General features: G+C 50.8%; 4 protein-coding genes and 2 long non-coding RNA genes across 10 annotated transcripts in view; 2 read left to right on the top strand and 4 right to left on the bottom strand.

The window, feature by feature from the left end:
• Positions 1 to 11,990: 11,990 nt before the first annotated feature.
• Positions 11,991 to 21,770, bottom strand: FOXR1 (forkhead box R1). The gene is made up of 6 exons (XM_019974732.2): positions 21,604 to 21,770; positions 14,522 to 14,596; positions 14,183 to 14,427; positions 13,718 to 13,944; positions 12,484 to 12,722; positions 11,991 to 12,019 (listed from the first exon to the last, which is right to left on the bottom strand). Exons 1-6 carry the CDS (start codon positions 21,662 to 21,664, stop codon positions 11,991 to 11,993), a joined length of 876 nt encoding a protein of 291 aa, XP_019830291.2. The 5' UTR covers positions 21,665 to 21,770.
• A 9,751-nt stretch (positions 21,771 to 31,521) lies between these two features.
• On the bottom strand, positions 31,522 to 34,017 carry UPK2 (uroplakin 2). Its single transcript, XM_019974652.2, has 5 exons — positions 33,625 to 34,017; positions 33,016 to 33,150; positions 32,691 to 32,829; positions 32,379 to 32,449; positions 31,522 to 32,020 (listed from the first exon to the last, which is right to left on the bottom strand). Exons 1-5 carry the CDS (start codon positions 33,698 to 33,700, stop codon positions 31,884 to 31,886), a joined length of 558 nt encoding a protein of 185 aa, XP_019830211.2. The 5' UTR covers positions 33,701 to 34,017; the 3' UTR covers positions 31,522 to 31,883.
• Positions 34,018 to 47,715: 13,698 nt separating this feature from the next.
• Positions 47,716 to 54,036, bottom strand: LOC139187292 (uncharacterized). Its single transcript, XR_011570837.1, has 2 exons — positions 49,671 to 54,036; positions 47,716 to 49,168 (listed from the first exon to the last, which is right to left on the bottom strand). It is a non-coding gene; the product is annotated as an uncharacterized lncRNA (long non-coding RNA).
• Positions 54,037 to 58,128: 4,092 nt separating this feature from the next.
• Positions 58,129 to 86,498, top strand: BCL9L (BCL9 like). Of its 5 annotated transcripts, none has more exons than XM_019975087.2 (10): positions 58,129 to 58,838; positions 65,016 to 65,071; positions 73,601 to 73,702; positions 74,942 to 75,327; positions 76,028 to 76,147; positions 79,135 to 79,345; positions 79,501 to 79,585; positions 79,686 to 81,969; positions 82,406 to 82,687; positions 83,122 to 86,498. In XM_019975087.2, exons 3-10 carry the CDS (start codon positions 73,677 to 73,679, stop codon positions 84,213 to 84,215), a joined length of 4,488 nt encoding a protein of 1,495 aa, XP_019830646.2. In that variant the 5' UTR covers positions 58,129 to 58,838; positions 65,016 to 65,071; positions 73,601 to 73,676; the 3' UTR covers positions 84,216 to 86,498. The 5 variants fall into 5 exon arrangements, with proteins under 5 accessions (XP_019830646.2, XP_019830647.2, XP_019830648.2 ...); XM_019975088.2 differs by having other exon boundaries at positions 65,016 to 65,078; XM_019975089.2 differs by lacking the exon at positions 65,016 to 65,071.
• CXCR5 (C-X-C motif chemokine receptor 5) lies at positions 86,373 to 99,559 on the bottom strand. The gene is made up of 2 exons (XM_019975092.2): positions 98,851 to 99,559; positions 86,373 to 89,063 (listed from the first exon to the last, which is right to left on the bottom strand). Exons 1-2 carry the CDS (start codon positions 98,905 to 98,907, stop codon positions 87,996 to 87,998), a joined length of 1,125 nt encoding a protein of 374 aa, XP_019830651.1. The 5' UTR covers positions 98,908 to 99,559; the 3' UTR covers positions 86,373 to 87,995.
• Positions 99,560 to 110,530: 10,971 nt separating this feature from the next.
• The window catches only part of LOC139187131 (uncharacterized), a 23,252-nt gene continuing 8,224 nt past the window's right edge, over positions 110,531 to 125,558 (top strand). The window contains exons 1-2 of the long non-coding RNA XR_011570770.1: positions 110,531 to 110,688; positions 111,223 to 111,299. This is a non-coding gene — a long non-coding RNA (uncharacterized lncRNA). The remainder of the gene's footprint in view (positions 110,689 to 111,222; positions 111,300 to 125,558) is intronic.

The following is a 125,558-nucleotide window of genomic DNA, read 5'->3' as shown; positions in this document are numbered from 1 at the left end:
ATTTTGGTGACCCTTGCTGTTCTTAATTCCTTGACTTCTCATCACTCCCCTGGCAGGGGTGATCCCGGACTTTTTTCACCAAAAACTGCACCTTCTCTGACTTCAAACTCTGAAGTTCTTCTCTGACCACCATCTTCCATCCTCCCTTGTGGCGCTACCTTCCAGCTAGTCTTTAACTGCAGGAATGAATATAAGCACTCTTATCCATTCACTGAGAAAATTATTCAGCATTTGCTAGCTGCTAAATACTTTGCTTGTTTAAAGATTTTAAAATCTTTAAAGTGTGGCCTCCAGGTCAGCAGCATCAGCATCTGGGAACTTGTTAGAAATGCAAAGGCTTGGGCCCCACCCAAGACCTACTTAATTGGAAACTCTGGAGTAGGGCCCAGCAATCTGTGGTTTAATGAGCCCTTCAGGTGATTCTAATGCCCAGTCAAGAATTGCTGGTCTAGGACTTCCTTGATGATACAGTGGATAGGAATCTGCCTGCCATTGCAGGGGACATGGGTTTGATCCCTGGTCTGGAAGATTCCATATGCCTTGGAGCAACTAAGCCGGTGTGTCACAAGTACTGAGCCCACGTGCCAAGAGCCGGTGCTCCACAGCAAAAGCAGTCACTGCAGTGAGAAGCCCATGTACCACAACTGCGGAGTAGCCCCGCTCACTGCAGCTAGAGGTCTGCATGCAGCAAGAAAGATCCAGCACAACCAAAAATAAATAATAATAAACAATAAAAACCTATCTCTGTTAAAAAAACAACAACAAAAGAATCACTGGTCTAGGTCTTAGGTCCTCTTGGCTTTGCTTTACCCACTGGAACCCAGAAATATTTTCACCACACTCTCATGGCAACCTATCACTTCTCTTGACTTACCAATACCTCTCATTCTGTCACACCCCAACCATCAAACCAGCTATCTCATCTGTCTCCATCATTTGTTCCAAAACTGCATTAGGTAGTCTACACCGTCTGCTTCAAATTCTAACTTCTCAGCCCTCTGCAGTTTGGCTTTTGAAACTGTTTCCCTAAAGTCCTCCACCACTATTTATTGGGCTGCCATTTGAACTAGATTGTGTGAAATGGAACTCACTGTCTTCCTCCTCAGATCATTCCCTGTTTTCATCCTCCCAGGAAATAATACCACCAAGTTAAAGCCTGGAGTTCTGGAGTGAGTTATCTTTGACACTCCTTTAGTCCCCACATCCACCCTGCACAAGTTGTCTTATTGGATTTCTGAGATGTTTAAAATCTGTTCTCCACCTTTTACACTCACAGAGCACACTTTATTTCAATTCCCTTCCTTTCTTGTTTTGATTCATGTAAAATCTTTCTGTCTGGTTCCCAAGTGTCTGGTGTACTTCACCTCCATTTATCCTCCAGACTCTGGTCTGAAGGTAGTCTCTAAAATTACTTTCCTGATTAATTTTATGTCTAAATTGCCTTCAGGAAGTATCTAAGTTTTGCAGCAAAAATTTTACACTAAGTTTCCTAACCTCCTTCTCAGTCTTATACCCCACACTCCTCTCCCCTTCTCCAGGCAATATTCCTCCAGTTCCACAGCTTCTCTGCACTTTAGCATCTCCAGCCCTTGGTTCCCCAGCCTAGAATTTACTTCTTTCCAGCTCTGCCTGACAAATTCTATTACATATAATAGAACTATGAAACTGCTGTGAAATATGAACTAGAATGGAATTTCCGTAAGGCTGGTGATTTTGTCCGGAACACAGTAATATCTCAGTCTATTCATAAACTCTTGGATCAATTCATGATTGAATGAATGAAATGTCACCCCTTCTGTGAAGCCTACCAGAGTGGATCCTGCAGGATTAATTTTTCAATTCCAAGATCCTTTGCTCATCTTGTTGTCATTTTGTTCAACAGTCAGTTGAAAATCTAACAGTTGAAAGATCAAGTGTAGGGACTGTGTCTTGGTTGTGCCTGACTTGGTAGAACTAGCAGAAAGGGTCTTCAGTGCATGTTTGTCAAATTAAGTTAAAATCATCAAAACTCCAGGAACACTTGTGTTGACATGCCCATGGGGTGGTAATCTGTGCTGGGAAGAGCCTCAGAAACATGCAGCTAACAGCCTCCTAATTATGTTGCAGAAAGAGGGACCTATTCCAGGGCCTGAGAGTGGCCTCTTTACTCACATTCAGAAATGAACTGTCCAAGGAAATACACGTGCTGACAAAGCAAGAGACCTTATTGGGAAGGGACAGCTGGGCAGAGAGCAGGAGGGAAGGGAATCCAGAACTACTCTGCCGCCTGGCTCACAGTCCAGGGTTTTATGGTGCTAGTGCTAAGTTGCTTCATTCCTGTACAACTCTTCGCTACTCTGTAGCAATGGACTGTAGCCTGCCAGGTTCCTCTGTCCGTGGGATTCTCCAGGCAAAAATACTGGAGTGGGTTGCTATGCCCTCCTCCAGAGGATCTTCCTGACCCAGGGATTGAATCCACATCTCTTAAGTCTCCCGCATTGGCAGGTGGGTTTTTTTTTTTTTTTTACCACTAGCACTTATGGTCATAGAATTAATTTCCAGGTTGTCTCTGGCCAGTCATCTTGCTTGGCCCGTATTTGATCTCAGGGTCCTTTCTAGTGGCCCATGCATCTCTCAGCCAACATGGATTCCAGTGTGAAGGATTATGGGAGGTTGGTAGGATAATATTATGGCATCTCCTCTCTCCTTTTGGCCCCTCCCAAACTCTCCCAGTTTTTGGTGGCAGCACCATGTTCCTTACTGGGACCTCCTGTTGTGAGATAACTTAAGCAAGTGGTCATCATTGTGCCTGGCCAAGGTGGGCAGTTTCAGTCAATACTTCCCTAACAATTAATAGTATCAAACTACAAAGCAGCCTAGTGGATACGTTTATTTTAAAATTCTAAAAATTAAAAAAAAAAAAAAAAAACTGTACCAAGGTTGTAAATAAAAAAGATTGGCCTCCATCTCTTTGTTACAGTCCCCAAAGATGACTATTACTGTTCAATATCTATTTTCTTCAAGGCACTTTCTGCTTCAACAACATATGTGTATCTATATAAACATAGTTTCTGTCACATTTGGAATCATATCGAACATACTCTTCTGCTGTTTGTTTTTTTCACCCTAAAAATGCATTGTGGATATCTTTCTACATCAGTACATTGAGTGTGATTTAAATACTGTCTATATATCCTTCAGTCAAATGTGTTTACATCTTCAGCTTAGGCTTATCTTCTGAACTCCAGACTTACAACAATCATCTTGACATAACCACAGTGATGTCTCAGATTCTGAACACAAAACTGCTCACACCTGTTACTCATTCACCCAATCACTCAAACAAAAAACCTCAGAGTCACTATTTTCTTCTTCTGCATCTAATCAATCCTGTTAACTTGTTGATTCTGTCTCCACCCTACAGCATCAAACTGGGCTGCTTCTCCCCTTTCTGTTGCCATCTGGATTCTGCAGTCATCTCCCTACAGGCTTCCTGCTTCCACTTTTGCCCCTACAAGCCACCTTCAGTGAATAACTAAGCATCATTTAAAAAATTAAAGGAAAAAAAAAAAGAAAAAAAAATTAAAGGGAGTTATGTCAGTTACTTCAATTACTTTCCACTATACTTGGGAAAAAACAAAACCTCTCAATTTCATATCATAGCTTAGAAGGGTCTGGTCTCTGCCTCCCTTCCCAACATCACCTTGATTACCGTATTCTGTAGCCCATCCCCATTCTCTCAATAGGCCAAAGTGAGGAGGTTCCTACCTCCTGAGCTTTGTCTATTCTGTTCCCTCTGCTAGAACACTTTTCCTTACCATGCTTCAGCCTGGCTACTCATTAAACAGGTCTCAGTTAAAATACCTTTCTTAGAAAGGCCTTCTCTGACCTCCTCTTCAGTTAGGGTTGAGTATCCATATTGTCTCTCTCACAATAACCTAAGTCTACCTTATTAAGATTTATCATCATTGTACATTACTAGGGTGTCTGTTTAATATCCTTTGAGACTGTGAGGGAGGTTGCTATCTGTGAGGGAGGAGTCATTTTGGGTATCACTCTATCCCTAGCAGCTGGCACAGGGCCTGGCATAATGAAAGCTCAAAATGAATAGTTGTTGAATGAACAAAAAAGAGGAGGTAGGTGTAGGAGTACAATAGTCTACTAGAGAACAAATGAGCAAAGGCAGATTTTTCTCTGAGTTCCTTTTCCCACAAAGGCTATATTGTATGTTCTTTCCTTCTGATCTGTTGCCTTTTGGGATCCACTTGGGGCTTAAACCAAACATCAATAAGAATGTGGACAGGGATAAAGATGTGTACATAGCACAGGTGAGGCAGGCTAAGGCCAGATCAGCTGAAACCAGAGCTTAGGACTCAGGACCCTCTTCTTCCTGGGACCTGTATAGATAAGGGCGGTCGGTAAGGGGACTCTGGCTGCAGCGTGTTGGGTGGGCCCAGAGCCGATGACACTAATGACCTGGCCCTCCACCCCTCCTCTGGTGGATGCCACATTAAAAAAAAAACAAAACAAAACAACAGCATCCAGACAGTCCAGAGAAAATCACTCTAGGTGGGCCAGGGAAAGGCAGTTCTCTTTTTTTCAAAGAATAGACTTGGTGGCTTCCCTGGTAGCTCAGTAAAGAACCTACCTGCCAATACAGGAGACACAGGTTCGATCCCTGGTCTGGGAAGATGCCACATGCTGTGGAGCAACTAAACCCGTGTGCCACAACGATTAAACCTGTGCTCTAGAGCCAGGGAGAGGCAACTACTGAGCCCAGGCACTGTAACTACTGAGGCCGGAGCCGTAGAGCCCATGCTCTGCAACAAGAAAAGCCAGCACAATGAGAAGCCCCTGCTCTCTGTATCCAGAGAAAAGCCCCCACACTAATGAAGGCCCAGCACAGCCAAAAACATTTTTTAAAAAGGTGGGGTATACTTGTTTTGTTTTTCCCCAGTGGCTGGAGACTTTATTTTGGCCGTGCATGCAGGATCTTAATCCCTCAGCCAAGGATTGAACCTGTGCCCCCTGCATTGAGCAGAGTCTTAACCACTGGTCCACCAGGGAAGTCTCAGAAAGGCAGTTCTTGACTTGCTCCAGCCGGGAATCTGCATGAGTCTGTCATCTCTTGGCACCAGTCACTTTCTCTTCCCTGATCGACCCCACCTCCCCAGCCTCCTCTACTGCTTGCCCAAAGCCCTGACCCAGCAGGGCAGGGCTGCCTTTGAGCACGTCTGGAGAAGAACTAGCTGTTGTTTTCCAGACCTGAAAAAAAACCCTGCGCTCGTGTCTTCTGTGAGAAGTCTTCCCCAGTTCCTCTCAAGCTAATTGCTCTTTTCTCTGTGCTTCCAGAGAACACGGACTCTGTTAAGAGAAGTTACTAGTGACAAGTAATAGCAAACAGCATTCTTACTACCTAATGGGCCCCATGCTAGGCTCTGGAGTTTGGACATGAAAGGGACTTATTCCATTGTATTTTCCTCAGTGGTTGCCAAGGTCACCGAGGGTGAGTGCCTCTGGGACAGGGGACTAGATCTTATACAGTCCTTGGTTTGCTGGTTTTCTATTTCATTAGCCTTAACACCCTCAGTTCAGTTCAGTTGCTCAGTCATGTCCGACTCTTTGCGACCCCATGAATCACAGCATGCCAGGCCTCCCTGTCCATCACCAACTCCCGGAGTTCACCCAGACTCACGTCCATCGAGTCGGTGATGCCATCCAGCAATCTCATCCTCTGTCGTCCCCTTCTCCTCCTGCCCCCAATCCCTCCCAGCATCAAAGTCTTTTCCAATGAGTCAACTCTTCACATGAGGTGGCCAGAGTACTGGAGTTTCAGCTTCAGCATCATTCCTTCCAAAGAAATCCCAGGGCTGATCTTCAGAATGCACTGGTTGGAGCTCCTTGCAGTCCAAGGGACTCTCAAGAGTCTTCTCCAACACCACAGTTCAAAAGCATCAATTCTTTGGCGCTCAGCCTTCTTCACAGTCCAGCTCTCACATCCATACATGACCACTGGAAAAACCATAGCCTTGACTAGACGAACCTTTGTAGGCAAAGTAATGTCTCTGCTTTTGAATATGCTATCTAGGTTGGTCATAACTTTCCTTCCAAGGAGTAAGCGTCTTTTAATTTCATGGCTGCAGTCACCATCTGCAGTGATTTTGGAGACCAAAAAAATAAAGTCTGACACTGTTTCCACTGTTTCCCCATCTATTTCCCATGAAGTGATGGGACCAGATGCCATGATCTTCATTTTCTAAATGTTGAGCTTTAAGCCAACTTTTTCACTCTCCTCTTTCACTTTCATCAAGAGGCTTTGTAGTTCCTCTTCACTTTCTACCATAAGGGTGGTGTCATCTGCATATCTGAGGTTATTGATATTTCTCCCAGCAATCTTGATTCCAGCTTGTGTTTCTTCCAGTCCAGCGTATCTCATGATGTACTCTGCATATAAGTTAAATAAGCAGGGTGACAACATACAGCCTTGACGTACTCCTTTTCCTATTTGGAACCAGTCTGTTGTTCCATGTCCAGTTCTCACTGTTGCTTCCTGATCTGCATACAAATTTCTCAAGAGGCAGATCAGGTGGTCTGGTATTCCCATCTCTTTCAGAATTTTCCACAGTTTATTGTGATCCACACAGTCAAAGGCTTTGGCATAGTCAATAAAGCAGAAATAGATGTTTTTCTGCAACTCTCTTGCTTTTTCCATAATCCAGCAGATGTTGGCAATTTGATCCCTGGTTCCTCTGCCTTTTCTAAAACCAGCTTGAACATCTGGAAGTTCACGGTTCACATATTGCTGAAGCCTGGCTTGAAGAATCTTGAGCATTATTTTACTAGCGTGTGAGATGAGTGCAATTGTGCGGTAGTTTGAGCATTCTTTGGCATTGCCTTTCTTTGGGATTGGAATGAAAACTGAGCTTTTCCAGTCCTGTGTGGTCCACTGGAGAAGGGAATGGCAAGCCACTTCAGTATTCTTGCCTTGAGAACCCCATGAACAGTATGAAAAGGCACAATGATAGGATACTGAAAAAGGAACTCCCCAGGTCAGTAGGTACCCAATATGCTACTGGAGATCAGTGGAGAAATAACTCCAGAAAGAATGTAGGGATGGAGCCAAAGCAAAAAGAATACCCAGCTGTGGATGTGACTGGTGATAGAAGCAAGGTCTGATGCTGTAAAGAGCAATATTGCATAGGAACCTGGAACATCAGGTCCATGAATCAAGGTAAATTGGAAGTGGTCAAACAAGAGATGGCAAGAGTGAATGTGGACATTCTAGGAATCAGTGAACTCAAAAGGACTGGAATGGGTGAATTTAACTCAGATGACCATTATATCTACTACTGCAGGCAGGAATCCCTCAGAAGAAATGGAGTAGCCATCATGGTCAACAGGAGAGTCTGAAATGCAGTACTTGGATGCAATCTCAAAAATGACAGAATGATCTCTGTTCGTTTCCAAGGCAAACCATTCAATATCACAGTAATCCAAGTCTATGCCCCAACCAGTAACGCTGAAGAAGCTGAAGTTGAACGGTTCTATGAAGACCTACAAGACCTTTTAGAACTAACACCCAAAAAAGATGTCCTTTTCATTATAAGGGACTGGAATGCAAAAGTAGGAAGTCAAGAAACACCTAGAGTAACAGGCAAATTTGGCCTTGGAATACGGAATGAAGCAGGGCAAAGACTAATAGAGTTTTGCCAAGAAAATGCACTGGTCATAACAAACACCCTCTTCCAACACCACAAGAGAAGACTCTACACATGGACATCACCACATGGTCAACACCAAAATCAGATTGATTATATTCTTTGCAGCCAAAGATGGAGAAGCTCTATACAGTCAGCAAAAACAAGACCAGGAGCTGACTGTGGCTCAGATCATGAACTCCTTATTTCCAAATTCAGACTTAAATTGAAGAAAGTAGGGAAAACCACTAGACCATTCAGGTATGACCTAAATCAAATCCCTTAACACCCTGCTACTGCTGCTGCTGCTAAGTCACTTCAGTCATGTCCGACTCTGTGCAACCCCATAGATGGAAGCCCACCAGGCTCCCCTGTCCCTGGGATTCTCCAGGCAAGAACACTGGAGTGGGTTGCCATTTCCTTCTCCAATGCATGAAAGTGAAAAGTGAAAGGGAAGTTGCTCAGTCGTGTCCGATTCTTAGCGACCCCAGGACCACAGGGAAGTCCTGTACAACCATCTCTACCACCCTGAAGTGAACCTTGCTGACAAAATAACCTACCTATTCATATCATTAAAAAACAAACAAACTGGAGGACTTCCCTGGTGGTCCAAAGGTTAAGAATATGCCTGCCAAGCAGGGGACTTGGGTTCGATCCCTGGTCCTGGAAGATCCCACATGACAAAGAACTACTAAGCCCATGCATCTTAACTATTGAGCTCTGGAGTCTGGGAGCCACAACTACTGCAACTTGTATGCCCTAGAGCCCAAGCTCTGCAACAAGAGAAGCCACCACAATGAGAAGCCCACACACCCCAATCAAGAGTAGCCCCCACTTGCCGCAACTAGAGAAAGCCCGTGCACAGCAACGAAGACCCAGTACAGCCAAAAATAAATAATAAAAAAAAAATAAATGTAATGCTCTGTAATATAACAAAAAAATAAAAGGAGAGAAATTTATAATTAGAGTATATTGGATGAGAGTATAATGGATAAACTATATTTGAAAACATGAAACAGTTAAACATTTGCACATTCTTACAGTAAATAGCTGAAATTTAAGAGATGTCATTCAGATGATTATTGAAAATCCTTTTCCTTTATACTGGCTACCTTGACACCACCACATATTTGTTTATACATGTAGAATCCTTGTGGTCACAACAGATACAAACACAGGCCAATAAAGGGATGTGGTACTGGTGACTTAAATACCAGAGCAGCTTTGCTGTCAGTGATTTTCCAAAATGGAAACAACACTTGGTAAACTTCCAAATGAAAAAAGGGACAGTCTTCCTTCATTTTACATAAAAGTTGCATTCCTGGAAAAGTCAGTGTATAATAAAACAATACAACAAATAGTTTCTGCTTAGATGTAAAACTGGGTTAGGTTCTTGCAGCTCATTCATTATCAATGGCCTTAGGTATAAGGGTCAGCTCTTCAAGGTGAGACACTATCTCCCACACTGCCATTGGACACTCCTGGGCCTGCCAATCCCCCAAATCACTGCACAACCACAGTGCTCCCCAGGCTCAGTGAGAGCCCCTGGCCTAGCACTACTCTTGGTGCATGTTCCAGAATGAAGGCAAAGCTGCAACGGGTCGAGAAGAGATGGCTCTGGTGATAGACTGGTGACCAGGGCGAGACTTCATTTCTGTTACCAAAAATGTGCAAACCACACATGAACTGGGGCCTTTCTTTCAAGGTAGAGATTTTGGTCAGGTGGGATACTGCTTGTACTTTTCAAGAATAGCACTTTTCAGAGATCAGGGAGGAAGCAGTCTGATTTTATAGTGATACAGACTACAAGGGATTAAGAGCTGAATAAATGGACAGAAAATGAAGGCGACTCCTTAAATATAATGACCATCACACTCAATGACCTGAGGAGAATAACAGTGCATGTGTGCTCAGTCACTTCAGTCGTGTCAGACTCTCTGCGATCCCACGGACTGTACAGCCCTCCAGGCTCCTCTGTCCATGGGATTCTCCAGGCAAGAATACTGAAGTGGGTTGCCATGCCCTCCTCCAGGGGATTTTCCCAACCCAGAGATCAAATCTGCGTCTCTTACATCTCCTGCATTGGAAAGCCAGTTCTTTACCACTAGCGCCACCTGGGAGATTAACAGTACCTACTCTTTAAAGCTTTTAATCCAGGTTTAATTGTATGGATTAACCCTGCAAACGCATGTAAAATGATGTCTGGTCCAACTGTAAGCACTCAGTGTTAATGTTAATAAGCCAGACATGGGAGTATACACTTTCCATTGTCCTATTTAGTTCCTGAATCAAAATCTGTGTGTACTTCCATTATCCCTGATTTGCATGCAAAAGAAATGGAAGTTTAGAAGTGTTAAGAAAACTTGTGCTAAAAAAGATACAGTGAGAGAGGACAGGTGGTCTGCGGAGAGGAAGCTGAGCTGGGAATCAGAGATGGAGAACAAGACTGTTGCCAGCAACAGCAAGGTCCCAGTTCCCACTGACAGTTGCCAAGTGCTGAAAGTAGACATAGGCTATTACTAGCCCACCAGCCTCCTGGAGCAGAGAGGGTGTCCTAACTAGACACCACAATAAACAATAAAATAACTACCCTTTATTTAGAACTGAGTTCCAGTTTCGGCAGGAAGCACTCTACTCCATCCCTGTCGATCTCCACCCTGGTATAGTGCTAAGAAAGCCATCATTAACTCATTTTCCTCATCAAGACACTGAGAAAGTGGCTGCCTGAGGCACATTCTTCTACAGTGAGGATGCAGGAGAACCAAGTGGCTACATCAGAGCTGAGAAACAGGAAGGTGAGCAGGAAGAAAAGGAGAGGTGAGACTATCTCAACCCTGACCAACCACAGAGACCAGGGAGCTGCCCGGACAAGGGGTGCCCTTCCTGAGACTCAAGCACCACCCACTGCCACCTCTGGGGAGGAGTGATACCCAGTCCCCTGGGACCGTGTCTGAGGCTGGAGCCATACTTCTGTGCAGGCCAGCTTCGGGGTAAGGGGGAACAGCAGAAGGACAGGTATTTCAGCCCCGTGGGAAACCCAGAATGATCTTTGAGCACTGTGGGGAACATCTGTGGCATCCTGACACAGCTCTGAATCTTGTTCCCTTCTTATCCGTCCCGCTGGCTTCTCTCCCTATTGCTCAGGTCTGAGGGTGGCAGCTGGCTTTGCCCTGGACAGTTTCCTGCGGTCCAGAAAGCCACCTCAGCCCAGCTGAGATCTATGGCCTCTGGGGACCCTGAATTCCCATGTGCTCTGGCTTCTACTGAACCCTGAGGTATGAAAGGGCCATCCCCCTCACCTCCCCACTAATGCTTAAGTGGGAGAAATGAGGCTTGAGCCCAGCTACTCCTTTTCTCAATAAATTATTTTCCTTTAGGACTTCCCTGGTGGTCAAGAATCCATCTACCAATGCACGGGACACAGATTCAATCCCTGGTCTCGGAAGGTCCCACAGGCCACAGGACAACTAAGCCCATGTACCATAAAGACTGAGGCTGTACTCTAGAGCCGGGGAGCCACAACTACTGCAGCCCGCCCACCATAGAGCCGGTGCTCTGCAACAAGAGAGGCCACCACCATGAGAAGCCCAACCACTGCAAACAAAGCGTGATAGTGCAAGTTGCTCAGTCCTGTCCGACTCTGTGAGAGTCCTCTGTCCATAGAATTCTCCAGGCCAGAATACTGGAGTGGGTAGCTGTTCCCTTCTCCAGGGGATCTTCCTGACCCAGGAATCAAACTGGGGTCTCCTGCATTGCAGGCAGATTCTTTTCCAGCCTAGCTACCAGCCCTTCCTTACTTGCCGCAACTAGAGAAAGCCCAAGCACAGCAATGAAGACACAGAGCAGCCAAATATAGTTTTCAAAAATAAATTCTTCCCTCTCACCTTTCTCATTGCTACCTCGTGGCCTCCCAGAAGGTATTCCCTTCAACTATTCCATAAACGATACATTTCCCTAGGCCTCTCCTCACTGTCCCCAGCTGATTTACATCCACTCCTGTGGGTGGGTGGTGATTTGGGAGGCCCTTTGCAGGGCTGGCTGCTTTATGCTAGCCATCTTCCAAGAAAAAAAGATATCTCGAACAAGGTTAAGTATTTTCTTCCTTTGAGGAAAGAAGAGTATGGGCTCCCTTTGCTGCACACCAGGCAACCGGCCCATTGCCTCTGGAGCATCCAACAGCTCTGAGGGCAACCCATGTCCAACCTCAGAGCTGACCTGCGCCTCCCGTGCTACCTCATCCTCAGACCACACACACACACACCAGGCTGCTGCAGATTCTTTAATAAGGCATGGGCTGATGGCTGGTTCTTGGAACTAAAGGTCAAAGAGTGAGGACATCACATCTGAAAGGAAAGAAGAAAGTCAAAGGGATCTGTCTGCCCCCTGCAGCTGCTCTTCCCTAAGCCTGGACCTATCTCTCACGGCAGATGACGTACGTACTTCTCTCTCAAGCTCAAATGCCACCTGGTCTCCAAGAGAGGAAAAAGCCCCCTTTTGCAGAAAATCTCCCATACCATGTTTCTCACATCGTGTGGTCACCACTTCCCCAGGCTGCGGGGCTGTGAGCAGCGCCAGCTGTTTCTGCCTCAGCTCCTGATACCTCACGTTCCATGTTTGTGTAGGTGAGGACCCCTCAGGCAGGCACCACCCCAGCATCTCAGAACACCTCTGGCTTCTCCCCTTCCTCCAGAAGCTGCCCCCCAACCTCCACCTTGGTGTGACCCTGGCTCCTTCCATGCACACCCAGCCTCAGGTCAGGATCTTCAGGTCCCCTCCCCTGGGCCTCGAGTGTGACAAGGCCTCACACCTGGCTGGCTCATGCACTGCTGGATCCTTTCCAGCCGGGTGGAGGCCAAGGCACGGGCCTCTTCTGCAAAGCGGCGGTGTCCCTCGTCAGTCAACTTCCAGAGGCAGGATCGGGGCCGTGAGCTGACCCCACCCTGCATGCTGACCGGCACCTTCTCGAAGCTGTCTCGGAAACAGAGATTGTGACGCACGGTATTCTTCCAGCCTTCCGGAGCCGTCCGGAAAAAGGGGAAATGTTGTCTGCGGACACGGAGGAATGGTAAGGAGAGGAGTGGTCTTTCTGGGAGATGCCTCTCCTGGAGAACATTCTCACCCAGGGGCCAGAAGCCCTCAGCCCTCCTCTCAAGGTGGTGAAGCAGAAGCTGGCCCACGAAGCACTGTGCTGACCAGGCCTGTGGCTGCGCAGCTGGTAAAAGCCTCACCCTCTGAACTCAGTGCACTGCCCCTACACTCCCGGGCTCGCTTTCCTTCCTCCCTCCCTCCAAGGGCTCAGGACTGACAACTGGAACAGAGCTGAAATCAGGCCAACAGCTCCTGTCAGAGGAATCCTGGTCAAGGAGGACACCTCTTAAGGATTAATATTCTGTGACTCTGACTCTAACAAAGGGAAAAGGTCTGAAAAACTCATACTCATGGGTACCTGACTGTCAGAAAGCAACGTAAATCCTTTCTCAGCTCGGCTTCCCCGGGTCCCTGGGGGACAGGCCGTGCCAGATTAGTTTAGTCCAAAGGGAAAAACGTGAGAAACTGCTGGGGGATCTTGAGAGGGAAGATGAGAGAATTTATGAAGCAGGTGAAAATATGTTTTGAAGAACTAAGATAGGGACTTCCCTGGTGCTCCAGTGGTTAAAGATTTTGCCTTTCAATGCAAGTAGAACAGGTTTGATCCCTGATCAGGGAGCTAAGAGCCCACATTCCTCATGGTCAAAAAACCAAAACATAAAACAGAAAAAAATATTGTAACAAAAACTTAAAAAAAAAAAAAAAAAAGAACTAAGCTATAAAAAGGTTGGGGTCTCTTAGATGTGAGGGGTGGCGGTGGCTATCCTGTCTATGTGAGGTGAGGACACATATTCGGGGACAACCTGGAACCAGAGCCTGGGGACAGAGAGGGATCCTCTGGGATACATATGGGGGAGCTGAGGCAGCAGCCCAGGGCCCCCGCCAACTGGAAGGTATCAGAGCAGGGCCCTGCCCCCTCCCTTCGCCCTCCTCACAGGGCCCCCTGCACATACCGAGTGAAACTGTAGATCTGTTGCACGTTGAGGCCACAGGGGGCACTGTTTCTTAATGCCAGTGCAATTAGGTGGAAGTAATTGAGAGGGGGCCTGGACCAGAGCCTCCCCTCCTGGCTGTTGGCTTGCCGAAGCCTCCGACTCTGGAGGGGGGCCGGTTTGTGAGAGGACGGGAGAGCCACAGAGGAGCGGTCATCCTGGTCCTCAGCCTCCTTCTCTTCTGTGAGCTGGAGGAGCACAGAGTAGGAACTGGTCCTGACTCCATGGTCTCAACTCCAGGGGTGCGGTGGCAGGAAGGGGTGGTGGGCCAGGGCCACCATCTGGGCTTCTCCCCAACCCAGAAGACGGGGGGCACAGCTAATTTCTGAACCCATTAACCCTTTGTCAGTCCTAAGAAAACAGAGCCCTCTGCTGCGTCATCCCTGGGCCCACCCACTGCCTAGAGCCCACCCCAGAAATCCCTACCTCCCAGTTGCTGAGGGAAGTGGCAAACCGCTTCCAAGGGGAACACTGGTCTCCAGGGGGTGACAGCAACTCCACCTCTGTGGCCTCCGGACATTTGGCAAAGTCTTCTTTTGGGACTGGCTGAGGGGAGGGAGCTGTGGTTGTCAGATTCTTCCCCTTACTGGGTTCTGGGACCTCCAGCTTTCCAGGGGGGAACATGATGTTGGGGTCTACCCACATCCACAGGTTGGGCTCAAAATCTGGACCTGCAGTAGAGAAAAAAGGAGACTGTGGCCCATAGCTCAAGGACTTTGGGTGTCCCACCCAGGCCACAGGGCCATGTCACTTCCCTTCACTCACCATCTTTATCAGGGTTGGGTTTTTTTTCCAGAGGTAACATTGGTGGCTCAACTATTCGGAGTTTATATCTGGCAACTGGCAAAAAGAAAGAGAGTCAAAACATCCTAGAATTTCCATTGTGGCCCCAGAGTCCTGGGCCTTGAAGCCTCCCTGGGAGGTGGCTGTGGGCCCTGCCTGGGAAGCGATGTCTTATTCTATGGGTTTCCCCTTACTTCTCTGACCTTCTCATTATCCTCTGCATTCTTCTCACCCTACATTATGTCCTTGAACCATTTCATTAATGCCTGTTACTTCAGTCAGTCACCATCTATAAACTCAAAGCTTCCATATCTTTATTTCTAGCCTAGACTTCTCTGTTAGCCCTTAAGTATAACTGTCTATACAGTCAACAAGGTCAAAAAAGTCAGATACAACTTAGTGACTAAACAACACCACACATATATATGTATTCTTTTTCAGATTCTTTTCCATTATAGGTTATTACAAGATACTGAATATAGTTCCCTGTGCTGTACAGGAGGTCCTTGTTGGTTATCTATTTTATATATAGTAATATGTATCTGTTAATCCCAAACTCCTAATTTATCCCTCCCCTCACTTCCCTTTTGGTAACCATAAGCTTGTTTTCTGTGTCTGTGGGTGGAAATCATTCTTGTCTCCTCTTTCCTCTAGAGCCACACCCAATCAATCACCAAGTTCTACCATCCCAGTCCAAGCCTGTAACCTAAAAGTTCTGTTTACCTTTTCTTTAACTTATCATATTGCAGTTTTGAGCCAACTCATTGGAAAAGACCCTGATGCTGGGAAAGATCGAGGGCATAAGGAGAAGGGGGCGACAGAAGATGAGATGGGTGGATGGCATCATCCACTCAATGGACAGGAGTTTGAGCAAACTCCAGGAGAGAGAGAAAGACAAGGAAGCCTGGCATGCTGCAGTCCAGAGGTGCTAAAGAGTTGGACACAACTGAGCAACTGAACAATTGCAGTTTTGAGTGATCTCCTAAAATGTTAATCCAATTTTCCACCCTTCACTGTAAACCTTTGGATGGCTTTCCATTGCCATTGGGCCAAATCTAAATTCCTTAAGATAGCCTATAAGACCCTGGCTCCAGGCTCTCAGGCTCACTCAGTTGTGTCAGACTCTTTGCAACCCCGTAGACTGTAGCCTACCAGGTTCCTCTGTCCGTGGGATTTTCCAGGCAATAGTACTGGAGTAGGTTGCCATTTCCTTCTCCAGGGAATCTTCCCAACCCAGGGCTCAAACCCGGGTCTCCCGCATTGTAGACAGATGCTTTACAGTCTGAGCCACCAGGGAAGTCTAAGATAGTCCATAACGCCCTGGCTCCAGGCTCTCCACCCATCTCCAACAGACCTTATCGAGGAAGATCCTAGGTCTTCCCATAAGCTGTTCCCTTTTTCCTGGAAGCCCTCTTCCTGCTTGCCTCATTAATTGCTACTCACCCATCAAGTCTGTTTAAACATCTTTCTAAAGCAGCCTTCTCTGACTATCTGTCCAAACACTCACATAGCACACATTTTATTCTAACTGCTTGCTTAGAGTCTGTCTCCAGGTCTGTTTCCCTCACTGCCTGGGACATAGGAGGAGCTCAATTTAAATTAATGAATGGATACATGGTAGGCTCATCAGAGTAAATCAGGTATATATTAGAGCTAGCTGTGTGGTATGAATCTGGCTTCTGGTCCAGTTAGGGGGAACTGCTTTTGTCTCCCTCATTGTCCCCATGAGTGTCATATTACAGAAGAATCTAGGTCTGTGTCTGGGAAATGATGATATACTTATTGGAAAGCTCAGTCTCTAGAAAGGAAAAAGTAGTAAGAGATGTAATAAAGAAAAAGGAAAACTATAATCATTTACAGGGAAAATAGATTAGCATAGAAAACTATATAAAATTGATATAGTAATAAAAATTATTAGAACTAATAAGAGTCCAGCAGGTTTGATAGATATAAGAGCAACATACTAATCACCACTGTTCCTCTATACCAGCATTAAGAAACTGGAAAATAAAATTTTTTCCAAAAAGATGCTGTTTACAATAGCAATCAAAGTTATAATGTGGACCTTTATGTGAAAAAAATGTAATTACTATTTGAAGACCTAAAAGACTTCAATAAAGTAAGACATATAATACATATTATAAAGATGCCAACTGGCTTCCCAGGTGGCACAGTGCTAAGAAACTATCTGCCAATGCAGGAGATGAGGGTTCAATCCCTGGGTTGGTAAGATAACCCATTCCAGTATTCTTGCCTGAGAAGTCTCATGGACAGAGAAGTCAGAGCAGGCTATAGTCCATGGGGTCGCAAAAGAGTCAGACACTACTTAGCAACTAAAAAACAATAATAAAGCTGCCAATTATTCTCAAATTAACCTATACATTTAATGCAGATATTATAACACATAAATTAGCAGGGTCTGCACAGTAAAACTCACAAGGGAAAAAAAATCAATAGATAAGAAACCAGAAAAAAAATAATCTCCCGAACTCTCAATTCTCTGACAGACAACTCCTACAAATCAAAAAATAAAAAGCTAAGACAAACCTGTTTGTGGGTAAAAGATACGAATCAGTATTCAGAAGGAGGGGATACCTGAAGACGCTCAACCTCACTCGTCAGAGGAACACAATGAAAGAATGAGATAATACTTTACATGGAACTGACAAGAATTATAAAGACAGGCAAAAAAAAAGCATTGGCAAAGATGCAGTAAAACCAGATCCTTTATTACACTGCAGATCTGAATAGCAACTGGTACAGGTGAAGAATAATCAAGCAGCACTATAGATTACTGTCTGCCACTGGGTGTGTCTATTCTAGTTAACAGAGGAATTTATACACTAATCTTCACTGTTGCCATCATCTACCAAACTCTGGTCCACTCATTTAGAGAAATTTAGCTCCTGGCTCACAGTCACTAAAGCTACTCCTGCCTTAAATCTTGGCTATTTCAACTGATACATAGATGATTCTCCAAAGACCCTGGCCTCGAAGTTTTTTGAATTCGTCTGCTCCCCAAATTTTGCCTTCCATCCCAAGATAAACAGTCCTTCTCATTGTAATAACCTGAACCAGTAACTGCAACCTCTCCATAACCTCATTGCTGCACCCTGTAAAAGGGTTGCATCACCTCCCCTTTCCAGCCATCTTCTTCTCAACCCCAACCATCTTTTGATACCAGTGATAACACCAATCCACTGATCTACGGCTTTGGAGCACTGGTTTGGAAGAGCTGGATTTAATCAGGGTTGTGGTTTGACGTAGCAAGTGTTCCAGAGCCAAAGGAATTGACGGTGTACGCAAGAGAGTGATTGTGTTTGACTGCGGGATTCCAGGTTAAAGAGAGGACTTCCTAACTCCACTCTTTGAGAGCAAGAAAAATGGTGACAGGATCAACAGACTGGTAATCTCAGCGGATCAAAGGATAAGGTCTCTGTCTCTTCTGTCCTTGCTCTAACACAGGTGGCTCTGTGCCTCCTCAAGCATACACAATGTACCTATTTTTTTTTTTTTTTTTGTCAGCGGGGAGTTCTTAGAGGTTTGTGGGATCTCAGTTTCCTGACCAGTGGGCAAATCCAGCCCTGGCAGTGAAAGTGCTGAGTCCAAAAAACTGGACTGCCAGGGAATTCCTGTCTCCTCTCTTTCCTGATACTGGGAAAGATTGAAGGCAAGAGGAGAAGAGGGAGACAGAGGATGACATGGTTGGATGGCATCACCAACTCAATGGACATGAGTTTGAGCAAACTCTGGGAGATAGTGAAGGACAGAGGAGTCTCACGTGCTGCAGTCCATGGGATCGCAAAGAGCTGGACATGATTTAGCAACTGAACAGCAAGAGCAACAACTCTTTTCTGTTATTAATTTCTGTCTCTGGACCATATCAGCATTCAAATATGCTGTTAATTCTCTGATCTTATTAAAAAGAAGAACTTGTTGGGACTTCCCTGGTGGTCCAGTGTTTAAGACTTCACGCTCCCAATGCAAGCGGCTGGGTTTGATCCCTGGTCAGGTAACCAGATCCCAAATGCTGCAACTACAGATCCTGCATGTGTCAACAAAGGCCAAAGATCTCGCAAACTGCAACTAAGACCCAGTGAAGTCAAATAAATAAATACGAATATTAACAAACAAGAATTCTTGTTCCCACTTTCTGTGCCAGGCCAGTACTCCATTTTTGCTTGCTTTTGAGGCAGAACTCCTTGAAAAAATTGTCTGTATTTTCCGTCTTTACTTCCCCTCCCTTCCACTCTTATATCCTTGCCAATCAGATTCCTCCACCACTCCCCCGAAACCACAATGCTTAAGGTTGCACTCCACCAAAACCATATTATCAAGACTCTGCTTTGATAACTCCAAGTCAGCCCATCCCTGATCTGATCTCTCCTGTAACCACTCCTTCTTTGAAACACTTTCTTCATTTGGTTTCCAGGAAAAGACAATCTCAGTTTTGATTCTCAATGGTCATTTCCTCATTTCCTCAGTTTTTGTTGGTTATCTCTCTTCTCTCCAATCTCTTTAGAATGGAATGCCCCCTAGGGCTCACTCTATTTTCTCCCCTTAAATGCCACATGTGTATCAAGGACTTTCAAAATTCCTCTCTCTCTCCACAATTAAAACATATCTACCAGCTTACTCAATATTTCTACTTGGATATCTAAGAAATATCTCAACCTTGGCATAGTAAAGAACAGAATTCCTGGTTTTCCTCCCCAGATCTTCCACATCTCCGTACAAGACAACTCAATCCTTGAGCCTGGTCAGCCAAAAGCTCTGGAAGAGTCATCCTCTAATCTTTTTTTTTTTTTTTACATAATACATCCAACCCATCAAGAGAATCCAGCTGGTTCCTTCTCACCACATCCTCCACCACCACCCTGGTGGTCCAGTCCACCATCAGCTCTTGTCTGGATTACTACTATAGCCTCCTAAATAGTTGCTTGGTTCCCAGTCTCTCTACACTTCAACCCAGCAGCCACAATGATCTTTTCAGACTATAGATCATTCAGGATAAGCTGTGTAATCTGCAAGTGCAAAGTGAAAGTGAAGTCGCTCAGTCATGTCTGACTATTTGTGACCCCATGGACGGTAGCCTGCCAGGCTCCTCCATCCGTGGGATTTTCCAGCCAAGAATACTGGAGTGGGTTACCATTTCCTTCTCCAGGAGATCTTCACGACCCAGTGTTTGAACCCGGGTTTCCTGCATTGTAGGTAGACCCTTTACCCTCTGAGCCACCAGGGGAGTCAAATGTAGGGTTCCTTGTTCAAAAATTATTAAAAATCTTGACAGTGATGGCAGGACATTAAACTCAGTATAAACACCCTATGTAATGGCACAGGTCACTCACTATATTGGCAATCAGGTCACTCCACTGTTCTAAACTTTGTCAACCGTACTAATCTTACTGAGTCAACGCTAATGTCCTGAGAGGGGAAGAGGGCTCTTCCTGACCTCTGCTCCACGCTCCACACCCTCTGAACTCTTCTCTTTATTTACCTTGATCCAGCCTCACTAGCCTCTTTACGAGTTCCTCAAACACTCCAGGCATATTTCTTTCTGAGGGCTTTTTACATGAGCTATTTCTCCTGCTTGAGAAACTTTTCCTCTTAAGTATGGTCTAGCTCACCATCTCACCTCCTTCAGCTGTGCTCAAATATGTTCCTGGGACTACCCTGGTGGTCCAGTGGTGATCCATTGGCTAACACTTGGTGCTCCCCATGCAAGGGACCCCAGTTCAATCCCTGGTCAGGGAACTATATCCCACATGCCGCGACTAATATATATAATATATATATATATACCCATACACACACACACACACACACCATGTGTGTGTGTATATACATATTAATATAAACTGTCTGTGTGGTCTCAGTAGAATATCAGCTCCATGAAGAGTTGTCTCTTTTGCTCATGGTGTATCAAGAGTGTCCAGAATAGTGCCTGGGAAAATTGGAGGTGCTCAATTAATATTTCTCTTTTTTTTGGCCATGCCTGTGGCATGCAGGATCTTAGTAACCAGGGATTGAACCTGGGCCCCCTGAATTGTGGAATCTTAACCACTAGACCACCAGAGAAGTCACCTGATAAGTAAATATTTCTTGAATCAAGACACAGGAATGTTCAGCATTACTCATGGTGACAAGGAGTTCCAATGGAGTTTGTGTCTCCGTCAGTAAGGAAAATTAAAATACAAAAAGATAATATATGCAGATGATAGAATATCACACAGCTATCAGAAATGATGAATCAGATCTTCATTTAGCAACCCCAAATTACTCTCAAAAACAATGTGAATGGGGGGACGCAAAGAGTATTATGTATAGTAAGGTTACCTATAAAAGCAAAATAATGCTAAACAGTTTTCAAAGATACGTTTGTCTATAAAGACATTAAATGGATTGGGAGTGTGGGAAGTGAGGAAAGAGGGTGGGGACTGAAGGAAGAAAATGAGTTAATCCAACTACTCTGCCCAAATAGATGGCAGTCATATATCAAGAATGTAGTAAGCAATTACCTCAACTCTCAATACCTGAGAAACACCCGAGAACCCCCAAACTAAAAAAAAAAAAAAAATTTAAAGACAACGGTCAACTATCCATTCAGCAAATACTGAGCGACTCTAGGTGTCAGACAATGTATTAAGAGGGCGATACGGCCACAGACAAAATTGATTTTAAAAATCTTTTTAAAGAGAAAGATGATCGAAATCAGTAGTGGGCCCAAACGGCCTGGGCGCCACGGAGAAAAGGCTGAAAAGAGACCTAAAAGTTTTGCGACGGCGCCCGTGAACGAGGGTGGAAAAGCAGTGTTCGGGCAGGCCCCTGCCTTCCGTGGGCTTCCAGTCGAGGATGGGGCCCCCTCGCCTCTTGGGAAAAGTAGGGGCGGGGCAGGGGCGCAGCAAAGGGGCAAGGAGTCCAGAATCGCAACATCGTAACGGGGCCCGTGAGGGCGGGCGGGGAGGAGGTCCAAGCGCCGGAGCCTCGGGCCTGGCGCGCCCATGAGCGCCCCCCTCAGCCGTCGCGGCGCGCCCATCCCCCACGACCCCGTCCAGGACACTCACGGTTCTGTTCGGCTAAGGGCAGGTGCGACGTGGCGAAGGCCAGAAAGGACTCGTTCCCCATGTCCCAGTCCAGCAGCCCCGGGACCTGGCCATGGAGGCTGGCCCAGAAGTCGACGTGCTGCAGTTTCAGGTCCACGGTTAGGAGAGGAGGGCCAGCCAGCACAGGGTGAGAGAGTCGGGAGAGACTGAGGCTGAGGCCTGGGAGGCACGTTCTTAAATCCCCTGGTGCTGATTGACTTGAGTGGAGCCCGCTCAGGTGTGCCTCATTTGACACCCTCGACCTCTCGGGCCTATACTGAGCGCCCCCCCCACCCCGCCTTTTCCACAACCCCTCACGCTTTCACTTTGGGGTTTGGGGACCTTGGGGATTCAGAAGGGAGGGATCCCAGGCGCTGTTTCCCCTCTACATTTACCCCAAGCTCTTTTTTTATTTGGTAAATCAGTCTACCAATCAAGAATGATCCTGTGATGGTATTAGTAGCTACTTTCTAGAAGTTTGGAGGATTTCATGGTTTATCCAAGATCGCATCTGTAAGTGTAAAGTGGAGATGGAATTAAATGGTGGTTTTTATTATTTAATGTCATTTTTTTGGAATGGTGATTCTTAAATTTTGTTTTTCATACTTTCAAATTTACAGAAAAGTCCCAAGACAGCGATAAAAAAATTCCAGTATACCTAATTGGTTAAGTCCTCTAACCAATTATACCAATTATTAACTTTTTATCACATTTTTGTTTTTCTCTCTGTGTAAGACATACATTATCTTTTTCTGAACTACTCAAGAGTGATTTGCTGACATCCTGCCCCTTTACCCATAAATACTTAAGTGTGTATTTCCTGAAAACCAAGATATTGGTTTATATAACCAGAAAATCAGAAATGAGAAAATTAAAAAACTTAACAAGGATTCAATGAAAGTGAAAGTGACTCAATCGTGTCCAAATCTCTTTTTGTTTGTTTTGTTTTGATAGGTAAGGAGTAGATTTATTCAGATTCAGAGAGAAGCACACTCCAAAGACAGAGTGTGGGCCATCGCAGAGAGGAGTGCAGCTGTGTCTGACTCTGTGACCCAGGCCAGAATACTGGAGTGGATAGCATTCCCTTCTCCAGGGGATCTTCCCAACCCAGGGATCGAACCCAGGTCTCCCGCATTGCAGGCAGATTCTTTACCAGCTGAGCTACCAAGGAAGCCCTTATGGATTCAATACTGTATTTAAAATACAGATCCTATTCAAATTTCACCAATTGCTCCAATAATGTGCTTTATATGACTTTGCTTTATTATCTAGAATCCATTTCAGGATCATGCAAGGCATTTAATTTTTATGTCTCTTTAGCCTCTAATCTGGAGTAATTTCTCAGACTTAAATCTTTCATAACATTGGCATTTTGAAGAGTACAGGCCATTTATTCTGTAGAATGTCTTTTAGTTTAGGTTCCTGTTTCCTCATAACTAGATTATGTAATTTTGGCCAGAATGTCAGAGAAGAGATGTTTCCTTATTAGTACATCACATTAAGAGACCCGTGATGTTGGTTTGTCTCATTATTAGTGGTATCCATTATGTTTTTCAACTGTGAAGGTACCTTTTTTTTTTCTCTCTTTTGTAATTAGTAAGCAATTTGTGGGGACATATATTAAAGTGATCTAAAACCTTGTTTCTCATCAAATTTGTACCCACTAATTCTAGTGTCCATTTATGATTCTTGCCTAAATCAATCATTACTATGATGCGTGTGAAATGATTTTATTTTATATATATATTTTTGACTGCACCTCCAATCTTGTGGGACCTTAGTTCCCTGACCATGACAGTGAAAGCACTGCGTCCTAACTGCTGGACTGCCAGGGAGTTCCCTGATTTTTCTAAATCTATCGTTCTATCTCCATTTATTTTAGTTGGCATTCTTTTGTAAGAGCTTCCCTGGTGTCGAAGTGATAAAGAATCCACCTACCAATGCAGGAGGTGCAGGTTCAATCCTTGGATCAGGAAGATCCCCTAGAGAAGGAAATGGCAACCCACTCCAGTATTCTTGCCTAGAAAATCTCATGGACAGAGAGGAACCAGAGCGGGCTACAGTTCATGGGGTTACAGAAGAGTCAGACGTGACTAAGCACAGCACAGCACATTCTTTGGTAAAGAAGAACTTTTCTTTATCACGTATTTGTTTGTTATCAGTATGGACTCAAAGGATTGATTCTTATGTTACAGAAAGTGAAAAGTGAAAGTGAAGTGCTCAGTGTGTCGACTCTTTGCAGCCCTGTGGACTGTAGCCTACCAGGCTCCTCCATCCATGGGATTTTCCAGGCAAGAATACTGGAGTGGATTGTCATTTCCTTCTCCAGGGGATCTTCCCAACCCAGGGATCAAACTCGGGTCTCCCACATTGTAGGCAGACGCTTTACCGTCTGAGCCACCAAGGAAATCGTATGTTACAGAGTGGATTATAATTCAGTACTGTATTTGTTTTATCCTTAAATTATTCATATTTGGCCAGAGGGTGAGGCAGCCCCCTCTTTGTGCATTCTGGGTTTTCCCATCAGAGCCCATCTACCCTGTACTGTGTTGCCAGTTGCTTGCTTACTAGACTGGAAACTTTGAGAGTAGTACCTGGCATGTAGGAGACCCTCAATAAATGTTGTTTTAACTATGGTGAAAACAACAACTTTTAAAAAATTTACTGGCACCCTACCTTTAATATCAATAATAACAGTAATTTTATGATAATTTCCCTAGTTATAAAAATAATACATGCCTGATACAGAAAACTTGGAAATATAGAAAGCACAAAGAAAAGCACAAGAAAACAAAAATCATTCTTGTTATCCACAAGAGATAATAATTAATTACATTCTGATGTATAGTATTCCAATCTTTTTCCTGTGTTTCATTTTGTTTTATATAAAAAGTTATTGTAATGCATCTACCGTTTTATAGCCCCTTTTAAATTAATGTATCATTTGAAAATGTTAATATCATGTAAATCATATCTCTGATGAGGTTAACACCCAGAATGTATAAAGAAATCCCACAAATCATCAAAAAATCCAAACAACCCAGTTTAAAAATGGGCAAAGGACTTGAATAGACATTTCTCCAGAGAAGAAATACAGATGTCCAATAAGCACATGAAAAGATGTGCTTTTATATCATTAACAGTAGAGAAATGCAAATAAAAACCACAATGAAATACTACTTCGTATCCATTGGGATGGCTATTATAAAACTAAACAAAGAAAATACAGGAAATAACAAGTGTTGACTAGGATGTGGAGAAATTGGAATCCTTGTGAATTACTGGTGGGAATGTAAAATGGTGCAGGCTCTCAAAAAAAAAAAAGAAAAAAATAAAAGAATTATTCTATGATCTAGCTGTCTCATTTCTTGGTTAATACCCTGAAGAACTGGAATCAGAGGTTTGGATAGATATCTTTATACCCATGTTCAAGACTGCCTATTCACAGTATTTAAAATGTGGAAACAGGGACTTTCATGGTAAGAATCTGCCTTGTAATGTAGGGGACTTGAGTTGCATCCCTGGTTGGGAACCTAAGATTCCACATCCCTGGGGCAACTAGAGAGAAACCCACATGCCTCAGTGAAGAGCTCACAAAAGATCCCCTGGGCTGCAACTAAGACCCGAGGCACCCAACAGATGTATTTTAAAGATGGTTAAAGTCGTAAATTTTAAGTTTGTATTGTGTGCTTTGTCACTCAGTGGTGTCCGATTCTTTGCCACCCCATGACTGACTGTAGTGCAACAGGCTCCTTCGTCCATGGGGATTCTCCAGGCAAGAATGCTGGAGTAGGTTGCCACTTCCTTCTCCAGGGGATCTTCCTGACCCTGGGATTAAACCTGCATCTCCTGCATTGGCAGGCAGATTATTTACCACCAAGTCACCAGGGAAGCAAAGAATGAATGTGCTGTGCTGTGCTTAGTCGTTCAGTCATGTCCGACTCCCTGCAACCCCATGCACTAGAGCCTGCCAGGCTCCTCTGTCCATGGGGATTCTGCAGGCAAGAATACTGGACTGGGTTGCCTTGCCCCTCCAGGGCATCTTCCCTACCCAAGGATCAAACCCAGGTCTCTTGCACTGCAGGCAAATTCTTTACTATCTGAACCACCAGGGAAGCCCTTTATGTTTGTATTATCATGATTTTCAGTTCAGTTCAGTTGCTCAGTTACGTCCAACTCTTTGTGACTCCATGAATCCCAGCACGCCAGGCCTCCCTGTCCATCACCATCTCCCAGAGTTCACCAAAACCCATGTGCATCAACTCTGTGATGCCATCTAGCCATCTCATCTCTGTTGTCCCCTTTTCCTGCCCCCAATCCCTCCCAGCATCAGGGTCTTTTCCAATGAGTCAACTCTTCGCATGAGGTGGCCAAAGTATTGGAGTTTCAGCTTTAGCATCAGTCCTGCCAGTGAACACCCAGGACTAGTCTCCTTTAGGATGGACGGGTTGGATCTCCTTGCAGTCCAAGGGACTCTCAAGAGTCTTCTCCAACACCACAGTTCAAAAGCATCAATTCTTTGCTGCTCAGCCTTCTTCACAGTCCAACTCTCACATCCATACACGACCACTGGAAAAACCATAGCCTTGACTAGACAGACCTTTGTTGGCAAAGTAATGTCTCTGCTTTTGAATATGCTATCTAGGTTGGTCATAACTTTCCTTCCAAGGAGTAAGCGTCTTTTAATTTCATGGCTGCAGTCACCATCTGCAGTGATTTTGGAGCCCCAAAAAATAAAGTCTGACACTGTTTCCAGTGTTTCCCTATCTATTTCCTATGAAGTGATGGTACCAGATGCCATGATATTTTTCTGAATGTTGAGCTTTAAGCCAACTTTTTCACTCTCCACTTTCACTTTCATCAAGAGGCTTTTTAGTTCCTCCTCACTTTCTGCCATAAGGGTGGTCTCATCTGCATATCTGAGGTTATTGATATTTCTCCCGGCAATCTTGATTCCAGCTTGTGCTTCTTCCAGCCCAGCATTTCTCATGATGTACTCTGCATATAAGTTAAATAAGCAGGGTAACAATATACTCCTTTTCCTATTTGGAACCAGTCTGTTGTTCCATGTCCAGTTCTTCCTGACCTGCATATAGGTTTCTCAAGAGGCAGGTCAGGTGGTCTGGTATTCCCATCTCTTTCAGAATTTTCTACAGTTTATTGTGACCCACACAGTCAAAGGCTTTGGCATAGTCAATAAAGCAGAAATAGATGTTTTTCTAGAACTCTCTTGCTTTTTCCATGATCCAGCAGATGTTGGCAATTTGATCTCTGGTTCCTCTGCCTTTTCTAAAACCAGCTTGAACATCTGGAAGTTCACGGTTCACGTATTGCTGAAGCCTGGCTTGGAGAATTTTGAGCATTACTTTACTAGCATGCGAGATGAATGCAATTGTGCGGTAGTTTGAGCATTCTTTGGCATTGCCTTTCTTTGGGATTGGAATGAAAACTGACCTTTTCCAGTCCTGTGGCCACTGCTGAGTTTTCCAAATGTGCTGGCATATTGAGTGTAGCACTTTCACAGCATCATCTTTCAGGATTTGAAATAGCTCAACTGGAATTCCATCACCTCCACTAGCTTTGTTCGTAGTGATGCTTTCTAAGGCCCACTTGACTTCACATTCCAGGATGTCCGGCTCTAGGTGAGTGAGTGATCACACCATAGTGATTATCTGGGTCCTGAAGCTCTTTTTTGTACAGTTCTGTGTATTCTTGCCACCTCTTCTTAATATCTTCTGCTTCTGTTAGATCCATACCATTTCTGTCTTTTATCGAGCCCGTCTTTGTATGAAATGTTGCCTTGGTATCTCTAATTTTCTTGAAGAGATTTCTAGTCTTTCCCATTCTGTTGTTTTCCTCTATGTCTTTGCATTGATCGCTAAGGAAGGCTTTGTTATCTCTCCTTGCTATTCTTTGGAACTCTGCATTCAAATGGGAATATCTTTCCTTTTCCCCTTTGCTTTTCGCTTCTCTTCTTTTCACAGCTGTTTGTAAGGCCTCCTCAGATAGCCATTTTGCTTTTTTGCATTTCTTTTCCATGGGGATGGTCTTGATCCCTATCTCCTGTACAGTGTCAGGAACCTCTGTCCATAGTTCATCAGGTACTCTGTCTATCAGATCTAGTCCCTTAAATCTATTTCTCACTTCCACTGTATAATCATAAGAGATTTGATTTAGGTCATACCTGATAGCGTATTGAAAAGCAGAGATATTACTTTGCCAACAAAGGTCCGTCTAGTCAAGGCTATGGTTTTTCCTGTGGTCATGTATGGATGTGAGGGTTGGACTGTGAAGAAAGCTGAGCACTGAAGAATTGATGCTTTTGAACTGTGGTGTTGGAGAAGACTCTTGAGAGTCCCTTGGACTGCAAGGAGATCCAACCAGTCCATTCTGAAGGAAATCAGCCCTGGGATTTCTTTGGAAGGACTGATGCTAACGCTGAAACTCCAATACTTTGGCCACCTCATGCGAAGAGTTGACTCATTGGATAAGACCCTGATGCTGGGAGGGATTGGGGGCAAGTAGAACAGAGGATGACAGAGGATGAGATGGCTGGATGGCATCACTGACTCGATGGACATGAGTTTGAGTGAACTCTGGGAGATGGTGATGGACAGGGAGGCCTGGCGTGCTGCGATTCATGGGGTCACAATGAGTCGGACACGACTGAGCGACTGAACTGAACTGAACCAAATGGTCTAGCGGTTTTCCCTACTTTCTTCAATTTAAGTCTGAATTTGGCAATAAGGAGTTCATGATCTGAGCCACAGCCAGCTCCCGGTCTTGTTTTTGCTGACTGTATAGAGCTTCTCCATCTTTGGCTGCAAAGAATATAATCAATCTGATTTCGGTGTTGACCATCTGGTGATGTCCATGTGTATGGTGATGATCATGATTTTAAAAATGTTTATATCATCCCCCTACCCACATCCATTTGACAGAACTCTAGAAGCAGAGCGCAGGCAGGAGGGAAACTGAAAATTAATAAATAAATAATGTATCTATCAGTAATTTCCAAACTTTGCTGCATGTTGGAATCCCCTGGGGATCTTTAAAAAGTACTAATGCCTGACTCCCACCCTCAGTCATTCTGATTCTGGTGTAGGATATGGCCTGAGTGTTGGGATTTTTAAAAGTCTCCTGCTGCTAAATCGCTTCAGTCGTGTCTGACTCTGTGAGACCCCATAGACAGCAGCCCACCAGGCTCCCGCGTCCCTGAGATTCTCCAGGCAAGAACACTGGAGTGGGTTGCCATTTCCTTCTCCAATCTCCTGGATGATTCTAATGTGTGGCACAGTTTGGTTCCCTGTCTGGTGCTCTTGTTGTTGTTGCTGAGTCGCTAAATCGTGTTCAACTCTTTTGGGACCCCATGGATTGTGGCCTGCTGGGCTCCTCTGTCCATGGGATTTCCCAGGCAAGAATACTGGAGCGGGTTGTCATTTCCTTCTCCAGGGGATCTTCCCAACCCAGGGTCTCCGGCTTGACAGGCAGATTCTTTACCACCATTGGTCACCTGATACGAAGGGCCAACTCGAAAAACACCCTGAAAGATTGAAGAAAGATTGAAGTCAAAAGGAGAAGCAGGCAGCAGAGGATGAGATGGTTAGATAGCCTCCCAGACTCAATGGACCTGAATTTGAGGAAACTCCAGGAGATAGTGGAAGACAGAGGAGCCTGGCATGCTGCACTTCATGGGGTTGCAAAGAGTCAACAAGACTTAGCTACTGAACAACAAGGACAGCTGATGCTCTGCCCACAATACAAGAAGAGTGGGCACCATACCTCCCTTGGCTGGTCCAGTTAGGATGGGAAGAAGGACCTGATGGATTCTCCCTGACCCTCGTTCCTGACTTCAGGCCTCAGGGGAGCTGGACCCACCCAAACTAAGGAGGGTCCCGTGTTCACCTCCTGTCATCTATCATGACACTTATTGAAATTTTATTTACCTGTTCACACTTCGGGGAATCTCTCTTCCCCTAAATTCTCTGTAAGTTCCATAAGGGAGGAAGAGTGTCTTTTCACAGTTTATTTCTCGCACCTGGCACACAATAAATGCTAAGTTAGTGTTTGTGGAATTATTAGTGCTGTTGTTCTTCTCTTCCATTGCCTCCCTCTCCAGGATCTTCTAGCTCTGTGTCATTTATTATTGCATTTTCAGAATTTTTGGCACTTTTCCTAGCCCTCACCTTCTCTTCAGGGGCTTGTTGATTCATCCATTTGCTCACTTGTTCTACAATATGTATTGAATATCCACCATGTCCCAGGCACCACAAAGGTACTATAGGCCCTTGGGAGCAAAGAGACAACTCTCAGGGAACATAAAGTCTGGAGGGAAGACCACTGAATAATCACATAAACATAGTAATAAACAATAGTAACGCCATGAAAGACAAAATGGGAGAACCCAACCTAATGGTGGGGTGGAGGTCAGAGAAGCCTTCCCTGGAGAAGCTGGGTTAACTATGCAAATAGAATGGAATTGAGGGGGGGGGGTGGTCTTAAAAGCAGCGTAGGCCTAAGGAAGGGGCTTCTGTGTGGCTCAGATGATAAAGACTCTGCCTGCAATGTGGGTGACGGAAGTCTTCCCTGAATTGGGAAGACCCCCTGGAACAGGAAATGGCAACTCACCCCAGTATTCTTGCCTGGACAATCCCATGGACAGAGGAGCCTTGTGGGCTACAGTCCATGGGGTTGCAAAGAGTCAGACATGACTGAAGCGACTTAGCACGCACACAGGCTTAAAGAAGAGTCTGTGCAAAGGCCTCGAGGCAAGAGGGAACGCAGGACATTAGAAGGGATATAGTGAGAGCTGAGGGGTAGTTAGGGGACAGACACCGGGCTGGCCTTGAAAGTCACCACAAAAATTTTGGTCTTTACCCTAAGAGCAAGGCAAAGATCACTGATCCTTAGAAGGAATAACATACTGGAGAGAACACAAGTGACCACTCCCACTCTTTCCCCTTGGTTACTCACAGTACCACTTTTGCACCCTCTGGCAGGGTGTTCCACTTCTTCTCTCTTATCCTAGTGCCCTTTAGCCTGTTCTTCCCTCCCCCTGTAATTGTAACCCCTCTTCCCCGCTCCCTGCCCCATCCCCAGCATCCTGTCCTTGGGTTTCACTCTGGTAGCCTTCTGGCTTTTTTCCCTTCACTGTGCTGGTTATTCATCATGATGAAGAAAGCCAGGGCTTTCTCTAGTTGCAGAGCACAGGCTCTAGAGTGCTTGGGCTCAGTAATTATGGTGCTTGGACTTCTCTAGTTGTGGGATCTTAGTCCCCCCAGGGATTGAACCAGCTCCCCCTGCATTGGAAGGCAGATTCTTAACCACTGGACCACCAGGGAAGTCCTGGCCCTCTGGGTTGTTTTTTGGTCAGAGCCTCTCTTTCTGCAGCACTTCTCCTTGGTCTCCTGGCTTTCACAAAGGCCCTCAGGCCTCTGGGTCCCATGTGGTGGACCAGCCTCGGCTTCACTCCCACCCCAAGGCCCTTGGATGGTGTAAAACCCACAGTCCAGGTGTGGGTCTGAGAACTCTGACTCTTGGATTCTTATCTCATCCACACCTTCCTACTTCCTGGGAAAAGTAACTTTGGGGTTCCAGGGCAGAGAGAGGACTGGGAGCAGCCGCAGCCTGGACATAGATTCTATACGTTTGCCCATAGTGAAAGTTAAGTGAAAGTTGCTCAGTCGTGTCTGACTCTTTGCGACCCTATGGACATACAGTCCATGGAATTCTCCAAGCCAGGATACTGGAGCGGGTAACCGTTCCCTTCTCCAGAGGATCTTCCCAACCCAGGGATCAAACCCAGGTCTCCCACATTGTGGGTGGATTCTTTAGCAGCTGAGCCACTGGGGAAGCCCAAAGTGGAGCCCATTGAAGAGAAACACACACAGCAACGTGGCATCAGGCTTTATTGTAGGGGCTAAATTCACTGGGGGAGGGAAAAATTCCTGTCTGTCAGGGGTAGAGCGGTTAAAGAGGTGAAATGGGAGAAAAACCAATTCTGACAGGAGTGGGGTGAGGGCAGTAATAGGGAGTGTTGGGCCAAGGGGACACCTTAGGGGATGAGGAGGGGACGGAGGGAGGAGAGGGCTGTAGTGGAGAAGGGAGGGGAGGTGATGGCACTGAAGGATCCCAGGCCTGGTGCCTGTGGCCTGGGAGCAGGCCGTCTTCTCAGCAGTGGAGATAAGAGCAGACGCAGAGCCCCGGGCTGAGAACACAGACAGTGCCTTGGACTTGCTGCCTGCTCCCCGGGGCTGTCCTCCTCACTTTCGGGCGCCCAGTGCTAGGGCAATGATCAAGCCCAGAACCAGCAGGAACATAGCGACCGAGAGCAGCACCGTGATGACCACCATGCCCCCTGTCCGGGCCATTGCCAGCCCAATGGATTCTGCCTTCCTTCCTGTCAGAAGAGAGGAGGGAGGCAGTTCTAGGCAGGAAGGGCCCCCACCCTGCCCAAGGCTCCCAGCCCAGCCCTTCATCCATTCATCCAGCCAGCCATCCCCTCATCCGTGTATTCATCCAACCAACCAACGAATCATTAGATAAACATTTATGAAGCATCTCCTATGTGAGGCACCGAGGATTCAGAAATTAATCGGACACGGTCACTACCCACAAAGTTTAGCGGTGCGGGGAAATGTGTCAGCAGCCACTTAAAATGCCAGGGGCTCAGTGTGAGGATAGAGGAAGGAAGGGGCAGGTGGGGGATGGGGCAAGAGGGGCCAGGGAAGGCTCTGGGGCCCTGAGACGTTACTCACGAGGAAATGTGGACATTGGGATTTCTCTGCTGGACTCGGTGGATGCCCCCTTTGTCACGAGGTAGGAAATGCTTTTGCGGTGAGGTTCGGGAGAGGAGAGAATCCTCAGTCAGTGTCCAGGACTTAGAGTATGAGGGAGTCCAGGCCTCCCACTCCACAGCTGTGCCCAGGAGAGGCCTGTTCTGGTAGCTGTGCCCCCATTCTCTCCCCCATACTCACCACATCCCACCACCACCGCCACCAAAGTCAGGGCCCAGCTCCTCTTCCTATAGCCCTTCCCACCCGTGCCCCAGGCCCGGGCCTGGTACTTACTAGTATTTGGTTCCTGGTGTCAGGTTTGTCACCTGGTATGCACTGAGCCGGGTGACCGTGAAGCCAGACCCGCTGTCCACCACGCTCACCAGCTCCCTGCGTCCGCGGCACGGAGGCACCACGAAGCTAGATCTCACCACTGGGTGGGAAATTGGTGATGAAAGGCAGGGACAAGCCTCGAAAGGCCCCAAGGAGAAGGGCAGTATTTAGAGTATGGATGGTGGGGAAAGGGGGTCAATAGGAAGGGAGAGTGGGAGGAGGGATGCCTGAGTATCCTGGGAAGGGATCTATGGGCACTAGGGGGTGCTGGGAGCGAGAAGCAGACCTTTGCTGTCATTGGCTCTCCGGACAGTCAGTGTGGCGTTGCCCCCTGTGAGGTGACATGGGGGCAAGGCAACTAGCAGGCTTTCCGTCATCACTGGGGACAGCAGACCAGAGAGGCTTGAGATGTTGAAGTCAGCTAAGGGGCCAGGAAGGAGTTCAGGGGAGGATCAATTCCTTTCTCGCCAACAGATCGGCCACCCCACTCCACCCCTGGGGGTCCTCTCTAAGGATGAAGAGTCCCTTCCACTCTGTGGTCTGTTTGCGGAACACGAGTCTTTGCCCGTATGACCACCAGGTGGCAGGCTTGGGCTGCAGAAGCTGGGTACTCCGCCAAGCCTCCAGATGCAGGGGTGCTAGGAGAGGGCAGCTCCCAACCCCACCCCTGTCCAAAGCCTTGGTCTCTTCCCCACTCCTGCCTGCCTCCTGAATCTGGAAGGGGACAGGAATGTGCCCTGGGCCCAGTGACTGATGCCTGGTCACCGCCGTCACCAGTTTCCCAGCCCCAGCTGGCCAGACCAGCCCCTCTTTGACAGCCCTGGAAGGCACAGTTCCTCCTCTCCAGAACCCCCCTTCCAAGCCCCTCCCCAGCCTGGCCAGAGATGGCAGAGACCTGCAGCCCCGGGGACCAGGACAGCCAGCAGAATCAGGATCCAAGACAAGGTCCACACAGGCCACGGAGATGCCATCGCTGGGCTGGGAGCTGGGGTGGGTGCTGGCGGGCTGTGACTGCCTAAGGCAACTGAAGCCCTTCCCCTAGGGCTGCCTGATTTTGTCTTGGTGGGGTGGGAGGAGCTCGAGGGGAATCCTGCCCAACCTGCCCCTTGGGTACCAACAGCCTCAGGGGAGGCCCCCAAACAGGTTTTTCAGGATGGGGAGCTAGCCCTCAGGCCAGGATGGGGAGGGCCTGGCTGGATCTCGGTGGCTTAGTCACCACAGAGGGGCAGGGGAGCTGAGGTGGGGGTGGAAAATCCTTCTTCTGGGACACCCACATGTAAAAGCATGAGTGTTCCCGCCTGCAAGAGCATCTGGAGCCCGGCCTGTAGAGGACCACCCCCCCATGTGGTGGGGGTCTTCCCAGGAGGGTGGCAAGTACTGAGTTTGCCCTGGTGTGTGGAGAGAGGGGAGTCACCCTGAGGGGCTCCTGAAAGGGCCTTGGCTGGGCAGGAACAGGAGAGAAGCAGAGAAACCGGCAGGACAGGGTCGGGGCATCAGAGCCCAGGGCCTCAATTCTTGGCATCCACTGAGGCCCAAGCACTGAACTCTGGGAGGGGCAGAGGGAGGGGTATGGGTGCCAGGAAGCACACAGGGCTTCCCATCCTCCAAGGATGCCATGGAGGCCTTCCAGAGATCAGAGAGGTGGGCACTGACCTGCCCAGTAGGGGTGGGGGAGGCATACCGTCAGCCTTGGTCAACAACATTTGCAGAACTGTTTGAGAATAAAGGAGAGAGAGACGGAGGGAGAAAATGAAAGAGAGACACAACTTCTCCAAAGGCCCTCCCACCCCTGTGCTCGGTTAGAGAGCCCTGAAGGAGTTGTGAGCAGAGACAACAGACAGGAGGAGAAAGCCTCTCCTGGGCCCGGCAGGCGCTTTGCTTGCTCTACACTCAAGCTCACCGCCAGCCCGGTCGGTGGACGTTATTGGCTGCTTTCGTGGATGTGGAAACTGAGACTCAGAGCCACTTGTGGAACATGGAATACTTTGTCAGGAGAGGTCGTAGATCTCCACAGGGAGCATTTATGTGTGTCTTTCTGCTCCTGGAGCCACTCTGGCTCCCCCAGTCCCAGAAGAGGGCCAGGGTCCCACCAGGGAAGTGAGGTGCTGGTAAGGGTGTGTCCGTGAAAAGGTCAGCTCCTGTCCTGGGGTTTGAGCAGGGGGTGACAATAAAGACCAGATTCCTGGACCAAAGCGGAGAGTGGGAGGGCCTCAGACCAGCACTTCTCCAAATTGAATGTGCATGTGAATCACCGGGGATCTTATTAAGATGCAGTAGCTGATTCAGTGGGTCTGAGGTGAAGCCTGAAATTCTGCATTTCTAACGAGCTTCCAGGTAAGGTTGATTGATGCTAGCCTGGGAGGCACATACTCGAGTCACCAGATGCTCAGTATGGCCTCCTTCTCCGCCCCCGCCGTACACACACACTCTGGATCCTCTGCTGGAGATCAGGGTCAGGTGTTTTTCCCCTGTCTCCCAGCACAGGCTGCCTTTGGGTGAAGAAATGAATTCTGTTTTCCCTGCGCCTTGGCTTTTGTTCCCTTTTAGATAAGATCCAATCATAATTCTGCAAAATGAAAGAGGATCTTTGGCACATTGAGAACTTTGGAGAGAGGGAACAGACTAAATGGTGGAATTCCAGGGTGAGGGATCTTCTTAGTACTCTTCAAATCCCATCCCCAGCCAGGAGGATGTTTACACTTGGGCTTGGGAGAGATCACTTCCCATCTCAGTCACAAACCAGCAGCAGAAAGGAGAAGAGGTTGGGTTTATTGCAGACTGGGTCATGTTGTGTCTACTCCTAAGCTCCCATCTCCATCTGAAATTATGAGTGGGACAGAGTTGGGTAGGGGAGGACAGAGCTCTGACCAGATTTTAAAAGGATAAGAGGGGCCTGTGCCTTTAAACCCTCCTTTCTCTCCCTTCAGTCCTCCCCCCTTCCCCACCCTTGGCCCTCCCCAGGTTTCTGGAGGAGCTGAGAGTTGCGTCTTCTCCCTGCCCTGCCGAGCTGCTCACTGGCTGCTCTGGAGGCTGTGCTTTGGGGTCTCCATGGAAACCATTAGTTGCTAAGCAACTGGAGCATCATCTGTGCTGAGCTCTCGCATCTAATTATCCCATCACAGCCGCCGAGAAGGGTTTGGGGAGCTGAGAGGAGGGGGAGGACAAGCACAGGAGCAAGAGGATAACTCTTTTAGCAGAGCAGATTCATTGACAACGCTGAAGTCATTTAAAGCCACAGCACTCTTGTTCCTCTGGAGGATTTCCTCATGGCTTGGAGAAATCAAGCCAGGGCCACAAATGCCTGGGGTCTCTCTCTTGGACCCACTCTTTCTAGGCTGTCTCCGTCTTGGTTTCTCGATTCTCAACTCACTCAAGTTTCCTCCCTTGCCTCCTTCCTTCCAAAAAGCAAATAGTTATTAAATACCAGTTATGTCCCTGGAACTGTGCTAGGCACCAGGGATATGAAGGTAAGATAAATTTTTGCCCTCGAGGAGTTCCTGATTGTTCTATTCTGCTCCAAAGATTAGCTCCTGAAACAGACCTACTCTTTCTAAACTGTGGTTCTTTCTTTCTTCCTCTCTTTCTCCCTTCATTGCTTCCTTCTTCCCTCCGTCCCTCCCTCCTTTCTTTCATTCTTCTTAAATTGAACTATGGTAGTTTTGCAACCAAAAGAGCTTGGATCAGAACCCAGGTCTGCCTGATATATTATACTTTTGTTTCTCCTTTGGCAATGCCAGTCTTAGTCACTTAGAGGAGCACGGCCACTTGGTTTTGTGGGCATGTCAACCTCTGATGGGCACTGCCATGGAACTTTAGGTGAGTCACTTTGAACCTCAATTTTCTCACCTAGAAAATGGAAAGACTCTTTCCTTACCATTTGTCTAGCAACATATGGCAGATGTAAAAATGCTTTAAAAATAAAGGTGCAACAGGAATGTAGAGACCATTGTCAGAATCTATAGTAGCAGACTGGGGGAAACCCTGGCAACTTGGATCTAGAGGTCAGATGCAGTGCTCACCAAATGTTGGTCCAGTGATGAATGGTAGAGCATCTGTCCTTGAGATATGAGGCTGGAAAAGGCTGTGAGAGTCAGAAAATCTCAGTTGTTCAATGATAGAATGCAACTGGATGCGTCTTTATTATTTTTTTTCTAATATTGCCCATGACACAACGACTTCCCTCAAATCTTTCAGCTTTCTGACCTTGACCAAGTTAACTACCTAACTACTCTGAGCTGCAGTTTTCTCTTCCGTAGAAAGGGTATAAAATCTGTCTCATCAGGATACTATGACTATCACTCAAGATAATTTATTTAAGAGTGCCTAGCACTGTATCTGGTTCAATAAATATTAATTTAAGTAATTTATCTTATCCTCTCTTTTTTATTAACCCTTGGTGCAAAAGAAGACTAGAGGCTCCGAGGCAATAAATAACATTCTGAAGGTCTCAGAGTGAGCAAAAAATGAGGTGGGATAGAATTCAGAATTTGCTTTTCCAACCATGTCATTGATGTAAGGGCTTCCCTGGTGGCTAAGTGGTGAAGAATCCGCCTGCCAATGCAGGAGATGTGGGTTCAATTGCTGGATCAGTAAGATTCCCTGGAGGAGGAAATGGCAGCCTGCTCCATTGTTCTTGCCTGAGAAATCCCATGGACAGAGGAGCCTGGTGGGCTACGGTCCATGGGATTGCGAAGAGCTGGACATGATTGAGGGACTGAGCATGCACGCATTGATGCAAAGGAGATGGCTGGTCAGGAAAGGTAGTCTGGGATCAGGGTAGGGGGTGAGTGACTGTGGTGGATCAGCTATAACACATGTACCGAAGGGGTACCAGGCACGAGGGAACAGCCTGCTCACACACTTATTCATTCAATAAATATTTGTTGAACAACATCTCTGTGGTGGGTACTACACTAGGTAATGAAATACAGAGATGACAAGACACAACTCCTGCTCTCAAGTTGCTGATTTTTGGAGAGTTGCTGAGTTAGCCTTCCTAAGTGGAAAGGGATATTCCAAAAAAAGAGAACAGCACATGAAAAGACTCAAAGATGTGAATTATCCTGACACCTCCTGGAACTGTGAACAATACATCTTGGCTAGAAAGACGTATTCAAGGATGAACATGGTGAGAGCTCTAGCCATCGGTTAGGCCACCAATGGCTTTGTAAGCTATGCTAAGGAGCCTGGCTATTTTTTTTTTTTTTAGATTTATTTACTTTTGGCTGTACTGGATCTTTGTTGCTGCTTGCAGACTTTCTCTAGTTGCAGCAAGCAGGGGCTACTCTGCAGTTGTGGCGTGCAGGCTTCTCATTGCCATTGCTTCTCTTGTGCAGCACAGGTTCTAGAGTGATGGCTCAGTGGTTGTGGTGCACACGCTTAGTTGCTCTGTGGCATGGAATCGTCTCTGACCAGGGATCATACCCATGTCCTCTGCATTGGCAAGTGGATTCTTAACCACTAGACCACCAAGGAAGCCAGGAGCCTGATTTTTTTGCTGAAGAAAACAGGAAGCCTGTGAGGAGTTTTACTTGTTTAAAGATCTTCCTGGAAACAGTGTGGGGAATGGATTGGTGGCAGGTAAGAGACTGGTTCATTGTGTCCGGGTTGGTCTATGTGGCCAATAGAATAGGACAGAAACGACAGTAGGTCACTCCTGAGGCTCCGTCCTAAAAGGCATTGCACCTGCCCCCTTGCTCTAATGGACTGCTCACTCTGGAGGATATGGGAGCACCTCCATGGGGAGGTCCACGTGGCAGGGACCAAGCAATGGCAGCCCACTCCAGTACTCTTGCCTGGAAAATCCCATGGACAGAGGAGCCTGGTGGGCTGCAGTCCATGGGGTGGCTAAGAGTCAGACACAACTGAGCAACTGCACTTTCACTTTTCACTTTCATGCATTGGAGAAGGAAATGGCAACCCACTTCAGTGTGCTTGCCTGGAGAATCCCAGGGACGGGGGAGCCTGGTGGGCTGCCGTCTATGGGGTTGCACAGAGTCGGACACGACTGAAGCGACTTAGCAGCAGCAGCAGCAGCCAAGATCCAAGGAGGAACTGAGGCCTCCAACCGACAGCCATGTGAATGGGTGAGCTTGGAGACAGATCCTCCGGACCCAGTCAGTCCTCCAGGTGACTGTGGCCCAGGCTGACACCTTCACTGAAACTTCATGAGACAACCGGCTAAGTCTTACTCAGATTCCTGATTCTCAGTAAATGTTCGTTTTTATAAGCCACTAAATTTGGAGATTAGCTGCTTTGCAAGAATTGATAACATTCTTTCCTGGAGAATGCCATGGACAGACGAGCCTGGTAGGCTACAGTCCATGGGATCACAAAGAGTCAGACATGACTAAGTGACTAACACTTTCACTTTTTTCACCAATATCTTGGGCAAGTCAGATGACAGCGATGTTTTCATGTGAAGTGAAGTGAAGTGAAAGTATGTAAGTCTGGAACACAGGAGAAAAGTCTGGGATGAAGAAAGGGAAGGTGGACAATGGCTAACATCATAAATGTAAGGACTTCCCTGGTGGTCCAATGGTTAAGAATCTGCCTTGCAATGCAAGGGATACTTCCCTGATCCAGGAAGATTCCACATGCCAAGGGGCAACTAAGCTCGTGAGCCACAACTACTGAAGCCTACATGCCCTGGAGCCTGTGCCCTACGACAAGAGAAGCCACCGCAGTGAGAAGCCCTTGCACTGCAACAAAGATTAGCCCTTACTGGCCACAACTAGAGAAAGCCCACAGCAGCGCCACACAATAAAAAATAAACAATTTTTAAAAATCAGAAATGTGGAAGAGTCCTGGAAGACAGTGGTGGAAGGGAAGGATAAGAAAGCCAAGTACAGAATACTTGGGAACCCAGTGTCTAAAGGACAGATGGAGTGAGAGGAGCTGATGAAGGAAGAACGAGCTTTAGGAGAAGAACCAGGAGAAAGTGGATGGATGGTTTTGCAAAGGAAGTGTCAGACGGTATGAAGGTCAGGATTGGAGTCCAGGACTCAAAAATGTCCCTGGGGGACTTCCCTGGGGGTCCAGTGGCTAAGACTCTATGCTCCCAAGGCAGGGGGCCTGAGTTCCATCCCTGGTCAGGGAAGTAGATCCTACATACTGCACCTAGAGATCCCGACTGTTACATCTAAAACCCAGCAGACCCAAATAAATAAATATTTTTTTTAAAAATGCCCCTAGGCCTAGCATCTTGAGGGGTGTTGTGTGTCCTTCAGAGCGGGGCAGCAGCCAGATAGCAAGAGTTCAGGGATAATTGGGAGTAGGTGGAGTTAGAACTGTGTAGACCTCTCTGAAGAAACTTGGCTGCAAAGGGAAGGAGACAGATAACCAGAGGGAATTGTGGGTACAACCCGGAGGGAACAATCTCCTCTGTTTTGTTTTTAAAGTTGAAGAGGGAATTCCCTGGTGGCCCAGTGGTTAAGACTTCATGCTTCCAATACAAGGGGCGCAGGTTTGATACCTGGTTGGGGAAATAAGATCTCACATTATTGTGCCGTGCTGTGCCTTGCCATGCAGCCAAAAAAATTTTTTTAATAAAGTAGAATAAAGCATGTTTAAAACATAAACTAAAGATAAAGAGAACGGAAGGCATAATTTATGGGGAGGCTCCCGGAGGAGGGAGAAGATGGCACTCAGAAGTGGAGGTATTAGCCTGTGGCGGTAAGAACGACACTTTCCAGCAGAGAAGAGAATAGGAGCAATGGTGCAGAGAAATCTTATACCTTTTGGAGGAGGGGGGGGACAGGGGTGGAGAGAAATGGGTTGGGGAAGGCTGGGAGATGAAAGAAGAAAGCTAAGGGAGCTCCCTCCTGAATATCTCTGCTTTCCCTGGAAAGTAGAAAGCTCACTGGGGAGGGAGGTTTGGGGCCTGAAGAGCTGTTGGGGGAGAGGAAGACACAGCTACCAAGAACCCTGAGGAAGACTGTGTTTGGAGGAGACGGACAGCTGAGAGTGGGGACCACTGGTCTTCAGGGCCACAGACTGTGTTAGTCAGGGTTCTCCAGAGAAACAGAACCAACAGGATGTGTATATATAGACAGATTTATTTTAAGGAATTGGCTCATGAAGTTGTGGAGCCTTGGCAAGTTCAAAATCTGATGGGAGAGGCGGGCAGGTTGGAGACTCAGGAAAAGAGTTGCAATTTTGGAGTCCAAAGGGAGTCTTGTTGGCAGAATTCCTTCCTTCTAGTGGGGAGAGGGTGGAGGTCACCTTAGCTACATTAGAACCTTCAACCTTCACCCATATTGTGAGAGAATCTACTTTACTCAAAGTCCACTAATTTAAATGTTGCTGCTGCTGCTGCTGCTGCTGCTAAGTCGCGTCAGTCGTGTCCGACTCTGTGCAACCCCATAGACAGCAGCCCACCAGGCTTCCCCGTCCCTGGGATTCTCCAAGCAAGAACACTGGGGTGGGTTGCCGTTTCCTTCTCCAATGCATGAAAGTGAAAAGTGAAAGTGAAGTCGTTCAGTCGTGTCCAACTTTAGCGACCCCTTGGACTGCAGCCTACCAGGCTCCTCCATCCATGGGATTTTCCAGGCCAAAGTACTGGAGTGGGGTGCCATTGCCTTCTCCGAATTTAAATGTTAATCTCATCCAAAAAACACCATCACAGAAATATCCAGAATAATGGCTTGACCAAATATCTGGGCAACATGGCCCAGCCTGGTTGACACATACAATTAACCATCATACAGACCTTGACATGTTGGGAGTTTTTCAAATTACTCAACAGCTGGAATGTAGAAATGATAAAACTGTCTGGTTGTGGTGACTCAGGGTTAGGGTTTTCAAGGCATGGAAAGTTGAGGGTATTGGCAAGAGTGGCGGGATGGAGAAAAGATCTAGGCTGGTTTCAAGAAGGAGCAATAGATAGGACAGGAAAGAGGATGGAAGGAGCGGGTGTTCAGTGAGGTCAAGGTAGAACAAGGCGTGGGGGAGGCGAAGGAGCAGGGCTTCGTGGACGTGGCAGGAGGTGACGTGGGGCTGAGGCGGGGCTAGGTGGCGGCTGAGGAGACAGAGCCAAGGTCTTCACTGCAGCTGGATGGGATCAAAGTGTTGTGAGGCTGGCAGGGGCTGCAGACCCGGTGTCTCCAGGGTCCAGGCAGATAACAGAAGTAGTAAAACCAGGTGGGTGAGACTGGGGCCAACCGGAGAGAGTGTAGCAATACGAACTCTGTCTACTGAAAGACTTGCTCTGGGGAAGGGGAACATAGTATGGTACCGCCTCCGCGCTTTTTCAGGAGAAGCCATAAATCTGAATTTTTTTGTAAAATGATCGTATTTTCAAATTTTAAACTACGCATATATTAGGAAAATGCATTTTGTGAGCCAAACAATATATACCTCCGAGGCCAGCTTTGCCCTGGGGTCCCCAGGTTGTGTCATCTGGGACACAGGATGTTGGAAAGGTATTTGAGGCTGGGGCAGAAAGGCTGGAGGGTGTGGAAGCAACCCTTCCAGGGGTTGCTTCTAGGGGTTCAGTGCAGCCAGTGGGTGGGATCCTAGGCAGGAGGGTTTGCAGTGGAAGGAGTGGGTGCAGAGGTGAAGGAGCAACTGCCCTGCCACTTCCACAGACAGCAGGAGCCTCCAACAGGGTTTGAGCAGGGAAGTCGCATAATTCATTCTAGTTGTAGAAAAATTACTGAAAGAGTAGGTGGAGGCTTGATTGTGGGGTAATTAAGCTTCTCCTTAGGCTGAAGGAGAGCTAATCCATACAAGAAATAATGATGGCCCGAATTAATTTATTCAATAAATGTTTATTAAATGCCTTTGCATCAGTCACTGTGCTAAGTGCTGGACATTCAGAGGTGAACAAGACATTGTGCTCCCTTAAATTATGGCCCAGTGGGAGATACTGAAGAGGCCACTACTCACTGTATCAGGGTTTTAGTGGAAGATGTAACAATAACAGCTATTATTTATTGAGTACTTAACAACATGCCAGGCACTGTACTAATCCATTATGTTTATTTTCTTGTTTATCCTCATGACAACCTCTATTATTATTGTCCTTATTTTATTTTTTATAATAGTTAAAAAACATTTATATATATGGCTGTGCCTTGTCTTAGTTGCATCATGAGGAATCTTTTATTTGTGGCATGCAAACTCTTAGCTGTGGCATATGAAATCTAGTTTCCCAACCAGGGGTTGAACCGGAGCCCCCTGCACTGGGAGCGGGGAGCCTTAACCACTGGACCACCAGGGAAGGCTCCCTCCTTATTTTATTAATGAGGAATCTAAGGTCAGAGAACTTAAGTGACTTGCCAGAGAGACACTTCACAGAAGGGGCCTGGGCAGTTCCAAAGGGCTTCCCAGAGGAAGTGGTGATTAAGTGAAGACCTGAAGGTTGAGTAGGAATTAGCAGTGTGAAGGCAGTGGGGGAGGAGTGGAGAGGGGAGATTGTTCTAGGCTGTTAGGGACCAAAGTTAGGGAATGGGCCCATCGGTGGGGGGCAAGGTGGGGTTGTGTTAGAGTGGATTTTGAGAGAGTCACTGGAGAAGTAACTGGGATCAGATAAAAAGTTTTGTAAGCCCCATTAAGCAATTTTAGTTTTTTAAAATATGATTTATTTTTGGCTGTGCTGGGTCTTCATTGTTGCACGTGGGCTCTCTAGTTGTGGTGAATGGGGGCTACTCTAGTCGCGGTGCCTGGGTTTCTCATTGCGGTGGTTTCTCTTGTGGAACTCTGGCCCTAGGGTGCTTGGGGTTCAGTAGTCATGGTGCATGGGCTTAGTTGCTCCAAAGTATGTGGAATCTTCCTGGACCAGAGATTGAACCCGTGTCTCCTGCACTGCAGGTGGACTGTCAACCGCTGGACCACCAGGAAAGTTCTAAGCAATTTTAATTTTTATCCTAAGGCTAAAAGGAAGCCCTTGAAAGGTTTTAACCTGGAGAGCGTCATGATCAGATTTGTATCTTATAAAGATGGCTTTTGCTGCAATGCAGAGATTTTGTTGGCTGAACAGCTGGGAGATATTTTGGACATCTCTGATACGCTGTGGAGATAAGATTCCAGGCAAAAGATGATAGAAGAGGAGATTTGGGGGTGATGGTTGGGCTGGGAAGGCTGTGGAGAGGGGTGAAGAACAGAGTTAATTAATGATGCTTCCCAGGTCCTGGCTGGGGCATCTGGGTGGAGGATGGCAGCGTCACTAGCTGGGCATGCGTCGGGGTGGGAGGGGCAGATTTGTGGAAAGGGGGTGGAGATCACTGAACTTGCTGAGTTGAGGTGCTGGAGGACACCCAGGTGGAGTGTATGGAAGGTGGGCGGGTGCGTTTTCTGGAGCCCCAAGGGTTGTCGGCTCAGGTGTGACAGCTGCAATCTTGGAGAGAAGGATGTGCCAAGTAAGAGGACAAGGTCAAGGAGAGAAACTAGGGAACACCAATACTATGGGCAGAGGAACAGAGGAGCCTGCAAAGGAGATTGAGTGCGTGAGTGCACGCATGCTTCGTAGCTTCAAATGTGTCCGACTCTTGGCGACCCTATGGACTGTAGCCCGCCAGGCTCCTCTGTCCATGGGATTGTCCAGGCAAGAATACTGGAGTGGGTTGCCATTTCCTTCTCAGGGGAATCTTCCTGACCCAGGGACTGAACCTGAGTCTCTTTTGTCTCCTGCATTGGCAGGCGGATTCTTTACCTTCAGTGCCAACTGAGGAGACTGAGAAGCTTCCCAAAAGGAAAAGAGAAGAACCAGGAGAGGTATCCCAGGTACAGAAAGGAGAACATTTCTAGGAGGCATGCTCCCCATCTAGTTGGTGCTCAGCAAATAAAGAGCCATGACGTGTGCTCTTTGCATGTGGCAAGTAGGAGTCATGGGGACTGCTTCAGACTAGGGGTACTCCTGAGTGAGGGGGACTGGGCTGGGCATGAGGGTGTTGAAGGCTGGCAGGTCTGGGAGGAGTTGGGTCTGAGGCTCGGCAAAGGGCTAGTTGACCAGACAGTCTGGGGAGGGCAGGTGTGAAGGAGGACACCGAAGAGGCTTTTTCTCAACCCCCACCCTCCTTCAGTCCAAACCCTTTTGGGTCTCAAACCTGTGGGGTCAGGAGGGCCATCCTGGATGTTGGTGGCTTGTGGAAGAGATGGTGTGAAATGAAGCAACAGAAGTGCGTTGATCTAGATCAGCTTTCCCTCAGGCCTCAGGAGGAAGGAGCTTTACCCCCGCCCCCGCCCCCCTCCTCAACCTCCTCTACAGGGGTGGGGGGCAGGGACCTGGGATCTCCAGCTCAGAGACAAGCTGGAGCCATTACAGGCACACACACATTATACACACACACACACACACACACACACACTTCCTGGTTAGGGTGTGGCTCAAGCCAGCCCCCAGAGAGAGTTGTTTCAAGGTAGCCAGGTGGGCCAGAGGGCCAGAATCCCCTTGAATCCCAGGGCACCCTCCTGAGGGGGAGGGGTGGTCTTGGCAGAACTGCCCAGGCCACAGCCCCAGACTTGGCCTTCTCCCACCTCCCCAGGCCCTGTTTAATATGCGCATCAGCTACGGTGCCCTTTGCAAAACTGTTATTTGTACAGAAGCCCGAGGGAGGGGGAGGGAAGCCGCGCCCCGCTTCGCCCCCTCCAGGCACTTCACTTGCAGGGACCTGCAGTCAAATACCAGCCCCCGGTCCCTCTGGCTCACTAGCTCAGAGACTTGCAAACCGAGACCGCCGGTTCCCCGGCTCCCCACGTGGCCGCACTGGAGTTCCCCCGCAGCACTGCCGGAAATGGTCTGGCCTCTGCGCTTCCCCCACTCCCACGGTCCTCCCCGCCTCAGCCCGTCCTCCCCACCTCAGCCCTTCCTCCCGACTCCCGCAGCCCGGAGCTCAGAGCACCCCGGCGCCTCCCACTGAGCCCAGAGTCTGGCCGCTGTGGTGTATTTTCCTCCGGTTTCCCCAACTCTATCTCTCAGAACAGGATGAGAGCCCCTAACTCATCTACCCCTCCCCTCCCCACCCCCAACAGCGCCCATCCTGCCCCGTCCAGTCCGAAGTGGGTGCAGGAAAAGCCAGGGACCTCGACACAGGTTCTACAAGGTAGGCAGAGGGCTAGGAAGGGAGGAAATGGCTTTGGAGGAGATGGGCTCCACTGTGCCCCACTCTGGCTGCTGCTTGCCAGCCTGGGGCCTTGTTCGAAGTTTCCTGCCTACCAGTGGAGGCGATCAAATCTACCTCCAAGGGCTGTGCTGCAGACGGAATGTAACAACGCCTGAGGTGCCCAACACAGTGTTTGGCACATAGTAGGTGCTTAAAACAAGTTCCCTACCCTCTCTTCACTGATGAAGAGTTAGAATGACAGAAACTAGGGTCTATGGAGCAAACTCTCCAAGAGCCTAGGAAGCCCGGGGTAGGGGGGTGCCTGGGGCCCTCCTTCACTCCTCGCTCCCCACTGGCCTCCCCACTGGCCACACAAGACCTCTGAGAAAGGCATTCCTATGGATTAAGGAGGTCTGGTGGGGAGGGCCTGAGGTGGGGACACTGCCTCTGGATCTTGAGCAACCCGCCCTCTTCACTCCCCCAACTCATAATCCAATTTATATTCCTACTCCCTCCTCTGGACCCATCACCATGGCAACAGTTTTCTCAGTTGCACTTCATCAGTTTCTCAGCAAATCTTTTTTTCTGCCCCCCTCCTTGAGTCTTGTTTTCTCTTCTATCAGTCTGCCTTTTCCTGTACCCATGGTGCTCACCTTTCCCCACTCCCCCACCTCCCCCACCCCACCCTTCAGCTTTTCTGTTTCTCTCTTGCAGCTCACTTTGTCCCTGCCTACCCCTGTGTCTACACCTTCCCCTTCGTCTTTTCCTTCTCAAGTCCAGGATTATAGCAACAAGCTAGAGTCTATTGGCTGGACAAGAGCTTGAATTCCTTCTGACATCAGGGTAGAAAAGCAGAGGGTTGTGGAGGGACACAGTTGGGTTTCCGTGGGCTCTGGACAGAGGTCAGTGATGCGAAGGTGGATGGAAGGTCTCCTCTCTATTCAATTCTGACCAGGGGGCAGGAAATGGGAGTGGGGGCACGGGATCAGACAGTTTCTTCAGTCCCAAACAGAATCAGTGTGGCTCTGGGAGGTCCTGCATGGCACAGTCCTTGGTTCACTTCCCAACTCACCCTCAGAGACCTCACGCCATGCCTACAACACCCACTGGCATGGGGTGTGTCCCAAATACATGAATCTGGCTCTGACTTCTCTCCAGGCTTTACTCAAGTCTCTTACATCCTCGGGGTCAGAACCAGGGTATACATCTCATCATGCTTGATTCAACAACTCTAACCATGAACCTGTCTTCTGAACACCATCACCCCTCCTTATAGTACTTCCTCATCACCACCCAGTGTAAAAACATTGGTGCTACCTGTGAGTCCTCTCTCTCTGCCATCCTCCATATGTAACTAGAGTTCAAGAGGTATCAATTCTTTGTAAGAGGAGAATCTGCTTCTATCCCTGTACCCTTTCATCTAGATGACCTGAGACCAAGTGCCCAGTGAGTCATTTGGGGCTCTCCCTATAGCCTCATTCTCTCCTGGGCCTCCTAGAAAGATAGTCTCCTCTTAGAAACCAAACCCATCTGAAACATGACTTTCTTCTCTCCTTTTTTTGTCTACCTGATTTAAGTGTGCGTGCTCAGTTATGTCTGACTCTTTGCGACCTCGTGGACTGTAGCCTGCCAGGCTCCTCTGTCCATAGGATTTCCCAGCAAGAATACTGGAATGGATTGCCATTTTCTAGGGGATCTTCCCTACCCAGGGACCAAACCGATGTCTCCTACGTTGGCAGGTGAATTCTTTACCACTGAGCCATCTGGGAAAGCCTGATTTATTGAACACCCATTATGTATTAGGCTCTTCATATATGTCATTTAATTTAATCTTCACCCTAAACTATAAAGTAGGTATCATTTTACAGAAGAAGGAATTGATGCTCAGAGTGGTTAATTTGTCCAAGTTCTACAGCTAGTAAGCAATAAGGCTAGGACTCAAGTCCAGATCTGTGGAGTTCCACAGTTAGTGTTTTATTCTGTTGCTATACCTATAGTCTGCTTCCATGTCACTCTTCTACTCAAAAACTCTGTTGTGGTTCTGAGCCTTCTGACTTTCTTAATCTTCTATTAGGCTTGTGAGGTTCATTATGATCTGACCCATTCCACCTACAAGACCCTGGATCTTGCTGCTTCTCAGTATGACATGGACTGGTATCAACCAGGAACATTTGTTTGCTTTAGGACTTGCTTTCATCTCTGTCCTGTTAAATATTTTTTAGATAGTGTATATGAAAATATAGTATCACATTTCACAGAGATAAACCTCAAGGTATAGTAAACGCTTTGAAAGACAGGGTAAGGATCCAAATATCATCTCCATGCGTAGGATGGTAGGAAAACCTAACAAGATGAAATGATCAGAGATCTGTGTAAGATCTCAGCAACACACAGAGACTACACGTGTCTTAGAGGCAGTTCAGGTAAAACAGAATCGGGGGGGTTAGTAAATTCAGTCCGAGTCATCATCGTAACATGGTCACCAAAAGTGAATCCAAGTTTAAGCCATATTAATAGAGGTATAGTTTTTGGAATAAAGGAGAGGATTGATAGTCCTGCTTTACTTTAAGCAGGCCAGGTGTCATTGTGGGCATAACATTAGTGAACTGGGAATGTTTAGGCCAGAGAAAAGAAGAGTCTGAAATCATTAAAGCTTAGATATATGAAGGGCCAGGAGGTAATTCATGGACTAATGAATAGAGACCACTAGGAGATAGAATTCAGCTCAAAGGAAGGAAAAACAGATGTTCATAAGTGGAACGGACTGTCCCATTACTAGAGATATTCATCAAGATGCTGATATACTGCTTGCTTGGGATGTTAACAGAGAGTTGAGAATCAGCAAGAATTAGAGTTAGGTAGTTGGTCTTTGACAGAGAAGGCAATGGCAACCCACTCCAGTACCTCTTGCCCGGAAAATCCCATGGATGGAGGAGCCTGGTAGGCTGCAGTCCATGGGGTCTCGAAGAGTTGGCACGACTGAGCGACTTCACTTTCACTTTTCACTTTAATGCATTGGAGAAGGAAATGGCAGCCCACTCCAGTGTTCTTGCCTGGAGAATCCCAGGGATGGCAGAGCCTGGTGGGCTGCCGTCTATGGGGTCGCACAGGGTCAGACACGACTAAAGCGACCTAGCAGCAGCAGCAGCAGCAGTTGGTCTTTGAGACCCCTTCCCACCAGGATCTGTGATTCCTCCTGCTTCGGCTCCATCTGCGCCCCTCACCTCTGTGCTCCCTGGTACCTGAGGTCAGTTTCCTGTTTCTCTTCCATGTCGACCAAAGGATGCAACCAGTGCAGGTTGCATCAACCCCGCATCTTTTAATGCTTTAGCATCTTTTATTGTTCTTTAGTTGTCCCCATTTTATAAGCTTCTTTAGGGCAGGTGCCTTTATTATCTGTTACAGGATAAAAACTTATTAACCAATGACTGTTCTCAGACTCCCTCTGCCCTGCAGCCCCTCACCCCCGAGATAATTTTATCCCTCATTTGTTGTTGGAAATCTTGTCGTGGCCTGCTCAGGGCTTTTGTAACATAGAGCTGGGAGAATAGGAGGTGACAGATAAGACTAGAGAGACAGAAGACAGGTAACTTTCTTGTGTGTTAGGGAGAATCTGGGTAATGGGTGAAGGAAAAAAGGAAATAATGAAACCTGAGAGGCTAAGCTACTCTAGGAAAAAGTAAAAAGAAGGTGACTGGTGAAAGAGACAGAAAACCTTTTTGAATATAAAGAACAGAGAGAGGCAGAGAAGGGGACTGATTTTGGGTTTGCAGTGAGCAATTTAACTGTTGCAAGGTTTAGCAGAATAGAAGAGGAAAGGGAATTTGAACAAGATGTGCTGTAGGTTAAGAACTGGACCACCTTCAAGAGATAAAAGTAAATACTGCTCTGTGGTTACCTGAATGGGAAGGAAGTCCAAAAGGGAGGGGCTATATGTATACATATAGCTGATTCACTTTGCTGTACAGTGCTGTGCTAAGTTGCTTCAGTCCTGTCTGACTCTTCAGGACACCATGGACTGCAACTTGCCAGGCTCCTCTGTCCACGGGATTCTCCAGGCAAGAACACTGGAGTGGGTTGCCATGCCCTTCTCCAGGGGATCTTCCTGGCCCAGGGATCAAACTGGAGTCTCTTACATCTAACCTGCATTGGCAGGTGAGTTCTTTACCTGTAGTGGCACAGAAGAAACTGAAAGAACATTGTAAAGCAACTATAGTCCAATAAAAATTTAAAAAAAGAAAAAAAAAGAGATACAAGTAAAAACTGTGATTCCTTTTCGAGATTATTCTCGTTATTTGGGACCCCAGAATACACTCAGGCTACACATTTGTCACTTTCATACAACCTGGCATGGTATCAAGGTATCAGAGCCTGCATCAAGCAGCACCTAGTTTCTGCAGATAGAGCGGACATAGTCCTGGGGTTATGGGGTCCTGCAAAAAGGCAGAAAGTGAACTGAAAGTGTTAGTTGCTCAGTTGTGTCTGACTCTTTGGGACCCCATGGACTGTAGCCTTCCAGGCTCCTCCGTCCATGGGATTTTTCCAGGCAAGAATACTGGAGTGGATTGCCATTTCCTTCTCCAGGGGATCTTCCTGACCCAAGGATTCAACCCAGGTCTCCTGCATTGCAGGCAGACTCTTTACTATCTGTGCCACTGGGGAAGCCCGAAAAGGTAGAAAGGTTTAAGCTTTTACCCTACTTCAGAGTTATAGCTTTAAAAAACACATCCTAATCTGAGATTTCAAGTTACAAATGCTCCTGGAGTTAGAATTTGCTATAGGTCTCGACAGATGGTGAAAACGAGGCCCAGGGAAGTTAATCAACTTGCTCAGAGTCACAGAGCAGATTTTAGGCCTGGGAATATGCCTGGCCCAAGGCTCTGTCTACAATCCTGGGATGCCTTTTTAGATTGAGTCAGAAATCTACGTGCATGTAAATAGGGTCATGATGAGAGAGGAAAGGGTGGCTGGGAGACTGGGAGTTCTGAGTACCCCTCCCTCTGTTCAGAGCCATGTACCAGGCTCTGGGGGATGTCCAGATAAGGAGGCCAAGCCTGCCTTCCCAGATCTTATGGCCTCACAGGGAAATGAGCCAGACGCAGGAAGAAGTCCAATGGAAAGTTGGAAGCAAGTGCTGCAGTGGTGTCGTGGAAAGAGTCTGGACTGGGAGTGAGGAGACCCGGGCGCCCCTTCCAGCTGTCACTCACCAGCCATGTGATTTCAGGCCTGTCCTTTTACCACCCTCTGCCTCAGTTTCCTTACCTCTGAACATCCTATCTCTTCAAAATAAAAGCTCTGTGGTGCTACATGGGCTTCCCTAGTAGCTCAAATGGTAAAGAATCTGCCTGCAATGCAGGAAACACAGGAGATGCAGGTTCCATCCCTGGGTCAAGAAGATCCCCTGGAGAAGGGAATGGCAACCCACTCCAGTATTCTTGCCTGGAGAATCCCCATGGACAGAGGAACCTGCAGTCCATGGGATCACAAAGAGTTGGACGTGGCTGAGTGAGGGAAGAGCAAATTAATGCAGCTTCATTATATTGATATTTAGGGGGTGCTGTCCCCCAGGGCTCACCCCTTCTAGCACAACCTCAGAAAGGTTCTTGCTTTGAGTTGATGACAAGAATTAAATGTTCCCAGGATTCACAACTGCCAGGCAACCTGGTAAGTGAGTAGGAGGTGACTCAAGTGGCTTTCTCTAGGCCCTGCCTCCGCCAGCCTTTCCTAGGCTTATGAACTCTGCCTTCTATTCCCAAGCTGGCCAGAGCCACGTGATTGTTTTTCTCTGAACAAACTAAGCCTGCTATTTAACTGCTATCTTCTTGATAAAAAAGAGCCTGGAGATAAGCGCATCCAACTCCCTTGTTTTTTGAAGAAACTAAGGTCCAGAGATGAGACTGACTAGTCCAAGGTCATATGCTCTTGGCTTTCCAGCTAGTCTCCTTTCTTTTGGAACTTGGAGAACTTAATAGAAATGGATTGTTGGGGAATGTAGCCTTGGCGATCTCTCTCTTTTTTAAAAAAATATTTATTTATTTTTAAAATTCATTTTTATTTTTATCTGGCCTGCGTCTTTGCCACTGCGCATGTTGGCTGGTGAGCAGGGGCTACTCTGCTAGTTGCGGTGGGCGGGCTTCCCTTGTTTCAGAGCAAGGGCTCAAGAGCACTGGCTCAGGAGTTGGTGCACGGGCTTAGTTGTTCCGCTGCATGTAGTATCTTCCCAGACCAGGGATCGACAAGCAATAAAACCCATGTGCCCTGCCTTGGCCTTCAGATTCTTAACCCCTGGACCACCAGGGAAGTCCTCAATAGATATTTTTTGAACAAATAAGTAGATGTCAGAGAAGGATTCCTGGAGGAGTCAGGTATCATAGCCTCCAAGTAGAACAGGATTGTCCTTGGTTGGGTGAACTGCTTGTGGGAAAGGAAGTCTTAGATAGAAGATAATGGGAAATGGGGGAGGGAAGGAAGTGAGGCAATTAGGGGGAAAAATGGAGAAAGGAACCCTTGAACGTCACAGCCTCTGCTAACCTGGGAGGGTTTCTGGGTAGAGGGGAGGAAAGGTGTTAGCCCTGCCTGCGATAGGAAGAAATCGTTGTCAGCACCTCAAATCCATCAAGAGGCCTCCTTAATGGAGGAGAAATCTGAAGGCAACTGAGCTTGGGGGAGGGACACTGATGGGGGAATCATGTAGCTGATAGGAGTGTTGAAGCCTGGCTAGAGGTCTGCTTTTGCTGCTGGGGTCTGGAGGGAAGCAGACTGCAGGGAGTTCTGGGAAGGCCTGGGACATAGAAAAGAAGATGAGGGACAGCTTCCCTCTACTGCCCCCCTTCATTAGGCTGAGATTCTGGCAGGATAGGGTGTCTTCTATTTTTTCCTATCCTCCTCCAGGTGTCTGGGCACCTGGGACCCACAAGTAGAGTCCCTAGGGCAAACATCTGGAAGTTATTGAGGCAGCCTGATAAGTGAGGATGGCATGGCAGGGATTGTGGAAGCTCCACCAGCCTCCCCAGAGCATCCTCTGTCTCTCCGAAGGTGCTGCTCCTGCAGAAGGAGTACTCGAGCAGTCTCCAAAGTTTTCCTTCCACCAATCCCCACCTGAGTGCTTTTGCCAGGGACTGCTAAGCCAGGTGTAGCCACCAGGGGGCAAAAGAGCAGCCCTGAGGTCAGCGTCCCTCCGCTTCCCCACAGGCACACCTGAAGGCCAAGATGGGCGGTGCCTCACCTGGCTCTCACAGGGCGCCTGGGAGCTCCGTTAACCCCTTCCTGCCTAGACTGAGGCACTGCCTTCAGGCAGAGTCTTCCTTGCCCGAACTGGGCGCGCAAATCTGACGGCGGAGGAAGTGCTGCTTAGGAGGGGCTAGGGTGGAAGTGAAGTCAGGGTTTCGGCTCCTCGGGCTCTTGTCCTAGCTGGGGCTGGGGGAGGCTAGCATTCCCCGCCTCGGTTGGGTAGCTACTCCCCGCAGATGGGTGAAGGCGCCCTCTGGAATCCAAAGAGGCCCCGGGCTGCGGTCACCTGTGCGGGGCCTCGCGGGCGGGATGAGAACGCCGAGGCCACCACGGCACCCAGACTTCCGGGTTCCCTGCAGCCTTCTATCAGTCAGGGCTCTTTGCAGCAATTAGTCGGGGTGGCGGCGGGAGGGCGGCCAAAGGGAGGAGGAAGAGGCACCGAGGGTTAGGGTGGCGGGGGAGGGTAAGACAGTTAAGATTTGGCAGAAGAGCGGACTGGGTTACGCAGCTCTCAGGTGACGGTTTTTGTGGGTCGCTTTTCGAAGATTAGGCAGCTTTCCAGGGCTCTGACAAGACCGAGTTCCAGAGACTGCGTTCTGGGCCACAAGGTGTTAAGCCGTGGGTGGGAGTGGGGTCTGGAGTCCCTCCCTCTTGCCCTCCCTCACAAGCGTCACCACCTAGGAGTCCACCGGGCTGGCGCTCAAGGAGTTAAGTCTGCCTGCAATCTGCAAAGACTGGAGCCAGGGAGGGGGAGGAAGGGGGGAAGGAGGGGGTAGAGGACAAGGGTAAGCAGACTGCAGGGAGACAGCGCCAGGAACCCCCTCCCCAGGGACCTGGCCCCTAGGCCCCCAGCCCCAAAAGAGGCCCTGCCCTCCCCGGGGTCGTGCTCTCTCCCCCGCCGCCCTGCCTCCGCCCTCCAGCTTTGTGTCCCCAGGAGGGTGGGCTGCAGAATTTCCAGCCAAGCCTTGGCTGCCTGCTCAGTTTTTCCAAACCCTCCAGTCGGGGAAGGAGGGAGCCCTGTCAGGATAAGAGTCCCTCCCCCACTGCCCCTGTCGCCCCCTTTCCCAGCCTCCCTCTCCCTGCCCCCGCACGTTTTCCAAACTCCCCCAATCCGACCCTGGTCCCTACGCCCCCAATCCCCACCTCTATTGGCTCCCAAGTTCCAAGTTCAGGTTGGAAGGGGCCAAGTGGGTCCCACAATTCTGGAGAGGCGCTGGTAACACCGTACTCCTCAGGCCAACCCTGAGACCTGCTGGGCGCCCGCCGGACTCCCAGCCTGGCGCCCGCCCCGTCCCAGGACGTGGCCCCAAAGGCCACCGGGGAGGGCGGCCCAGGGGTCTCCCGCCCCGGAGTGGAGGCGGTGCCGGGGGCGCCGGTGGAGCTGGGCGGCGGGCCCTGTGCTGCTGGTGCCAGGCCCTGGGGCAGGCTTCGAGGAGGGGCAAAGTGTTCCGAGCTCTGGCACGGCTCTGTCCAGCAGGTCTATTATATAATAATCACCATCTATCAGGAAGCCAGGCAGCTGGAGTGAGTGGAGAAGCCAGGATGCCCAGATCCGCTCCTTCTCCAGGGCTCAGGAAGGTGTCTTCATCAAGGTGGGGGGTGTGACTGCAGCCCAGAGGTGAAACCAAGTTGGGGGTCTAGGGGCAAGTGAGGGGCGCTGGGCAGTCTGAAGGCGGCCCCCACAAGCCCCGCCCCAGGAAGCTGACTGACAGTGCTCTGAGCCAATGATTGAAGTCACTGTGGGGGTTCAAAGTTAACCCTTTCTTGGATTTTTTGTAGCTTAGGGGATAGAGTCCCTTCCCAGGAACTGTTCCCCAGTTCAGAATTCCTCCCACCTGCCCGAGATCGGCGATGAGTACCAGCTGGAGGGTCCTTTCATCCTCGTCATCCCAGGTAGAAATCTCAAATAATCAATAGCCCTAACACCGCCCACCCACTACCCCCACCCCAAAAGTTAATTGCATTACAAAATGTTGTTGTGTGTACACGTTGTGGTTCCAGAAACAGACCCGCATAACGCTGGCTCACCCACACTGCACCACGAACAGGCACTCTCACACAACGATACCCATGCCCGAACTTCCACCGACACTCGCTGACACACCTGTGACACTCCTCGTGACATAGTGACACAGAGATATGGGAAAACAAACGGTGATTCCCCGAACTTGCCAGTAGAGGGAGCCACTCTATTCCAGCAATGGGCCACCGGCCTCTCTCCTCTCCTCCTCGCTCTCTCCAGGGTTCCACCCAGAACTCGTGGCTGCCCAGAGCTGGGGCTCCGCATCCCAACCTGGAACCTACGCTGGGGCAATGAGTCACAGCCCCACCCAAGGGAGTGCTCTACATGGCACCTCCACGGACATGCCGAATACACTGGAACTTACAGTGTGCCACAATTAACTGACCCCTTGCAACATGGCCATCATTCCCTGCTACAAACATTGTTTTCTGGACCTGCTATGAACCCGCATGGTGCCAAATAGATAATCAACCCGTGTGTCTTGTCATGTATGTAAATGGGAAACTGACCCAAGTAATTGAATGGACCCTTCCTTCTAACAAGCAAATCTTCTTTGAGAAATAACCTTCTTGTCTTGTGGCTCATCTTATACCCTCAGGACCTAGAGAGGGGAGAGGAGATGAAACCCTACTTCTATGGGTCAGGTACCATCCTAGGCTCTGAGATCTTTTATACCAGAGCTGAGCCTCTCTGGGCTTTAGTTTTCTTTTTGTTTAAGTGAGAATAATACCTACCTCATAGAGCTGTGATGATTCAATCCCTGACCCAGCTTGATCTTAGCATAGCAGATAATAGATACTTGTCAAAGTTTTGTTGATTGGCTCAAAGCAGGATCAAGAGATAATGTGTATGAAAATGCTTTGTAAATGTCAATGTTAGGCACCCACAGGGAATGTTATCTTCTCTCAGGGTTTCTCCCCCTTTTCTACCTGTGCCTCCCCAGACCTTGCTCAGCGCTCAACTCCAGGTACCATCAACCCATCAAGTGAGTATTTCAGTCAGTTCAGTACAGTTCAGTCGCTCAGTCGTGTCCGACTCTTTGCGACCCCATGAATTGCAGCACACCAGGCCTCCCTGTCCATCACCAACTCCCGGAGTTCAGCCAAACTCATGTCCATCGAGTCGGTGATGCCATCCAGCCATCTCATCCTCTGTCGTCCCCTTCTCCTTCTGCCCCAATCCCTCCCAGCATCAGAGTCTTTTCCAATGAGTCAATTCTTCGCATGAGGTGGCCAAAGTACTGGAGTTTCAGCTTTAGCATCAGTCCTTCCAGTGAACATCCAGGACTGATCTCCTTCAGAATGGACTGGTTGGATCTCCTTGCAGTCCAAGGGACTCTCAAGAGTCTTCTCCAACACCACAGTTCAAAAGCATCAATTCTTCGGCGCTCAGCTTTCTTCACAGTCCAACTCTCACATCCATACATGACCACTGGCAAAACCATAGCTTTGACTAGACGGACCTTTGTTGGCAAAGTAATGTCTCTGCTTTTGAATATGCTATCTAGGTTGGTCATAACTTTCCTTCCAAGGAGTAAGTGTCTTTTAATTTCATGGCTGCAATCACCATTGCAGTGCTTTTGGAGCCCAGGAAAATAAAGTCTGACACTGTTTCCACTGTTTCCCCATCTATTTCCCATGAAGCGATGGGACCAGATGCCATGATCTTCGTTTTCTGAATGTTGAGCTTTAAGCCAACTTTTTCACTCTCCTCTTTCACTTTCACCAAGAGGCTTTTTAGTTCCTCTTCACTTTCTGCCATAAGGGTGGTGTCCCCCTGCATATCTGAGGTTATTGATATTTCTCCCGGCAATCTTGATTCCAGCTTGTGCTTCTTCCAGCCCAGCGCTTCTCATGATGTACTCTGCATAGAAGTTAAATAAGCAGGGTGACATACTCCTTTTCCTATTTGGAACCAGTCTGTTGTTCCATGTCCAGTTCTAACTGTTGCTTCCTGGCCTGCATATAGGTTTTTACTGGATCCCTATTATGAACCCAGCACTTGAGTGCTGTGGGTTTATGTAGAGGCATGGAAGGCATGGTCTGGGCCCTCAAGAATCTTTGGGGCAACGACATGCACACAGGAGAGTGAAGATAAAACATGCAAGTAGGTACTCAGCTGGATGACATAGATGTAATAGGTGGTCAAAAGAGTAGGAGGTCAAGAGCAGGGGAGAGCTCAGAGGAATCAAATCGCATGAGCAAAGGGGCTTGCTAGTGTCCTTCCTTCCTGAAGTGTCCATGCTTATTCCTTCTTGGTATTAATTCTGGGTGCTTGGGTACAGTGGGATCCAGGGAAAGTGCCCTGGGATAAAGAGACCCAAACTCTAGTCCTTGGCTTGCCACTTTCTATCAGTGTAACCCTGAGGAAGTCCTTAACTAATGCAAGCCTTGGTGTCCTCATCAGTGTGCGGGGGCCATAACATTTCTCACAGGTTTGTGGCAAACGTTGATATAACATATGTGAAATGCTTTTTTAAAGCCCTTTACTTCTTTTTCATTGGATCTATTCTCCTGTAAGGTCTTGGGTGTTTTTGCATAGCACTTTGGGATAGAATTCTTTTAGGAAAACAAAGGTTTCATTTTCACAAATACTTTATTAGTATCCACATTGCACTCTGCTGAGGATTGAGATGAAAAAATTCAGTCCTCATCCTCAAGGACCTCATGGTCTACTAGGAAAGAGCGATGAATAAAGTGAATAAAGAGATGTTCAGCGCATGATGAATGTGGGTGGGTACGATGAAGAGGGGACTTAGTGGAGTGTGTGTGTGTGTGTGTGTGTGTGTGTGTGTGCGCGCTGTGGGGTGGGGAGGTCTAGGCAACTCCCACTGCTTCCAATCAGTGTAGATAGGCAGGTAGGCTTGTCAAACCTCTCCCCAGCCTGAGATGTTGTTAGCACGTCTCCTGCCCAGTCCTTGGGAATGGGGTGGAGGGAGGGAGAGAAACCCCCACCCCGCCCCCCGGCCAACCAGCCTCCCGCTAGCCGGCCGGGCGCCTTACCGAGTCAGACCACTGGGAGGCTGGGGGAGCCGGGTTGGGCGAGGAGGCGAGCGAGATGGGGGAGCTCTTATTTTGACAGGGGCCTCTCCGGGCTCTGGTATGAAGGCAGAAGGAGGCAGCCAGAGAGCCCCGATGCTTATTCAGGCTGGGGAGCGGAGCCGAGTGGAGGGGCGCGCGAGGCTCCGGCAGCGCAGGGGAGCCCGGGGAGGCGGCGGCGAGCGGCGGAGCCAGTGGCCGGACATGCCCCGGACTCGGGGCCGCTGCACCACCGCCGCCGCCCGGAGCCAGCCGGCCGGACACCCGCACGCCTGGGTCCCCCGGCGCCGCGCCGCCCGGGGGCTGCGACCCGGACCCTCCGCGTCCGACCAACAATAAGCGCCCAGACAGACCCCTCCCCGCCCCGCGCCCGCCTTCCCCGCGGGCCTCGGGGAAAGTGAAAGGAGGAGGCGAAGGAAGGAAGGAAGGAAGGAAGGGAGGAGGAGCAGGAGCCGGAGCCGTGAGGTTGGGGCCGAGACCCCAGCCCCGAGCCCCGAGCCGGGCGGGTGCGCGCGCTCTCCCGCCGCTGCCCGGCACCCACGACCATGCTCCGCGGTTGGGAGGCAGGAACCCAGGCTCCAAGCGACCCCCGGATACCCACTCCCGGGCCGGGCTGGTATTGAGATCAAGGCGTCCAGGATCAAAAGATCACCACCTGCCCGCCTTCCTCCGCACCTCCAACTGGCGAGCAGGAGGACCCCAATCCACCCACCGACCCTGACCTCGTCATGGCGTCCAACTCCGGCCTGGCGTGAGGACCCCCGACCCGCGCGAGGTGAGGGGTGGGCTGGGACGGAGGGCGAAAAGTCATGCCAGGCCAGCTGAGGCGCGAGGAGGGAGATCCAGTTCGAACTGGGGAGGGGGGACACAGTTTGATTGTCTTTGGCCCTCTGGCACGCACCCTCAAGCTGTATAAGGGGTGGGAGACGCCCCCAGGGTTAGCGGAGGCTACTCTTGGGTCCCCAATCAGGTTGGCAGCCCCAGAGCACAGGGGGGAAGGCTTAGGGGCAGCCAGGGGACCCTGCCACCCTAGCGCAGAGAACAAGGCCGGCCTTGGGCCAGCTGGAGCAGCAACCCTGCCCTGGGGGCTTCTGGGAGTTGTAGTCCCCCTCTCAGGCTCGCCAACCCCTTGGGTCTCAGCCCCCAGCACTCCTCTCCTGGCTGATAGGAGCCTCCGGAAGGAGGTGCACTGGGATTGGAGATTGCTGGGGGTCCCCCTCTGCCCCCAAGCACTGTCTAGGAGCAGCAGGGGCTGTGACTAGAGAAGTCTCCCCAAGACTCAGTGGTGTGGGCTTGGTTGGGGGGTGGGGCAGTCACACAGTTCCTTGGAGGTGTCTCTGCACAGGCTCAGAGGAGATGGCCCCTGCCTTGGTCCCGAGAGCTCTTGGGAGAGTAACGTGAGGAAGAGAAGGGAGGCTTAGGGCTTCTTGCTTGGCTGGAGTATGCCCTGTCCCAGGGCTGTTGGAATTTGGTTTCAGGGGACACTGAGGTCCTCTTAGGAGCTGAGAGGGAGGGTGTCCCTGACGGTCAGGGAGTTTGGAGGGTGTCTCTCTGGAGCAGGGAAGCCAGGATCAGCTTCTATCTGTCTGTCCAGCTTCCTTCCTTCCGGGTTTTTCTGACACCCCCTCCTCCCTCCTCCTTCTGTCTGTCTGCTGCTTGGGGTGCGGGTCTGTGTCTGTGTCTGGGGGGCCTCTGCTGCATGGAGGAAAAGTGTTATTCTGGGAGAGGTGAGCGGGGCATGTGATTGGGCCCTGGGAAAGGGGCTTGGAGGCCCCCTTGATCTTTGGCCTTGGTTTCCTGTTTTACCTAGGAAAGCTGTCTTCACACAGTGTCTGCTGTAACCCTGCTGATGTCTCTGGAGGAGGGCAGCTCTCTGAATAAGACCTGCAGGGTGGGTGGGCTTCCGCTTCCCTTGCTCTCCCCCGGCCTCAGCCTCTCCAAGGATCAGCCACTTCTTCTGGGCTGGGGCTGCCTGGCTTGTCTGCTGCCCCCCAGCACTGGCTTGGCTGCCTTCTCTAGGTCAGGACCGTGATTTCATGGCCCCAGGGGAAGAGCATGTTCAGGCCCTGTCTTTCTGGTATCAGCTCTGAGGCGCCTGCTGCTAGAAGCCTCAGGACAGGATGAGAATGGGAGAGAAAGGTAAGGAGCAGGGAGGTCTGGTATCAGGACGGAAGGTGCTGCCCTCCCTCAGCTGATCAGGCTCCTTGGCCTTAGAGCACAAGGCCTGGAAGATCAGCCTTCTGGCCACTTCCCTCTGGAGGTTCTCTGCTAACCTGTGTTGCTCCAGATTGGGGTGGGGCAAGGGCTAATGTTGGGGAGCACTCTCTACTGAAGGAGAGAATATATATAGTCTTGGATCCAGAGTAACCCCTGTGTTTGGGCTAGCAGGGCCCTCACGCTGGACACGGCTTCTGGAGGGCCATATGGAGACTCACAGTGAGTCTTCAGGTACTGAGGTTGAGGGTCCAGGTGGGAAGAGATGACAGAGTCCCGGAGAGGGACTAGTGTTTGTGATCACAACAGTGATGATGTGGGACCCAGTGAACTTGGCTTTTTGAGTCTGTGTTGGGCACTCATGCTTTCTTTGGATAGTTTCTGCCTCCCAGTTTCTGGGTACGTGAATTAAACAGGAGCCCTGGGCTGGGGACTCGACTTCCATGAACAGGCAGGGCAATAGCCTTCTGGGCACAGGCCTAGTGGGTGGCAGTGTCGACTCAGCAAGGCTGGAATGCCTGGCACCTGCTTTAGATTAAAGGAGATGCCTGCAAAGGGGGCTGCCTGCCTGCAGGGGGAGGGGCTGGGATGGAGCTCCGTGGAGCCCAGGAGTTGGGTGGAAGGAAAGGACCAGGGTTGCAGGCAGCTCTGGCAGGAGTGGAGGGAGCCACCCAGAACAGCAGCCCCACCTCCAGGGAGTCCAAGGCGGGAACTGGGGGCCCTCCACACGGCCTCTGGCGCCACAGGCTGCCACTCTGTCCCAGCGCCCTGGGGGGGCAGCTGCGGGGAGCCAGGGTGTCTGGGTGTCCAGTCTGCTCAGGACTGGAAGAGGCTTCCAAGGAGGTGGGGTGTGCTTTGGGGTTCTCCTTGGCCTGATGCCACGTTGACTCTTCTAGGGGCTCCTGGGTTGCTGGTAGTGAGGCACCCCAAGAGCCTGGGCACCCAGGGGTGCCGGAAAACAGCACCCTTTCCCAGTGCCGGGAGCCCTGGGCTCTGCTAGGTTGCCGACTTGTGGGGGAGGGGGCAGAGGGGATGACACCGTGGGAAAGTGGGCAGCCGTGGGAGCCAAGCGGGTACAGGCTGGGTGCCGCGGGCAGGGAGCCTCTGCCAGGCCTGCTCTCCCCGGGGTGGGGCTGGTTGTTCCAGGGACTGGCTCAACCTGTTGAGCGCCTGGCTGCTCTAACCTGGCATCTGTGTCCCTGCCTGCCCACCTGCAGCCACACTGTGGGGGCTGCCCCCGAGGATCTGGGGCCAGAAGGCTCTGACAGGCCAAAGGGCCAGTCAAGGCTCCTCCAGAGGCTCTTCCAGGGTGTGCCGAGTTTCCCCAGGTCCTACTCTCTAACTCTTAGAGCCGGGGCTGAAGCCAGTTGGAGGGCCAGGTAGCCAGAGGCTAGGAGCAAAGGGGCTAGGTGAAGAAAGCCACAGCGCTGGATCCGCTGCTGGTCACTCAGGCCGCCCTGAAGGCAGCCTGGAGTTACCGCCTGGAATTTCCTCCGCTGGGTGCCAGGGCCGGGCCTCCAGAGTCCCACCCCCAGCCTGGCCTGACCTCCCCTCCTTGGGAGAGACTTTCCCTGGGGGTTGGGGGAGGGGCTGTAAGGACATTCTGGTGCCCTGGGAGGAGAGGGGTGACTTCCTGGGTGTGGGGGTCTGTAGTACTGTGTCAGCCACCTAAGTAAGGGCTGGCCCTCCCCATGGAGAGGAGGAAGCTCCGGGTTCCCTGGGAGATGTCCCCCATCCTGACCTGAGTGTGTGTGTGTGTGGGGGGCCTGGGTCCCAGGGAGGGTCCCTGACCCGCTGCAGGCCCTTGCTGTCCTCCCACACTCTCTGCCCCGTAGCTTGAGGCCTGCCTCGGGGCTCTGCTAGCCAGCAGCCAAGGGGAACCAGCTGCCACTCTGCGGGGGAGAAGGTGGCCACCACCGCCCCCAGGTAGGGGGAGGGGCCAGGCAGTCTCCCCTGCCCGCCTTCCAACTTCTCTAGTCCGCGGCTGGAGCAGAGGCCTCCCCTCCTCCGCCTCCTTTCCGCCCCGGGCCCTCCCTGCTGGGCCCTGGCCACCTGCCCCTCCTAACCTTGGTGTCCCCAGGGGCCGGGATGCCCTCTGTCCAAGTCCCTCCTCCCACAGGCTGGTGGCCCTGTGCTGGCCTGTCTTCCCCTCCCCCCACCCCCAGCCTCAACTGAGAATGGCCCTGAATCCAGCATTTCCAGCATTTCGAAACCAGGATTGTTTTGAAATCCCTGAGCACTTCTCCACCCTCCTCTGACTCCCCTCCTCCCCACTAGCCCAGAATTTAGTGCTCTAATCTGGCTTCATGCTGTGCATTGCCTGGGTGTGTGTGTGAGAGAGAGAGAGAAAGAGAGTTTGTGCTAGCACATGGCCATGTGCATACTACTCAGTGTCTCTGTGTGTGTGCATAGTATATTCCAATGTGGGTCTACCTTCTGTCAGCAGTTCTGTGACCGGCCGACGTCATTTGTGTTTCCTGGGCCCCCTTGGGCTTTCTCTATGAGTGTGGGCACTTCTGTGGGTCTGAGGGAGTCAGTTTTGGAGAGTTTGTGTTATTTTAAAGAGGTATCTTGGATGTGTGTGTTTGGGGGTTGTGTCCGTTTCTCTCTCAAGTACACGTGTCAGAGTATCTGAGAAGTGTGTGTGCCCGGGGTTGTGTCTTTGATGCATGTGTGTGTGCACACGCGCACACTCTGTGCGCTCTGTTCCCGCCTCTTTCCTCCTCCCTTGGAACACGTCTGGGGGTGTAGCCACAGGTCTCCCGATGGCTCCCTGGGACATGAAGTCCTCTGTCCTTTGAAAGGGAGGTTTCCTGGAGGAAGGCCAAGGCTTCTGGCAGTTCTGTGGTCCTTGGAGAGAAAGTGCGCAGTGGGGAGACTTTGGGATAAACTGTCCCCAGGGCTGGACTCTCCTCCTCTGCCGTCCCCAGACACCCGGCATCTCAAGGGGTCTGATGCTCCCAGTCCATCCTCTTCTTGTCCTGGTGCTGTCGTAGGGGCTGTGACAGGGAGGCCCAGTGCTCTTCAGAAAGGCATGGGGGAAGGGACTTAACCCCCGCCCCTGGGGTGGCTTGCTTCATTGGAGACAAGAAACAGCCAGCCTCACCAGACCTGGGAGCTTTCAGAAAAGTTGACTTAGCTAGTTAGGGGCAGACAAAACAAGACACTCATGTTTCCAGCCTGAGCAGAAGACAGAGGGGCCTGGTCTCTTGGGGGGTTATACCACCCCAAAAATATGAAACATTGGCTGTGGGGCCAGCTGCCATTGTAGCCTTGACCCTGAGAAGTCCTTCTTGTTCTACAGTCCTTTATCGTGTTCTACAGGATGAGGGGTTGTTAGGGGGAGCTTTCTTTCCTTCCTTCTTCTTCTTTTTTTTTTTTTTTTTTTGCCAAAGCTAAAATTGTGATGGTCATGTCTGCATGGGACACAGGCACTTGGAATCCTGATGCCTCGCTATGACTCAGTTTCCCATCCTGGGACCTCAGGCTATAATTGACGACTTTCTTCTAGAACCACTTGTAGCAAGTCAGTGAAGAAGAAGGGGGCTGGGGCAGGGGCTGGTTGTCGGAGTCTAGGGCCTAAGGAGACAGCAGCAGAGGTGGGCAGAGAGAGAAGCTGTCTCCTTCTAACCCCCCTTCCCATGGCCTCTGGTCCCAGGACCCGGCGGGAGGAGGGGAGGGGTAAAGGCACAGGTTGGTACAGTGCTCAGTGACCCAGCAGGGGGAGGGCCTTGGCAAGGAATCTTCAGTTTGTTTCTCAATCTCTGTCTCTGAGACCTGCGCATGCACGTCACTGCAGACACTTTCAGGAGATGAGCCCAGAAAAGTCACCCAGGTGATGGTAGGACAGGGTGGTACCAGATGGAGACAGGTGGTACCATGTTCTGGCAGGCATGTTATGCTTGCCCCCTAGAATGGGCAGTTGGGCCCAGCACGAGGTTCCCTCCCCAGTTCCCCTGTCCTGGGCCTGGGCACACCACAGGCTGGAGAGGGTTAAGTCTGGTTGGCAGGGACAGCGCCCCCCCCGCCCCCCCCCAGTGCAGTGAGAGAGAGAGGGAGGGGGTAGTTAGCAGCTTGCTCTAGTTGGCTTCTTTCCCAGAATTCTTCGGAAAAGAACTCCCCTTTGACCCCCAGTACAAACTGAGCCGAGCCACCAGCCTCCCTCCCGCCTGCCTGCCTGTGGGAGCTTCACCCGGCCCCCTCCTACTGAACTGCTATGCCCGATTCTCTCCCTCCAGGCCCTCCCAGCTAGGCCCAGTCCCCAGGACTTGAGTCTTCCGGAGACAAGGGAGACCACACAGGGACAGAGGACCCACACCATTCTTTTCCCTGACACAGGATAACCCCGGGGTGGTGGGTGCTGGAAGCTGGGGTCCTCAGGCCTCTCATCCATCCCTCTACCCGAGTCCTCAGGCCAGGACGTAGGAGTCCTGCCCACCCCACCCCCGACCCTGGGGCTGAGCCCTAAGGCATCTCCAGGGCCTTCTCCTTTCCTGCTTCCAGGGGAGGGAGGGGGAGCCGTGCGGTGGGGCGGCTGGGTCAGGCCTGGCTCCCGGCCAATCCACAGAAGTCGTGGAGGGGGGGTGGTGTCCGAGTAGCTCAGGGACTTCCTGGAGCTACAAGCCTGTCTGTGTACATGCTTAGTGGTGTGCGTGCTGGGGGTGGGGCTGGGGTTCTGGGAGGAGCAGGGGTAGAGATTGCTGGCCCGGGGCTTCGAGCTGTGACCCTCTCTCCACAGGGAGCCCCAGCCCCGACCGCACCCTTGAGCCCGAGCCCGACACGCGTTATCCCGAGGTGAGAGGTCCGTGTGCTTGTGTGTTCTCACACCCTCCGCGCTCAGCTCTGCCTGCCTCTGCCGGAGCCTCCTGCTTGGCTTTTTGTCTTGGGCGCCCTCCTCCTGGCTCTCTGCCCCTACTTCTCCTTTCATTCTCCTCCCCCAGAGGAGGGGGTGCTGACAGCTTACAACCTGGGACCCAGTGGGGACGGGGGCGGGGCCCCGGCAGGAAGGGTTAAAGCGCCGACCGCAGCTCCAGTGAAAGTCCCAGCCGGGGTGGGCGGTGGGGAGCCCCAGCCCAGTCACCCCTGGAGGGCAAGGTATGGTTTCTTTCCTGGTCATCCCAAGCGCCTGCTACCCTCTGCCTGCTGGCTTTGGCCTCAGCTGGCTGAGTCAAAGCCAGGGTGGCCACCAGCCACGGTAATGTGGTTTCTGTCCTGACCCCTAGACACACACGCGCGCACGCGCACGCATGCACGCACGCAGGCACACGCACACTTTCTCCCTACTGCCACCCCACCCCCTCCTTGCCCCCTCCCTCCCTCCCTCCCCTCCTTCCCTCCCTCCCCTCCTTCCTTACTTAGCAACAACTCCCTGAATTCACAACAAACACGCCTGTAGAATCCCAGACTGGGGAAAGCTGGAGAAAGTACAGGACTGGGAGGAGGCACTTCTAGACTGTCCTCAGGAGGGGAGGGCTTCGAATCCCCCCACCCTCCCTGTTGGAGGCAACCACCCGCCAGGGACTGGGAGGAAAGTGGTCCTGCTTCCAATCAGGCAATGAAAACACTTGGGGGCAGCGGCCAGGTGTGGCCGAGAGGGTGGGGGGCAGGGCTGAGACTCCACCCATCACTAGTGGAGTCCCACTTGACCTTTGACCCCACCTGCAAAGTGGGAGGGGCCACAGACTCCTCCTGCCTCTGAGCCTCTCAGCAGGGGCCTGTGCTATTGTCATGGTAACTTGCTGGGCTCCCTCCCCAGACTCTTAGGGACCAGGATGGGTGACGGGTGACGGGTTGGGGGTGGGCGGGGCTGGGGTGGCCCAAGAACTTTACTCTCAGAGCCCCAGCGGGCCAGGCACCTGTGTTGAGGGGGCGGGGAGTTGTGGCCTCTCTTTGATCTTGTCCCTGGGTAGGAACTGTGGCCTCTGGCTAGGACCTGGTGCGCATCAGGTTTGGAGGGAGTCTGGAATGAGGGAGTGAGGCACCATTCTTTCGTCAGAGCACAGAGGGCTGCTGCCAGGGCGAACTTGTATTGTGAAATGGTTAAGAGCAAATGGCTGGAGTATCTGGGTGCAAATCCTGACTCTTCTAAGTTTGGACTATCTGCCTTAGGCAGTTATTCAGTGTCCCTGTGCCTCGGTTTTCTTATCTGTAAAGTGGGGATAAGAGACTTTTCTTGTAGAGTACTAAATTAGAGAATTAAATTAGATAATGCCTGTGATTAGCAGCTTGATGTTACAGGGTAAATGCTCAATAAATATTAGAGATTTTCCTAATTATTATTAGTCATAGGAACTCCTGATCCTCCCAGAGGCTTTAGCAAGGGAGATGGGGGTGGAGAAGAAACAGCCTTTCCAGTGCTTGAGACTCCTAGATTATAATACCCTTCCAGACCCACCTTCTTGCTGCCTCAGTTTCCCCACTGCTGGTGCTGGCAGGCATCATGATTGCAAGCTTGGGAAATAGCTGTGGGCCTACAGAAGGGTCTGAGGGCTTAGGGCCTGCCTGCCTCCCCATCGCCCAGCACTTCTCAGGGCTGAACCCCTCCTCCCGCAGGCTATTAGCTCAGATCAGCTTCAACACCCCTCCCACCATCCCATCTCCTGCTGCTCTGTTCCTTTACCAGGCTGAACAGCCATTAAGACACTCTGTCCTTCAGTGGCTTAAATGGCTGCCTCCTCTCTTTCCTGGCCTAAGGGGTCTGGGATCTTCCTTAGGGAGAAGAGTAGCAGGGAGGAGCTGTGACATGGATGGCAGCTGTCAGGCCTGCCTTGGGGCCCAGGGTCTACTGGATTCCCTGTACCCTGCCTGGGCATTTTCCCTGAATGTGGCAGGGCAATGCCAAGGTCTGTGATATGTGTAGAAGCCCAGACAGGCAGGCCCAGCACCTGCCACACACAGATGGGCAGGAAGTCCATCCTGAAGCCCAGAGGAGGGCTGGGGTCATATCGGCATCCAGAGGACACCCCCGGAACCCTTTCCTCTGCTGCATGGGTACATGTGGGCAGGGCTGAGAAACGTTCTGTTTCGACCCTGTGTGCCCTGGGGCAGGTCAGGGGAGAATGCTGAGTGACTCTGGGTGAGCAATGCTCCCAAAGGCCCTGGGATGACAGCAGGATGATTGACGGGCTAAGGCTTGGGAACTTCTGGGTGAGGATCCCAGGACAGGGTAGCAGGCATGCCGGCCAGGAGGGAAACTCTGCAGACACTTGGTTTGGTCTTCTCAGGAGTAAAAGTGATCAGATGTGGCAGAGTGCCTGGGATTCCAGGACTCCTGGGGACCTGCTCTGGCCTGGTACTAAGGGGGTTGGGCTGGAGCCCCTGGCTCTACTCACCACTTCTTTCTGGGAACAGAGGGATCTCCTCCCTTCCATGGGCCTGGGAGTGAGGCATCAGTGTTGGCCTGAGCCATGCCTGACTGCTGGGCCGGCCATGCTGCCTTTGCCCAGCCCCTGGGGCCTGTTCCTTGGGCAGGCTGGGGCTATTTTTGGGATCGGGCTGGGGCTCTGGGGCTGGTTTCAGATGTTCCAATGTGAACAGGAGAAAATGGGAACAGATGGCTGGAGGGTTCCAATCAGGGGGTCCTGCTGGGAGCAGGTTATTTTTAGGGCCTTGTTAACCCTTTGGGGGCTATGGAGCCACCCCAAGAGGGACAGCCCTCTCTAGCTGAGAAGAGGATAGGTCTTCTCTCTGGACCTCTACTTTCAGAACTGTGTGTCCCAGTTGCTCTTCTTACCTTCTCAGACCCTCCACTCTTTAAAGAGGCCCATGGCAAGAAAGTAGGCTCCTGCTTCCTCCCAGCCTAGACCCTGCAGGGAGACTGCCAAGGGGTGGGGGTGGCTGGTGGAGGGGATGTGGCCACTGTTGAAAGGAAACTCCCCTTTGCTTTTCTCCTGCTGTCTCCTGAGACAGCCCTATGGCTAAGAGAGTGGATAACTGCTCTCTGGATTCATGCTCTGGGTTTGAATGTTGATAAACCCAGTGAGGCCCAGAGGAGTCCTCGCCGGGGGACCTGACCTCTGTGAGGACAGAGGAGGAGCCAAGTTTTTATACTTGATACCACTGAGATGATGCCTGTGGGCCCAATGTCTTGAAAGTCACTCAGTCATATCCGACTTTTTGTGACCCTATCAACTATAGCCTGCCAGGCTCCTCTGTTCACGGAGTTCTCCAGGCAAGAATACCGGAGTGGGTAATCATTCCCTTCTGCAGGGGATCATCCTAACCCAAGGATCGAACCCAGGTCTCCTGCACTGCAGCCAGATCCTTTATCGAATGAGCTATTAAGAGCAAATCTCTCGACCGTGCCCATCTTTACCAAATGCCCATGGATTTGGGTGCCACGTAGGAGATAAATAAGGGGGCATCATGGCCCAAGGTGGTTTGTTGAGGGCTATGTCACAGGCATTCTGTTGGCTAGTTTCGCTATTAGCATCTCACTTGATATACTGAGCCTCATTTTGCAGATGAGGAAACTGAGGCTCTAAGGGCTGAAGGGACGGATAAAGTCCTGTCATTCAGAGGGGGTGGGATGTGATTGGCAACCTTGTCAGCCTGACTACAAGCCCACTGCTCATTCCACTGCATCACTCATACTGCCTGCTGTGTCCTGGCCCCAGAGGGCAGCTAGGCTGCCAGGGCTGGGCCTCCTCCGGGAGCTGAGCATAGGAACTGAGGCCTGGGGGCAGGGGACCCTGCCTGTCACCACTCTCACAATCCCCTAAGCCCTTCTGGCCTGAGGGTGCCAGGACTGACACCAGAAACCCCATTTGGCCTTCCTGTCTTCCCTGCAGGAGGATCACAGGCATACATCCTGTCTCGTCAGCCCCCACCCCCACCCCGTCCTGGTCCACATGCCCCTGCTTCCTGTAGGGTCATGGCAGTCTGGATGGCAACATGGGCAGAGCTGGAGGGCTCTCCAGGTGCTGCCGGTGCCAGGAGTCTGGGCCCGGCCGGCGAGGTGAGGGCTGGGAGGATGTCTGTCGCTGGCAGCACCTGGGGAGAGAGCCGGCGGGCAGGCGGGCTCTGGGTGAGGTCCCGCCCCTGGTGCGCTGCCTGTGCCAGCAGCCTGCCCGCACTCCGCAACTCCCACAATGGCCCCATTGTTCCCAGCCGCCAGGCAGTTTGGAGGAGGTTCCTGGGCCACCCCTAACCACCCCCCCAAAAAAGGGTCCGATTAACCCCTTGGAGGATAGAGGCCAGGTGAGGGTCCCCAAGGAGCTACCCTGTCCATTCCTCTCTTCTGGGGATCCGGGCTGGGGATGCCACCTCCTACCACGTGTCCGCAGCAACAGGGCACCTGGAGAGCCCGGGGTCCCCCACAGGGGAGGGAGTAGCCCCTAGACCCTCTCCCACCCCCATGGTGGTGCAGGTGCCAGGGGGCAGGAAGTGCCAGAGGGGTGGCAGGCGGAGACCAGATATATTTGGGCTGGTGGGGCTAATTCCAGCCACCACCTCCTGCCCTACTGGCTCCTGAGCGCCTTTCCTTCCTGTGAAACCAGAGCTGGGTTGGGCCTAGCTCAGGATTTCGGTGGATTTAAAGAGGCAGCACCCTCCCTGGCAGCCCGGCTTCCTCTCCCCCTCCCCAGGTGGGGTCTGGGGCCGAGAGAAGGCTGGAGAGCCTCTGCCCCTCCCTTGCCCCGGGCTAACCCCTGGCCCTTGCCCCCGCTGGGGTACCAGGCTTTTGGCACTCCTTTCTCCCAGAGCTTTGAGCGGGTGGGGTGGGCGGGGGTGGGCTGTGGTTTCCTGTGTTGGCTGTTTGTGCCTGGCCCAGAGTGCCCGCCGCCTGCCTGGGCTTCCTGCCCTGTCTTGTTTCCTTGTGCCCCCCACCTCCTCCCCCGCCTCCCCCCTGGGGGAGGGAGCAGCCAGGGATTGGGCAGTAGCCTTTGGGGGCACCCCATGCCAGGCTATGACTGCTTCTTGAGGCCTGGCCACAGGGGCCCTGGCTACCAGAACCAAGTGAGGCGACCTCCAGCTTGTCTAGGCAATGCTACTTAGCCTGATGGTCCCCACAAGGGCAGAATCCACCCCTCACCCCTGAAGCACCCTTCAAAGACCCCAGACTGGAGGGTCTGGGGCCAGGAATTTCCATGTCCCAGAAGGGCTGGGGTTGCCAGACATCACCCTGGGGCTGCAGGTGGGGTGGGGCTGGAAACTCCCAGACAAAAATGGTTGATTTGCATGGTCTCCTTTGGCAGGAGGTGGGGGGAAGTGGGGAGAGCTGCTAGGAACCAGGGTGAGGGGAAGGCCCCCCAACCCTGGAAGTCCCCACACAGAGGGTCCCCAGCAACACCTTGGTTCTTGAGCAGATTTCCTGCTGGGTGAGGAATCCTTGACCTCCCCACCCCGCTGAGTCACCACCTCAGGAAGAGGAAGTGACCTGAGTGATACAGGAGAGCTTCTAGGGACCCTGGAGAAAGGGGACTCAGGACCTCGTTGTCTTGGGGGCTGCCTCTCCCTAGGTCAGTGGCGGAGGATCCCACGCCTAATACTCCCGGCAGGTCTCTATTCTTTCCAGCCACACAGGGTTCCTAGCTGCCCATTTCCTCTCTAGGGGTGTCTGTCCACTGTCTATGGAAGCATGGACCCTCCAAGCAGTGTTTTCAGTGCCTCTTTGTGGTGGTTTTGAGCTGGGCTTTCAGACCGGTGTGCTGGTAGGCAAATCAAGCTGAGGCTCCCAAGTTGGGAGCCACTGAACAGAGGCAAGTGTGCTCTATGTGGCAGTTCTGTGCTGAGCAGGGAGCTGGCCTGTCCCACCTGGAGGCCCTGGGCATCCATCAAAGCCTTCCTGACCTCCCTCCCCCAGCTGAGGTCAGGTCCACTTTGACCCTTAGGTCACTGCTTCTTACCCTCCCCACCCCCCCACTCCCCCCCGCCCTCACCTGCCCCCCAACCTTGCACCAGGAGGGCAAGATCTCAGGCAGGCTTTGTTTCAGCAGCCTCCTGGGCTCCATTCTCATGGGTCTGCTCCGGGCCCTTCACTCAGGTGACTGGTACCTGCTCCCTGTTTGTGAGCATGTCACTGCTCCCCACCCCACCCCATCCCCTAAGAGGAGTCCAGGTCTGTGTTTGCAGAGCTGCATCCCTTTCACCCGTCTCAGGGGGCTCCTGGCCTGGTGCCAAAAAGCCCCCCTCACTTTGTTTGTTCGTTCCTGCCTCCATCCCCAGGGCTTTCCAGGTCTCTTCCGGGGACTCTAAATATATAGAGAAGGAGGGTCTCTGTGATCTGGCGAGGGTTGCTGAGGGGCAAAAGGGGGAGGTGTGAGATGGGAAAGTCCTGACTCATCTGTACTTGACTCAGCTCGTCCTGCTGGGTGGGAGCGAGGGGGTGGAGTTCTAGAGGGGAGGGCGACTGGAAGATTCTTCTGGAGAGGAGCATTGGCCCCACTAGGTACCCTGGACACGATGAATTTTCTAACAGCCCCTTCCCAAGTTACTAAATGCCCCAATATTTGAAGCTGTAAACAGAGGAAAGTGGGTAGCCTTTGCCCTGCTGGAAGCCCATCTGTCTGATGCAGGCACAAAGTGTCATGACTGGAGGGGAGGACACTGCGGTGTAGGGGAAACACCGGGGAATAGGGTCTTGGTAGGCCCCTGTAATGGTCATGCGACCCATGGGCCTCTGACTTCCTTCTCCCAGATCTCAGTTTCCTCATTGTGAAATGGTGATAGAAATACTGCCGTCGCAGGTGGTTGGTAGTTTTGAGGATCAGCGAGGTGGGGAAAGGGGAAGCCTGGGACACTTGTCAGTCATGGGCCTGCCCCTAAGCCCAGGTGCCCTCCGGCTCTTCCCACCTCACCTCTTCCCCGGCGTGATGCAAGCCTGGGGACTGGCCGCTGGCTTCTGTTCAGCCAGGCCTGGAACCTGAGGAATCTTCTGCTGAGAAGGCCAATGTGCCTGGGGTTAAGTTAGGGTGAGACTCCCACAGGGTCCCTGGTGTGGCCCCCTCCCCGCCCCCCAGGCCCCAGGCCGGCCTGCAGCAGCCCGCCAGGGAATGTGCCCCGTGTCTGGCTGGGCCTGTCACCAGGACGGAGCTCCCGGCCCAAGGCTCCTCCCCTCCCCCACTCCTTCCTGGGATCTGCGGGAGGGGCGAGGGGACAGGACCGGGGGCAGTCGGGTGAGGCTTCCGTGTTTGTATAAGTCTGTTGGTTGGTGTATCTCTGGCCCCGTGTGTGTTTCTTTGTCACTACCGGGCTCAGCTCTCAATGGCTCCCTTGTTGTCGGGCCTCAGTCTTTTCATCTGTTCAATGAGTCGACGCGCCCCCTCTCTGCCTCTGGCCGCCTCTGGAAACGTGCGCCCCCGGCTATTTCTGCGCTCCTGCTTCGGCCAGCGCCTCCCTAGCGGTCCCGCACACCTCCGCGGGCCAGCGTTTGAGCGCGCCTCTAGTTTCCTGGGCTCCGTGCGTGTCTTTGTCTCCCCGTCCACGTGTGCGCTGCGAGTGTGTGTGTGTGTGTGTGTGAATCCAGAGTTCGGGTGCTGGTGGGTCCCCGGGGCTCCTGCCTGGCGGCGTCCGGCGCAGAGCTGAACCTGGGCCCCGCCGTGGCGCGCGCCCGGCCCCTCGCCGCACTTGGCCGTGGGTCTGTCGGGGAGGCGCGTGCTGGGCCGGGAGAGGCACGCTGCAGCCCTGCCCGTGGCCCGCTCCCCGGCTCGCTGGCTCTGTCGCTCGCTCGCTCTGCCTCTGCACTCGGGCTCTGCCGGAGGGGGCGGGGTGGGGTGCCGGGGCGGGGGGAGGGGAGGCTCCTGCATTCTTGCGGTCGGGGAGGAATCTGAGCCAGCGTTACTGGTCTCCAGAAGAGCCCAGCTGCAGCCCCGAGGCCCCGCCAGGCCTCTCGCTGCCCGCCCGGGCCTGCTGGGATGGGCACAGGCTAGGCCTCGAGCTGGAGGCGGGGCATCGCCCCCACCCCCGGCCCCCTTCCCGCCCTGGCGCCCGGGGGCAGGGCGCAGCACTGGGGCGGGGCGCCAGGGGTTCCCCCGCCCCGCCCCGGGTGAGGGGCGTGCCTGGGGGGGCGGGAGCCCCCCCCCCCCCCCCCGGCCTCCGGGGCCTGACAGACCTCTCAGCCGCCCCACGCGGGCACCTTGGCAACCTATCTTTTTAGTGAATTCTGCCCCTGCGGCCCCGGGGGGCCTTGCTAGAGACTGCAAGCTCCCTGAGGGTAAGGTGCGGGAGGGATGGATTCAGACCCCGACCTGGAATCCTTCCCGGCCGTTCCCACCCTACCCTGTCCAGTACCCTAGTCCCAGGGCTGCTGGGTCCTCCCGTTTCCCCTCCCCTCCTTGCACCCCCTCCCCAAGTCACAAGTTTTCTCTTTGGGGCTTGTTGCTGCAGTCCCTGCTCCAGCACCGAGTACCTGGCTGGGCCCTGGGCACGCACAGGGGCCGTAGCCCCACTGTGTGTGGGAGCCATGAGGATCCTGGCTAACAAGACAAGGTGTGTGGGTGTCGTGGAGGGCGGGATGTGTGTGTGGAGTGAGGGGAAAGGGTGGGCTCAGTGTTGATGGGGCTGAACCGTGCAGGCTTGGAGAGCAAGCCCCCACCTCCGCCCCCGGGTACCTGGCTTCCCGGCCACCGGTGGGCTAATGGGGGTCAGAATCGGAAGGCAGGAGCCCACAGCTTTAGCGCCTGAGCCCAGGGGACAGAAGGGAATGGCAAGCGGCTAAGCCTGCTGTTCTAGTCCCTTCCAGTCCTTTCCTCTTAAAAACGGTTTGAGCAGACCCCCGCCGGCCCCGCTGTCGGGTCCGCTGGCGCCCTCTGGCCTCGGTCTAGCTGGGGGTGGGAACTGGAGGGGCGGTGCCTGCCTCCCTCCCCTTCCCCGGGAGAAGCCGGCAGACAGGGCCAGGCGGCAGCAGCAGGACAGCAGAGCTGAAATAAATCTGAGCTGGTGTGGAATGAGGGGGGATAAATATCCTCTCCCGTGATGTGATCTTTCCAGCGGCTATTAATAGGTCTCCGGGGAGGGGGAGGCGGTGGGGGGAGCGGGCTGGAGCTTAAAGGGCCCGCAGCCTAGGCTGCAGGAATCCTTGGCTTCAGTCTGCTCCACACACCAGTCCCCTCCCCCTTTCCTCTTGCTCCTGCCTGCCGGCCAGACCTGCTGGTGCACCCTCTAAAGGCATTCCCCTCCTGCCCTGGGGAGCTGTCTGGACCAGTGGGCACCGCAATCTGGTGTGCTTTCTCCCACTTCCCCAAGGGGAAATGGGGCTGGGCCAGAAGCAGTGATTCCCAGGTCCTGGGTTCCTTCCCTACTGGTGTTGGGACACATGGAAGTTGAGGTTGGGGGGCCTAGGAAGGAGTGTGAAGACAGCAAACCCTTGAAGAGAGAATGCTTAAGAGTTGGCCAGGTGCTAGTGGAGGGGGTTGCCATGGAGGCTTGCAGTCTGATGGATGCTGGGGCTTAGGGGCCGGGTTGGATTCAGCCAACATAAGGCCCGGGTTTTCATTTGGGGACTGGAGGGTGAAGGGGATTGGCCCTTCTTCATTCCCCAAGTGGAGAAGGGCATGAGCCCTTGTCTGAGGAGCCATGGAGGGAGATAGGGGATAGCTGGTGGTCCTAAGATGCCACTCAGCTCCCACCTCCCCAACTGTTAGGTGAGCCAGAATGGGGTTATTAAAATCCAGGCCTGCTACACCCCTGGCACTGCGATTAACTTTTCATGTCTCTTCCACCTCCCAGGTTACCCCACCCCAGGAGGAGAGAAGCTCCAGGGAGCCCGCCGCTGTCCCCCCGCGGCCACTGCCCCCCTGCCCCAGCCAAGCCAATGCACCCAGAAAATAAGTTGACCAATCATGGCAAGACAGGGAATGGCGGGGCCCAATCTCAGCACCAGAATGTGAACCAAGGACCCACCTGCAACCTGGGCTCGAAGGGCGTGGGGGCGGGGAACCATGGGGCCAAGGCCAACCAGATCTCACCTAGCAACTCAAGTCTGAAGAACCCCCAGGCAGGGGTACCCCCTTTCAGCTCGCTCAAGGGCAAGGTGAAGAGGGAGCGGAGCGTGTCTGTGGACTCCGGAGAGCAGCGAGAGGCTGGGACCCCATCCCTGGATTCAGAGGCCAAAGGTACCACATTTCCTGATCCCTAAGACCCCAGCATCGTCCATCGTCCTAGACACACAGAGGCTGGGAGAGCATCTTTCTGCACCCCTGGCCTAATCCTCACTTGCCATTCCTCTCCAGCACTTATGCAGGGGCAGCCTCTTTCTCTATCCTCCCCACCCCCATTATGCCCATTCTCACCCATCTGCTCATTCTCAGGACTGGGTGGAGATGTCTCATCCTTAGGGCCACACAGGGTGATGGGGCCTCTCCTCAGGCCTCTCTTGCTTTCCCACCATAGCCCCCAGAGGGGGAACAGGAGGTGCTCTGGGGTGAGGCGCAGACCCACACACCTCCCAGGAACCTCCTGGTGTTCCAGCTGGTGGGAGCAGGCACTGGGGCCTGGAAGAGTAGCAGCAGCTTCCCCCTCCCCCCCCCCCCAGCCCTAATTAGAACCAGTTGTGGTTGGGGATTACGTTGGGCTTGGTGCTGGGTGGGGGAGGGGAGACAGGCAGCAGGGCTGTAGAGAGAAATCAGAAACAAATGGTGTTGTGGTGGGGGTCAAGGGCTGGCAAAGTGCCCACTGTGGCCTGGGCAGTGCCCCCTGGGCACTGGGCACTGGGGCATCTGGGGGAATGGGCTTGGGGAGGCCCCAGGTGTGGGAGGACGGGCCCTCCTGGGGACTCGCTCACTCACTCTGACCCCTGCCTGCCTGCCTGGGCAGAGGTGGCACCCCGGAGTAAGCGGCGCTGTGTGCTGGAGCGGAAGCAGCCGTACAGCGGGGACGAATGGTGCTCAGGCCCAGACAGCGAGGAGGACGACAAGCCCCTTGGGGCCGCCCACAGTGAGTGCCCATGCTGCCAGGATGCTGTGCCTCATGGTGTCCCTGGGGAACAGTTGCCCTGAGGGAGCCTCCTCTCTTCACCTAGGGCTTTCGAGGACCCAGGCTGGGCCAAAAGGAGCAAGGGATCAAGAGCCTGGGCTCCTCCTCTCCCATCTCCCATTTCTGACTCAGTCCCTCCCGGCACTGACAGTTCAATCCCTGCCTTCCAGGTGCTCAGTAGCCCCCTGTCCTTAGGGACCTGGGTGGGGTAGGTGGAACCTTAGATGGCCTCTCAAGCCACACTGGGAGGCCTCCTCCCGTGAATTCCTGGCCTCTGCTGCCACCTACTGGTCAGTAGAGGAAGGGCAGTGAGGGTTCAGCATCCCTGGGAGCTGGACAGCTGGCTGGACCCTGCAAAACTGTGCGGAAGAAGCCTGGGTGTGAGCTGACATTGACTGTGTCTCTGGTGCCCTTCCCTAACCTCTAATTGATTTCTGGAGTGCATCACCAAGACAAAGAGTGAGTGTGGGTGGGCGCCCACCTCTTTCATTCTTGCACAGATCAGCATATATTTGGGCCTTGCACAAGTGATGGGGGAGAACCAGACATACTCCTGCCCTTGGGAAGCCTGTACATATTGATCTGATGCTTTTCCTCCAAGCTTGCATCTGTGTGTGGGGAGAAACAACTCAGTGCCTAAGAAACTAGTCAGAGAATATTACACTGAACTTTTCCAAGGCTGAGACTGTAGAAAGGAAGAAGAGAAATTATGCCGGACACTTTGCTACTTTGTTTTATTTAATTCTGATAACAGTACTGTGAGGTAGGTGTTATTAGGAAGCAAAAGAGGAGACAGACTCAGCAGATGTTTTTAGAAGGAGCAGATCATGTCTGTGGAGATGGTGTTTGGGATCAGACACAGCCTGTGCAGCTGGCCGGCACTTTAAACATCACCTGGTCCCAGCATCCCCGACCCCTCAGGGGACTGACTGGTGGTTCACAAACCCTGGCCAAAGCCTTAAGTGGTAGATGGGGGTAGATACTGCTTCCCAGGACAGACCCTCCTCGGTTCATTTTTACAACTAGACTGTACCATCGTAGAAGCATGAAGACACAGGGAAATCAAAGAAGTGGCTAATATCCCATACTGAGTACCAAGGCAATGTTTTAGTTACACCGACATTAGATTCTTGAAGAGTTCTTAATGGCAGCGCAGTATAATGTACAAGTTAAGAGCACAGACTCTGCAATCAGACGCCCCTTGGTTTATATCCTGGATCTTCTACTTATCATTTGTATAAGTTTGGGAAAGGGCCTCAGTTTCCTCATCTGTAAAAATTATATTTCTCTCTTAGGGTTGTTATGAGGAGTCAATGAGTTGATACATGCAACACACTTAAAACAGTGTTAGCTTTTTTGTTGTTATCATTGTATTCGAAGTTTTCATATTGAAATAAAGCCCGGGGACGTCCCAGTGGTTAGGACTCTGCACTTCCAACGCAGGAGGCACAGGTTTGATCCCTGGTCGGGAAACTAAGATCCCACATGCTACGTGGCACAGCCGAAAAAACAAAGAAAGAAAGAATAAAACAAAGCCTGCCTCTCTCCCTATAGCTTTTCCCCAGGAGTCTCAATTCTGTGTGTTGAATATGCACCTTCTTCTCCAGGGCAGTCCTCACACATTGAGGTTGGCTCTCAAGCCCCCTAACACCCCAAACTTTTGGCTCTATGTAAAATTGGAGGGACAGGGTCCAGTTCAGGGCCGTTATGAGTTAGGAGAGTCAGAGCAGATTTCTGCAAGGAGAGGAGCCTGCCTCTAAGCCGTGGGAAAGTGGCTACTTCCCTGGTTCAAGGGAGTCCACTTGGAATAGTAAGTCCTGGCGCTGTCTGAGGGCTACATGTTGACTGGTGGCAAAGGGCCCACCCACTCACTAGACCCAGTAATGACCAATTGAAGTGAAAGTCTCTCAGTCGTGCCTGACTCTTTGTGACCCCATGGACTGGTCCATGGAATTCTCCAGGCCAGAATACTGGAGTGGGTAGCCTTTCCCTTCTCCAGGGGGTCTTCCCAACCCAGGGATTGAACCCAGGTCTCCCACATTGCAGGTGGATTCTTTACCGGCTGAGCCACAAGGGAAGCAGTAATGACCAAGTGTAGATATCTTTTCTAGGCTAGGACTTCCTGTCAAGCTGGTGACCGTGGATGAAAACCTCCGTTAGTGCTGTGGGTGGCCAGTCTACTGCAGGGAATGAACCCAGTGTGTCAGGCATTTGTAACTCTCTCTTCTCCAGTTTTTTTAGTTTGTGACACAGTTGTGAATTTGCTGTAAAAATAGATTTCTTTGACCAGCCCCTCACCACTCCTGCCGGACTAGAGTTTAGTGTTTCCATTTTACAGATGAAGGAATGACGCCTTGAGGAAGTATCTTGTTGATATGGTTGCCGGTCAGTTAGTGGTAAGGCTAGGATGAACACCATTCAGCTTTTGGACCATCAGTTGTACAAGCTCCCTTGCCTGCTTCCCTTATCTGGCCAGCGTGCGTGCACACATACCCACACCCGCTGCACAGACCACGGTGAGCAGCCGGAGCCGAGCCAAGCGCAGGGCTCTGCACTGCCTTTCTGTCACCTTTGGGGAGTAGTGTCACCCTTCTGAGGCTGTTTCCTCCTCTCTCGAGTGGACTGCACCGACTCCTTCCTCCCAGGGTGTGACGATGGTAAGGTAGAGTCACTTCCAGAGGCGTAGTCAGGGCTCCAGGCACGTGCGGGCCTGTGGGTTTCCGTCTCCTCTCTGTGTGGTCCACACAGTTGCCGTCCTTGTCAAAGACTGGGCTTGGGCAAGTTTCTGAAAGCTAGACTGGAGAAAATGCCAGATTGTGGCACCAGATGACCCTGTGGGCACGAGCCTGTCTATCCCTGGGCATCTCTGGGATAGGACAGTAGGGCGTGGACTCCCTTCTGGTTCTCCTCTCTAAACCTGGGCCTTTTCCCTTTCCTCTCTTGTGCAGATTGTAATGTAGCGGACCCAGCCATGGCGGCCCCACAGCTGGGTCCCGGCCAAGCCCCGCAACTGCCCCTCAGTGAGAGCAGCGCGCCAGGCCCTCCACATGGGGCCCCGCCCGGCCTCCGGCCTGACGCCCCCGGGGGCGGAGGCGGGGGTGTCCCCGGAAAGCCCCCCTCCCAGTTTGTGTATGTCTTCACCACCCACCTGGCCAACACGTAAGTGCCCCCAGCCATCGTTTGCCCAGCACCCCTCAGCCTGGGGTCCTGACTGCCTGCAGGGGGCCAGGGCTGGCTAGGGCTGGGATGGGTGAGGTGGAGGGCTCCCTCCTGCTCGTCACTCTGAGCTGGTTGTGCCCGACCCTCCTGTGCAGGGCTGCGGAGGCTGTGCTACAGGGCCGAGCCGACTCCATCCTCGCCTACCACCAGCAGAACGTGCCGCGGGCCAAGCTGGACCAGGTGAGTGTGTCGCCTGGTCCGGGCACGGGGCTCCATGAGCAGTGGACCGGCCACCGCATCCGCTGACCCATCTCATGGGTCTGTCTTTGTCCTCTTGCAGGCCCCCAAAGTGCCACCCACCCCGGAACCGCTACCCCTGAGCACGCCATCAGCAGGCACCCCTCAGACCCAGCCTCCTCCTCTGCCGCCACCGCCACCCCCAGCTCCGGGCAGTGCCCCCCCTGCTCTGCCTTCTGAGGGGCCTCCTGAGGACGCCAATCAGGACCTGACGCCCAACTCGGTGGGAGCTGCCAGCACGGGTGGCGGAACTGGGGGGACCCACCCCAACACCCCTACAGCTTCCACCACCAACAACCCACTGCCTCCTGGAGGAGACCCCAGCAGCGCCCCCGGCCCCGCCCTGCTCGGGGAGGCCCCCACCGGAAATGGGCAGCGGAGCCTGGTGGGCTCAGAGGGCCTATCCAAGGAGCAGCTGGAGCACCGGGAGCGCTCCCTCCAGACGCTTCGAGACATTGAGCGGTTACTGCTCCGCAGCGGGGAGACTGAGCCCTTCCTCAAGGGGCCCCCCGGAGGAGCGGGTGAGGGGGGACCACCAGCACCAGCCCCTCCCGCGCCCCAGCAGCCACCCACGGCCCCGCCTAGTGGGCTGAAGAAATATGAGGAGCCCTTGCAGTCCATGATTTCACAGACTCAGAGCCTCGGGGGCCCCCCGCTGGAGCATGAAGTGCCGGGGCACCCCCCAGGTGGGGATGTAGGGCAGATGAACGTGATGATGCAGAGGCTGGGCCAGGACAGCCTGACCCCCGAGCAGGTGGCCTGGCGCAAGCTTCAGGAAGAGTACTATGAGGAAAAACGGAGGAAGGAGGAGCAGATCGGGCTGCACGGGGGCCGCTCGCTGCAGGACATGATGGGCATGGGGGGCATGATGGTGAGGGGGCCGCCACCCCCCTACCACAGCAAGCCAGGGGATCAGTGGCCCCCTGGGATGGGCGCCCAGCTGCGGGGGCCCATGGACGTCCAAGATCCCATGCAGGTCCGGGCCGGACCCCCCTTCCCTGGCCCCCGTTTCCCAGGCAACCAGATGCAGCGGATGCCAGGGTTTGGGGGCATGCAGGGTATGCCCATGGAGGTACCCATGAATGCCATGCAGAGGCCTGTGAGGCCAGGCATGGGCTGGACCGAAGACTTGCCCCCTATGGGGGGACCCGGCAATTTTGCCCAGAACGCTGTGCCCTACCCAGGTGGGCAGGGTGAAGCGGAGCGATTTATGACCCCTCGGGTTCGTGAGGAGCTGCTGCGGCACCAGCTGCTGGAGAAGCGGTCGATGGGGATGCAGCGGCCCCTGGGCATGGCCGGCAGTGGCATGGGGCAGGGCATGGAGGTGGAGCGGATGATGCAGGCGCACCGGCAGATGGATCCGGCCATGTTCCCTGGGCAAATGGCTGGCGGCGAGGGCCTGGCGGGCACTCCCATGGGCATGGAGTTTGCCGGAGGTCGGGGCCTCCTGAGCCCCCCCATGGGGCAGTCTGGGCTGAGGGAGGTGGACCCGCCCATGGGGCCCGGCAACCTCAACATGAACATGAACGTGAACATGAACATGAACATGAACCTGAACGTGCAGATGACCCCGCAGCAGCAGATGCTGATGTCGCAGAAGATGCGGGGCCCTGGGGACATGATGGGGCCGCAGGGCCTCAGTCCCGAGGAGATGGCCCGGGTGCGGGCCCAGAACAGTGGTGGAATGATGGGAGGCCCGCAGAAGATGCTTATGCCCTCGCAGTTTCCTAGCCAAGGCCAGCAGGGATTCTCCGGGGGCCAGGGACCCTACCAAGCCATGCCCCAGGACATGGGCAACACTCAAGACATGTTCAGCCCTGACCAGAGCTCAATGCCCATGGGAAACGTGGGTACCACCCGGCTTAGTCACATGCCCCTGCCTCCTGCGTCCAATCCTCCGGGCTCTGTGCATTCAGCCCCAAACCGGGGGCTGGGCAGACGGCCTTCAGACCTCACCATCAGTATTAATCAGATGGGCTCGCCGGGCATGGGGCACCTGAAGTCGCCCACCCTCAGCCAGGTACACTCACCCATGGTCACCTCGCCCTCTGCCAACCTCAAGTCCCCCCAGACTCCCTCACAGATGGTGCCCTTGCCTTCGGCCAACCCGCCAGGACCTCTCAAGTCGCCCCAGGTCCTCAGCTCTTCCCTCAGTGTCCGTTCGCCCACTGGCTCGCCCAGCAGGCTCAAGTCTCCCTCCATGGCGGTGCCTTCTCCAGGCTGGGTCGCCTCACCCAAGACAGCCATGCCCAGCCCTGGAGTCCCCCAGAACAAGCAGCCGCCTCTGAACATGAGCTCTTCCACCACCCTGGGCAACATGGAACAGGGTGAGTCAATGGGGCTGGGCAGGTGGGCCCTGGACTTGCCTCCCAGGTGGGTGTGTTCTTGCCTGGCTGGGGTGTGTGTGTATGAGTTAAGGGGTCTGTGCCAGGGCCCGGAGGCGGGACGGCTCTGCTGGAGGAGCAGCCACTGGCCCCCATGTGTGAGCTTCCATGGGGAGCACCGTGTTCATTGAGCAGGGATTTCGAGGGGAGTTTGTCATATTTAGGATCTTTCTGTTCAGAGCCCTGAGGCTACAGGAACTGCCTGGAGATGGGTGGGCTGTAGGGATCATGGGGGAACCTGAATTGACGGGCCATCTGTGCCTGAGAGTCAGGTGGAGGTCTGGGAGCTGACCTCTTCCCAAAGCCCCAGTGCGAGCGGCCAAACTCACCCCGGCCTCCCGTCACCCCCGCCGCTCTCTCTGTCTCCCCACTTCTGCAGGTGCCCTCCCGCCCAGCGGCCCCCGGAGCAGCTCCTCAGCGCCCCCCGCTAACCCCCCCAGCGGCCTCGGGAACCCCAGCCTGCCGTTTACGTCCTCCCCAGACCCCACGCCCTCCCAGAACCCCCTGTCTCTGATGATGTCCCAGATGTCCAAGTACGCCATGCCCAGCTCCACCCCGCTCTACCACAATGCCATCAAGACCATCGCCACCTCAGACGACGAGCTGCTGCCAGACCGGCCCCTGCTGCCCCCGCCGGCACCGCCGCAGGGCTCTGGGCCAGGTGCAAGGACAGGGAGGGGGTCCCCGGGAGAAGGGCCCACACGGGCTCTGGGAGGGTGAAGAGTGGCTGTGGCCAGCGAGAGCTCCTGCAGTCACGCTGGCTTTTTTTGTGCTTCCAAGGGGCCCTGGGCGTTGGGGGTTGTGATGTCCTGGGACACAGTTCCCACTGGTCATTCAATGAAACCAAGCCCAGCTCACTGGAGTGGTCTTTCCAGCATCTACTGATGTGTCCCTGGGTAACAGGGCCAGAGCTTGGGTCTCTTGGCTTCTCACCTAAATGCCTCGGGTCCCTGTCCTCGCAGCTAGGGCAGGCCAGTGATGAAAGCCGTCACCCCTGGCACCAGCCTGGTTGGGGCATGGAGAAAGGACTGAGTTCCGCAGCCTGCGCCAGCTGGGTGCACACGGTTCCTGACCCCCGTTTCTCTTTCCCCTCAGGAATCAGCAATAACCAGCCCAACCAGATGCACCTGAACTCAGCTGCTGCCCAGAGCCCAATGGGCATGAACCTGCCAGGCCAGCAGCCCCTGTCCCATGAGCCCCCACCTGCCATGCTGCCCTCCCCCACCCCTCTGGGCTCCAACATTCCACTGCACCCCAACGCACAGGGGACAGGAGGGCCCCCTCAGAACTCGATGATGATGGCTCCAGGGGGCCCAGACTCCCTGAGTGCCCCCTGCGGCCCGGTGCCCAGCTCCTCCCAGATGATGCCCTTCCCTCCTCGGCTGCAGCAGCCCCACGGTGCCATGACCCCTGGTGGGGGCGGGGGCGGGGGCCCTGGCCTGCAGCAGCACTACCCCTCAGGCATGGCCCTGCCCCCAGAGGACCTGCCCAGCCAGCCGCCAGGCCCCATGCCCCCCCAGCAGCACCTGATGGGCAAAAGCATGGCCAGCCGCATGGGCGACGCGTACCCCCCGGGCGTGCTCCCCGGGGTGGCATCAGTGCTGAATGACCCCGAGCTGAGCGAGGTGATCCGGCCCACCCCGACGGGGATCCCCGAGTTCGACTTGTCCAGGATCATCCCCTCGGAGAAGCCAAGCAGCACCCTCCAGTACTTCCCCAAGAGCGAGAGCCACCCCCCCAAGGCCCAGCCCCCCAATCTGCATCTCATGAACCTGCAGAACATGATGGCGGAGCAGACCCCCTCCCGGCCCCCCAACCTCCCAGGCCAGCAGGGTGTCCAACGGGGGCTCAACATGTCCATGTGCCACCCTGGACAGATGTCCTTGCTGGGCAGGACAGGCATGCCCCCGCAGCAGGGCATGGTGCCCCACGGCCTGCACCAGGGGGTCATGTCCCCCCCGCAGGGCCTCATGACCCAGCAGAATTTCATGCTGATGAAGCAGCGGGGCGTGGGGGGTGAGGTCTACAGCCAGCCCCCCCACATGCTCTCCCCACAGGGCTCTCTCCTGGGCCCCCCGCCCCAGCAGAACCTCATGGTGTCCCACCCCCTGCGGCAGCGCAGTGTGTCTCTGGACAACCAGATGGGCTACCTCCCGGCCCCGGGCGGCATGGCCAACCTGCCTTTCTAGCAGGCCTGGCAAGGGGCTGGAGCTGGGGCCATGTTGCAAATATGATAACCTTAAAAAAAGTTTCTTCCCCTCCAGTGTTGGGATGGCCTGGGTCAAGGGGTGGGGTGGAGGGGGCTTGTGTGGGGAGCGGCATTTGTGGAAACCAGATGTGCTGGCAGCTTAGGGAGAAGTGGCAGAGTGGGGTGGGGGATCGGGGGGGGGGTGGGTTTGGTTCCATTTTGGCCGCCAGGACCGCCACTCCCCTTCTCCTCCCGAGTCCTATGGAGCCTCTCCTGTTTCTCCGCACCCACCCTCTTCAGCTTTGCTGTCCGAGTCCTGTGTCCCTGTATCCCTGTATCGAATCCTTGGCCGGATTGGAAGGAGAGAAGTCTCCCCGTCCTCTGTTTCCCCATCCCACTGCTCTCTCCTCTTGGCGCTTCACTTTCCTCCTCTTGGTTTCTCTGCCCTCCTCCACCCCGTCTTTTTCCTTCTGTCTTCTGCCTCAGTTCCTCTCCCTGCTGTGGCTGACCCCCTCTCCCACCCCAACCTGCAGGCGGCTGGCCAGGTGGGCAGGCGCCAGCTGTAGCTGTAAATAGAGCGCTGCGCTTTTGTGCCGGTTTGTGCGTGTGCTGTATTTCTGTGTTTGATAGAAGTCACTCAGAAAAAAAAAGGATAAAAGAAACCCTCCCCGCGCCCCCCACCCCCGCCCCTTCAAATGATTGCCCCTTCCATTTCCCCTGGACCCAGGGGCACGCAGTCTGACACACCTACCCGCTGCAGGGCAGTGTCTCTGGGTCCAGAAAGGATACCATTCCCGTGCCCTCCTCCAGCGGTGAAATGACATAGCTACCACCCCCACACCTAAACTGAGGTCAGACCACCTTAGGCTTCCACCTGGTGGGCCCCAGCAGGGCTGAGGCCTCCCAGGGCGGCAGCCTGTCTGCTGCTGAGCGATTCAGGAGCGCGCGTGCAAGTGCACGCGTGTCTGCCCCACACAGGCGACACGGGGGCCCTGGCTTCCCAGCTGTGGCTGTCTGGTGTCCCCTGCTGCTACATCTTAAGCCAGAACTTGAAGTCCTTGGTCCCCAGTCTGGGCTGAAGGAAAGAAGGACGAGGCGGAGGCTGAGTGGGAGGCCCCCCGGCATGGAGGGGGCCATGAGGGTCCCCTGCCTGCTGCAGTGGCTCCGGGCCAGGTAGCCCCCAGGGCCCCAACTCTTTCCCCAGGCTGCCACCTACTTCCTATCACCAGAGGAGGAAGGAAAAGGGTTAGGCCCAGTCAGTCTCCCTCCCTCCACCTGCTGAGGACAGAGTAGAGAAAGTGTTTGGCTCAGAGCAGGGCCTCTGCGTCTCTGCCTCCTCCGCGGTTCACTGGCACGGTCCCTCTGCCCAGAGCTCGGGGCTCCCTGCCCGCCCAGGCACAGCCACTGCCTTCCAGTCAGCCCCCGGCCCTTTCCCAGAAGAGCTCCCTCCTCCTCTGGTCAGAGCTGAAGCCATACACAGTTGGGTGTTTTGCCCCCACCTTGGCCCCAGGAGTAAAACACTTCTCCTTTTCTCACTTCCTTTCTTGCCTTGTGAGGTGGCGGGGCAGTTCCCTGGCTGAGGCCTTCCGTGCCCGCCTCCAGGACCCAGGGCCATTTCTCGGCGAGGGGTCTTCTGCCTGTCCCTGGCCTTCCTGACCTGAGGGGGCCTGGTCTCCCGTCGGCAGCTGTGATACAAAGGGAATTTGTCCTCGCTTCTCCCAGTCTGGTGCTGTCCTCAGTCCCCCGTCGGCCAGGTCAAGCGCTTCCTCCGGGGCTGGCTGTGGGCTCCTGCCTCCCCCAGCCCCTCCCCGGGGACCAGGGCCTGGGGCTCTGGGTTCAGGGACCACCTGCCCTCCGCCCCGCCAGACGTGTTCCCTCCCTGTGTCCAACCTGGGCCCCGTGCCCTTGAGCCTCCCACCCCTGACCCAAGACTCCCCAAGCTGACTCTTAAGTGTTTCCTGCCCAGAGGAGAGACGGGTCAAACTGAAAAGGGCCTGACGCCCTCCCCCTGCCCCTCTCGTCCCACCTCTGCCACCAGACTAGCTTTCCAAGGTGAACTCCACAGGCCAGCTTCCCTCCATCCGTGGCCACACCCCCAGCCATTTTGTACCATTATATAAATATATATATATAAATATAAATATATAAATACAATATGTGAAGACATCTTCGTTTTTATTTTGAGACAATTTTTAGGCTTGTTCCGGGGCTCTCTGTGCTGCCTGTACTGTATTGACCTGTTTTATAGGTGCCTTTTTATTAAAAAGACAAAATTAAACATCTAGTTTCTTGCTTTCTTCTTTCATGTCTGGCTCCTCCATTGCCCAGCTTCCTACTGGAGGCTGGGAGGAACAGGGGACCCCAGGGTTCTCCAGTGTTCCATGGTGAAGACAAGAGTCCCCTGGGTCATAGATCTAATATTCCCTGCAGAGAGGCTTCTTAAGGACCTCCGCTGACGGGCTTGAGTGGGCCTGAGCAACCAACGTGTGCCCTCGGCAAGTGCGGGAGTCCCTGATGTCCCATTCTGGTCAGACCAGAGGCCAGGGTGGCAGGCAAGGGGGCAGGAGCAGGACTGGCACGGAGCAGCTTCCTCCGGTTCCATATGAGTAGTACCCTCTCGGGACAGGGCTCAGCTTCCTGGAGCCTGAGGACTTCCTTGCCCAGGCCTGCTTGTCACACTGCCCAGCCCAAGGGGGTGCTCCTCGGCTCTCACTGAGGCACAGAAAGATGGCCCGGCCTGCAGGCAGGGGGCTGGATGAGATGACCCCCAGGGACTCTAAGTCTGTCTCCTCAGGAGGTCTTGCTCCACCGACTCTTGGCTAAGTGCCCCCTCTGCTGCGGCTCCAGGGGTCTCCCTGGCACTGTAGCTTGTGGGGAGAGGGGTGGGGGGAACGTATCTATCTCCTTCCCCATCAGCTCCCACACCCACCAGGGCCCTGGATCATACTGGGAGCTCTCTGCCCTGGGCAGAGAAGACAGCCGGCTTTGGTGAAGATGTGTGCCTCCTTGGAGTTGGGGAAGAAGAATCTTTCCTTTCCTTGGTTGGGTTCCTCTCAGCTGTCCTCACGTCTTCTCTAGGACGCTGGCTTGTCTCCGAGGGTGCCTGGAGTCTGCCCTGAGTCGGTAAACCTCCCAGGGCCCAGTGATGTGGGGCTGACCCAGCGCCATTTTCAGCAGAGCCAGGCAGCCACGTGGACCGGGTCGGCCTGAGCGTTCCGCCTGGTCAGAACACCGCAGGGCTGGTGACCTGAAAGAATGTCTGGGCTTGTTAGTCACTGAGACATGTCAAGGCCACACACGCTCTGTTGCCAGCTGACCTTTCTTTGGCTTTAACCTCCATCCGACCCCTGGTGCTCAGCTTCTAGTTTCTTTTGGCAGGTGAGGTGGGAGGAGATGCGGGCGGTTGTGGAGGTATGTGGTCCATAAGATGACAGACCATGTTCTGGAAGGGGAATGACTTTCCCTATTGGCAGGGGCAGAGGTAAAAGTTGTTCCTCGAGCTCTGGGTGGTTTAGATGAGAGAAGGCAAGTGTGGTCCTCAGCCCGAGGGCACAGGTATCCTTGGCTCTGCCTTTGGGATCCTGTCCCCTCCCCGGACCCCAGCCTAGATGTGAGCCTGGGAGAAGAGCCGGCAAGGATGTACTGGAAGGAGGGGTTGGTTCCGCCAGCTGCCCTGTATGAGGATACTGGCCAAGGCAAGCTCTTAGGATCTCAGCTCCTGCGATGCCAGCGTCACTGCCTGCCCCGAGGAAAGCTGAAACAAAGGGGAGGGGGCTGGGACCTAGAAGGTGGTGAGGGAGGTGGCATTCTCTGACTCTGAGAGGCTGCTCTTGCGCCAGCTGGGGAAGAACTGGCAAAGGGAGGCAGGGCCCGGGCAGCCCAGCTTGGTCAGGAGCCGTGACAGGTCACTGCGGAATTTCACGCCAGCAAAGGTATAGAGCATGGGGTTGAGGCAGCAGTGGGCCAGGCCCAGAAACTCGCTCATGGTGATGGCCATGGAGAGATAGCCGTCCAGCTCACAGCTGCTGCCCAGCATCTTCAGCCTCGCTAGGGTGTCCAGGAAGATCACGACTTGGTAGGGTGACCAGCAGAGAAAGAAGACGCTTGTCACCAGGATGGCCACCCTGACCGCCTTCTGCCGCTGAGGGCGCCGCTGGGCCTGGCACAGCCTGTGCACCACCCCAACGTAGCACCAAGCCATCACCAGCATCGGCAGCAGGAATCCTCCAATGTGGTAGAGAAAGCGAGAGGTGAACCAGGCGTTGGTTTCGGCTTGGTTCTCCTGGGAGAAGGTGCAGTGCGGCAGGGAGTCATTGTAATGGGGTTCACTGACCTTGGCGAAGAGGATCTCCGGCAAGGCAAAGAAGAAGCCGGCCAGCCAGATGGTCGCACAGGTGATATGGATGGAGAGGAGGCGGCGGTGGCGGTAGGCATGGACGGCGTGGACGATGGCCAGGTAGCGGTCCACGGCGATGCAGGCCAGGAGCAGGCTGCTGCAGTAGAAGTTGATCTTGTGCAGAGAAATCACGGTTTTGCAGAGGAAGGTGCCCAGGACCCAGCCCACGGAGCTCTCGGCCACGGCGAAGGGCAGGATGAAGACCAGGAGAAGGTCTGCCACCGCCAGGTGAAACAGGAAGGTCTCAGTGGAGCTGCGCGTCTGCCGGTGACGCTCCAGGATCACCAGGACCAGAATGTTGCCCATCACACCGAGGAGGAAGATGAGGCCATAGGCCACGGGCATGAACACGGCCTTGAAGGAGGTCAGCAGAGGCCCCTCGACGGTGAGGCAGAGATGGTTTTCCTTTATGGGGGTCTCCGTACTGTCATTGTAGCTCCCTAATTCCTTGTACTTCAAGGACAAGGAGACAGGAGAGCAGAAACTGAGAACCAGTCTTTCCTCTCGGAGAGGGATCCTGACTCCCTGATAGAGTTATCCTGTTCCCCTCTCCCGCCAACCCTGCAAGCTAACTGCTCTTGTCCCTGTGCCTCCAGGCCGCCCACAGATCAAATCCCAGTTTCCCTTCATGTTCCTCCAACAAATCACTTTGCCTTTTCCAACTTTAGTTTTCGTCTGTAAAACAAAGACTAAAGAGGGAACGTGGCGTGGGAATATGAACTCTGGAGGGCTGTGCACCTGTAAGTCATTTCTCATTTCTGAGTCCTCAGGTGTGGAAGGCTGAAGGCTCGGAGGACTGGGATCAGGACTTCCATTTGGGGAATGAATCTAGTTGGGATAAGGAGTTCCAGTTCTGGACAGGACAGAGGGCACTAAAGCCTGCGTGCGTGTGTGCTCAATCGCTTAGTCGTGTCCGACTCTTTGTGACCCCGTGGACTGTAGCCCGCCAGGCTCCTCTGTCCATGGGATTTCCCAGGCAAGAATGCTGGAGTGGGTTGCCATTTCCTTCTCCAGGGGATCTTCCTGACTCAGGGATGGAACCTGCATCTCCTGTGGCTCCTGCATTGGCAGGTGGGTTCTTTACACTGAGCCACCTGGGAAGCCCTACTAAAGCCCAGGATCCTGCTGAAGGGCTGAATGCTGATATGGGCTGTTGGCTTCCTCTCATTTTGTCCCCTTTTTCCTGAGTGCCTTCCTTATAACTGAAATTGTTGTGGGAGCCCCTTGTTTTGTTTAACATGCACAACAAGCTCAGGTATGTAATATCTGTTTCACCGATGTCTTGCTAGAGAGCGGGTCTGCTTGAACCCATGTTGATGTAACTTCCACCAATACACGGCAATGCCTGGGCTGCCCTGCCTGCTACTCTGCGCCCTTCCCACTTCGGAAGCAGAGGGCCCAGAGGCAGAGGAGAGTGATAGGAGGAAGTAAGGGAGGCACAGGGGTGGTGGGGAGTGGGGGTGAATACCTGCGGCAGGGGTGATGGTGGTGGGGGACTGGGGAGGGCTCCAAGTGAAGTGTGCCCACTCTGTTTCCGGAAGCTCACTCCTCCCCCCTCCCTGCACCCCCCCCTCCCCCGCCCTGCCAGCACTCAGGTTGTTTACTGAGCAAACCGCAAAGGAAGGCAGGGTGCCTGTTTTCATACCTTTCACTCACAGCTGTCCCCCTGCACCTGCTCCTCCTCACTTCCCAGCTCTGTTCTTCCTACCCCTCCCCTAACCAGACCCCCCTCCACGGCATTTCAAAACCACTTATAACCAACTTATGTGGGCTCAAAAAGACATTTCTAGAAATGATGAACCCCTGGGAGAGAGAGGATGGGAGCAGGGACTCGGCACCCAGGCTCTGGGTGCCCTCCTTCCTGGACAGTGAGGGTCCCCCCACAAGCGGGGGTGGCTGCACTGCTAGCCAGGACCCCAGCTGGGGGTCATCCACTCGCTCTCAATGGTGGGAAGACCCATTCCCCAGCCTGGGTCTTTCCTTCTGGTTCCTGGGGCAGGTGGTTCTGGAAGAAGGGGTTGGGGGGATACATAAGTTTAGTGGCAGAGCCATAGGCTCGCCCAGACCAAAGCTCTAGCCCTTCTTCACGCTCATGCTGAGGTCTACTGTCTCCCCACAGTCCCAATTCCACTAACTTCTCCACTCTTGTCCAGCTCCTACACAGAGGGCAGGATGAATTTTCCAACCCACGAACCTCATTACATCAGTGTCCTGCTTAAAATCTTTTACTGTTCCCTGTTACCTCTAAGCAGTGATTTTCTTATCTTATCAGTTTAATACTTAAAAAATTTATTGGAGAATAGTTGATTTAAAATGTGTTAGTCTTATTTAATAGCAAAGCAAATTATAAGAAAAAGTCATGTTTGGAATCAAGTTCCTCAATAGAAGTTTGGAAGACGCCAACATCCATGCATTCACACAGCAGACTACAATGCAGCGCTCAAAACCAGATGAGGTTTATCTGTATGTTCTCTTAGGGAGAGATGTTTACCTTACATCACTCAATTTCAGAACTAATTGGAGGGCATCCCATAGGGGATGAGTCCATAACTTTCTTTGCAGGTTTTACCAGGGATGGGGTGGAGGGCAAGGAGAGAGTCTCCTTGAAACCAGGACACCCTTGTCTCATGTAGCGTTTCACATACTAGATTTTGTTTAAGAATATGCTTTTGCTTTCATTCAAAAGCCATAAGCTCGTAGTGCCAGTGTGCCAAGTCACTTTAGTCATGTCTGACTCTTTGTGACCCTCTGGACGGTAGCCCGCCAGGCTTCTCTGTCCCTGGGATTCTCCAGGCAAGAATACTGGAGTGGATTGCCATGCCCTCCTCCAAGGGATCTTCTCGACCCAGGGATCAAAACTGCGTCTCGTGTCTTCTGCATTGGCAGGCGGGTACTGCTAGGGGCACGTGGGAAGTGGGGTGAGGTCCAAACGCCCCTACAGGACCTCTGCATTGCTGCAAAATGTATATTTCCCTGACCTTTCAAACCTTATCTCTTCCTCTTCACAGCTTTATTCCTCTCCAGGTTCATCGTCCTCCTGACTGCCTGCCCCCATCACTCCAATATAGTCCTGTGTCTAAAATTCTTCCTTTTGCTGAGGAGTCTTTTCTTGCAAAAGCTTACCTGTTCCTATGCTTTTCTCAATGCCCCACTCAATCCCACCTTCCTATGTCCTTCCTAACTCTTCTGTTTGGAATTATTGGGTTGGCTTAAAAGTTTGTTCAGGTTTTTCTGTACTATTTTATGGGAAAAGCTGAACAAACTTTTGGGCCATCCCAGTCCATTCTCTCTTCTTTTGTCACAAGTGCCTTTATTACATCACTCAGGCCGGGATGTCCATGGCCTCAGTACAGGGCAAACTCCTGGAGGCAGGCCTTCTGTGTCCCCCTTACAAGGCCATGTATTCTGCACATGCTGGATGGGCTTCAGAGAGCAGTTTCGAAAGAAGACCAGAGACCCTCATATTCCAGGACTTCAAGGCAGTTCCTCTCTGTGCCCCAGCAGAGACTCAGACACTCCTCCTTACCCTTCTTCAGGTCTTGCCTCCTTCCAAAGTTCTTGACAGCCTCAAGCCTATCGAGTTCTCTATCCGTACTGGGAGCTATTTCCAACATCGTCATTGACTACAACCCTTTGATTTATCCTGAAATTCAGCAGGAGTTAAGGAGAAAGCAGTGAGATGAGCTGTCTTCATGCAGAACAAAGCAATGGAGACAGAAGCAGAGGTGCAGGGTTTGGCAGTCAGTGGGACTAGGCTGGACTCCATCTACCTCATGGTGGGAGCCTGGCAGTCCCACCGCCCAGCGGAGGGCTTCAGTGCAGCCAGCCTACCTGGCCCAGGACCACTCAAGACCTGCTGGCTAAAGCATCTAGGTTGACAGGTTAAAGTCAACACAGAGAGATGTGTCCCTTGGACTCCAGAGCCCCCATCCCCTGAACCAGGTTTAGAGAAGGATGGCTGGGGTGGGGGGGTTGGGGGGAGGTGCTTCCCAGGTGGCACTAGTGGTAAGGAATCCACCTGCCAATGCAGGAGATGTAAGAGACCTGGATTTGATCCCCTGGAGGAGGGCATGGCAACCCACTCCAGTATTCTTGCCTGGAGATTCCCATGGACAAAGGAGCCTGGTGGGCTTCAGCCCATGGGGTCACGCAGGGTCCGACTGAAGCGACTTATCACGCACACATTGGGGTAGGGGAGTCAGGGGGGTGGGGGGCTGTCTCTTCCTTCTTGCCGAGAGGTGGTTGTTCAGCAGAACGCTCAGGCAGAGAGGAGAAGATGGAGGAAGCTGGTTTGAGGAGTGCTGAGAGGCTGCGATACCGCTCAGCAGGAGGTGTCAAACAGACAGGTTTTTGGGGTCCGGGAGTGGCACGTGTTAAACCATTTCCCACAGCCAGGGGATCCGGCACCCTCACCCTTCCCCAAATCATGGAGAGAGGTAATCGCACAAGGCTGACTCTGGCCCAGCAGGAAATCAGAAATCGGGAATCCTGAATATCATGGGAACGGGGACAGAAGGGCCCTTCAAGACTCACACCCAGAGGGAGTTCATTGTGGGTGATATGGCCTCATTCTTTGCTATGACAAGTTTCAGGAACCCACAGCCCTCAGGCACACACACTCTGACAGCAGTGTGTACCCTGAATAGCCTCAGACATGAGCCAGGTGGGGCCATGACCGCATGTAGCATGAGCAGGTACCCAGTGGATAGTAGCCCAACAAAGGCTGGGGACCAGGCCTCAGAGGAAGCAAGAAAACACAGTGACGGTGATGAAGCCAAGCAAAGAGCCAGGAATCTAGGTAGAAAATTGCTATGACCACTGGGGAGGGGCAGGAGTGGGGGCTAGAACATTCTGTGTCCTGGTACTGTGGTGCCAGGAGAAGGGAGGATGGGATTGCAGTGCTTGGGGTTCCAGACTTGCCTGGTGGTCCAGTGGTTAAGCATCCACCTGTTAGTGCAGGGGACATGGGTTCAATCTCTGGTCCCGGAAGATCCCACAGGCTGCAGGGCAAGGAAACCCGTGGGCCACAGCTACTGAGCCCACGAGCCGCAACTACTGGAGCTCAAGGGCACTAGAGCCCACGCTCTGCAATGAGAGAAGCCACCGCAATGAGAAGTCCTTGCACCTCAACTATAGAGTAGCCCCCACTTACTGCAACTAGAGAAAGCCCACGCAGCAATGAAGACCCAGCACAATAAAAAGTGAATCAATACAAAACATTTTTTAAATGCTTGGGATTGCAACTGTTACTCTTCCTCCCCTGCTCCCCCTTTCTTTCCTTCTTCTGGATCTCCTGTAGGACCCAGGCCTCTCCCTGGATAATTAAGGCCCCCAGGCCCCATCTGACTTCTTTAAATAATGAGGCTACCTTGCTGCCCTTTCCTGGCCTGTGTGAAGCTCACAAACATTTGCTGATGGGCCTCTGTGTCAGCAGGTGGGCAGCGGGGGGTTGTCTCAGACCCTCCCCAGGGGTCTGCCCTGGATCCTTTCCTTGTTTTCACTCAGCCCTGTCCTGGGTGACACAGCTGGGGGACATTTTCAGATGATGCAGAGTTCTCTACAACCCAGAACTACAGGCCCAAACTGACCAGATGGAATTGATCAGGAAAAATGTAGAGACCAAGATGGGGTTTCAAACTTTAACTCTTCAGGGACAGATGAGGGAAGACCCGACTTAACTGTTTATGAGAAAAAAGACTCGAGAGTTTGTTGACAGCAAGCTTCAGATGAGTCAACAGAGTGACGTGGCTGCCAGGAGGGCTCCGTTACCTTATCTAGGTGAACAGAAACCTGTAGGTGGGCAGCTGCCACCAACCCAGTTCCTTTGGGCTGGACCAGGGTGGCCACTGGTTAAGGGGTCCGGAAATCCCCGCCCTGGTAGGAAGCTTCCAGGTCGCTGGCTGTTGGCATCCAGGGAAGAGAAGACTTGAGTCAAAGACAGCTGGGTCCTTCAAGGACTGTAAAGAATGCCCTTGGTGAGAGGGTAGGATGGACTTATTGTGTGAGATTCTAGAGGGTAGACCAGGAGGAATGGGCCGAGGTTGGGGTCAGGGGTGTTTCAGTCAAAGCAGAAAGAGCCTTCTAACAGGTTCTAGCTATCCAACAATGAGTTGGGGCACTTGGGAGGAAGAGGAATATTTGAGGCCAAGTGTGTGGAAGGCATTCCTGCCCTGGAAAGGAGGCTGGGCGCTGCTCTCAGATGCGCCTTGCTCACAGCTCCCAGATGCTCCACATCTCGGGCTGTCATGCCCTGCCCTGAGCTGGTTCTCAGCCTTATCTTCATTTGCTTGGGAGCCATTGCTTCTCCAGGTTGTCTGGCCTGCAGGGAGGGAATGGCTCAGCCTAACTTTGCTTCTCAGCCCCCAGGAAGGGGGCAGGGCTGCTGAGGGCTTGGCTCATCCAGGCCCAAGTCCAGGGCTCCAGGGGCCTGAGTCATACAGACTGCAAGAGGCGCGGGGAGCACACACAGGCTCCATCTCCTTTTATGTCCCTGGCTGGACATTCCCAATCCAGAGTCGGGAGCTGTGATCAGGGCTAGCCAGGGTGTCTCTTATTCTGGCTTTCAGTGGCTTGAGGGATGCCAGGGGTGTCTTGAGGATGGAGGCTGGGCTGAGGGGCAAGGGTGGAGGTCTGTACCCCCTCTTCCTTTAGAGGGCCCACACTCCCTAAAGACCATCTGAGACTCTGGCTTGCCATTTGTCACATCTCCCCACCTTTCCCCACCCCTAGCCTTCAAGAGTGACCTGCCAGGCTGCTCTTCCATCTCCACCCAAGGGTTTCGGCCATGAGGAACAAGACACTACTCTGGGTGTGGTTCTGGGTGGAGACTTTAAGCTACCCCTACCTCTGCACTGAGTCTCTAGGCTTCAGTGGGTCCCCCTTGGTGCCCCAAATCAATGTACACTTTGGGGACAGAGCCACACTGTGCAAGGGACAGGTGGACATGTCACTTGGGTGTATATGATACCACATCCCGAGTTAGTACTGATTGGAAACATTTTGTCCCATCCTTCCTGAAAGAAGACTCATCCTTATGTCCTGATTGTCAGCGCGAGTTCAGGGCCATTTTTTCAGCCAGTCTGCCAGAGGAGTGGATCAGCCACAGTCTGCTTCGTCACTGAAGGTGAGAATTCCTGATGGAGACTATGGTCTATATGCCCGAGTCCAGGTTTCTCGCACACCGACCCCTCCCCAGGCTGGCCCTTATCGGACCCTACCAATCACCCCCAGGTGGGGCCCCTTCCACTGGGGTTCCTCTGGGAATTTCTGATTGGTTTGGGAGGGGGGTGAGCCTCCCCTCCCCCAAGGTAAACCCCAGAAACAGCCTGAGCTGGTTTTGGTTCCTCTTCTTGACACCTCCTTGATGAAATGGGACAGCGCGTGTGAACGGCCTTTGCATCCTGTGATGCTCTGATCACGCTGAAGTCATAGTTTGTGGGGGTCATCCCTGGGGAGGGGTCGGGGAATCCAGGCCCTGGGGCTGGGCCAGGTTCCCCCTACTCTATGGCTGGTGTGCTGGGTGGGGCTGGAGATGCAGCTTATGACTGGCCCCTGGAGGTGCCTCAGGTCCTAGTTCTAGAGGAGGCTCCATGCTTTCAGGTCCAGCTTCCTGTAGACAGAGGTTTTTTCTGGTCTGCCTAGATCTGCCTTCCCAGCAGGATGGGTCCCTGGCATGCCCACCCCAGGGACCTGGCTACTTCTTTCTGGCACCTAGCCGTCTAGATGTCTTCCGTTTGGATCCTCCATTCGTGGCAATTAGCAATCCATCTCAAGAAAATGGACATTTAAAACAGTTGATAGATGTTTAAAATAGATGCAAGAAGAGGGAGGGAAGACGGGATGGCCAACACTTGGTTTATGGCCAAGAGCCCCCTCTCCCCGCACCGATCTTAACCCAGCATTGAAGTCTAGAACTCAGTGTTCTGGGAAGCTGAACTGATACTTGATTTGGACAAGGAGAAGGAAGGGAACAGGAAACAGAATAGAAGCCAGACTAACTCCAGAGAGAGATGGGGAGCTGAGACCCCCAGCAGAATAGCACGAATCAGCACACACTTGGTGAGAAGCATGTGCACGCAAGCCTCTTCTGCCGCCCTGCCGTCCCAGGGCTCTTATGCGGGGAGACGCTGTGGGGGAGGCTGTCGAAACTGCTCAAGGTCCTGCTGTGAGGGGTGGGGGTGGAGAGAGGGTCTGTGCTTCTGAGGAGACAACAGCCCTAATATATAGGAGGTGAATATATAGGAGGTGAGCATAGGTGGGACGAAGCACTAGGAGCTGGTTAAAGACGAGTCCAGGGCCTGGGCGGTCCTGGGATTCCTGGCTCCTGGCCTGACTCTGATGGGGATGGGGTGGTTCAGACCCACTGGGTTCCCAGGCCTGAGACCACCCAATTGAGGTATGACATGAAGTGAGTCACCGGTTTCTCTCCCTGGCCTGTTGGTTTTCTTTGGTATGTGGGACGTGCCCCACTGTCCCCCTGCCCTCTGCCACCACCTGTCTCTAGTAGGTCACGCAGTGGAGTGAAGCGTGCTGTTAGGGGAACTCTTGAGGTTTCTCAGAAGCCAGAACCAGCCAGGTCTTGAGTTGGTTACTGTGATATCCAACTGGGTCAGGGCTCGTGGTCAGCTTGAAGCTGCAGGCAAAGGAAGATGCCCTGTAACCTAATCAGGGAAGGCAGGGGCCAGAGCTGGGGGCCAGGGCGAGAGCACGTTGCCTTGTCAGGGCTGTGGGGTTTTAGCCTGATTGGACTCAGGGCCAGCTTTATGGGCGTGCTACCAGGACAGTCACGCAGCACCCAGCACTTAGAAGCGCCCCATGCTTGGCTTGGTGCTCTCTTGTCACCGTCTTGAAATTCTTAATAGGATCCCTACACATTTAGGTTGCATCAGGTCTCTTAATAGGAGACCTACATGTTTGGGTTGCATCGGGTCCCACAAATTAAGCAGCACGTCTGATCAGACTGATGGTTCTGACTCTGCTTTTATCTGGGGGCTAGGATCTGAGAAGCCAGACTTTGGGTAATTAGCCCTTCCCCCACCTCCCCATGTTCTACGTATACTTCCAAGTCTTGGGGTCTAGGCAAGTGAGAGGCAGAACTTTCCAAGCAAGTGTGGGAACACGGTTGATGGAGTTACAGTATAGACTCCAGTCAGGGGAGTGAGAGGGAGTCAGGGATCATCTCAGGGTGAGTTTAGGGCCAGGAGAGCTGGAGGGTAGAGGAGAAAGGGTTTGGACCTTTCATGATCCAATCCAGACTGAGTGAGAAATTCTTCCCCTAGAAGTGTCCTCTGCCATGGGGGAAAGGAAGAAAAGGCCGCAAGGAAGTGTCCAAAAGATCCTTACAAACCATCCTCTACTGCCCTCACACAGGCACCTCCTGTCTCTGGTTGAGTGGTCCCCTACATACATCTTTCGGGGACCCAGTGATGACCAAGGCAACTGGGCTCCTCTGCTTCACAGGACAGGCATGGTTGGGCGGCAGAGAGTGATGCTGGGGACTGTATTTTTCAGCCCACCCAAGAATACCTTGTCTCTAGAGAGCCCAGTCTTCAAAGGGAGACCACAACATATTCTAAGACATTTCTAGGATTAACACAAGATTCTTCCATGCACTTGATATTAGCTCAGCACCACCTGCCCCAGCCCACTGGGGTCCTCTCCCTTGCCAACCATCTCCTCGGTTTAAGCACATAATCCTTGTCTACAAGCTTCCAGTGAGTCATTTTTACTTCTTGGCTAGCCCATAAGCTATTTCAGGGTCAACACCAGGCTCTCAACTTCTCTACCCAAGAGAGAGTGTCGTGCCGCAATGACAGTCATATAGCAAGAGCTGACTAAATACACACTAATCGGTCGGCTAATAGTGCCAGCCTCTGGACATGAAGAAAGGCTCCAGCGTACTTTCCCACATACCCCTTATTCCACCCCTAAGAGATGAGGAGAGGAGATCCTATTGAAGAGTTGAGAGGCAAAGTGACTTGTTCTAGGTCCCAGAACACACCAGGGAGGATGCAGGACCTAAACCCATCCTTCCAGTCCCCTCCAAATAAAGGATGTCTATGTAAGGCATCAGCTCTATTTATCTGCTGCATCCATGGAATGAGAAATCAAACCTTAAAAGGCAGGAACCAGGGAACCTGTCTCGAGTCTGCCGATCCACTGTGGGAGGGGACTATCCCGTCTTCCCTTGGGCCCCGGGCCCAGGGCATTTCGAATTCCTGGGCAACCTGTCTGTACTCACCAGGTCCTCCAGGTTGTAGTTCATGAGGTCCATGTCCAGAGTGAGGGGGTAGTTCATGGTTGTAGCAGTATGTCAGCCGACTGGCCACTGTCTGATTTTGAGAGGTTCTCTGCTCGGTGCCTATAGCGAGGTGGCAGCCGTCAGCTGCAAATTTAAACAAATGAACTGCGCGCTGTCTGCTGGGGCTGCGTAGGGCCCAAGGCCTGTCTCACAACTCATCACTTTTTTTTTTTTCCACTTGGTCTTTTCTGTTTTTTTGAAGAAAAAGGGAAAATCCCCACAGCATCAGTGCTAGTCAAGCATTTCAGCTTCTTTCCTGGCAATAGTTATCTCAGGTGGGGCTTATGACTGGTCTGAAGGCTGCCCCTCGCTTCTCATCCCTGTATCTCCACCAGCCTCCCAATAGGGAGTTAGTTACGCCTTGTAATGAAAACCACCACACCGGTTGGTCGGGGGTGCTTCGTGGGAAACTCCACGTAGAAAGGGAACAGGAGGCGAGCTCTTGCAGGCCCCCTCCTCCAAGCTACCTCCCAGCCCCAGTCTTCCCCACCACTATGGCAACCCAGCCTCCAGCGTGCCTGGGACCAAAAGTCCCTGGTCCTGGGAAACCCCTCAGTCCAAGGCAGACTGGGACACCCTATTTGCCAGCATCCTTTTGTCCAGGCAAGGGCAAAAACCCTTCTCTTTCCAGCTCAGTTCAAAAGAGATAGGTTAGAAATTTTCAAAGGGAACAACACTAAAATATTACTGGCAGACAAAAATGAAATTACCCAAATCACCAAGCACAAAAACAGCCACAGAAGAGTCATTTTCTGACTCAAAAATAATGATGTTCCAGCTATAAATGAACTTGGTTGGCACATAAATGATAAATGTCATAGACTTCCCAGCTAGAGTAGACTTTTACACGGGAGGACCCTGATGCTCAGAGAGGCAGAGTGACTTCCTTAGGACCTACAGGTAACCAGTGGCAGAGCTACGACTTGAAACCCAGGCTTCCTGACTCCATATTCAGTATTTCCTCTAAGGCACCAGGCAGCTGCTCTTACAGGCTTGTCAGAACCCTTTTCCTTTCCTTCAACTCTACCCTGAGTTGAAGGGCAGTTGAAGGGTTCTGTGGATCCCTACCTTTAAGAAGCTCCTTTGTAGACATGGATCAACTTCTCCTCCAAGGCTCACCTCTGTGCTTTTTCTTCCAGGAAAGGTCCACGATGATACAGAATCAGTGAGAACACACACAGAGGCACCTCCACGTGACGTGCTCTTTCTGGCCCCACCTCATCCTCCCCTTCCAGCCGAATTGCCATTTGCTGGGATTCTACTTGTTCTAGTGTCCTCCTCCTCTTTTTCTTCCATATTCACCTTCCCCTTTTCTCTCCCCCACACCATCCCCAACAGATACATCTTTCTTGGAATTCAACAACCTGAGGAGTTTTCAGCCTCTCTATTTAATGTTGAGATCTTTCTTGCCTCAATCTCCATTCAGTGCCTTCAGTAACAGCTCTTGAAAGAGGAAGAATTTCAGGACAAGGGGCCAGAGTTCCTCTTCTGCATTTCCGTTCCTGAAACCATTAGGAGGAGGTTGCTCTGGTGTTCCCTGTGTACTTCTCATTCCTCCAGCCCCTCATCCCAATATCTCTGTCCCTCCAGTCCATTGATATATTCCATTTAGCTTGTGCTACTCTAAGGAAACTGATCAGAATCTCCCTGGTGACTCAGTTGGTAAAGAATCTGCCTGCAGTGTGGGAGACCCATTTCAATCCCTGGGCCAGGGAAGATCCCCTGCAGAAGAAATTGGCAACCTACTCCAGTATTCTTGCTTGGAGAATCCCATGGTCACAGGAGACTGGTGGGCTACAGTCCACGGGGTTGCAAAGAGTCAGACACAACTGAGAGACTAACACACACACATGTACAGAATCATGTAGGAATAGGAAGGGAATTTGGAAGTGCAACCATTCCATTCTCATTCTCCCCTCCCCCACCCCCAGCAAATTCACGTTCCCTGTCACTACGTCCTCATCAGATGGTTACCCAGTATTAGTCAAACATCAACAAGGGTGAGAAGCTTGGTCCTTTCAAGAGATTGTGTTTTAATACAGGATGACGTAATCAATCTGTTCTTTGACCTCTGTGTGATTTCTGGTTAATGGTCTTGATACAATCTCACTAGGACAAAATACAGGAAGATAAGTTTCCTTGTGCCATACTTACATAACTGCAATTAAAGTGGCCTTTCTAGGGGGCTCCCATTCCCCTGGACAAAATGCCTAACAAATATCATTTCAGTAGTTTTAGTCCATCACCTTGGGCTTCCCTGTTGGCTCCGCACTAAAGAATCCACCTGCAAAGCAGGAGTCGCAGGAGATGCAGTTTCGATTCCTCGGTCAGGAAGATCCCCTGGAGAAGGGCATGGCAACCCACTCCAGCATTATTGCCTGGAGAATCCCATGGATGAGGAGCCTGGTGGGCCCCAATCCATAGGGTCACAAAGAGTTGGACATGACTGAAGCGACTTAGCACGCGCACACTCCATCATCTCAGCTTATAAAAGGAAACTTGAAACCCTGATTCAGTCCTTTGTTGACATGATGCTAACTTAGATAAGCCTGTTATCCTTGGGCCTATCCAAGTCCTGATGGGAAATATTGACAAAACAATGCCACAAACAGAACCCTGTTTCATGCCATTAGAGACCTACCATTCTCAAAAGTCAGGGAAGATTTCAGGGATGAAGAAGGACATGAGCTACACTCTGGAGGGTTGGATAGAGTGACCTGATGTGTCTAGAGGGGAGGGTACAAGGTAGGGGGCGGGGGAGATAATGAGGACCGCATGAAGAAGTGTGTGGAAATAATTACTCAAGATGCAATGGGTGTGGTTATGATGGTGGTGATGATGATGATGGTATGGTGGCGGTGGGGGGGGGCAGCAGCAGCAAGAAGATGGAGGAGGTTGGAGTGTACACTGGACAAGGTAGGAATTGCTCTCGTGGCCTTCTCCTCGCTTATTTTTCCCACGGTTTTCCATTTACTTTGATGCATGACAGGTTCAGAAGAGGGGTTTGGTAAGAGGTTCAGGATGACTCCTCAGATGTGGTGGCAGGCTATGGCTGTGGTTGCCCCATGATGCTGTGGGCAGCAACGCATCTAACTTCTCAGTGACTGACCTGGGTTTTATGGAGAAGAGAAAGCTGTGCCTGTTTCCTGAACTCCTCTCCAGTCCCTGAACTTACCGTGCATCTTGGGCCATTCAGATGGCCCTTCCTGTCTCTCCAGATGCTGGGAGATACTGCAGGTGCCCAGGGCCTACTTGTCCCAGTCACTGACCTTTGATAGTCAGCTGGGTTTGCCCTAAATGAATAAATACCTGCTGACTATGAGTTCTAACATTACCTTAGAAGGTTCAGAGAGTAACTGCCTCTAGGAGAAAAGACGATCTTCAAACAGATAAAGTCAGACTAAGCCCCCTAGAATAGAGAGGGCAGTGCCTAGCCTGTGACCCCTTGATTTTAAAGAGGAGACGGCTGGAGTTCCACTGGTGTGTGAGGGAGACATTTCCAGATAAGGCAGCCCAGACTTTATTTCAGCATGCAACTTGCTTATATTTCTTCCATGTGGGATCCCAGTCCCTACCCATGGGTAATCTACCCAAGGCAATGTTGTTTTCCAGGCTTCTCAACAAAACAACCGCTGATGGTTCTGACAAGAGTAGACTTGTGTCTGCCTTAGGCAAGCTGGTGGCTTAATATCAGCTCAGGTGGATTTTTCTCAGTGCTTTTTGCTTCACAGTTCATGGATTAATTGCTTCTCTTTATTTCAGATATTAGACTCCATCACTTGCTTGGAGTTCATTTCCTATATTCCACAGAAAAGTTAAGTTGTGCAGCAGAGTGTCTGAGGGGCAAGGAATGGGTTGGGGTTTTCCCCTGTTCTTTCACTACCCCGAGATGCTGGCTCTGTTTGACCTGGACTGAGATCTTGTTCTCTTCTTTCTCTGGGTCTCCCCCAGCTGTTCAGAACAAAGCTCCACAGGTCCCCACCTAGCGAATCAGCCCAAGGAAGTGTTAGGTATCTGTCTAGGATAGGACAGTAACTTTGGTCCAGTATTTACCAATCTACAAAGTCGCACAGTTTTAATAATGTTTATCCTTACTTTCCCATTTAACTCTATTTAATCCTCAAAACTCACTGTGCAGGTATTGGCATCGCCCGTGGTCATATTTTACGGTGGGGGAGGTATGAGGAGACAGAGCCTCAGCCCCTCCCTCATGAGTACAGGAAGAGCAATGTCTGAAACCAAACCCGGGGGTCTCTCCACCAGACCACACGACCTTCTCTCAGAGATTCAGTTTTGCAAATGACGGGCACTTCCCTGGCCATCTGAGGGGAAAATTCTGTCTAAATGTACGGGCTGTTTATCAGATACTTACTGTATGCCATGAACCTCTAAGCTCTTTGCACACATCATTTCCTATGGTCCTCTGAACAGTCCTGATGTGTTAGGTATTTTTATCACGTTATCACACATGTGGAAACTGAGCTTCAGGTAGTAGTGGGAAGTAGTTGTGAGTGTTAACAGCTCACTCAGTCACCAGTGACCCAAAAGCACAATAAAAATCAACACAGGAAGTGGGGTGGTAAAGGTTCTCAGCGCTGGAGCCAGCACCCACGCATAGCTCCTCTCTCATTAGGTAACAGGTAGGAGTCCTGCGGGGAGGAAATGAGCTGCAGGTGCTGGGGAGGTACATCAAGGTTGCCTCAAGGTTATAGGGGCCTTGAGCGTGTCTGGGAAACTTCGGTCTGGGGCGGGCTCTGTGGCCAGGGTTAGAGAGGGAGTCAGGTGCCTGGACCAGGTGCTTGCATGCTGAGCACAGCTGAGCCCCATCCAGAGGGGTGATGTGAAGGTGGAGGGAGGTAGGAGTCAGGCTCTGCGCTGGGAGCACCTTGTCCAGCATGCACCCAAGTCTGCACACTCATCTGCATGTGTAACTTGACAACATTTTCAAAGCAACATACATGCCTGCATCTGAACCCAGTGCAGGCCAAGTCCAGCAGAGTGGAAGGTACACAGTGTAGGGAGTATACACCCAGTCTTCCTTTACACTTCCTGCGTGGGAATGTGCTGTGTAGACTGTGGTAGGAAAGCCAGGTTTTGTAGCAAAAGGCCTGGACTGGAGGCCCAGCATTTCTATTTTCCAACAAGGCTGCTTTTAGACCAGACCTGCCTAGATATTCCAAGACACATAAAATACAGAATGCCTAACAGGGCATCCTTAGGAAAGTGGTTCTTAAACATTCTGCCTCAGAGTCACCGGGAAGGCTTGTTAAAAAGATGGCTGGGCCCGCCCTCAGGTTTTCTGATTCCCGAAGTCTGGGATGGGACCTGGGAATTCGAATTCTTAACAAGTGACCAGGTGATGTTGAAGTTGCTGGCCTGGGAACCACACTTTGAGAACCGCTGCCCTAGGCTACACGGCATTGGCACCTGGAGATGGCTGGCCCTGACACAGCCCGACCCACCCAGCACGGCTCTCAGCCTCTCCACGCAAACACTGCCGTGGCTGAGGCTTCTCTAGAACAGCTCACCTCGCACAGTAGGAACCACAACCCACAGATGGCTTCCCCCAGAGCGCTGGCTTCCCTGGGCCCCAGGCTGGCACTGCTGAAATTTAGGTCATGGCTCCCATCTCTGGCCTCTCTCTTGACCATCTCGGCCCCCACATGAACTGGCGAAGCTTAAGTCCTTCTGGGTAACCCTTCAGCACACTGTGTAACCCAGGCACTTTGCCCGTGGCCCATCATATGAAATATGTCTTATGTCACAGACTTGTTGGCATGTGTACACACACACACACGTTTTCCCAATACTGCTTATTCTTTACTTATTCTTAATCTTAGTGTGACATATTTTCTACCCTTCCTTTCTTCCTCCCCACCTCCGTCTGGGTCTCTTGCCTCTGTCTCTGCTTCTCTCTCAGTCTGTTAGTCTCTCTCTCCTTGTTCCTTTTTTTCTTCAGTGGAACTCACTCCACCAAATTGCTTTAATGGATCCACAAGTTAAGTACAATCCCTGGGTATAGAAATTACAAATAAAATTTCTCTGAGCCTAACTTCCTAATCTGTAGGCTTATAAAGTGCCTGCACTGCCAATCTTGCTACTTTTTATCTTGAATGATATCATATATGTAAAATGTCTTTTTTTACAAATAGAAATCCTGCATAGGTACAAACTGCTATTAAACACACATACTCTGACTTCCTTGGTGGTCCAGTGGCTAAGACTCTGTGCTCCCAAAGCAGATGGGACTGGCTTTGATCCCTGGTCAGGGAACTAGATCTCACATACTGCAACTAAGAGTTTGTGCACTGCAATTAAGACCTGGGGCAGCCAAAACACACACGCACGCACGCACACACACACACACATGCACACGCGCGCGCACACACACACACTTGTCAAAGGGGCTTGGAAAGGAAGGAAGTTTAGGCAGGACTTTGAGGGAAGGGAATGGGGAATGCTTGAGCCCCAGCAGTGGTCTGCAGGTAGGCACAAGCATATCTTGGGGAGAGGATGGTGGGCAGCTTGTCTGGACTGGAGTCAAGGAAGATGTGTGAGGACAAGAGGCCGGGAAGGTAGGTTCTGAGGGGGCACAGGGAGCCTCCTTTCTAGGCATTGGGATCACAGATGGAGAAACTGGGAAAAGTGATAGCTTCTTCAGCAACAGAACTTCACAACGAAGATGGAATTTAAGGAGGTTTGTTTGTTTCAACTTCCAAAAAACACTGAATCGTCTACTACATGCCACGGGGAAGCAGCAAGCAAGACAGGCCAGCCTCCCAGGTCTCTCGGGAGAATGGGTAATGAGTCCTCAAATCATTATTCTTTAGGCTTGCACTGCATCCGATACTGGGAAGATAAAAAGAAACAACCCTAAACATGATTTCTGCCCATTGCACAGGTAACGTACACTCTGGAAAGGAGGTCGGCAGTCAACAAGCCAACAATTTGCTCAGTAGTTATGGTGTCTTATAAGAGTCTGTAAGTGCTCTGAAGGAAAGGAACAAGATTCCCAGAAAGAGAACAATAATGTGAACTCAGTCTCCGCCAACTAATAATGGCAATCAGAATACTCCCAGATTAATTTACAATTTATGAAGTCCTTTCCCATGCTTTGTCTCAGAAGGACCTCATCTCAAACTTATGGAGAAAACCAGCCAGGAGTTCTTCAACTCTTTTTTTTTTTTTTTTCCCTCAATTACTTTTTAATTATTTATTTTACTTTTGTTTTTAAATTAATTTTTATTGGAGTATAGTTGCTTTACAGTGTTGTGTTAGTATTTAATGTATGGCAAAGTGAATCGGCTATGGTGGTGGTGGTTGATTTAGTTACTAAGTCATGTCCCACTCTTGTGATCCCCATGGACTGTAGCCTGCCAGGCTCCTCTATCCATGGGGATTTCCCAGGGAAGAATACTGGTGTGTGTTGCCATTTTCCTCTCCAGGGGATCTTCCTGACTCAAGGATGGAACCGGTGTCTCCTGCATTGCAGGCACATTCTTTTACCCCTGAGCCACCAGGGAAGACCAAGTGAATCAGCTATACATAGACATATATCCCCTCTTTTTCGGATCTCCTTTGCATTTAGGTCACCACAGAGCACTGAGTAGAGTCCCCTGAGCCATATAGTAGGTTCTCATTAGTTATCTAATTATATATAGTGTCAACAGTATATTTATGTCCTGAGAAAACCCAGGCTCAGCCAGTCTCATGAGTTGCTTGAGTCTGTCCAGTAGGAAAGGAAGCCCAGTCAGTTCTTCTGACTCCAGACCCAGTGCTCTGCCCTCCAGGGAGCAAGAGATGAACCGGCCCCCAGGGGAGCAGTTAGCCTGCTTGTTCTAGAGATGAAAAGTGGCAAAAAGTTCATTTTCCCCGCCTGCACGTCCTCAGAGCCTCTACAGTGAGGCTAGAGCAAGGAACTGTGGTCAGTAAGGGGGTAGATGAGGGGCCTGGCCTGGGATGGCCCAGCATAGGGCGGGCAGGACAGAGCAGCCTTGAAAGGCGAAGGCAGGAAACGAGAAGCAGGACCCTGAGCGGGCATCGTCAAAGGCATCCACATCACACCTTCTCTGTCTCCGTCTCCGGCAGTGAAAGTGAACCGGGCCGAGGCGGAGGTGATGGGCCAACGAAACTCACCGCCGCGTTCACCTCCGAGACTGGGGACACGGTGAGGCAGACCCACCTGCCGTATCAGCACCTTGATCACGGAGCTCATCAGAGAGAGGTTTCCAAATGACTCGGCCCTGCTGCCCCAGGAAGGAAGCCTTCTGGGCTTTTGTGTGGGGGCTGCTGGGTGTAGGCCAGGCACTTAAAAGAGAGTAAACGATGACACAGCAACGGGGGACAGGGTTGCTGACACTGTGGTTCCAGCTGCTGAGGAGGAGGTTGGGAGAGGCCAAGATGGGGCAGACACCTGGCCTTACCCATCAGAGGGGGATGCTGGGAAAATCCCGTAATGGCTCCCTGTTAGCAAGAAAACAAGCACCAGATTCTGTCATTTGGCATTTTTGGTCTCTGTAATCTGGCCCAAATGCACCGTTTTTCAGGTAGTAAATATTTAGAGAATGTCCACCGTCTATTTCTTTTTTTCTACAGGTGGGGCGCATGCCACATGCCATGTGGGATCTGGTTTCCTACTGGAGATCAAGTCCACACCCTCTGCGTTAGAAGCACAGATTCTTAACCAGTGGACCACCAGAGAAGTCCTTCCACGGTCTATTTCTAAAACTCGAGCCTGCTATTATTCCCCTTCAGGCACATCATCTTCCAACCACACAGACTCCTGTAGTTTTTTCCCTTCCTTTCTCCACCCCTTCCTGCCTCCACCTTTTATTGAATGTGTTTCCTTTAATCTCAGCAGTCCTTCCCCAGTATCTCTGCTGGACCCAAAACTGAATATCCTCAAGGCCCATCTCAGTGCCCCTTCTCCACAAAGATTCTCCTAAATCAGAGCAATTTTTTCCTCCTTGAACTTGATCTAGCACTTTATCTACATTTCTTACTTTTCATTTTTTTTTTATATATAAATTAACCTTTTCACCTGGCATCATACTTTTCACCTGGCATCATAATTATTTATGTATACTCTTCTATTAGGCTATGAGAGTTTTTGGTGACTAAGTCTTTTATGAGCCATTTCCCTACTGCCCCAAAGAGCTTTGCACCTAATAGGTGCTCAACAATTGTCTGATTGACTGACTCACTGAATGAAGGAATGGAGAGGGAATGAGAGTGGGGCCAGTGGAGGAGAGGTAGGAAGTCTGGGTAGGGCCCCAGGGGGTTGGCTTTCCCTGAGTTTTTCTGTGGACTGAGCCTGCAGTGTTTATCCTGGTACTGCCAGCAAGGTCAGGAGAAAGAACACAGGCTCAGTAGCTGTGTGACCTTAGGAAAGTCTCTGTCTTCTTCCCCTTGTGCAAGTGATCTTACGTGTGTAGTCACTCAATCGTGCACTCTGTGACCCCATCGACTGTAGCCTGCAACGTTCCTCTGTCCATGGGATTCTAGCCTCTGTTCAGGTCAGAATACTGGAGTGTGTTGCCATGTCCTTCTCCAGGGGATCTTCCCGACCCAGGGATCAAACCCATGTCTTCTGTGTCTCTCACATTGCAGGTGAAGTGATCTAATACCTACCTCAAAATTTTATTGTGAGGGTAGCTATATGATCAATACAGGAAAACAGTAGTGTTCAATAAAGTCATTGACCACTTAGCCAAGTGAGAGTGACTTTTTTTTCTAACTGCTTCTTTTAGGTGAGGTGGGGTGGGGCGGGGCATTTGCCTTACTCCTCTTTGTAGCAGAGGCATCCGCACAAGGGTCCTGCTAGATTATGACCTAGCACAGTGCTAGGCACACAAGGCAGTGGAGTCTGTAGTCCACAGAGGTTTGATGAACGATGGATGAACACATGCACGATAATTGAGTCAATAGCCTCTGGAATCTAAAATTCTACTTCTAGAAACTAAAGGAATGTAAGCTGTTGCTGTTACGGTTGTTCAGCTTCAGGCAGAGAAATTCTTTTCCTAAGTGGTTGATCCAGCCCTGTGATCTTCCAGGGCTTCTGGCTAGATGCCGAGGGGAGGCTGTGGAGGCAGGGGTGGAAGAGAGGCTCAGCTTGTGCAAAGGGGCAGTCACCCTGTGCTTGACGGCTGAGCCGGAAAAGAAACAATGCTTTTTGTCTTTATCGGGTCTAGGGTGGGGAAGAGAAAGCCACAAGTCACTGAGTCTTATGAATCAGTGCAGTGCCCAGAAAATGGACATTGGCCAAGGCTGCACAGCTGTAGAATTCTCTGTCCTGGAGATTGGCCAGGGAGCCTGAGCCCTGGTCAGCAGCAAAGAGAGGGCTCCTCAGGCTGAGCAGTGGGGAAAGACAATGGCTGGGGAGGTGACTGGGGATAGGGCAGAAGGAGCCCAAACTGGCCTTAACAACTTCCATGTGAAACTGGAGGGAAGGGGGCAGGGTGCGACCTTTAAAAGAATATCCTAGCCATCAGTTCAGTTCAGTTCAGTTGCTCAGTTGTGTCCAACTCTTTGTGACCCCATGAATCGCAGCACGCCAGGCCTCCCTGTCCATCACCAACTCCCAGAGTTCACTCAAACTCATGTCCATTGAGTTGGTGATGCCATCCAGCCATCTCATCCTCTGTCGTCCCCTTCTCCTCCTGCCCCCGATCCCTCCCAGCATCAGAGTCTTTTCCAATGAGTCAACTCTTCACATGAGGTGGCCAAAGTACTGGAGTTTCAGCTTTAGCATCATTCCTTCCAAAGAAATCCCAGGGCTGATCTCCTTGCAGTCCAAGGGACTCTCAAGAGTCTTCTCCAACACCACAGTTCAAAAGCATCAGTTCCTCGGCGTTCAGCCTTCTTCACAGTCCAACTCTCACATCCATACATGACCACAGGAAAAACCATAGCCTTGACTAGACGGACCTTTGTTGGCAAAGTAATAGGACGTGACAAAAACTGGTTAGAATCAACTGGGCCAGGATGGCGGAAGATTTGACTTCCAGTGGACCTTGTTGTTGTTGTTTAGTCACTAAGTTCTGTCTGACTCTTTGCAACCCCAGAAACTGCAGCACACCAGGCTTCCTCTCCTTCACTGTGTTCTAGAATTTGCTCAAATTCTTGTCCATTGAGTCAGTGATGCTATCCAACCATTGCATCCCTTTTCCTCCTGCCCTCAGTCTTTCCCAGCATCAGGGTCTTTTCCTGATCAGAGTCAGCTCTTCGCATCAGGTGGCCAAAGTATTAGAGCTTCAGCTTCAGCATCAGTCCTTCCAATGAATATTCAGGGTTGATTTCCTTTAGGATTGACTGGTTTGATCTCCATGCTGTCCAAAGGATTCTCAAGAGTTTTCTCTAGCAGCACAACTCAAAAGCATCAATTCATCAAAGAAAGCACTCAGCCTTCTTTATGGTCCATCTCTCACATCCATGATCTTGAGCCTCTTTATATCCTCATTGTAATACATTAGCATCTGAATGACCCACCCACAGGTGACAGTCCTGAGCTAACCATAAAAGGCCAAAAAGTGGGTGGTGGCCCAATTCTGCAAATCCCCACCCCTTCCGCCCAGATAGCTGGACTACTCCTCCCACTCATTAGCCTATGAAATTACCCACCTTTATAAAAACTGACAACCCCATACCCTGGTACCTCTCGCCCACACTTTGTGGAGTCTTTCTCTCTAAATAAATCCACTTCTTGCCTATCAGTCTCTCACTGCATTATTTCTGTGATGAGACATCAAGAACCTGAGCTTTGTTAAGGCCTGAGACCAGGTGAGTGATTGTAATTAAAAGATCATGGGTTCAAGCCCTAGTCTGGGTTCCATGGTTTCACGTGCGCCCAGTTCCTCCTGTGAGATGGGCCGAGTTTGGAACGCATCACAGAAGGTTCTCGTACCGGCGGCACAGGAGGCTGCTGAAGGTCTCCTTCCTATAATCTGAGACTAGGGCATCGGGATGTGGCACGTGGGGGTGCGCCCTGGAGTGAAACCTGCCTTGCTCTGGCCAGAGGAGCCTTGTGAAACCGTACGCTCACACTGAGACTCAAACCCAATCACACCTCAGATGGGACTTGAACCCAGCCAAAACTCAGACTGGGACTCGAACCCACTGTCTTTTAACTGAAATTGCACTCCTGGTTTCGGGACTTAAAGAACGGGAGTTTTGTTTCATGTTGGAGTCTCCCCTATGGACCAGACTTTTTTTTCCCAAGGAGTCTTCTTCCAGGCTTATTTTTTAAATCTAATTATACAGTATATGAACACTGTATATAGTTATTTTACAGTTATTTTTATAAATGATTTACAGAAAATCCCTATGATCAAGACCAACAATGTGCTTTCCCTTCTCTCCAGACCTGTTCCAGGTACTGCCAAAAAGATAAGGTAAGCTTTGATTCATTTTTCTGTAAAGGATGTCATGTTGTTCCTATTTCAGTAAGTCAAACTTTTGTTTTAGAGACAATTTTAAATGAAATTGGAAAATAGCAAGAAATTCCTTGTAATGTTACAATGAAAACTAATGCAACTTTTTCTTCTACATATCTTGCAAATTTGTAATCATAGTATCTGTGTGATTTTGTAGCCTTTTCATTTAGCACATTGTTTGTAGATTTTTAGCAAGAAATGTCAATGCTTAAGATTGTTCTTTTCCAGACTCTTACTGTTTCCAAAATGATAAAAGAATAATTAGAGTGACTAGATATTAACTAAATGTATTCACAATTATTATCAGGAGTGTATTCAGTACTGTAAGCCAGGTTTTGTTTTAGGATGTAGCAGTGAACAAAACAGACAAGGATCCCAGTCTTCACAGAGCTTACTTTCTAAAGGTGAAAGGCAGAAAATAGGCAAAATAAATAAGAAAATTAGATGGTGCATTAGATAGTTTGTGAGAAGGACACATGTACTATTAAAAAAGGTAAAGCTGGAAAGGAAGACAGGGAGGGCTGGAGCTGCCAGGAAATACATAGCATTTAGAAGGGGACTTTTGGGTGAAGATTTGAAGGTTACAAGAATGAGCCAAGAGGATGACTTGGGGTAAAAATGTTCCAGGCCTCTGCTAGCAAATACAAAGATTCGGGGGTGTGGAAACATGTAAAAGGCTGGGCTGACTGCAATAAAGTGAGAAAAGTGTAAAGAAGATAACAGCAGAGATGGTGGGACCAGATTGTATACAACTTCATAGGTCCTACAAGGACTTTGAGTCTGACTCTAAACAGGGAGTCTACAACCATACAGCCCTGAACGCGCCTGATCTCGTCTGGCCTCAGAAGCTAAGCGGGTTTGGGACCTGGTTAGTACTTTTGGAGGCTTCCCTGGTGGCTCAGACAGTAAAGAATCTGCCTGCAGTGCAGGAGACCTAGGTTCAATCCCTGGGTCAGGAAGATCCTCTGGAGAAGGGAATAGTTACCCACTCCAGTACTCTTGCCTGGAGAATTCCACGGACAAAAGCAGACTACAGTCCACGGGGTCGCAAAGAGTCTGACATGGCTGAGCAACTAACACTTTCACTTTTCACTGAGCTGGGAAGTACTGGAGAGTTTGGGGCAGAAGAGTATAATAATATGACCTTTATGCTGCTGCTGCTGCTGCTGCTAAGTCACTTCAGTCGTGTCCTACTCTGTCTGACCCCATAGACGGCAGCCCACCAGGCTCCGCCATCCCTGGGATTCTCTAGGCAAGAAAATAGGCTTACCCTGGGTGCTATGTTAAGAATAGACTTGGAGGGACTTCCCTGGTGGCGTAATGGATAAGAATCCACCTGCCAATGCAGGGGACGTGGGTTCGATCCCTGGTCAAGGAAGATCCCACATGCTGCAGAGCAACTAAGCCCCTGGACCACAACCACTGATCCCGAGCTCTAGAACCCGCAAGCCGCAACTACTGAGCCCATGTGCCTAGGGCCTGTGCTCCGCAACGAGAGAAGCTATTGCAGTAAGAAGCCAGCACACCATACCTAGAGGAAGCCCGTGTGCAGCAAATGAGGACCTAGCACAGCAAAAAGAAAATTAAAAAAAAATTTTTTTTAAGTAGACTTGGGGATAAAAAAAAAAACAAAAAAGAATAGGCTTGAGAATAAAAATGAAAGCAGGGACACCAAGAAGCTATTTCATTAGTCCAGGTAAGAGCTGACCGTGACATGAACCAGTGTGGCTATAGTGAAGGTGGTAAGTGATCAGATTCCAGGTGTATTTTGAAGGAAGGGCTGATGTAATTTGCTAATGGGTGACTCCAAGGGCTTTGGCCTGAGCAGGTAGCAGTGTGGAGTTGCCATTACTTGAGACAGAGAAAACCTGGGAAAAAGCAGGTTTAGGGAGGGAGATGAAGAGTTCAGTGTGGGTCATGTGAGGCTTAAGATGTCTATTAGATGTCCAAGAGGAGTAGTCCACCAGGCAGCTGAGTATAGAAATGTAGAGATCAGAGGAGAGGAAGGAGCTCAAGATGTAAATTTGGAAGGAAGTATTTAAAGCAGAGGTAGTAAGTGTAGGCAGAAGAGATGAATGATTCTGGCTTAAGGCACAAGGTTCAGAGGTCAGGGAAATGCATTCATTCATTTAACCTTCACGACAAAACCCTCTGAGGAAATTACTATGATTGTCACTATCTGGGGGTGGTTGTTTAGTCGCTCAGTTGCGTCCCAAACTTTTGTGGCCCCATGAACTGTAGCCCACTAGGCTCCTCTGTCCTGGGATTTCCCAGGCAAGAATACTGGAGTGGGTTACCATTTCCTTCTCCAGGGGATCTTCCTGACCCAGGGATTGAACCCGTAAAGTCTGTGTCTCCTGCATTGCAGGTAGATTCTTTACCGCTGAGCCACCAAGGAAGCCCTATCATCATTTTACAAGTGATGAAATTCAGGCATAAAGAGATGAAACAACTTGGCAAAAGTCACATAGCCAACAACAAGCAGCAGTACTGGGATTTGAACCAGCCAGTCTGGTTCTAAGTACCATGCACTTAACTTCTAGGTTATGTGGGTGGGCTCTAGTCAGGAGCACAGGTGGAGAAATTGAGGCTTGGGCTAAGTAATTTGCTAATTGGTGACAGCTGGGATAGGAAATCTCTCATTGACTCTTTGCTTTGAGAGATCTCAGCCTTTTTAAAATCATCCTGCCATGGTGGTGGTTTAGTCACTAAGGTGTGTCTGATTCTTGCAACTCCATGGACTGTAACCCACCAGGCTCCTCTGTTCATGGGATTTCCCAGGCAGGAATACTGGAATGGGTTGTCATTTCCTCTCCCAGGGAATCTTCCCAACCCAGGAATCAAACCAGGGTCTCCTGCATTGCAGGCAGATTCTTCACTGATCGAGCTACAAGGCAAGCCCCAACATTTCTCAAGTTAAAGCCCTTAAACAACGGGCTTTCCTCCTCTCACACAAACATCTTTTGACTTGTTACCGTGCTTGGAAAAATGGGATGCCAGGTATAGCTGCCAAGGCAGCCTTGGACCCTGAGACCCTTCCCCTCCCCTCTCTCCCAATCAGGAAGCCCATGGTTGGATATGGTTCCAACTTCCTAAAGCTCAGGTCTTCAGGTGATTCCTACAGAATGGTTCTGTGTGGCTATTAGCAAGTTGCTTCCCTTCCCAGCCTCAGTTTCCCCTTCAGTAAACAAGAGGATTGGGTCAGGACAGTGGTTCCCAAGCTGGCTCCATACCTGATTCACCCACCTGGGGATGGTTCAGAGTCTGTATTACCCACAACAGACCTATTGAATAAGACTCTTCTGGGGTGAGGCCCAGCCAGGAACTTGATGGTTCTGACACATCTCTGGTTAGGATGCCCTGGGTGAGATGATCTTGAAGGCCTCTTCTCAGCTCTGTGTGCTGATCTTGGATTGAGCTTCTCTGATGTCTCTCAGGCCAAGAGCAAGGTGGACCTCTGAGTAGAGGTCAAGAACTTGAGTTCTTATGCTCGTCAGGCCCATAATTCAGCTCAAACAGGACCTCCCTCTGGACCTCAGTTTCCCCATCAGCAAGCATAGTTTATTGAGGGCAGGGCATAGGATTGCCCCAGAGTCATTCACCCAGCAGGTATTCATTGAGCACCTACTGGACTCTCTACAATTTGCTGGGTCTGAGTCTAAATCACACGGAAGGGTAATATCACAAGAGGTGCGTGTGGGAGGGTGGCCGCTGCCAGGCAACTGGTCCCAGTTACCTAGACTTCCAGGCATGGATGCCATACATCCTTTTTTAGCATAAGTGTGATGGTCCCCTCTCCCTAGACCCTCTTCCTGACCCTGGCAGCTCCAGTTGGTCTCCACAGCAACAAGCAAGCCTGGCAGACTCTGGGAAGGAAGAAAATGCAAAACTGGCCAAATAAAAAATCATTAGCTTTTCTAGAGAATCACAGTAACAGGTTCTAAAACATTAGATTAAATAATCCCGTTCCAAATAGCACAACCACAATCTCAGTGATCAGCGTGCAGGCCCCAGCACCATAGCAGCATCACCCCAGAGCTTGCTAGAAATGCAGAATCCTAGGCTCTGCCCTGGGCCTGCTGACTCAGAGTCTGCTTTTCAAGATTCCCAGGTGATGGTATGCACATCAGAGTTTGAGAAGCACTAAACTAAAAATAAAATCACCTCAGAAAACCCCCTGACAAGAAATATGTGCGAGACCAGCATGAAGACAAGCACGTGACTTCCCTGACAGACAGCACGTAGCACATTCCTGGATGGGGCGACTCAGCGGTGTGAAGACGTCTGTTCTTACCACCACAGAATGTGTCAAAGTGATTTGTGAAATTCATGTGAAAGAATAAAGGGCCAAGAATAGCACTTTTTTTTTTTTTAAGAAAATAAAAATAATGAGATGAGATTTGCCCTGTCAGAGAGAAATGGGTGATAAGTAAGAATTCAGGTTCTGGAGGAAGCAGACCAGATATTGAATCTGGCTCTACCACTTCCTTGAGTTTCCTTCCTTGAGCAAACTTCAGGAGATAGTGGAGGACAGAGAAGCCTGGCATGCTGCAGTCCATGAGGTTGCAAAGGTCAGACACAACTTAGCGACTGAACAACTACAACTTCTACCACTTCCTGGACATGTCCCTGTTGTGGCATGGTGTCCCGCCAAAATTCACATGTCGAAGCCTTAACCCCCAGTGTGACTGCACTCAGAAAGAGACCTGTCTGTCTGTCTCCCTCCATGCCTGAGAATGAAGGAGAGGTCATAAGAGAACACAGCAAGAAGCAGGTCATCAGCAAGCCAGGGGGAGAGTCCTCACCAGAAACCAAACTCCGTCAGAACCTGGATCTTAGATTCTCCAGCTTCAAGAACTGTGAGAAAATTAATTTCTGTTGCTTAAGCCACCCAAATTGCAGTGCTTTGTTGTAGCAGCCTGAATGGACTAATATAGTCACCTTTGGAAAGATTTCTAACATTCTGTAGCCTCAATATCCTTATCTAGGAGAGTGGGGAGAAGAATACCATTTAGAGTATTGTTTTTGTTTTTTTAACTTTTTGTCACAGTGTAAAGAATTCACCTGCCAATGCAGGAGATGCAAGAGACATGCTGTGATCCCTGGATCTGAAAGATCCCCTGGAGGAGGAAATGGAAACCCACTCCAGTATTCTTACCTGGGAAATCCCATGGACAGAGGAGCCTGGAGAGCTACAGTCCATGGGCAAAGAGTCTGGCATGACTGAGCACACGTCAGTTAACAATATTGTGATAGTTTCAGGTAGACAGCAAAGGGACTCAGCCATACACAGTACAGGTATCCATTCTCTACAAACTTATAATATTGAGTATCAGCTGGATGCAAAGCACTTAGCACAATGCTTAGCCCTTAACAGCTGTTCAATGAACAAGTACAATGATAACAACTGTGCCACTGGAGCAAGAATTCAGAGAAAGACCAGTGGAACAGAATAGACAGCTAAAAACATACCTCAGTATTTATATAAGCTCTGGGAGTGAGAAGAAGGACTATATTTTTATTCATGGTTGTTTCATTTCCCCCACGCAGTATAGGTATCACACATACTAGGTACTAAAAATATTTTGTTGAATGCCTGAACTAGAATTTAGCACATACTAAAGGAGGACTCATGTTAATATTAATGGTGAAAGAAATTGAATGATCAGATCAGATCAGATCAGTCGCTCAGTCATGTCCAACTCTGTGACCCCATGAATCACAGCACGCTGGGCCTCCCTGTCCATCACCAACTCCCAGAGTTCACTGAGACTCACGTCCATCGAGTCAGTGATGCCATCCAGCCATCTCATCCTCTGTCGTCCCCTTCTCCTCCTGCCCCCGATCCCTCCCAGCATCAGAGTCTTTGCCAATGAGTCAACTCTTTGCATGAGGTGGCCAAAGTACTGGAGTTTCAGCTTTAGCATCATTCCTTCCAAAGAAATCCCAGGGCCGATCTCCTTCAGAATGGACTGGTTGGATCTCCTTGCAGTCCAAGGGACTCTCAAGAGTCTTCTCCAACACCACAGTTCAAAAGCATCAATTCTTCGGCGCTCAGCCTTCTTCACAGTCCAGCTCTCACATCCATACATGACCACAGGAAAAACCATAGCCTTGACTAGACGAACCTTTGTTGGCAAAGTAACGTCTCTGCTTTTGAATATGCTATCTAGGTTGGTCATAACTTTCCTTCCAAGGAGTAAGCGTCTTTTAATTTCATGGCTGCAGTCACCATCTGTAGTGATTTTGGAGCCCCAAAAAATAAAGTCTGACACTGTTTCCACTGTTTCCCCATCTGTTTCCCATGAAGTGATGGGACCGGATGCCATGATCTTTGTTTTCTGAATGTTGAGCTTTAAGCCAACTTTTTCACTCTCCTCTTTCACTTTCATCAAGAGGCTTTGTAGTTCCTCTTCAGTTTCTGCCATAAGGGTGGTATCATCTGCATATCTGAGATTATTGATATTTCTCCCGGCAATCTTGATTCCAGCTTGTGTTTCTTCCAGTCCAGCGTTTCTCATGATGTACTCTGCTTATAAGTTAAATAAACAGGGTGACAATATACAGCCTTGACGAACTCCTTTTCCTATTGAATGATATTTGAATTGAATGATAGATCATATCATTACAGTTTATAAAGAAGCTTTCAAACCATGACCCACAGTAAGAAATACGTGAGACATCTCAGCCAAGTAAATACACTCATAAATATAAATTCATAATTAAAGCAACAGATCATAAAGCATATTTATCCTTATTATGTCAGATGGGCTCTGATCTGTTCTATCCTATCCAATTCTAATCCTAGTCTACCCTATTAGAAAGAAAATTCTTGTCCCTACCCAGTAAGCTGACCTCACTATACTTATGAGTAGCCATCAACAGTTTGAAGAATACTACCTTGTAAGATTAATTTCCAGTTTGAAAAAGGAAAAGAAATTATAGCTAAATAATATAAAGTTTTGAAGTGATAAATGACTTGAGAATTAAAAAACGTTGAGATAGGTAGGGACTTCCCTGGTGGTCCAGAAGCTAAGACTCCAGTCTCCCAATACATGGGGCCCAGGTTGGATCCTTGGTCGGGGAACTAGATCCCACATGCCACAACTAAGACCCAGTGCAGCCAAATACATAAACATAAATATTAAAAAATAAAAGATATGACAAGGGCTTCCCTGGTGGCTCACGGGGAGAGAATCCACCTGTCAATGCAGGAGACACGGGTACAACCCCTGGGTCAGAAAGATCCCACATGTCTCGGAGCAACTAAGCCCCTGCACCTCAACTCTTGAGCCTGTGCTCTAGAGCCCAAGCTCTGCAACAAGGAAGTCACCACAAAGAGAAGCTCGTATACTCTGATGAAGAGTAGCCCCTGTTCGCTGCAACTACAGAAAAGCCCACGCAGCAATGAAGACCCAGCACAGCCAAAAATAAATACATTATTTTAAAAAAGAAAAACGATATAAGGAATTTACAGTAGGTCCTTGTTGGTTATCCATTTTAAATATAACAGTGTGTGCATGACAATCCCAAACTCCCTAACTATCCCTCCCCTTGCCCTGGACAACCATAAATTTGTTCTCTAAGTCTTTGAATCTCTTTCTGTTTTGTAAGTAAGTTCATTTGTATCATTTCTTTTTAGATTTCACACATAAGGGATGTCATAATATATTTTTCCTTCTCTCACTGTAAACTCTTTTTTTTTTGGAAAGAAAATGATGGGAAAAATGTCATAGAGGCAAATGTTAACAGGTTTGACTATTTAAGCCTTTTAAAACATCAATCAGAGGGATTTCATGGGGAAGAGGCAGCTGTGACTGAAACAGGACATGTCTGTGAAGGGAGGGAAAGAGGCTATTTAATCTTGACGCTTCCTTCTTCCTCAAACTCACCTGTTAGATTCGGCCTCCGTCTGTGGCCTCAGCTCCCTCCCTGCAGCCTCATCTTACTCCTGCCATCATTATCTCTCACCTGAGCTGCCGGCTCCACCTCCTAACTGGTCTCCCCACTTCCACTCTGCACCCCACAATCCTTTCTCCTCACAGCAGCGAGAGTGAGACTTTTGAAGTATAAGCGAAGTCTCACACTTCTTAATACTCTTGATGTACAATCCAAACTCCTGGATGTGGCCTGGCCGCTGCCCATCTCCCGCCTCATATACAGGCGCTCCCCATTCTCCTCCCTGCACACTCCCCTCTCAACTCTGGCCTGTTCCATCTGAACTCAGTACTCTTCCCTCTACTCCCTTCTCCCCTGGTTTCTCATCCCCCGTTCCTCAGCCTGGGTCACCTGCACCCAAACACAAGCAGCTCCCTCTCTCATAGTGTGTTTTTCCCCCCGAATGTATAAATATTTGCTATCTGTTTTCTCCTTTCTTTACTGCTCAACTCCCCTGAATAGTCTAAGCTCCTTGAGCAGGGACCACTCAGTCTTCTTGTCTACAGCAGCTTTGATACACAGCACAGTGAACTTCCTGATGTTCAAGCTGGTTTTAGAAAGGGCAGAGGAACCAGAGATCAAACTGCCAACATCCACTGGATCATGGAAAAAGCAAGAGAGTTCCAGAAAAACATCTATTTCTGCTTTATTGACTATGCCAAAGCCTTTGACTGTGTGGATCATAAGAAACTGTGGAAAATTCTGAAAGAGATGGGAATACCAGACCACCTGATCTGCCTCTTGAGAAATTTGTATGCAGGTCAGGAAGCAACAGTTAGAACTGGACATGGAACAACAGACTGGTTCCATATAGGAAAAGGAGTTCGTCAAGGCTGTATATTGTCACCCTGTTTATTTAACTTATATGCAGAGTACATCATGAGAAACGCTGGACTGGAAGAAACACAAGCTGGAATCAAGATTGCCAGGAGAAATCTCAATAACCTCAGATATGCAGATGATACCACCCTTATGGCAGAAAGTGAAGAGGAACTACAAAGCCTCTTGATGAAAGTGAAAGAGGAGAGTGAAAAAGTTGGCTTAAAGCTCAACATTCAGAAAACGAAGATCATGGCATCCGGTCCCCTCACTTCATGGGAAATAGATGGGGAAACAGTGGAAACAGTGTCAGACTTTATTTTTTGGGGCTCCAAAATCACTACAGATGGTGACTGCAGCCATGAAATTAAAAGACGCTTACTCCTTGGAAGGAAAGTTATGACCAACCTAGATAGCATATTCAAAAGCAGAGACATTAATTTGCCAACAAAGGTTCGTCTAGTCAAGGCTATGGTTTTTCCTGTGGTCATGTATGGATGTGAGAGCTGGACTGTGAAGAAGGCTGAGCGCCGAAGAATTGATGCTTTTGAACTGTGGTGTTGGAGAAGACTCTTGAGAGTCCCTTGGCCTGCAAGGAGATCCAACCAGTCCATTCTGAAGGAGATCGGCCCTGGGATTTCTTTGGAAGGAACGATGCTAAAGCTGAAACTCCAGTACTTTGGCCACCTCATGCAAAGAGTTGACTCATTGGCAAAGACTCTGATGCTGGGAGGGATCGGGGGCAGGAGGAGAAGGGGACGACAGAGGATGAGATGGCTGGATGGCATCACTGACTCGATGGACGTGAGTCTCAGTGAACTCTGGGAGTTGGTGATGGATAGGGAGGCCTGGCGTGCTGTGAATCATGAGGTGGCAAAGAGTCAGACACGACTGAGCGACTGATCTGAATCTCTGACAGTGTCCGGCCTATAGTAAATGGTCAATAAACAGTCACTGAGTGTAATGCATGCAAAGACAAGAGCAAGGGGGCCTCCAACTTTGGGCCTGCACTTTAGAGGCCCCTGCTGTGGCCCTCCCATACTCTGCCCCTCCCTATAGGAAGCAGAGAATATGTGTCCACCAGGCTTCTCCCCTCAAGTCCATGTACCTGGGATCCTAGAATTTCTTTCGCAATGCCCCTCACCCTCCTCCATGGCCTTCAAGGGCCTCTTTCCTGGGCCCATCATCCCAAGGACAGGTTGGCTCATCTATGTGTGCATCCCTAGGCCTGAAGTTTGGGTGTGTAGTAGAACCTAGATGTGCTGGCTGAGGTGGTCACAAGCATGTCCCTGAGACCCTGTGCAGGATGGGGTGGAGGTGTGGGGTTAGAAGAGCGAGAGGCCAGCCCTGCCTCCACCTCTGCATTCTGGAGAGAAGCTCTAAGTCCAGGAATACTAAATTAGAGCCAGGACCTCCTGGTTGTTCTGAAGGTATATTTCTCAAGGTATGAGGATAGAGTATATGTATGTACATACATATTTAAATGTATTTTATTGAAGTACACTTCATTTACAATGTTGTTTCTGCTATATAGCAAAGTGATCCACACATACACACACAGATATAAATATATATATATACTTTCATTTATTTATTTTTAATCGAAGGATAATTGCTTTACAGTATTGTGTTGGTTTCTGCCAAACATCAGGAATCAGCCATAGGTATTCATATTCTTTGGAGAAGGCAATGGCACCCCACTCCAGTACTCTTGCCTGGAAAATCCTATGGACGGAGGAGCCTGGTAGGCTGCAGTCCGTGGGGTCGCTAAGAGTCGGACACGACTGAGCGACTTCACTTTCACTTTTCACTTTCATGCATTGGAGAAGGCAATGGCACCCCACTCCAGTACTCTTGCCTGGAGAATCCCAGGGACGGGGGAGCCTGGTGGGCTGCCGTCTATGGGGTCACACAGAGTTGGACACGACTAAAGTGACTTAGCTTAGCTTGGCTTAGGCATATTCTTTTTCATGTTCTTTTCCATTATGGTTTATCACGGGATATTGAATATAGTTCCCTGTGCTATACACTAGGACCTTGTTGTTTATTCATTCTATACATAATAGTTTGCATCTACTAACCTCAAACTTCCAAACCATCACTCCCCACCTGCCATGCCTTGGCAATCATGTTTGTTCTCTTTGTCTGTGAGTCTGTTTCCGTTTCATAGATAAGCTCATTTTTGTCATATTTTAGATTCTACATGTAAGTGATACCATATGGTATTTGTCTTCCTCTTTCTGACTTTCTTCACTTAGGGTGATAATCTCTAGGCACAGAGGATAGACTATATTTTATCGAATAAGTCTCTTAGCTTGACTTATGACGTCTACTTATTTATTTAATTTTCTTTTCAAATGATAATTTTATTTTTTAATTGAAGTATAGTTAATTTACAATGTTTTATTAGTTTCAAGTATACAGAAAAGTGATTCAGTTATATATATAAAACTGAATATATATATGAATATATATAAAACTGAATATATATGTATATATATAAAACTGAATATATTTATATATATATAACTGAGTCACTTTTCTGTACACTTGAAACTAATAAACATTGTAAATTAACTATACTTCAATTAAAAATAAAAATAAAAAATAAAATTATAGGAATAATTTGAAAAGAAAAATAAATAAAAGTGTGTGTGTATATATATATATATATAAAACTGAAAAGTGAAAAGTGTTAGTCACTCAGTTGTGTCTGACTCTTTGCTACCCCATGGACTGTAGCCTGCCAGGCTCCTCTGTCCATGAGATTCTCTAGGAAAGTATACTGGAGTGTATAGCCATTCCCTTCTCCAGGGGATCTTCCCAACCCAAGGGTCAAACCCAGGTCTCCCACATTGCAGGCAGATTCTTTGCTGTCTGAGCCACTAGGGAAGCCCCATATATAAAACTATATATATATAAAAATAACCATACATATATAACTATATATATAAGAATATATGTTAAAAAAAGAATATGTATTATTCTTTTTCAGATTCTTTTCCATTATAGGTTAATACACAATATTGAATACAGTTCATTTCCCTGTATTGACTGATAACTTAATTCAGTTCCCTGTATTGACTTATAACTTTTAAATGTTAGATATATGGTCTATGGACGTCCATTTGCACTTCTGCCCCAGGCCTGGCTGGGTCAGGCACAGGCATGGCTGAATGCATGGACAGCGACTTCTTGGGGCTGAGCTCTCCTTCTGTGGTTAGTGAGTGGGGACACACACAGACCCGGTGCTGGAGCTCCATTGAAACTTGACTCTCAAATCTCTGATGCCTTGATAGGAGGGGAGGAAATGAAAAACTGTCGTTTCAAAGCTGACGTTAATCCATTTTCACTCTAGGGAAACCACTTAGGGGACTTTTAGTTATGCAAATATAGAGCAGAACTACCCCTCTGAAAAGGAGATGCCTCTGGCCCACTGGCCCAGCGGTCCAATGGCCCAGGAGCACCTCTTCTGGTCAGGTAACATTGATGGCCTTTGTTGTAGGCAGAAAGGCATCTTTTCAGTTTCTATTTCCAAAAAAAAAAAAAAAAAATTTTTTATATAAAGTGTAATGTATACAATAATATTAAATGAACAATCATGTGTCAGATATTATGATAAGCACTTTACATGGATTATCTCATTCAGTTTTCATGATACCCAATATTATCATCTTCATTCTATAAATAGGGAAGCTGAGGTTCATAGAGTTTGAGTAACTAGTGCAGAGGTCATGCAATTAGCAAGTGCAAAGCTGGGATTTGAACCTTCATCTGACACCAGAGACAGAACCACCTCTATCAACCTCTGGAATTGTTAATAGTCCTTTACTGTGGAATGCCCAGACTAGAAAGGTGTCCTCAAGACTGACTCAGACAAGCAGAGCAAGAGAAGCCATCATTTTCTATGAGGTGAATGCCAACTGGAGTCATCCTTCTGACTTCTAAATTTGTTTCTTGACCCAAGACGGAGAGGGTGGAACCACTTTACAACAAGGGCATAGAGATGCAACAGGCAGGAAGGAACCAAGGCCCTTTCCTACTCTGGGACAGGCCAGGAAGAGCTGAGCCCCACCCAGGTGATCAAGCCAAGTTCAGAAGGGTGATGTTGAGGACAGTTTCAAGGTGATGCTGACAGACCTAGAGTTTCTCCCAGAAGCACAGGGCCCACTGGACAGGGGCAAGTGGCCAGAGTGACTGCTGGGGTGATCCATTTCAGCAAGTCGAAGGAAATCTGAAAGCACCTCCCACAAGCAGCCTGAAGCCGCCTCCTGGAGAGAGCTGCCCCTTTGATGCAGACTGGGACTGGGCACTGTTTTGGAGACCTGAGAGTCCAAAATAGAGGGATGGATGTCCTTATCCTTTTGGGTATGGAGGCCTGTAGGACTCAAGAGAACTTTTGTTTGTAGATTTAGCATTTTTTACTTTTTGCTTTTCAAACCATATTGTTAGCAGAGCACAAGTGCTGCCTGCCTCCTATCCACTCAGTTTGCATTTTTTGGGAATCCAGGTCGGAGGTTGAGCAAAGAAATTGTAATAACTCCATCCTCTCCCACCCCTCCCCCAAGAAAAGAACCCAGCCTATTTGTTGCAGCTCAATGATTGCACTTTTATCGATACTTCTTAACATTATTCTGTAAGCTGTTGGTTCATATTTAGCTTGTGGTTGACCTAAACCACCAGATCTTTTTCATACAAACTGCTGTGAGGCCAGTTTTTCCCAGCTTAAGCTTCTAGTACATGTGCAACTGATCAAAAATAAAGTAAAATGTAAATGCAGGACGTTTCACTTTTTAATTTTATTCGATTCTGGTCTGCCGAACTACTGTAAATATTTTACTCTGTCACCTTTTATAATAATTCCTTTGCAGCTTTGTATCACCTGCAAAACTGATGAGCATCAGTTACTTTGTAGTCAGTGAAAATTAATTACAAAACAGCATTAAAAATTAATGAAAATGAAAAATAGGGCAAAACAGAGCCTTGTGGCATAGCATGACATTGGGGGTTCTCATAGTGTGGTCCACAAATCCTGGAGTTCCCTGGGACCCTTTCAGAGGATCTGTGAGATCAAAACTATTTTCATAATACTGCTTAAATGTCTTTATCCCTCTCATTCTATCATGAACAAACCTTGAATTTTCCAGAGGTTACATGACATATGATATTGCTCTAGACTATGCAGAAGTAGTTATGAGAATCCAGCTGTCTTCCATGATCCAGATGTTAAAGAGATTTGTAAAACTGTAGAACAAAACCACTCTTTTTTCACTATGTTTTTTTCTTTTTGGAAGATATAACCATTTTAAATTAAAATTTTATATAATATAAAATAGAGAAACAAGGACCTACTGCATAGCACAGGGACCTATATTCAATATTTTGTAATAACCTGTAATGGAAAAGAATCTGAAAAATAATATGCATATATGTATATAAATATGTATATAAAATAATATG

This window comes from Bos indicus, chromosome 15 (genome assembly GCF_029378745.1).
Source record: "Bos indicus isolate NIAB-ARS_2022 breed Sahiwal x Tharparkar chromosome 15, NIAB-ARS_B.indTharparkar_mat_pri_1.0, whole genome shotgun sequence".
In the NCBI taxonomy this organism is placed as follows: Eukaryota; Metazoa; Chordata; class Mammalia; order Artiodactyla; family Bovidae; genus Bos; species Bos indicus.
Note: the sequence above shows the minus strand (reverse complement) of the source record. Positions and strands in the feature narration are given on the sequence as shown.

Coding starts and splice junctions, on each gene's coding strand:
- FOXR1 (XM_019974732.2), bottom strand. CDS start 21,664: ATGGGGAACGAGTCCTTTCTGGCCTTCGCCACGTCGCACCTGCCCTTA. Junction 14,597..21,603: donor GCCCTTAGCCGAACAGAACC/GTGAGTGTCCTG, acceptor TCTTTTTGCCAG/TTGCCAGATATAAACTCCGA. Junction 12,723..13,717: donor CAGATCTACAGTTTCACTCG/GTATGTGCAGGG, acceptor CCGTGTCCGCAG/ACAACATTTCCCCTTTTTCC.
- UPK2 (XM_019974652.2), bottom strand. CDS start 33,700: ATGGCATCTCCGTGGCCTGTGTGGACCTTGTCTTGGATCCTGATTCTG. Junction 33,151..33,624: donor CCTGGTCCCCGGGGCTGCAG/GTCTCTGCCATC, acceptor CTGGCCCCTTAG/CTGACTTCAACATCTCAAGC. Junction 32,021..32,378: donor CCCAATGTCCACATTTCCTC/GTGAGTAACGTC, acceptor CTCTTCTGACAG/GAAGGAAGGCAGAATCCATT.
- BCL9L (XM_019975089.2), top strand. CDS start 73,677: ATGAGGATCCTGGCTAACAAGACAAG. Junction 76,148..79,134: donor GCCCCTTGGGGCCGCCCACA/GTGAGTGCCCAT, acceptor TCTCTTGTGCAG/ATTGTAATGTAGCGGACCCA. Junction 81,970..82,405: donor CCTGGGCAACATGGAACAGG/GTGAGTCAATGG, acceptor CCACTTCTGCAG/GTGCCCTCCCGCCCAGCGGC.
- CXCR5 (XM_019975092.2), bottom strand. CDS start 98,907: ATGAACTACCCCCTCACTCTGGACATGGACCTCATGAACTACAACCTG. Junction 89,064..98,850: donor ACTACAACCTGGAGGACCTG/GTGAGTACAGAC, acceptor TTGTCCTTGAAG/TACAAGGAATTAGGGAGCTA.